Below are 113,046 nucleotides of genomic sequence, written 5' to 3' on the forward strand. Positions count from 1 at the left end.
AGGAAACAGGATGGCTGTGATCAGCTTTTTCAAGAACTTGGCTGTGAAGGGGGCGAAGGAGAAATCAGTAATACATGAAGGGTTGGGGTTTTCTTAAAAAGATATTGGCATGTGTTTAAAACCAGTGTAAAGCTCCTTCCAATAGCAAGAAAGCAGCTGAGTCCAGGAGAAAGGCACAGGTTCGCTGAACAAGGAAGGTTCCTGAGATTGCAGGAGGGGTGGGATTGAGGAAGGTGGTGGGACAGTTGGCTCTGGGCAGAGGAGAGAGTGGATGTGGTGGATAACAGTGGGCTACTGTTTGGTATTAGGAAAATGAGGGGTTCTCATTGAATGGCCAGGGTGGTCAGAGGAGAATTGATTGCTGAAAGGAGGCTGTAGGGTTTTGAATCACTATCCCTTGAAGTTTGAGGAATCTGGAGAAGGTTGAAATTATTGTTGTAGAGGAGGAGAGAGTAGGTTGTCCAGAGAAACAGGGCTAAGTTGGAACACAGTATTGAGGGTCTCTTGGTGGTTCCGGCAATAACAACCAGTCCTGTCATGTGACATTTTCCATCGTGTCGGTTGCTTGGGCACAGATATGCAGCAAACAGAGAGTGGGGTTGATCCAGAGTTGGAGCTCTGCCAGATAGGTGCAATGAAATGACAAGAGGGACAAGAGGCTCTAAGTTGGCCGAAAGGGATGTAAAGAAAGGGGACTGAAGGACAGGAAGAGGGTGGAGAGGCCTCAAGGAAGAGGGAGGAGTGGAGGGAGCTGGTGAGAAGGGGGAGGGTTAGGGCTCCCATCTCCAGTATCCCCCACGCTAGTCCTACCCCATTCTTTCATCTTTTCTCTCCATCCTTCCATTTCCTGTCTCTCACCCTGGTTCTTACCCTGGCATCTCCTTCCAAGAGTTCCTCTCCTTGCCATGGTGGATCTTAGCCAGCTGAAGAGGGCAGAACGAGGGGCTGGGGCATCAGACAGACCTATATTCAAACCTGCCTCTGGGGCTTGATCACCATGTGACCTTGAACAAATGATCTATCCACCCTAAGCCTTCATTTTCTATCTGTAAAGTACCTAGGTTGCTGAGGGTTCGAGATAATGGTTATGATACCTTCTAGCAGCATGTCCAGCATGTAATTTCTTGATAAATGCTAGGGTTTCCTTCTACTGCCCTCCATCAGGTCTGCACTGATCTGCCATGTGGGGGATTTCTGCTGTGCCCAAAGGCCACTCAGGGGGCCAACAGCAGGTGAGCAGGACCTCAGGCCTCCCTGGGGGCTCCCCCTCCTCTACCTGCAGAAGGCAGGAAGGCAGGCAGGGAGATTCTCCCTGGCTGCCAGCTGCCGCATACCCTCTACCTGCCCACAGATCTTCAGGCTGACCCGAAGCAAGGTGAACGATGACAAGGCCCGCATCCTAATTCGTAGCCTCCTAGATCACCCTGCCCTTGAGGAGCTGGACCTATCGCACAACCTCATCGGTGACCGGGGTGCACGTGCTGCAGCCAAGCTGCTGAGCCACAGCCACTTACGCGTGCTCAACATGGCCAACAACCAGGTGCGGGCACCTGGTGCCCAGTCTCTGGCTCACGCCCTAGCACACAACACCAGCCTCATTTCCCTCAACCTGCGCCTCAACTGCATCGAGGATGAGGGCGGCCAGGCACTTGCCCATGCCTTGCAGACCAACAGGTGCCTCACCACCCTGCACCTCGGGGGCAATGAACTGTCTGAGCCCACCGCCACGCTGCTGTCCCAGGTGCTTGCCGTCAACACCACGCTCACCAGCATCAACCTCTCCTGCAACCACATTGGGCTGGTAAGCTGTAACCTTCTGGGGCCTTTGGGAGGTGGGTGTGGGATCCAACTGCCTTGGGGTGCTTCCAGGATAATTCTTAACAACACAGACTTCACCTGGTTCTAATCCCAGCTCTGCCATTTTGCACTTGGTGAAATTACTTACCCTTTTTGGGCCTCCATGTCCTTATCTGTAAAATGGGGATAATAATAGTATCTACTTCTAAGTGGGATACTAGTTGTTTCTCGGAGGATGAGTTGTACTTGTAAAGCAGTTAACATTGCAGACGCTGGCTAGGATATCAGTCTCTCTAGCTGTTACTGTTATACAGGGTTATATCCTATGCTAGGCACTGATATCCTTCAGTGTTCCTTTATTCCTTCTGGTTATCTAGTAGAATGTGTATTCCTTCCCCCCCCCTTTTTTGAAGGTTTTGTTTTTAAGTAATCTCTACATACAACATGGGGCTCGAGCTCACAACCCTAAGATAAAATGTTGCATGCTGTACCAACTGAGCCAGCCAGGCACCCCTAATAGAATATGAATTCTTTCTTTTTCTCTTTCTTTCTTTCCTGTAAGATTTTTTAATTTACTTGGGAGACAGAGAGAGGGGGGGTGGGGGAGGGGCAGAAGGAGAGGGAGAGGGAGAGAATCTTATGCAGACTCCTGGCTGAGTCAGGAGCCTGACACAGGGGTTGATCTCATGATTCTGAGATCACAACCTAAGCTGAAATCAAGAGTTGGACACAACTGACTAAGTCACCCAGGCACCCCTAGAATGTGTACTCTTTTTTTTTTTAAGATTTATTTGTTTATTTATTTGACAGACAGAGATCACAAGTAGGCAGAGAGGCAGGCAGAGAGGGGGAAGCAGGCTCCCTGCTGAGGAGAGAGCCCAATGGGGGCTTGATCCTAGGATCTAGGATCATGACCTGAGGTGAAGGCAGAGGCTTTAACCCACTGAGCCATGCAGGTGCCCCAGAATGTGTATTCTTAACCCCACTTTACAGATGGAAAATTGAGTCTCAGAGAGGCTAGTGAATTGCCCAAGAGCACCCAGTCAGTAGAGAGTGGCAGGGCTGTGATTCAAACTCAGGACTGGTTGAATACCAGATTTATTTATTTGGGGCGCCTGGGTGTCTCAGTCATTTAAATGTCTGCCTTCAGCTCAGGTCATGATCTCAGGGTCCTGGGATCAAGCTCCATATCAGGCTCCCTGCTAAGCAGGGAGTCTGCTTCTCCCTCTCCCTCTGCCTTTCCCCCTTCCCCTCCCCGACTCGTGCACGCTCTCTCTCTCTCTCTCTCTCTAATAAATAAAATATTTCTTAAAAAGAGATTATTTATTTATTTGAGAGAAAAAGAGAGTGTGTGCTCAAGGGGCAGAGGCAGAGGGAGACGGAGAATCTCAAGCAGACTCCCAGCTGAGCACAGAGCTTGATGCTGGGCTGGATCTCTGGACCCTGAGATCATGACCTGAGCAGAAACAGCAGTCAGACACTTAACCCACTGAGCCACCCATGCGCCCCACCTGGGTCCTTTCTGATAGATGATGTCTCTCATTTTCTTGACCAAGTCTCAGAATAAGAAATGCAATTTACACGAACACCTAGTGAACATATACATCAATATAGTATCATTGAAATGTACTTTTAGTGCTTGTGATACATGCGGATATTTTCCTTTATTTTCTATTCTACTTCATTTTTTAAAAAAATGCATCTGCAACCCATTAAACTGGCTTTGCTCTTGGGTCAAAACCATGGAACACAACCATTCTGCCTCTCACATAAGTCTTACATCGAGCATGGCCCACCCAGCCCAAAAGCAGCTAGAGCTGCGAGGACTAGTGAGGAAGACCCTCCATCAAGAGAACAGTCTTGCTCTCTCTCTCTCTCTCTCTCTCTCTCACACACACACACACATGCACGTCTCCACTAGGGGTGTTTTTGGCTACAAATAACAAACCTGAACCAGGAAATGGCTTAAACAATATTCATTATGTCCCATAATCAGAAGCCCCAGGGTAAGGGGTGTCTGGAGTTGATAAATTCGCCGGCTCACTGCCACCATCTGCTCTGCCCACCCAGCCACATGGCCATATTCTCTTAGGTGCTTCTCTCATGGTCCCAAGATGGCTGCTGCTCCTCACATAGGGCCATGCTCAGAGGCAGAGAAAGGGAGAGCACCCCTCTCTCTTGTTCTCTTTTCAGAGGGAGAAGAGCCTTCCCAGAAGCCACTCCCTCTATAGGTCCTCCTCAAATGTCATTAGTCAGATTTGTCTCACACACCCATGGCTGAATCGGAGGAGGGCCATTACCATCATTGTCACAGAGCCATGTTTTTCAAACCATGAGGGTTGAAAAATCAATTTAGTAAGTCTTGATCACCGTTTTTCTTATAGAATAGAACGGGATGGGATAGGATAGCATAGAACACATTAGTGTGCTGCACAAAAGGTTAACCATTGTTTTGTGAAACTCATTCTAGTCACATCCTTGTATAAATGTATGTATGTGTGTGTACACACATGTGCAAGAGTGATCCTGGGTAGTGATATGAAATGGCCCCCTCCCTTGTACTCCTCTCCCAGGATGGCGGGAAGCAGCTCCTGGAAGGCATGTTAGAAAACAAGACCCTCCTGGAGTTTGACCTGCGCCTGTCAGATGTAGCCCAGGAGAGCGAGTACCTCATTGGCCAGGCCCTCTGTGCCAACCGGGAAGCTGCCCGCCAGCGGACCTTGAATCCTGGCCACTTCATGTCCCCAATCATTGCCAAGGGCCCTGAGAACCCTGCGGGATAAGGTGGGGGACAGGGCTGGGGCAGTGATGGGACCTGGGCCACTGCCCTAGCCCCCTCCTCATTTCATGCTCGGTCATGCCTGCTGTAGAGTGACACATTAGAAGGGAGAGACCACAGATACCCTTGGGGAGAGTGATCAAGGGTGATGTGGGAAAAGTCCTGAAGGGGGGAGGGGACTGGGATAGGGGGAGAGAGGGGTATGAAGTGGGACCCATCCTCTGTACCCTGGAAGAGGATATTACCAGAACCCCTGAAATGACTGACTTCTTCCAGGGTTAGGGGAGACAGAGAAGATTCTGAAAGCCTGTGCCAGCCCAGACTCTCCCATGGAAATTGTCCATCTCCCTTACCTACTCTGACCCCTTTCCCCTGACCATTTTCCTCTCTACTAAATAGGTGCTGGACTTCTTTACCTTTAAACATGTGCGTGCCTGCACACGTGGGCACACGCACACCCTCAGTCTCTCTCTCCCTGGGCTACTGCAAGGCTTTGCCTGGCTCTTCTACCCTCACCCCTGTCAACGCTACCTTGCTGTTCCTTGACTCACTGACTCTGCTAAAGTGATCCGTTCTACAGGCCATTCCATCCCCTAATTCTCACCCCACCCCACTCCCCACAACCCAGCAAGGGGGAAACAGAGGTGACAGGAGGGATTCAGACCACTGCCCCCACCAGGGAGCTTCCGCTGGGAGTAGAGCATGGGGGAGGTGCCACACTGGGGAGGAAAGTCAGTGAGTCATCTGCAACTTTATTATCCACCAGTTTGATTTGTACAATCTTTGCGCTTGGAAATCCATGACAGAAAGGCCACAGTGTGATGCACCCAAATGACAGAGACCTGTCTTCTCCCCAGCCAGGCCCAGCCCACCCCACAAGCCCTTGTCCTCAGCACATATGGAGCCTTCCAGTGGCCCTCCAAGAGTCCCCATGGTTCTGTGGCTGCCCACAGAAGTCACATCAGCCCCCAGGGCCACAGGAGGACCTGACAGATTCAGGCTGAGCCCCATCTCCCCTCCTCCTCCCGCTGAGAGGTCCAGAGCCTCCAGACCTGTGGTCTTTCCACAGGATGGGTCATGGGCTGCAGCCACAGCCCAGGGGTGCCTGCTCCCCAGGGACTCCTTCCAACAAGCAGGCGCCATGCAGAGCACCAAAGGGGACCTGGGAGCCACTGCACTTGTGTGCCTGTCTGGGCAACCTAGAGTCTGTCTGTGCCTGACACCCTCTGACAGTTCTGGAGTGCAAACGTGTAGATGTGAGGGTGTGTGTGAGTGACTGTGTGTGTGTGTGCGTGTGTGTGTACATAGCCACAGCTGCTAGCAGAAGTTCTAATTAGAGAAACAAGAACATTCAGTGTAAAGTTTAATTTTAGAGATTAATTAATTTTCTGGTTTTCGTTTTCCCTGGCAATCAATAAAGCTACCAAGAAAATAGACCAAAGAATCAGTTTCTCTCTCAGTCTGTGCGTGTGTGGAAGGTGAGGCTGTCTGTGTAAGAAGACCTAGGCAGAAATGGTCAATACAGGCAAAAATAATAACAGCGTTCCCCTGTGCCCTCCTCCTAGCTCAGGCTCCATCTCAGTAATGGGCCCAAGGGAGAAGGAGCTGAGTCCCTCCCTCTTTGGAGCCGGAAGTGGCCAGGCTGCCTCCACACAAGGGCATGACATCCGGGGCCAGCTGGCCAAGAACTGGGGCCTGCGGCCACAGCTCACCACCTGGACCTCACAGATGTCCCTTCAGAGGAAAGAGGGGTGCTCCAACCGCCAGGGCCCCAAGGAGCACAGACTCGGGGTTCAGGCAGGTTCAGTGACAGCAGTCAGGTGGCCACGGGTGCCCAGGCCCAGGGAAACTCAGTGGGCAGCTGTTCCCTACTGACCAAGCCTCCTGTTCTCCGGCTGCCTCTGCCTTCCCACTTAGCCATCTCCACAGGAAAGTAAAGCTCAATCCCGATGGGCCATGGGCCATGGTGTCCCCACAATCCAAACCTCCCAAGTCCCCTGGGGGAAGGGGTACTGGGAGCCAGAGATGTTGCATAGGTGGCAGTCATGCCCTTGGCAGGTGTAGTCCTGGCTAGGCTGGAGGAAGATGGGAGAGGAGGCTCAAGGAGGGGAAGAAAGAGCTCTGGCAGCTCCGGTGAAGTGAGGAGCATCGGGGTGAGTGATGCTGGCGGGCCCCAGGGTTATTCCACTCCAGCTTGAAATGTGAGCTCAGTCCCTGGGCACTGAGTCCACTGGGAACGCATTAGGCAGGGGGGTTGGGAGGGCAGGGGGCACATAGACATGCACACTGAAGCACATCAGGATGGGAGTGCTGGGGGAGAAAAGGCTGCCTCAGAGCTTTAGGAGAACAGCAGGTGGGACCCGCAACTTTCAGTGGTAGCAGGGTGTCCTTTGGAAGACCCTAGGACACGCTGCAGGGCTTTCAGCACATGGATAGATGACAGAGGGGTTGGGCAAGATTTAGAGAATTTCCGCCTCTGACCCTGCCCCTAGAATTGAGTATTTCTCCAGCCAGGACTCATGAAGACAACCTCAGCCCTGCAGAGGTAATGTGTGGGGGCACAAACCGCTCTTCACACCACCATCCCCCACAAGTCTGGGGAAGGCAAGGAAAGGTTTCATCCCAGAAACCCCTACCTTTGGCGGTCCTTTTCGTCTCCCTCCACTGCCCACTCCCACCTGCTACGAGAGTTCCCCTTTGCCACCTGGGTCTGTCTCGCACTCTTCCCACCCAGGCATTCATCTTGACCAGCTTTAATGATCGTGTGTGGCAGTATCCCACCCCTCTGAAGGGAGAGCCCTCCCAGAACCCAGGCCAGGACGCTGCAGAATTTAGAGACAGGACTGAGGTGCATACTGTCCACATTTTGCCTCCCTCCTCCCTGGACAACTGTTCTTCAGGGCCAGAGAGCAAGAGGGAAGGGAGGAGGGTGACGCAAGCAGTGTGAGCGCAGTCCCTCCAGGACCCACACTCCAGGGACCCAGCTAAATAAACAGCAGTGGAGAGTGGCAGAAAGGAAACCCCGATGTTTGGGGCCAGCGCCAAGAAGAGGATAGCAACATTTGCACGGTTTTGAGATGGAGCGCCGGGGCTGACATCTGGCCCCAGTCTCAGACCCGCTGAATTCATTAGCTGCTTGGAAGCCAGCCCTGCTGTTCACCACCGCTCCCTCCGCAGGGAAAGGCCCTGGTGGGGCTAGGCAGCGAAGGAAGGAAAGCCCCAGTTCCCCTTCCCCATGCCTCTAAACCTCCCGGCTGCACAGCCAAAGCCTCGCCCTTGAGGCGGGCCCCACGCGGTGCCACACAGCACAGTCGCCACTAACAGAAGATCCATTGAAAGGCTGGACGGGAAATCGCGAGTGTGCGTGGAAGAAGGGGAGGTGTCCCCCTAAGAACCGAGCGGCGGGCTGGAAGAGCCGACTGTGCCCGGGCTGGGGCTTCTCCAGAGCCGCCGATCCCCTCCCACCCATCGGTCTCTTTATGTACAGGAAAGGCGGAGGGTCCGGACCCCATCGGGGTCCGTCCCGCGCACCCTCGCCTCCTGGCTCCCCGCGCCGCGCCCAGCACAGCCTCAGTCACCATCACGACACCCCCTGCTACAAGCCAGGGACACAGTCCGACGGGGGACAGGAGGGAGGACGGAGGGCCTGGCGGGGGGGGAGGGGCGGAGGTCACAGTGAGGTCTCTACGCAGGAGCCGTGGCGGTGCAGCGGCCGGTGGCTGTGGCCCAGACACCCCTCCTGCCGGTGCACGATGAGGACCGGGAAGTAGAGGGCGTCGTGGTAGGGTGGCGGCGGCCCGGCCTCCTCCTCGTCGTCGTCCTCGTCGTCACCCATGCTGGCCTGGCTCGACAGGCGCGTCTGCTCTGTAGGACAGCTGGCCTCGTTGACACTGCCGCTCCGGCTGCGCCACAGGCAGCTGCGTCGGGAGCCGTAGAGGCGGCCGAGCGAGAAGCGGCTGCCCCCGCAGCCCGGGCCGCCACCGGGCCCGGGGCCGGCCCGCGGGCTGGCGCAGATGCTGAGCGCGCTGCGCGAGAAGATGGACGAGCTGCTGACCGCGCGCTGGCAGTGCTCGCAGCTGCGCCGGTACGGGGCCACGCCCGCCGCGCCTGGGCCGCCCACCCCGCCGTAGCGGCACGCGGGCGCGTACCCGCCGCCCGCCGCCCCCGCGCAGCGCGCCCCCAGCCCCGCCAGGTCCATGAGCACCGCCTCGGAGTAGCTTGGCACCAGCTGCTGGTTGGAGCGGATGTGCCACTCGAGCTCCGTGCTGTCCACCGTGTTGACCCGCGGCAGGCGGTGCGTCAGCGGGGGCAGCAGCTCGTCGCTGGGGCTCAGGCCGCCGCCCGCGCTGCTCGCCGAGCCCGGGCCCTCCAGGCCGAAGAGCTTCTCCACGTGGTAGTGCGCGTAGGCCGTGCGGTACTCGGCCAGCACGCGCAGCGGCCACGACAGCGTCAGCAGCGCCGCGGCCCAGAAGGCCGAAGAGCAGGCGTACCACGGCGGCCGGGCCGGGTCCGGGAAGGCCACCATGAACTCGCGGAAGTCCACGTTCTTGAGGTGCATGCCCTCGCGCGCCTCCATGTAGTCGTCCAGGCCCTCGTTCTCGGCGAAGAAGCGCGCGCGCTGGCACAGGTAGGCGTTCTCGGCCTCCACGCTGGCGAAGCTGAAGCACTTGGTGAAGCGCAGGCGCGTGGCCGGCGCGCCCTCCAGCCCCACCAGCGCCTTGGACACGTCGCGGACGCCGCAGCGCGCGTAGTCGAACTCGGCCTCCGCCACGTGCGTGTTGACGCGCTCATGGTAGACCTACGGCGCCGGGGAGGGCGGCGGGAGTCGCTTCTGTCGGCTCACCCTCGTCCGCCCCATCGCACCGCTCTTGCTGCCCGCTCAAACCCCGAGCCCGCCCCGCTTTCGAGCCCGCTTGGAGCCGGGTGGGATCTTATCATCTGCTTTGCAGAGCCACGCGGGCCCTCAGCGTCTTCGGTTAGAGAGGAGGACGGGCGGGAACTCAGACCTCCCGGTGTGCATGCTAATTTGAATTAAGCGCTGCTTCTTCAGGGGGTCAGGCGCTGGCCTTGAACCGCCCGTCGGGTTTGCCCCACCTTTTTGCCCCATCTCCCAAGACTCACGCTGCCCCTTCTTTCCTTTTACAAGTGTGTTCCCCAGTGGCCCGAGGAGCGCCCTGTCGACCGGTCTACCTGTTCCCACCTTAGCTCTCACCCATCCCTGATTCTCACAGGCCCCAGGCTTCTGTTTACCCATACCAATACAGAGACGGAGGTCACCCTTCCTTGAGAAAAATCTCTTCCCGCAGGGTTCTAATAGTGCCTAATCCTGGCGGGTCCAGGTTATGCTAATTAGCCCCCACCCCCACCTTTCCATGGGGCCTCCCGTGCCTACCTCCGCCTCTTTGCCAGCAGACTCCCACCTCTGGGAGCCTCAGACTTGGGATCCAGGGCCCTGTGTTTGAGTCTAGCACTACCTCTTAGAAGCTGCAGACCTTGGGCAAGTCATTGAGCTTAGGATTCCTTACCTGTGAAAGAGGACCTGGTAGCAGCCACCTCACTGAAGGGTGAGAGCGTGCTGTGAGGTAGTGCATGGGAAGTCATCTCCAGCCATTACCACTAAGCATTACAGACCCTGGAACCAGACTGCCTGGGTTCAAATCCCAGCTCCACCACATACTAGCTGTTTGACTTTGAGCAGGGTACTTAACCTCTCCAGGCCTCAAGTTTCCTCATCTGTAAAATGTGGGTAGTAGTTACCTACCTCGTAGGGTTGTAATGAGGATTAAAGCAATGATGCAGTATTATCACGTACATCGGGCAGAGCCTGGTTGTTGGTGTTTATCATTATTATTATTACGGTTGTTACTGCCCTCCTGTTTCAGTGTCCATAAGAGCTCACTGCTGCCTGTGCTCCTCCCCCTGGGGGGTAGTCCGTCAGGTCCCAGCACCCCCCTCCCATTTGGACTGGATTGTGCTCCCCTCCAACCCCTCACCTGGGTGGTGGTGTAGGCGTCTCCATTGCGGTATCGCGTGACCTGGCGGGTGCGGCGGACATAGTGGTAGCTGATGGCCTTCCACCAGATACAGGGCGTGGCCTGCTGCATGCGGCCCACACGCTCCCGCACGCTGCTCACATCAACACGGTGCTGCAGCTCATGGCGGGCTTGGCAATGCCAACACTCTACCAGGTAGACGGCGTACAGCATGAGTAGGAAGGCCAGGGGGATGTAGACATAGCCGTTGGAGCAGGGGCTGTCGTGGTACATGAGGCTGTTGCCCTGGTAGGTGCTGCTGAAGGTGAGGCGGGTCACCGTGGTCACGTGGCACCAGGCCACGGCCCCCAGACAGCCGTACATGAGCAGCGAGAGCAGCAGGCACTTCCAGTGGGACTCACGGCAGAGGGACTTGGTGAAAGAGGGCTGGATGGGACGCTGCTGCTCAGATGGGCAGGGGAAGGTCCAAGATGAATGGGAAGTGAGACGGAGTGGCAGGACCCAGCACAGAGATGGATGGAGGTGTGGAAGCCAGCATCAGAGATGACAGGCAGACAGGGATGTGGGGAGGAAAGGTAAGACCGAGAGGGGAGCCGAGGACCAAAGATAAATGAGGAAATGAGTGAGACACGGGGGCAGGGAAAGAGAACAGAATGCCAATACAGGGACGTGCAGAGAGAGACAGACACCCCAAAAGGCAGAGAGGGATGGGAGCCAGAGGTGGAGGGAGGAGGCCCGGGTGGCAGAGAATACACAGATGGATAGGATGACACCCAGAGAAACAGAGTCCAAAGACAGATGTTAGATGGCCATGAAACAGGAGGTGTGGATGGAGAAGACAAGGGAGGACAGACAGGCATCAGTGAAGGCAGGTCCCCAGCCAGGTCTCCTTCCAGGTGTTCCAGGAAAGCAGGGAGGGACCCATTTGACAACACCTTCCCACTTAACAAGTGGGGCCCTCACATCTTCCTGGTTCTTTGAGTCCTGGGTTCTGGAGGAGCCAGTCCTCTTTGACCCATCCATCTCCCCATCCCTCACAGACAATTAGTCTCATACCTCCTTTGGAGGGGTGGGGGGGGGTTGCCCAGGAGACATCAAGCTCTGACTCTCCCCACATTCTGACCTGGAGGCCCCCTCTGTAAGTCTCCTTCGTGGACCCTAACATCCTTCCCTGTTCTAAGATGAAAGGCATCTCTGAGTAGAAGGAAGTCCAGAAGGAGATATCCAGAAGGGCAGAGGCAAGTGGCTGGGGGACGGGGATGAGGCACTGGGTCACAGGGGTAGGGAGGGAGACATCTGCAGTTCAGTCATTTTTCACAATGATTCCTGGAGCTCTCTGGGGGCCTATTAAAACACTTGGCCCATTCTGTTCTATGGTCACCCCAGTGAGTTGTTTACACATCTAGACTGCACGCTCCTGAGGTCAGGGTCTCAGTTCTGGGTGCCTACCATGGAGCTGGCACCCAGCAACCACTTAGTAGATGAGAACTGAGTTGGATTTCTGGTGGTGGGCTGTGCTTTCCCACTTCTCCTCCCTGCTGTCTATCTTTAAGGACCCCCCCACCCCTCAACACAAACACCCCCCTGCTGAGATCCTGATTTCCTCCAGTTCCCTGGGCCTGACCTGGAGGCTAGCCACAGGAAGGGAGAAAAGGGTGGAAAGGAAGGGCACAGTCACAGGCAGTGGGCCCTGGGCCTGTGAAATGAGAGGAAAGATCTGGAAGTGCAGATAGGTAGGTGGGCTAGGCAGTAGTACACAGCATATACAAACAAGATTAGGGTAGACGGACCTTTTCGGGAGCCTTGTCCTTGGGGGGTGTGCAGATGTGCACCTTTGTGTGCCTGCCTGAGTGTGCACGTGTCCCACGGAGAGCACATCTGAAAGGGTCTCTACCTGCAGGTCTGTCCCTGCCCACGTGCTTCTGCCCTAGTGCAGTGTGTATGTGTGTGCAAGAGTGTGCACGGGAGGGGGGGGGGGGGGAGGAGAGCAGTGCTACTGGCACCTTCCTCAGTCTCTTTGTTTCCAGGTTCAGAGGACTGAAGAGTGGGGCCCCCGACTAGGGAAATGCTTATTTCCAACACTCTGAAGGATTCCTGGGCTCAGGAACCCCCTGGGAGTGGGGGAACTGCATGGACATTGGGAGGGAGAGGTGCACACACTCCCAGTGACCCCAGGGGTAATCGCCTCTCTACACACTTGACCTTCTCAGGACCACAGCTCAGGTACCACCACCATTTCCCCATGGTACTCTCCTGCCTCTGTAGCCCCTACAAGTCGCCCTTCCTGGCCTTAAAGATCGCATCCCCTCGGCGAAACAGGATTCCTGCCACCGTCCCCACCCCATCCGCCCGGGGTCCGCGAGGCTCCGCCCCTAGGCCCCTCCCCCTGCCCAGGACCCCCGAGCCCCGCCCCCGGCGCAGCCCCTTCCCCGCTACAGCGGACAGCTCCGGCCGCCGGTGGGGGCATCCGCGCGGGACTGCGGCTGCGGCGGCCGACTCGGGGTGCGGGGCGCCGGCCGCGCTGCGGCGGAACCGGCGGGGGCCGCGCGGGGCGGGGGATGGGGGACCAGGCTGCGGCCGCGCTTGGGGAAGGGGCGCCGCCTGTGCTCACCTCCTCTCGGGCGGGGCCCTCGTCCGCCGCCGCCGCCGCCGCCGCCGCCGCCGTGGGCTCCTCCGGGACCCCGGGGCCGCCACCTCCGCCGCCGCCGCCGGCGCTCTCTCCCGCGGCCGAGCCAGGGGGGGACATGGCGTAGAGGGGGTGCGTCGAGCTCAGGGCTTCCCGGGGGGCTGCTGGGGGCCGAGGGCATCCTGCGCGGGCCCTGGGGAGGGGGCGGGAGGGGGCGGGGCCCTCGCTGCTCCCCACCCCCCGCCAGGGGGGAGGGGGCCTGGAAAGGGCACCGGGGGTAGGGGGCTAAGGGCTGGGGGTGGGGAGGCGGGCTGGGGGGCCGGGCCGGGGGGGGCCGGGGCCGGGGGCGGGTGTCACCTTGAGGCCCTCGCGGCGCCGCTCCGCCTCCCGCCCGCTCCCGCCGCCGCCTTTTGTCTGAGCCGAGCTGGAGCCAGCGCGCCCCCCCTCTTCCTCCCAGCTCAAGAGCCCCGCCCCCGGCCCCCCAAACTCCGCCTTCCCCAAGCCTACCTAATAGCCACCCCCCAAAGAGAAGAAGCAACAGGGGCTCCCCGCACCCCTTCCCCACTCCCAGCCTTGCTCACCGCACCACCACCAACCCCCATCCTGGCAAGATCTGTGCCGCAACTCCTTCTGTTCCTTCTCCGTGGAGGGGGCACCAGTGGTTCAGCCAACATCCCTCCCCATCGTTGGTTCCCGCAAGTTCCTGGGGCCGAGGGTGGGGGAAAGTAAATTGAGCCGTGGAACCCTAGGGAAGATCCTTATTTCCAGTTGGGTGGTAACGGGTTAAGGCGGGAGCCAGCCTTCCGAGGCCATATCCAAGTGCGCAGAGATGGAATCGCGTGGAAGAGAAAGGACTGGAGCTAGATGTGAGAAAGGACTAACAGAGGGCAGAGGGGAGGACATAGGAACCAGCCTTCACAGAGCTCCCTAGAGGAACAGCCCCAGAGAAGCAATGAAGTGTGTGCGTTGCCCTAGGCTGGAGAACAGGAAACCTAAATTCCAGTTCTTAATCCTGGCTCTGCCATTAAGCGGTTGTGTGACCTTGGGCAAGTGCCTTCCCCTCTAAGCCTTAGTTTCCTCATCTGTGCACTGAAGAATTTGCCTGGACACTCTCTAAGGCTCTGCCCTTCTTCTGTGGGTGTAGGAGGCAAAATCACAGACTGCAGGCCAGGCTGAGTGACTACAAGTAGCCTACCCCTTCCTGCCATCCACCCACACTGCTTTTCCCTTGTACTGCCTGGGTCAGGCAGAAAGAAAACTGACATGCATTCATTAATTCCTGGATGGATCCATTCAATAAACAGGCATTAGGTACCTACTGTGTACTCTGTTCAGAAATGAAACATACGATATTCTACCCTCAAAGAGCACAAAGTCTAATGAGGAGAGGGACCAATCATTGTGATAAAATAGTATAAAGGGTATGCATATTCAATCCATGTGTGCACCCTGTGGAATCCTGCTGTGTGCCCGGTGCTACATTAGAGTCTTTGACATATAGTAATTGGTCCCTTATTTGCCCACAAGGAACCAAAGTATAAGGAGTGTGAGTGATTTATTCAAGGTTACAAGCTAGTACTCACAGAGCTAGTCCTAGAATCCAGACCTTTCCCATTCCAAAGGCCATGGGGATATCTGTGGGTAGGAAGTTAGCTTAAGGCAAAGTTTTGGATAATCCAGTCTTTGGGATGGGGGCGAGCGCACTGATCTGCTGGGATGGCCACCTGAGGCAGAAGAGCCACTACCTCTCTCCCACCCGCCCCCAACACACCCCATCCTGGTCTTGCCTCCATTGGCCTATTCTCCTCTTTCCAGGCAAAGTGAAGGTCGCTGGCTGACTGCCTACTGCTTCCAAACTATCCAGCCTGAGGTTCCTCCACTCCATGGGTGGGTCATTCCATCCTCCAGACCCAAACAGAGAAAGGGTGGGGTCCTGAAGAGGCTGGCTTCTCCCTCATTCTCATGGCAGAGGAAGACTCTCACTTGGGGGCTCACTCCAGTGCCTCCCACCCATATTTTGTGGGAAACTCTACCTCACATCTAACTCCAACCCCTCTTCTGGTCTCAGCCTGTTCCACCTAGTTCAGTCCTCACTGCAGACAAAGTGCAGAGTCCCCAGCCTGACCCTTTCATAACTCGGATAGGAGGCTCCCACTCCCCATTTAGTTGTTGTAATCTTGCTCCTGTTTCCCACTCCTTTTGGCCAACCCCAGAGCTCCCAAGAGATAAAGGACCCCTGACAACTAACCCCCGCATCTCCATTCACACACATTACTCTTCCTTGCAGCTCAGGGGAAAGAGGGGTGAAGGGAGGGGGCAAGGAAGGAGCCAGCTGACCAGCTGGTCACCATGGCAACGGGGCCTGCTTCTTGAAGAAGGAGCCTGGCTGGGGTGGGTGGAAGCTGGGAGTGGGGGCACTACAAAGGGAACCAGAAAAAAGCAGCGGAGAGAGGAGGACTGGTGGGGCAGAGGAAGCGAAGTCAGGGCCCTGACCATGCTGAGGCCCGAGTCAGAGTCCCCAAGTCATCTTTCGAAATGGCACTGCATGATCCCTCTCCCCATTCTGAAGTGTCCCCTGAAGGGCTTCCTGTCAGAATACTGGCAAGGTGCTGGAAGCCGTCAGTGACTCAATGCTGACCTCATGTGGCCAGAAAAGGGGCTGGTACACACCTGTTAAGGTTCCAAGTGAGACTCCAGACGGGATAGGTTTTTCCTTAAATTCAGCCTCTATCTGAAGGCAAGTGGGGTTCACTGCATACTCCTGCATTCTTGTGTCCTTCGGTGGGTTCAGATGCCCCAACTCCTTAGACCTTTATAAAGGAAACAAAGTTTCAGTGAAAATGTTTTTCAAAGTTTTGGATTAGGGACAGGAGAACCTGGCCCCCGTTCTTCCTAACTGTTGGATCTTGGGCAGTTCAGTTCTCCTCTCTGGGTTTCAGCTTCCCAACTTTAAGATGGGGATGTGATAATGCCTGATCTGAGCCCAAGTAGTCTGGGTCTAGAGTTCCTGGCTGTATTTTTGCTCTAGACTTTGAGGATGAGAGAGGAACATGTCAGGGGAGGAAGTTGAAAACCTCTGAAGTCACACTGACCTCAAGGGAAGGAGATGCTTCAGTTTCCTTGGGCTTTCCCCTCATGGCTTCTCACTGCCTCATGCTCAACCATATTCTCCACTCTGGTTCTCCACAGGGATGAAGAGCAGTGGGGCATCTCCTCCTGGCTGCCCACCACGATGCTTCTCTCTTGATTCATGCCTCCAAGCACACACACTGGGTACCTCTCTTCTCCCCAGTCCCTTTCCTTCCCTGCACTCCACTGGGCAGTCGACCCCGCTTTGTGCCCCCAGGGCACCCTATTCTCACTCCTGTCTTTGCGTAAGCACTCTGTATTATAATTGCTGGGAGATTTTTGAAGGCTGGGACCATGGGACATTTTTGAGTGGAGGTGGGGTTAGTGGTTGTTGGTTATTACTGTTACTGTGATACTTAGTTTTGCTTCCAGCAGAAAGACCAATGTCAGACATACAGGAAAAGCCCTATATGTATTTGTCAAACGAAGGAATAAAATGAGGTTACATGGAGGAGGGCAGTAGGAAAGCTGGTTCATAGCTGTCTGCACTCACTCCAGCTTCCTTACCCCAATGCCAGAGTTGGAAAAAGGAGATGTTCCCTTAGGGATGAGATTCTAAGGGCATTGCTGCCCCTGGGTTGATGGCACTTGAGGTAGGAGATGAATCACGGGGCACGGATTGGGGCTCACCATATGGGTGGAGTTTGCTGACAACCTCCCTAGGCCCTTTAGGCCCACGGAAAGCAGAGACAGGGAAGGAGGGAGGATGTGCTGGCATTGGGGCTGTGGCTGTGGTGGGGACCTCAGGAGAACATGGCCCAGCAAGTCTGGGGCCTCCCCATTCTGGCCCCACCATGAGGAACTAAACTTCCCTGATCACTCAGGGTAACCAGATGTCGTAACCGCCCAGAGCCAGTGTTTCATCCCTGTGAAGAATGACCATTCTGCTTTTTTAGACAACAAAAAATATGACCTGCATATCTGCATTTTTTTAAGATAACAGCTTGCCTGAGAAAACCCACTTTCAAAAAACCAAAAACAAACGAACAAAAAAACTGTCCTTGTGCCCAATTCTATGTGATCTAGGAAGTTGACTCAGGAGACCCTCTATCCAGGATCCAAAGACAGAACTGCTCCTTTAAAGACAATAGGTATCCCCTTTCTTTCCCTACCCAAACTCCTGGGCACTGATAGAGAAGGAAGCCACAGAAATTGAGAGAAATGGGTAGGAGATAGGAAGCAGTGCTCTCCTTGCAAGTTGCGTAGCCTGTGCAGATGATTAATAAATATTTCTTTAAAAGTAAATGAAAAGAGGGGCTCCTGTGTGGCTCAGTCGGTTAAGCAGCTGCTTCCCGCTCAGGTCATGATCCCAGGGTCTTGGGATCGAAACCCACCTTGGGCTTCCTGCTCAGTGGAGAGCCTGTTTCTCCCTCCCTCTGCCTGCCTCTCTTGTGTTCTGTCAAATAAATAAAATCTTTAAAAAATAGAAAAACAAATGAAAAGGGGCGCCTGGGTGGTTCAGTCGGTTAAGCGTTTACCTTCAGCTCAGGCCATTGATCCTGGGGTCCTGGAATCAACCCCCCAGGAGGGCTCCCTGCTGGGTGGGGAGCCTGGTTCTCCCCTCCCCCTGCTTGTGTATGCTCTCTCTGTCACAGAAATAAATAAAAATATTTTAAAAAACAACAACTACAAATGAATGAATGAATGGAAAAAATGAAATGGAAGAAAGGAAGGAAGAAAAGAAAATGCATGGAATTAATGAAAAAAGGAAGGGAAAATATGGATGGATGGATGGATGGATGGATGGATGGATGAATGAGTGGGTGAATGAATGAGTGAATGGGTGAATGAATGAGTAGGTGAATGAATGAGTGGGTGAATGAACGCTCGAGTGACTCAGGACCGGGTAACCCCTGACTCGAAGCCAACGCAGAGGGCGGGGTTAGGGGGATTCCGGAGGGAGGGGCCTCGGTCCGGAAGCGCCTGTCGGGGGCGGGGCCTGAGGGGCGGGGCGAGGGAGCGAGTCCGACTGGGCAGTCCAGCTACCCCGAGTAGCCGCTGCCGTGGAAGCCTCCAGAGCTCCGATCCTCGCCCGCGTTTTTCGCCGACTCCTCGGGCTCCCGCAGCCCAGGAAGGAGGCCACTCCCGGCCGGGCGCTAGCTCTGCAAGGCGGACCTGCAACCCGGAAAGGCGGCGCGGCGGAGCCCGGAGCCAGATCCTGCTCGGACCTGGCCCCCGCGGGCCGGGACCGCTGGCATGTCGGAGGCGCGGAAGGGGCCGGACGAGACAGATGAGAGCCAGTATGACTCGGGCATCGAGTCTCTGCGCTCTCTGCGCTCCCTGCCCGAGCCCACTTCGGCCCCAGCCTCTGGGCCCTCGGATGGTCACGGCCCCCAGCCCTGGACTCATCCTCCGGGAACAGCCCAGGAGCCACAGGAGAAGGAAGATACAGACGGGGAGAGAGCTGACTCCACCTATGGTTCCTCGTCGCTCACCGAGCCCTTGCCCTTGTTGGGGGGCACGGAGACCGAGAATCCAGCCCCACGCTCGCCGCTTCCCGCCGCGGGGGCTCTGAGCCCTCAGCAGCTGGAAGCCCTCACTTACATCTCCGAAGATGGAGACACGTGAGTATGGGGTCGAGGCTGAGACAGAGACCCCTTCCAATCGATGCTAACTCCTGGCCTGCCAGGATCTTCAGCAGGCCGGGAACCCAGTCTGTGAGGATCCCTCAAAACGCCCGAGCTGGAAGGGGCAGTCCCCACTCTCTCTTCCAAACTCTAGACTTCACACTCAGCCCACTTTTGAGCTCTGGCCTGACCCGGACCAGAGGCCCTGGCATCATCTCTCTGCCCTCCCTTTGGGAGGTGGGCAGAGCCGACAGAGCCCTTGCCAGACACCTGGAACCCCAGCTAGCAGCCCGGAAAGCTACTAATAACCCACCCCCTGGAAGGGAAAATTCCCCTGACCAGTCAAAGTGCCCCTTTTTTTTTTTTTTCCCCTTGCTAGGGGAGAACACATCTTTGTTTGCTCAAATCTGAGATTCCCAGCCCCCGACCTCATAGTACCCTGTCTCAAGGAACAAAAGGTGCCAGTTACAGGTTGCCAGTGGGGGTCAGGGAGCTAACGATGGGGGTACGGCCAGGGAGCAGAGCTAAGGCTAGCTCTGAGGAAGAGGGGGTGACCCAGGCTGGGGCACTCTAGCCCCAGCAGACAGACAGGCGGCTGGCTGCCCAGCTCACTTCCTTCTCTGCTGCAAAAGGGGAAGTGAGGGCTGGAGTCAGCTTTACTGACACCCTCCACCTCCTGAGCCCCCCAAGTCCTCCTCACTGTTCTGTCTGATCCCTTTACTTTACCCTTTCTCCCCACAAGGTCCAGGTGAAGTTTGGTGGGGACTGGGCTAGGGGGGCAGGCAGTTGAAATAAGAAGCATTTTGTGTGGGAGGGACTGGCCAGTTGAAGATTTGCCCCTTAGGAAGAAGAAACACTGTCAGGTGAGGGAGTGCCTGGGATTTGGGGGAGAGAAACAGAGTGGAGTGTGCCAGGGTCCCAGATCGGGGATGCTGAGATGAATGGGGGTCGGGAGGGTAGAGGAGGCCAGAGGTGTCTGTCTTGACCAGCTTTTTGGAGATGGGAGGGTCCTAATCTTGGGTGGCCTTTGACAAAGATAGCCTGTGGACCGGTGGGTGGGAGAGGAATGACCCCAGGCCTTTTTTGTAACCTGCCCAGATTACCAGCCCACAGGCCCAGAACCAAGATTTAGGGAGCTCCGTGTGGAATCCTGGACTGACCTTTGATCTAGGGATTGAAGACTTCTGATACTGCTGTCCTTTGTTAGCCTCTGGGCTGCAGCCTTAACCTAGTTAGAGACAGGTGTTGTGTCTAGACTGTGGCGGGGGGAGGGCAGAGAAGAGGAGTCAGGACTCCCCAGGAGGTTCCTAGGGAGGAGGGGGCGCTCTCTTCCCTTAGAGGTGTCTGGCCTGTGGGACTTATGGAAGTGGGATGAGGAAGTGGGAGGAGGGGAGACAGGGAGAGAGGGAGGTGGCTGCAGGAATGTGACCTAGAGAACAGGCCCTGGCCGAGGGGATTTCCAGCGCGGTTCCTCCCGCCCTCCCTCTGTCACTCTCTCTCCTGGGCCTCTCCTGCCGCCAGCCACCAAGCTTGCCTCCCTCCCGCCTGAGCAGCCCCCTCCCCAGCCCAGATGTGCCTTTACCCAAACTACCCCTCAGGGCGGTTAATGTCCCAAGGCATCTGTCCCGGCCTAGACCCTCCAGCTCTGGCTTTCATTTTCCCCACCTGATGTGGGGAAACCCCAGGACTGGAACTTCCCCTCCCAGCTGCCCCCTCCCACCTTAGCAAGAGGCTCAGACTCTTTGGCCCCCAACGGACGCACATGTTCTGCACCGCACAGACCTCCCCTTGGAAGTGTAGGCAGAGTGGGGGATGGCCTCTGGTCAGGCCCCACCGGGTCCGTGCTGTCTGAAGACTGACCCTCTTGATTCCCCTGTAAACGACAGCAGGACAGGCTGCCTCGCTGTCTCCTGCCTCCTCTTCCCAGAGCTTCTGTTTTCTCTCCCTTTAAGTGTATAACATTGAGTTGCTGGGAGTGGGAGTAACCCTGCTCCTGCCCTCTCAATCCTCCCTGTTGAGGTTGGCGGAGGTGGGGAGCTCAGCCCCGGAAACCACGTCTGTGCTATCTCGGCGGCTTTCCTTTTGGCTTCGAGCTGCAGCTGGCCTCACAGGGCCCTGGGACCAGAGGGGAGTGGGGTGCGGGCAGCCCAAACAGGAAGGACCTTGTCCCATCAGCACCCTGCCCATGCTCCCACTCTGCCGAGGCCCTCCTGAAGGCCAGAGATGGGAACTTGGAGCTCCCAGCCCCAGGATCCTGGCTTCCCACACCAACCCTCACTTCCTGGCCTAAACTCTAACTTCCTACACCCACCCTATGAGTGGCTTCTTAGAGATTGATGTGTTCTTCCTTCTAACCCCAGGACCTCAGGCCCCTAGCTCACTGTCTAGGGCCCCAAGCCCTGACACTGAACCCTGTTCTTGCTACCTCCCCCTCCCAGGCTGGTACACCTGGCGGTGATTCACGAGGCCCCAGCTGTGCTGCTCTGTTGCCTGGCTTTGCTGCCCCGGGAGGTCCTGGACATTCAGAACAACCTTTACCAGGTAGGTGAGTGGAGAGGGTGGGCTGTCCCCGGATACCTATCCCTGCCCCATTCCTAGCAGCCACATCAGGCTGCACATTCTGGAAACCATATGCGAGACACTGGGATAGAAGCTGATGATACAAACATGAGCAAGACACAGCCTCGGCCCATGAGGTGCTCGAGCATGGGCTAGGGGACTCATGTCCACACCTAACTGCAGAGCATGTGACAAGACTTATGATAGAGACACATACCAGCTCCTGTGGGATCCAGTGTCCGTGGGGAGCAGCCAGGGAATGCTTAACATGGGAGTGGCATCTGTGTGGAGCCTTAGGAGTATGGCAGGTAGAGGTTGCCTGGTACCTCTAGTCTTCCCTCCCTCCGACCTTTCCTTTTCCCCTGGCCCCTGGGGATAACAGAGGTCTCCCCAGAGGTGGAGGGGGTAGACCCTGCCCCCATCTGTCCTTTCTGCAGGGACTAAGAGGACCTGCAAGAAAAGCGGGGGCCCACTTCCCTCACCCTGCCTGCAGACCTGGGAGGGGTGTTTCTAAGAGCTGCCTGGGCAGTGACAGAGGGAAGGGTTTGGCAGCATTTCCTTGGAAAACCAGGGCCATAGCCTTTCTAAGCAGCCCTCAAAGTGTGGCAGCTGGTAATTCCTGGGTCCACCGTAGCATGTTGCCAGAGGGAGGAGCACACGCCAGTAGCCCTGGGCCCCTCTGTGCCTACAGACAGCACTCCATCTGGCTGTACACCTGGACCAGCCCGGCGCAGTTCGGGCCCTGGTCCTGAAGGGGGCTAGTCGCATGCTACAGGATCGACATGGTGACACAGCTCTGCACGTGGCTTGTCAGCGCCAGCACCTGGCCTGTGCCCGCTGCCTGCTGGAGGGGCGGCCTGAGCCAGGCCGAGGACCATTGCACTCCCTGGACCTCCAGCTGCAAAACTGGCAAGGTATGGGCGGCCTCGGGGCCCGTGGGATGAGAAGGGGGCAGGAGAGGGACTCCATTCTCAGGGACAGGATGCTTATGGCCTGTCTGTCAATGCACCTCCAGTTCCAAGCACATAGGTACTCCATACATCTTTGCTGAATGAATGAATGAATGAATGAATTCAATTGAGAATTTACTGAGAGCCTACTATGTGCAAAAGAGAGAGCTAAACCTTGCCCTCAAGCTATTTAGTTTAACAGAGATTAGATTAACTCATTAATTCACGTGTCAAAAATGTATTGAGGGCCTTCTGTGTGCCAGACATTATTCCGGAGTGATACTTAATTTGTGAACAAAGCAGAGAATGATGGAGGCCGGCAGTAAGTCTAAGCAGGGACTTCTCTAGCAGGTTAGCAAGCAGGAAGGCCTGAGGGAAAAGTAGAGCAGAGTGAGAACTAGAATGTGAGGGATGTAGGCGTGATTTTCAAAGAGGATGGCCAGGGAAACCCTCAAGGAGCAGGGACGTTTGAACAGACACTTTGAATCTAGTTCTGGCATCTGGGGAGGGGCTGGGGCCTGGGGATCCTGGAGAGCTCTGAAGATGGTGGTTTTGGGACAGGGCTTGAAGGCAGATAGAGTTTCAGAGAGGTGGGGGGTGGGGAGAGAGAGACTGCGGGCAGGGTATGCTTGTGGGGGTAGGGTGCGCGTGTATGTGGGGTGTTACTCAGCCGCCTAACCCCTGAAGCGTGAAAGTTTCAATAACATGACTTTGAAAAGGTGGAAACTTTGAGTTCCTTTCCCCTTAGACTTTTGAGGGGGTTTTTCAGGTTTGTGTTTGAACAGTCCTGTACTCAGAGGCACTGAGTGGGCAGTAAGTCCCTTGGGGCTGAGGGGCAGGGAGGTCCCTGAAAGTGAGGGAAGGTGGGGGAGAGTTGGTGGATACAGATGAGCGACCCCCAGCCTCACCCCATCCCAGGTCTGGCCTGTCTCCACATCGCCACCCTGCAGAGGAACCGGCCTCTCATGGAACTGCTGCTTCAAAACGGAGCTGACATCGACACGCAGGTGAGGGGGGCCGGTCATGACCCAGCCCTGGGCCTGCCCCACCGCCTGATCAGGCCCTGGGGCCCCTGCCCAGCCATCAGGAGGGGTGGCACTTGTCATGTGGAGCCCCAGGGCCTGGCAGGATTCCTCTTGAGGTCCCATGGCTGACAGCCTTGTTCCCCTGCAGGAGGGCACGAGTGGAAAGACCGCGCTGCATCTGGCTGTGGAGACCCAGGAGCGCGGGCTGGTGCAGTTCCTGCTCCAGGCTGGTGCACGTGTAGATGCCCGCATGCTCAACGGCTGCACCCCTCTGCACCTCGCGGCTGGTCGGGGCCTCAGCAGCATCTCATCTGCCTTGTGTGAGGCCGGCGCCGACTCCCTGCTGCGGAACGTGGAGGACGAGACTCCCCAGGACCTGGCTGAGGATGTAAGAGGCCCAGGCTAGGCTCCGTCTCCAGGAGCTCCCACACCCATAGCAGAGCCAGGAGCTGTGACAGCTGAAAGGGCCGAGGAGTTGGGATTCTGGGGTGTAATCCACATCCGTGACTCTGTCACTCACCCTCTGTGGGACTTGGAGTGAGCCTCTGCCCCCGCCCTCTTAGTTGGTCAAGACCAGGGAGCTTAAACTTGAACTGTAACAGGAGCCCTGCAGTGGATCAGTGAGGCAAGTTAGGTATAAAACAGGGTGGTGAGGCCTGGGGGCGATCAGAGGCTCTGCCCTACTTGATTTCAGCAGATAGTCTCAGAGGAGGAATGTGCGCCAAGTACTTCCAGGTCTTGGAATTTTTCAAGAGGGGTGGAACCTAGATTTCCTGTACAGTCTTTCCCATTTAAAAATGTTCAGTGTAAAAAAGGATTCGGGGTCACCCGGGTTGCTCGGTCAGTAGAGTGTGTGACTCTTGATCTCAGGGTCATGAGTTCAAGCCTCACGTTGGGCCTAGAGCTTACTTAAAAAAAAAACCAACCCAGACCCATAGGCTGTATCACCTCTGGTGTCCTTATTAGCTCTGATATACTGACATTATCTTAGAGAGTGAGGGCTTGCCTAAGGCTTCAGGGCTCTGTCTAGCCCAGAGGGGCCTCTATTTGGGGGATTAGTAGGAGGATTTGTTCCCCGATATCCTTCAGCTGTCATTTGGTGGAGAGGAAAAGGCCCAATCTGTCTCCCCAGCTCCCTTTCTCTACTGCTGCCTTTTGCCCATGGGCCCTGATCTTGCTTCTCTCCATTCTCTTCTCAGCCCTTGGCTCTTTTGCCCTTTGATGACTTGAAGATCTCTGGGAAGCCACTGCTGTGTGCTGACTGAAGCCGGGGCAGAGTCTGGGGCCCGGAGACTCCATCTTTTCCCATCTGGAAGCTGGAGCTTTAGCTGCTGCAGCTTGGGCCCAGACAACGTGCCTTCCTGGTGTCCTGAGGACTGCTGAGGCCACAGCCTGGGGCCAGCACAGTCCTGAGCTGAGAGGAGGGATCACAAGTGAGAGAAGGCCAGTCTAGAAGGAAGAGCTTCCTAGGTGGATGGAGATTCTTGAAGACTCCGAAGCCCCCGGTATCCTAGGCAAAGCCTGTTTGCCTCTAGAGAATGGCAGGGGCTCTTGTTTCTACCCACGTTGGGTCAGCCTGAAACTGCCAATCAGTAGGAAAACATGGACTCTTCCGAGTAAGGAGAGAAACTGAAATCAGCAAGCAGGACCCTGAGGGGTTCCATCTCACTGCTGTTGAGGACTCTTAAACACTGTTGTTTAAAGACTTCACACAGAAGGCCCTGAACTGAGCCTTTGGGGAAGGGGAAGTTTCAATAACATGACACTAAAACAGCAGAGACCTTTAAAAAGATCCCCCCTCCCAGAGTCATTTTGCGCACAAACGTCTGTGTGCATGCATTGGGGATATTTAGGTAGGCCTGCCTTGTGACCTTATGGTAGAGACAAAGAGAAGGAAATTGCTCCCTGAGCAGGGTAGGACCTTCATAGGTGTGTGTGTGTGTGTGTGTGTGTGTGTGTGTGTGTGTGTGTGTGTGGTGGGGGTGGGGGGGAGCTAACAGTCCTCAGGCCTCTCTGTCCATCACAAACCCTTGCCCTTTGTGTGGAAACAGAGGGATAAAGAGGAGGTGAGATGAGAAGCCCCCAACCCCCCGAGGGGGGTTGCTCATCACTGCCTTAGAGGAGCCTGGAGAGAAGGGCTGGCCTACGGGGGGTAACACAAGGGAGCTATGGCTTTGTATGTTTTTCCTTTCATTCCACACGTTTGAAGCCCTTGTTAGGTGAATATGGTCAGTATGGGTATGGGGGAATAAACCAACACAATCTCTGGCCACTTGGATCTTATAGTCTAGTGAATGAGGCAGCCATTAAAATCATAAACAGCCAAATAAATATGTAATTACAAGTTGCAGTGGATTCTGTGAAGGAAGAGTAAAGTGAGGAGAACACGCGTTGGTGGAGGGTCTTTGGGTAGTCAGGGGAGAGCTCTGAGGCCTGTCACCTCCAGGCCGGACAGAAGGGTGAGTAAGGATGTGGGGGGGAGCGTTCAAGGGAAGGCCTTCGGTGAATTAGAGGACCTGGCCAGTGGGACTCCGCAGAGGGTGAGTGAGGGGGCGAAGCAGAAGGGCCAGGTCATGCAGAGCCTCGAAGGTCATGGGTTGTTGGGGGACAGAACTGCAGCCCAGCGGAGAAAGGAAGGAGAGCTCTTCCTGTGAGAAAACGCGAAAGGGATAAAGTGAGAGAGTGCTTGGGACGCAGAAAGTCAGCGTCCCCCTCCCGAGATGGCAAGGGGGGCACCACTACCTCCTGGGTTGGTTGTGAGGGCTCAGGGCGATGGCGAAGGGGGGTGGGGGTGCGCGGCCTTGGGGGGTCCCCGCCTCCCCGCACCCCACCACGCCGCCGGGCCCCGTCCCGCCCGGGGCAGCCAGGCGCCCGGCTCCCGAGGCGCGTCTCCCTCCGGGCCACGCGGGGGCGCTGTGGCCTGCCGGCGGCCCGGGGCGCTGCGTGGTCGCGACTGGGGGCGGAGGGGCGGCAGCCGGGAGGGAGGCGGGAAGAGCAGGGTACTTCCGCTAGCCGCTAGCTCACTGGCCGCTGCTGGAGGCGGCCGCGGAAGCGGAGGGAACGCGCGGCCCGGGGACCGCATTCCCCGGCCCCCCTCCTCCCCACGCGGCCCGGACCATGGACGCCAGGTGGGGGGCTAGGGGAGCGGCGGACCTACGTGACCGAGCCCCCGGGCCACGTGACTGCCGCTGCTGGGCACGGAGGGGCCGGGTGGGGTCCCAGCTCCTGCCGGCCCGCGGGGCCCGGAGCCGGCAGGGAGAGGGGGCGCGGCGTGGACTCGTGCTCCTGGCGAGGGTCCGGGAGTGTCGGGCGGAGGAGGTGGGAACTCTGGCGCTCCGGGATTCTGGAAGGCGGGCTGGGAGGAGGGGCGCCGCCTGTGGCCGGAGCGGCAGGAGAGCGCTAGAGGGAACAGAGGGAACCTGTGTGGTCGGAGGGGCGAATCCGCCCCCGGGGAGGGAGGGAGCCCTGCCTGGCCCGCGCCGGCCTCCGCTCCCTTCCCCCCACCCCACCCCACCCCACCCCGGAGAGAGAGAGGCTCTTTGTCCGGGCTGGGCTGCAGCTGAGGGGGGCGGGGAGACTCCGGGCCCTTCTCCAGTGTAGTCCCCTCTGGAGGGCCGAGTGGATGAGGAATTGCACCCTAATCCTTAACGTCCGCTGTCCCCGCAGGTGGTGGGCAGTGGTGGTGCTGGCTGCGCTCCCCTCCCTGGGGGCAGGTGGGGAAACTCCCGAAGTCCCTCCAGAGTCATGGTCGCAGCTATGGTTCTTCCGGTTTTTGGTGAATGCTGCTGGCTATGCCAGCTTTATGGTACCCGGCTACCTGATGGTGCAATACTTCAGGCGGAAGAACTACCTGGAGACAGGTGTGTGCGGAAAGGGTGGGTTAATGTGCAGGGTCCGTTTTATGAGTGCTCACCAGCAGTCCAAATAGGGATGTGGCTTGGAAAGGGAGGGAGGGAGACCTGCAGGCCTGACAGCAGGGCAACTGGCTGCTCTGGGGAAGATGAGGTGCTGGGGAGAAGGTGAGATCTTGATCTTGTGTGCCTTTTTTAGGCAGGGGTCTCTGCTTCCCCCTGGTGAAAACTTGTGTGTTTGGCAATGAGCCCAAGTCCTCTGACGAGGTTCCTCTGGCTTCCCGGACGGAGCCGGCAGAGACCACTCCCACTTGGCAAGCCCTGAAGCTGCTCTTCTGCGCTGCGGGGCTCCAGGTAGGTAGGCAGGCGGGCTCCGCTTCTCTTCCTGGGTTGGGTCCCTGTGGACAGGGACTGCACGGAAGCAGAGTTTTCACCCTACCAGTCCCAAGGCTTTCCTGGCTAGTGTGTTATGTGGCCCCCTCCTCCCAGAGGCACACTGTGCCATCATCTTCTTAGAAGTGGTTGGAGGACATGCTGTCTTTTCCTTCTTTTCCCTTACTCTCTTTTCTGTGATGTCTTCTGTGCTCTTACTACACTTCCCCTTGTGGTGATGTGTCTCATATACTGTGAACCCACCGATCAAAGTTTGGGGAAGCCATTCAGCCTTCCCCCACTCCATGTAAGGAGGAGCGAAGAAGATGCTGAGCTCTTGGCATGTTGGAGTGGGCACCGCTAGTTCTACACATGCTGAACTAACAGGTGTCCCATCTTTTTACTCCCTGAATTGACTGAGCATAGATAGGAAGATACCTGGGATGGAGTCAGCTTTGACTTACCCTTGTGTGGGGCATGGACACAGGGTCTGGACAGGATCTGGACAATCTTAAAGCATTTGTTGTTGTGTTTCACACACACTTATTCTCTCCAAGGTGAATGCAGGCTTGGAAGGGAGAGGAAACTTCTAGTTACTGCAGAGGGACCAAAATATGTATGCTATCTTTTAAATCATTTAGACATGTGAGAAAGAGGGAGGTTGTCAAGATGCTTTTTTGTCCACCTTTTCCTTCTCTGGCTTATCTTGTCCCCTGTCCTGGTCCTTCCCCATGCAGGTGTCCTACCTGACTTGGGGAATACTGCAGGAAAGAGTGATGACCCGCAGCTATGGGGCTACTGCCACGTCGCCAGGTGAGCGCTTCACAGACTCTCAGTTCCTGGTGCTCATGAACCGAGTTCTGGCACTGATCGTGGCCGGCCTCTACTGCATCCTCTGCAAGCAGCCCCGCCACGGGGCACCCATGTACCGGTACTCCTTTGCCAGCCTGTCCAATGTGCTTAGCAGCTGGTGTCAGTATGAAGCTCTCAAGTTCGTCAGCTTCCCCACCCAGGTGCTGGCCAAGGCCTCGAAGGTGATCCCCGTCATGCTGATGGGCAAGTTGGTGTCTCGGCGCAGCTATGAACACTGGGAGTACCTGACAGCTGGCCTCATCTCCATCGGGGTCAGCATGTTTCTGCTTTCCAGTGGCCCCGAGCCCCGCAGCTCCCCAGCCACCACGCTGTCAGGCCTCATCCTGCTGGCAGGCTACATCGCCTTTGACAGCTTCACCTCGAACTGGCAGGACGCCCTGTTTGCCTATAAGATGTCTTCGGTGCAGATGATGTTTGGGGTCAACCTCTTCTCCTGCCTCTTCACGGTGGGCTCCCTGCTGGAGCAGGGGGCCCTCCTGGAGGGAACCCGCTTCATGGGGCGACACAGTGAATTTGCTGCGCATGCCCTGCTGCTCTCTGTTTGCTCCGCGTGTGGCCAGCTCTTCATCTTCTACACCATTGGGCAGTTTGGCGCTGCCATCTTCACCATCATCATGACCCTCCGTCAGGCCTTTGCCATCCTCCTCTCCTGCCTCCTCTATGGCCACACTGTCACTGTGGTGGGGGGTCTGGGGGTGGCTGTGGTCTTTGCTGCCCTCCTGCTCAGAGTCTATGCCCGGGGCCGTCTAAAGCAACGGGGAAAGAAGGCTGTGCCTGTCGAGTCTCCTGTGCAGAAAGTTTGAGAGGCCCAAGGCATGAAGTGGAACAGACCCTCTACCAATTTTCCTCTCCTACTGTAACTTCTGAGGTGGTTGGCTCGAGGGCAGAACGCAGGTTTTTTCTGTTATCACAAACCAGCTCTGCAAGTTGGGGTTGAGTCCAAGAGGCAGCCTTCCCCTTTGCCTTAAGTCACCATTCTCTAGTAGGGGTTCTTCTGAGGACCGTCTTCTGTGTGGAGGGGTGCGGAGAAGGCAGAGGCACCTGCCAAAGCCCCCACCCCTTCTAATTCCCTCAAGTTTTGCCCTGTGGGCTCCACCAACACCTCCTGTGCTTATCCCCTACCCTGAGTGGCCCACCCTTGTAGACAGCCTCCCAGAGACCTACAGTCCTTACTCTGGTGAGAAAAGCACAAGTGTTGTAGGCTCCAAGTGCTGCTTTCCCAGGAGTCTGAAAGATGGGTGCTGTGCTGGAGGAGGGGGATGGGAGAGTCCTGCCCAGTGACCCCACCATCTGTGTTAGTGGATTCCTAGGCTCTGCTCCAAGAGTCAGTTGCAGGTTTTGGTACTCCAGAAATGTAATTTTGCTCTTATAATTTTATTTTATTAAATTAAATTGCTGCAATGGACTTAAGTCCTGTGTTTTGGCTCACTGAAGTGTATGCTTTAGGATGGAGACTGAAAACTACATGGTAGTTGGAAGCTACCCTTTAGAGTCAATGTTGGGGGACTTCAAAAGTGCCTGCAGGTGACCTTAGCTTTCAATGTACCAGGAATACTTATCCTCGGAATGACAGCAGGTACAACTTGCGACGCTAAAGAAACCCAAAAGGCAGCATGAGATCCACTTTACAAGGGACAACATAACTGTATAAAACTGTATCTTCTTTATTTTGCATACTTTAATCTCGGAACAAAATAAACAGAAAAAAAAAAAAAACACAATACACATCCAAACCCCTTGTCAAATAATCAAAAGGGATAGGGCTTGAGGGCCTTCTTTCCTGCCTCAAAGAAAGAAGGAAAAAAAAAAAAACCACTAGACATCAGCAGAGGGAACCAGGTGAACAGGGCCACTCCGGGCTGCTGGGGAGTCATGGGGACACTATACAGAGAGCTCAAGGTCTGCACGTAGAACTAATCTACTTCTTCCATGCGAGAGGCATCCTCATCACCCTCAAGGGGGGGGATCTCATCAGGAACAGCAGCACTGGGTTCCTCTGCTGTCACTTCATCTTCATCAATGCCTAGAAGTAGAAAAAAAATGGCACATGAACTTTGATCCAAATACCATGAAGTTAAATTTGTCCCTGTGAGACCAGCTCCTCAGTTCCCTGTCACACTCTGGTTAACAAAGGTCTTACTCACCCAGGCCTAGCTTGATCATGCGGTAGATGCGGTTGGAGTGAGTCTGGGGATCCTCGAGTGAGAAGCCAGAAGAGAGCAGAGCTGTTTCAAACAGCAGCACCACCAGGTCCTTGACAGCCTTGTCGTTCTTGTCCGCCTCTGCCTTCTGCCGCAGCGTCTCCACAATGGGGTGGTCAGGGTTGATCTCCAGGTGCTTCTTGGCCATCATATAGCCCATTGTGGAGTTGTCCCGAAGGGCCTGGGCTTTCATGATCCGCTCCATGTTGGCCGTCCAGCCATAAGTGCTAGTCACAATGCAGCAGGGTGAAGACACTAGCCTGTTAGAGATGGTCACCTGTGGACAGTTACCAAAATCATGTTGGTTCTATTCTACAAGTTCTACTCTCTGTAGAAACTCACAAAAAGCTGCAATCTTTATCCAACATTACAGAAATACCAACCTTAAACCTGTCTGGTAAAGACAAGGAAAGCTCTAAACCAATTAGGCTCCTTAAAACTACTCCTTATTGTAGTGCCGATTCTGAGGGAAGCAGCCCTAAAAACACTTGTTTGCAAAATACACCCTAGTCCCAGAATTGTTTACCTTCTCAACCTTCTTATCCAAGATTTCTTTCATGAGTTTGCAAAGGTTCTCGAACTTGGCCTTGCTCTCCTCCATTTTCTTCTTCTCCTCTTCATCCTCAGGCAGCTCCAGGCCCTCCTTGGTAACTGAGACTAGACTCTTCCCATCAAACTCCTTGAGTTGCTGCACGCAGTACTCGTCAATAGGCTCTGTCATATACACTACCTCGAAGCCCCGCTTTCGCACTCGCTCCACAAAAGCAGAGTTGGCAACCTGCTCTTTGCTCTCACCTGTAGGGTTATTCAGAGTGCCTCAGGTCAGAGTGCTGCCTCCTGCCAGTTCCCAGGGATTCCCAAATGCCCTCCCTTCCCTCCTCACACCCCAAGAGGCTTTTATCAGATTCAGGCTCTGACGCACCGGTGATGTAATAGATGGACTTCTGGGTCTCCTTCATGCGGGACACATACTCTGAAAGAGAGGTCATCTCATCCCCAGACTGGGAGGTATGGTAACGCAGCAGCTCAGAAAGGCGGCGCCGGTTAGTAGAGTCCTCATGGATTCCAAGCTTCAAAAGTCCAAACAAAAGTTTTTTACTTATAATCTGTTACCCTCGGTGAATGAAAAATAACCCCCGGCCGTTAATTATTAAAAAAAGACTTTCGGGGGGGGGAGGGCATCTGTACCTTTAGGTTTTTAGAGAAAGCCTCATAGAATTTCTTATAGTTCTCCTTGTCTTCTGCCAGTTCAGAGAAGAGCTCAAGGCACTTCTTCACAATATTTTTGCGAATGACCTTCAAAATTTTGCTCTGCTGGAGCATTTCTCGGGAGATGTTCAGGGGCAGATCCTCAGAGTCAACCACACCACGGATGAAGTCTGCAATCAACCAGCGAGAACAGTTAAAAACAGGGCAGACACACCTGGGTGGCTGAGTCCCTAAAGTGTCTGCCTTTAGCTCCCGTCATGATCCTGGGGGTCCTGGGATTGAGCTCCTTGCTCAGTGGGGAACCTGCTTCTCCCTTCTGCCTACTCTGACAATCTTAAAAAAAAAAAAAAAAAAAAAGGATTATCTAAATTCAGTAGGACTTATTTCTCACTGCACCTTCACTCCCCATGTTATCTACAATGAAGACTTCATTTCCCCAAAAAACCAAGACCTCACTTTGAGAATGCTGAGAGGGTTCCACAGGATTATTAACTACATGAGACCAAGACCACACTCACTGAGATACTCTGGTATCAGTTCATCACAGCTATCCATGATGAACACACGGCGAACGTAGAGTTTGATGTTGTTCTTTTTCTTCTTGTTCTCAAAGAGGTCAAAAGGAGCCCGACGGGGGATGAAAAGCAATGCCCTGAATTCCAGCTGACCTTCTACAGAGAAGTGCTGAAACAAATCCAAGATAAGTCAGTAGTATATTTCAAGAAAGAAAGGTTTATCCCCGGGGCACCTGGGTGGCTCAGTGGGTTAAAGCCTCTGCCTTCGGCTCAGGTCATGATCCCAGGGTTCTGGGATCAAGCCCCACATCGGGCTCTCTGCTCAGCAGGGAGCCTGCCTTCCCCCCCTCTCTCTGCCTGCCTCTCTGCCTACTTGTGATCTCTGTCAAATAAATAAATAAAATCTTAAAAAAAAAGGAAAAAAATTAGAAAATAAATGTTTATCCCTACCATCACTTCATTAAATTATTCAGAACAAAAATCTTAACAAATGTTCCTTTAAAAAAAAAAAATCTTCCTGAAGATCAAGGATACAAGAGATGCCCTTTGGACCACTGTTGAACAAATTAAGCTTATACCCTGAATTAAGCTATGATGGCACAGCTATATAACCCTTAGATCAAGGGGAAAACAATCCCATTAAGAACCCATCATGGAGATAAAGTGAGGTCATTGGGAAGGATGTCCTTTCTTCACCCTGGAAGGGTCATCAGTAAGTGAATGCACATGGCTCCATGGCATTCAGTTTCCACCTACCAACCAGCTGGGCAAGTTCTACTTGTCTACTACCAGCCTTCTGCCTGCTCTTCTTGAGTCAACATGCAAGGGTTCTCACCTTGACTGCCAAGTGGTCTTCCCAGTCATTAGTAAGGCTCTTGTAAAACTCTCCATATTCCTCCTGAGTAATGTCATCAGGGTTTCTGGTCCAGATGGGCTTGGTCTTGTTTAGTTCTTCCTGATCAATGTATTTCTCTTTAATCTTCTTTGTTTTCTTTTTCTTGTCTTTCCCACTATCATCCTCCTCATCTGAGCCCACATCTTCAATCTTGGGCTTCTCCTCATCATCTTTATCTTCTTCCTCCTTCTCCCCTTTCTCCTCCTCTGCCTCATCATCACTGATTTCTTTCTCTCGTTCCTTCTCCAACTGAAAATACAAAAAGGTTTCACAACATGAAACACCAAGGAACCAGACTATCCCATTCTCCTAAGCAGCAGACATCACACATGTGAAGATTACTAGTCTACACTCACATAAAGGGTGATGGGGTAACCTATGAACTGCGAATGCTTCTTCACCACTTCTTTGACCCGTCTCTCCTCTAAATATTCTGTCTGGTCTTCTTTAAGATGGAGAATCACTTTGGTACCCCGGCCAATGGGCTCACCTAGAAAAAACCATTCACAATACAGCATGAAGACACAAAACTAAGTGCAGAATTGTAATAAAAAATATCTACACAGAACATGCTTAAGAGCTTTATTACAGATTTCCCCAGAACTCTAACCCAAACAAGAAAGTCAACTTACCATGGTCTGCTCGCACAGTGAAGGAGCCTCCAGCAGAAGACTCCCAGGCATACTGCTCATCATCATTGTGCTTTGTGATAACCACCACCTTCTCTGCCACCAGGTAGGCAGAATAAAAGCCAACGCCAAATTGTCCAATCATGGAGATGTCTGCACCAGCCTGCCAAAGAGTTTTAAAGTCAAACACACACACAGACACACACAAAACTATAGCAAACCAAAGAATATCCACAATAATGAATGGTGCATGTCTAGCTAAAATACCACATACCTGAAGAGCCTCCATGAATGCTTTAGTTCCGGACTTGGCAATTGTTCCCAAATTATTTATCAGATCGGCTTTGGTCATGCCAATGCCTGTGTCCACTAGAGTCAGGGTGCGTTCCTGGGGGTTGGGGATGATGTCAATTTTCAGCTCTTTACCGCTGTCCAACTTGGAAGGGTCTGTTAAGCTCTCATAGCGGATCTTGTCCAAGGCCTAAAAATACAAATTTCAATATTATGTTCCTGCTTCCTAAAGCTCATCTTCAACCAAAAAAGAACTTTTTCACTTCCAAATAGCCTCAGTTCTGATTACCACCCCAACCTCGTATTTAAGCACAATAATTAGTTACAATATTCCATCTAACCCCAGAGAGTAAAGCCAACTTTTTAAAAATCAGAATTTTTATCCCCTCCAACAGCAGCCCCATAAATTGCCAAACCACCTTTTTCCCATTCCGGGTGCTGAAAAGGAATACCACAAATGAATGTGCCCATAGCACTCACATCAGACGCATTACTGATCAACTCCCGAAGGAAAATTTCCTTGTTAGAATAGAAAGTATTGATGATGAGGGACATAAGCTGGGCAATTTCTGCCTGGAAGGCAAAAGTCTCCACCTCCTCCTCTCCATGGTGCACTTCCTCAGGCATCTAAAGTAAAAGCAGTCAAGAATTACAAAAGAACACCACGACCCCATATTTAACACTCATGTACACCCCAGTCTCAACACAGACTAGAAGAGATTTACTTCAAACTGCTTTAGGTTGACTACTAAACATATTTCTGAAAGCCTGTAAAGCCTTTTCTTCAAAGATTTCAGCCTGTATCCTTAGTAGGAACCGAAATTATAAAGAAAAATTTAAAAAGCTTAGCCCAATATACAATGCCAAGGATTGTGGAAAGATATCTTGAAGCCCAAATACTGCAAGTAGTCCATGGGACCCAAGAGCCTCAGCATCAATGGGTAGCTTGTTGGAAATGAACATCCTGGCTCCAACAAGAAAAAAAGAGCTCCAGGTATCTGAAGGAAAAAACCAGAGACTAAGGTTCTATTACATTTTTTGGTAGGAAAAAAAAAAAAAAACCCCAAGGTGATCGATTTCATGTTTAAAAAAAAAAAAAAGAAAAAAGAGTCATTCAGCATTGGCTCTCCCATGGGTTATCTCAACAAGCACCTGTGTGATTGCTGCCTCAGGGCATAGAGGAAAGATTACACCAGAGACCGGTGGATACCCGCCCAAGAAGCTACTAAGACAAAGAACCGACGAAGCAAAAGCTCCATCGTCGTGACCCCCTCAACACACATGACTACAATGTAGGGCCAAACTAAACACAACTAAGATGGTGGCCGTAGTCCGCGGGCAGACCCTCGTCACTGCCGGACATGCGTCGGCCAGGGCCACGCGAGGAGGGGGCGCCACCGCGCAGTCTCCCTTCGCCCCAGCATCCGGGCACCAGGGCGGGGCGCCGGGCTCCAGAAGCTTCCAGAACAATCTCAGCTCTCTGAGATGGGCGGGGGAGGAAAGGGCCCATGAATCTTCCAGAGCCTGCCCCCTCCTCTTCCCTCCCCCACTACCGAGACTGCGAGAAAGATCTGGAAGGAGGGAGGAAGCATCCGGGCCGGAGCCGTCCGTAAACGTCCCTCACCGCAGAACCTTGCAGAAAAGAACCAAAAACACTTGGAAAACGCTTCCCACAGGGTAGAAGGCAAAGCCAGGCCAATACCAGGCCGTGCTGAGTCACGTCCAGCGCGCACACCCACCACCCTTGGGGACTCTCCGGCGCCCCGTAGCCGCGTCCGGAAGTGGAAGGGCAAACATGGCAGCGTCCCGGGCCGGCGCGGACACCACGTGCAGCTGCCCACTAGCCCAAGCCCACTCCGCGGCCCACCTCCCCCACTGCTAGTCTTCGCCGGGATTAAGCACCACCACCCAGACACAGGTGAAAAAACAAGCCTACCTCGCCAACCCCCTCCCGCCCACCATCCAAACGAAAGGTGGAATCGTTCTATCCCAGACGCCGCTCCAAACCCACAAAATCTAGCCTTTGGGAACGAAACGAGAAACAAAAACAACTCAAAAAGAGCATTCCAGACAGAATAATCTGAAAAGAACCCCTACCTTACCTTAAAAAAGAGCTGCAAGCACTACAGACCACAGTGGGTAGGGACTGCGTCCGGCAACGACACCGCAACAAGACCGCGCGGGGGTGACTCAAGAGAGCGGCTGTGCGCCCCCAGTCGTCCTATATACGGCGAAACACAAACCAACTGCCCGCCCCCGAATCCTTCCGCCTTAAAGGAAGATGCCCCTCAGCCCCGCACCTGCCGCTGCCCGCCCACCTTGACGTCATGGTCCAAAATAGGGGAGGGGGCGGGAGCTGCAAGTCTCAGTATCTATCCACCTTAAGAGCATGCGCGAGCAATTCCTTTTTGTAGCCCCCATCTCCGCATTTCCGAGGCATTAGCCGTCTCCAAGAACTAAAGATTGGGAATGCTATATGATATAAATGGGGGGCTTAGGGGCGGGGATGCCCCTGACCTTCTATAAACCTGTGAGGCAAGCGCCTCCGAACCCGAGTCCTGGCGTGGAGGAACGTCCAAAAAGATGGAGGGCGGGGATAGAAGCGGCCAACCACTCGGACCTCGGCTCCTAGGTTCGACTTTTTTGCTACAATCTGCTGTACACATTCCTACAGCCCGATAGGGGAAGGGGTTTTCTTTAAGGACGGTGCGGGATTCGAGGTCTAAATTCAGGCAGTCCCCGGTCCCAGCCCTCCCTGGGCCAGAGGGAAAAGCCAGGGCTTTACAGCGGGGCGTGGCTCCGGCTGGGGGAAGGGTTCAGGCCTGGGCTGGCTGGGGGACTCTTTGCCTGCGCTCAGCGGAAGGAGCGACGATGGTGGTACTGCGATTACTTCCAGCAGTTTCCAGACCCGCCTTAGCGGCCCGGCCCCGCCCCTTTCCTCCAGGCCCCGCCTCTCCTTTTGCGGCCGGGGCAGTCTGTGCAGTTGCCGCGTTACCGGTATGACTCTGCCGGGGTCCCGGGAGAGGAGGAGGTGGGCTGTCCCAAACTTCTTTATTCTAGGAAGCCACGGGCGGGACCCTGCTTTCCACTTGCCTGGCCCAGCTAGCTTGGCCCAGCTAGCTTGGCACTCCCTCGGGAGTGGGACGGAGTGTAAAGGGAATGATTGACTGACCACCCCCCCCCCCCGTCCCCTATCAATCACATGGCACAGGGCTGTAGGGGCGGTTGTGCCGGCGCCGCCTTCAGAGAGCAGAGACTGCGGACGCGTTCGCCACCGAGGTGGAGAGCGGGATGGGGGGGTACCCTCCCCAACTCTTGCATTCGCCCACGTGTATAGAACACTGAGACATGCATCTCCTCTGCGTGAGCACATCGAGCCAGTTCTCAGTCTGATTTCATTTTTTTTCCGCCGTTTTCGCTCCTGCAGCTGCCAGACCAGAGGTGGGGAGGGTCTCCAGGGACCCCTGCAGAGTGGCAAGGACTCTTGGAGGTCGTTTGAAGACACTGGCCAGAGGGCAGCCCGCTGCAGGCTGCCAGAAGTCGTTCCTCGTCAGCTGTGGTGGAGGTCCCAAGCCCCCAGACCTTTAGCCTGCCAAAGGAACTGTGGGTCTCCATACCTCGCTTGGCTCTGACCCTTTTGCATGCCCTCCTGAGGGAAGGCTGTCCTTGTCTATCCAAGGCCTCATCTAGGAACCCTGTGGGACCCACAGCCCCTCCAGAAGAAAATGGCCACTTCCTGCTCTGTGACCTTGTGGATGTCCATCAGCTGCCTTCCTGGCCCACAGTGTCCTCAGCTGGAATGCTGGAGAGGGGTTCCTTCCCACCACCACCACTCCTAGTCCTTCTTCAACAGCCCTGGTGCCCCGTCTTCCTTCCTTTGTATGTTCTTTATTTATGTGTTAAATTCCACAGAATAAAGGACCCTCACTTTCCTTATCTTTGCCCTACACTCCAGACCTCATCACCCCGCTGCCACCACCCCAATTTCATTTCTCTTTACTCTTCTATTCCCCTTCCTTTTGGTGTGTGAAAAACCTGTGACTGGAAGTTAATGGGCATGGGAAGGGTGCTGTTACCAAGAATCCCCCAGGATTCTCTGTTCCTGATCAAAATCTCAAAGGAAGTGTGTCATCCCTCAACATACTCTCTTTCCCTCTGGGCAGAAGGGGTCTAGCAAATGAAAAATCTCCCAGTTCACAAAGAGCATTCATACCATTTCACTGTCCTGTGAAGTGCTGAAAGTGAGTCACCACATTGTAGGAACTGGGAAAGCAAGGCTTCGTTGAGATCAGTCAGCTCAAAGCCTTGTTATCCGAACCCTTGCTCCTTGCTCCAGAAATAGAGTGGAGATGCTGCCTCCCTCCCAGGACCCAAGTCCAGGGCAGAGCAGAAATTACTCCTGTTGATCAGTATTAGGATCTGAGAGCATTCAGGGGTCTTCTAATGGGAAAATCTCAAATCTTGCACTAGCCTAGAAAGACTGTCTTCTTTTCTGGAAGCCTTTTCCCACTCATTGACTCTCACTGAAGCCCCCACAATGAGTGCCTGGGGATGCAAAAGTGCATAAACAAGATGCAGGTTTCAGCCCACAAGGGGCTGCTGTAGGACAAGCATGAATCATAGCAATGTCGGAGAACTATCAGAGACTCCCTGTTCAGCCTAAGCCAGGGGGCAGGCTTCTGGCTAAGGCTAGCCAGCCCACGGCACAGGTCTATTCCCAGAAGACAGAAATGCATGGAAAGGCACAGCCCTCACAAAAGGACCATAGCCTAGGAGCCCCCGAGGGAGGCAGAGGCGCTGAAAAGTGACCCCGCAGGCAGGGCTCAGGTCACAGAGGGCCACAAATGCCATGTGAAGACGTCCTGACCTTAACTTAGAGTTCGGGAAGCCACTGAAGGCTATTAAAAAAGCTTAAACCCCCTAGATCTCCAGAATCCTATTTCCAGCAGCACTTGCAATGCTCACTACTGCCAAGATAGTTTGTTCCCTTTGTTCCCGACCAGGCATTAAAGACCCAGGCCAACCTTCTGTCGCTGGAGGGTAGCCAGATGAGGCAAGAACTGACAAACCACCGCCTGCAGCTGGTGGGCCTGTCACTTGTTTTTATATGGCTTATGGGGAAGAACTTTTTTTTACATTGTTGGAAAAATCAAGAGAAAGATAATATTTTGGCATGTGAAAAGTAGAAATTTGAATTTGTGTTTGTAAAGCTTTACTGAAACATAACCCTTCTCATTTGTTTACATGTTGTCTTTGGCTAATTTTACGCTGCAATGGCAGAGTTGATAGTGTGGCAGAGACCAGGTGGCTTGCAAAATCTAAAATACGTTGTCTCTTACCTTTTACAGAGAAGACTTACAGACCTCTGATCTCCTAAAGCAGAGTGAGGTCTTGGAGCCGACTCAGCTGCTGCTCCAACTGGGAATTCTCTTGAGTCTGCACCACTCACCTTTGGAAGGGATCGGGGAGGCTGCCAAGAAAAAAGGCAATGGAGGAAGAAAGCAACCTTTAAGCATCAGGACCTCAGGGATTATTTAAACTCAGGGAGTAGCTCCAGATCCTTAACTCCAGGAACAGGCACCCTTCCCGAGCTCAGCAGTTGCCAGATGGGTCCTGCCTGTTCCGGTTCTACGAGGCTTATTTATTATCTCCGAACTCCAAGGGGAATATGCTGCCCTGACATCCTCACACGCCAATGCACTTGATGTTCAGAGATGCTGGGCAGTTGAGCCTGTCTGGTTGGCCAGCCTAGGCTCTAGCTCTGCCTCAGTTTCCACATTCGGTTGGGACATGAAAAGTTTCTTTCAGAACTCTCACTCACTTCATTGTGAGTACCGTACCGTGCTTCTTGTTTTTGTTTTTGATGCAATGGCAAAGCCATTTTCCTTCATTTTACATTTCCTGAAGAATTTGGAAAGCAATCAATTTTATTTATTAGTCCCACAGCTTGGTAAACTACCTTACTAGTTCTTAGTTTGTTTTTTTGTTTTTTTAGGTACAACCCTATTTATCTTCTGAAGACAATGACAGTTTGGTTTTTCACTTTCTAATCCTTGTATCTCTTATTTCTTGTTATACTGCACTATTTAGGACCTGCAAGACAATGGTGAGTGGAAACTGATTCTGGGGATCCCTATCTCATTTCTGATCAGAAAAGGAATGCTTTTAATAGTTCATCATTGAGGGGTATCTGGGTGGCTCAGTGGGTTAAAGCCTCTGCCTTTGGCTCAGGTCATGATCCCAGGGTCTTGGGATCGAGCCCCAATTTGGGCTCTCTGCTCAGCAGGGAGCCTGCTTCCTTCTCTCTCTTTGCCTGCCTCTCTGCCTACTTGTGATCTCTCTCTCTCTCTGTCAAATAAATAAATAAAATCTTTAAAAAATAGTTCATCATTAAGCACAATATTTCCTTTATCCCTACCTTGTTATAAATTTTAATCTGAATATCAAAATTACTTTTCTGCATCTACTGAGACTATTGTTTTAAAAAATTCCCTTTATTTATACATTTAATTAATTAACAGACTTAGTAATATTAAACAGATTCCACCTATTTATGTATTTATTTATTTGTAAAAGATTTATTTATTTATTTGAGAGAGGGAGTGTGTGTGCAGGAGGAGTGGGAGGGGGAGAAACAGACTCCCCACTGATCAGGGAGCCTGAGAGACAGACAGACAGATGCAAGGCCAGATCCCAGAACCCTGGGATCCTGATCCTGAGTGGAAGGCAGATGCTAAACCAACTGAGCAACCCAGGCACCCCTTGATCTATTTATTTAAAATTTTTTGAATTCGCCTACACAATTGCCTGAATCTAATGTTTTCTGTATGGAAACATTTTAACTAAGGACTCAATTCTTTTTAAAAAGATTTTTTAAAATTATTACTTTTAAGATTTTATTTTAAAGTAATCTCTACACCAATATGGGGCTTGAACTCACAACCCCAAGATCAAGAGTTGCATGCTCCACCGACTGAGCCAGCCAGGTGCCCCTCATTTTTTTTTTTAAAGTAATATAGGAATATTCAGGTTTTCTACCTCTCCTTGTCAATTTTGTTTACTAATTATTTCCAGCTGTTTCTTGAAAGCTTTATTATGACATATTCTTCTCTTTGACTATCTTTTCAAACTCTATTCCATCTAAAGTATCTCTTCATTTTCATCCCTAAAATTGTTTTTCGTGTCTTACTCCTCTTTTTCATGATCAGTTTCACTAGAGATTTGTCTGTTTTATTTATATTGATGTTCATGTATTTAAATTTCTTGTGTATGTGTACTTAAATTTCTGCTAAAATTTTTATTATTTCTACTTTCTTTGGGTCAGTTCTGTTGTCCTTTTTCCATTTTCTTAGCTTTAATACCTAGCACATTAAATTTCAACCTTTCCCATTTTCTGACATAAGGATTTAAGGCTACAGATTTCTCTTCAAGTACGATTTTAGCTATATCCCATGTTTCAATATACAGTATTTTTTGGAAAGATTTTATTTATTTATTTATTTGAGAAAGAGCACAAGCAGGGGGAGTAACAGGCTGAGGGAGAGGGGGAAGGGAGCAGTCTCCCCACTGAGCAGGGAGCCCAATGCAGTGCTCCATCCCAGGGTCCCTGGATCATGACCTGAGCCAACGGCAGATGCTTCTTAACCAACTGAGCCACCGAGGTGTCCCTATAGTATTTTTATTATAATTTAGTTTTAAGGGTTTTCTGATTTGTCTTATGGCGTCTTTGTTCATCAGTTTAGAGGTGTTCAACAGGGGTGCCTGAGTGGCTCAGTTGGTTTAAGTATCTGTCTTTGGCTCAGGGCATGGTCTCTGGAGTCCAGGGATTGAGCCCCATATCGGGCTCTCTGCTCAGTGGGGAGTCTGCTTCTCACTCTGCCCTTAGTCCCATTTGTGCTTTCGAGTGTGCTCTCACTCCCTCTCTCAAACAAATAAAATCTTTAAAAAGTTCAACAGTTCCAATTTTTTTTTTAAGATTTTATTTGAAAGAGAATGAGAGAGAGAGAGAGAGAGAGAGAGAGAGCGCATGACAGGGGGTGGGTCAGAGGGAGAAACAGACTCCCCATTGATCAGAAAGCCTGATGTGGGACTTGATCCCTGGACTCCAGGATCATGACCCAAGAAGAAGACATTTGCCTAACCAAATGAGCCACACAGGCGTCCCCATTTCCAATTATTTTTATATTATCTTTTAATTATGTTATACACATATAATACAGTGTGTATAATACTGGCTCTTTTGTATTTGAGACTTTTTTGTAAACTAGGGCATGGTAAGTAAAGTTTCCATGCATGGTTGAGAAAAATATTATTTATTGGACAAAAGTCTAAATATGTTAAATCTATTAAGTCAAGCCAGTTAATTGTGTTGCTCAAAACAAACAAAAAACACTTGGAGACTACAGGGGACATAGCCTGGAGAAGGCAGAAGCTGAAAGTGGGGAGATCACCCAGGGGTGGGGAAGAGGCATGGTGTTCATCTTTTCTGTGGTAGAATGATGGAATATAAGGGCTGAAGGCAGGGGAGGAGGACCACTCTGTGTCGGAGGGGGCCAAGAGCCCATTCGTTTTAAGCATGTTATGGGGTACCAGATAAAGAATGTTCTGGAGACAGAGACTGATGGCTGAAGTCATGGGCAAGAACAGCTTTTCCCAGGCAAGTGTAGTGAAAAGGCCAGAGTTATTACCTAAGCCATTTTGAAATTGTAACTAGGGTATCTTTGGTACCTACTCTATTAATACACATATGAGTGTGTCTTGACCCTCTGAGGGTATAGTATCAGTGACCTAAAGGGGGGTGTAAGTGAGTCCTGCCTGTCACTGTCAGGTCAGGTCTAAATTGTCTGTTGTCCTCCTTCCCATGATGTACACCAGGTGTGCCTTTTTGTCTTGGGTGTTGTTCAGTGTTTCCAGGTCCCTTTGACTAAGGTAAAATTTAACCCCAACTCAGTTCAGCGCAGAGTAAATTACAGGCAGGGGAAGGTGTGGGGGGAGGAGAGGTTCTACCACAAACAACCCTGACCTACTTAACTACTCTGCCTGCCACCTGACCCGCCCAAGGCACAAGTCACTGGCCAATGTACAGTTCTCACCTGACTGGATTTCTGGGCCCCGTGCCTGCTTGGCCCACCTGTGCCCAGATAAGGCACTGGCAGGGCTGCGGCAATGCTATTGAGTGCTTAGGAACTCACAAACAGGAGGGACTAGGGTTAGACATCAGGAAGGACCTTGCTGCTTTCACCCGGGGTGGATTACACAGGAGCTCCAGATCCTGGGAGGCTTAGGATCCTTCGGTATGTTCTGAAATGTTCTGAAGGGTAGGGAGGAAGGTATACGGGGCTCGAGTTATGGGGCCGTACTATCTATCACGAGAGGCATTGTATATCCATCCCCTTCATTGTCTGGGAGTTCTCCCCATCTCTCCGAGTCCATCTGTCTCTCTACTTATCTGATAGGTAGAGACAGGCAGAGACTTGTATTTACCCAATGCTTTGCGGTTTACAAAACATTTTTCCACCCTTTAAGCATTCTAGCTTCAGTTTTCTGGAGTACAAGGGGCATAGCAACGGTCAGCACCGCATAGGGTTCCTGGGAGACGGGAGGCCGCGAGACACGTAAGACGGAAGCAGGGTGGTGGGTGCAAGCAAGAGTTGCTAGCCACTGCCCGGGTCTGGAATTTCACAACCCCGAGAAAGGCGGCGCGACTGTGCCTACCCTCGCTTTCCAGATGAGCGGCTCCGAGATAGAAGATGCCTCGCTCAAGGTGACCCATACTTAAAGGGCAGCGGAGCCGGCCTCAAGACACCCAAACCGGTCTCCCACTGGCCAGCTTTCAGGTGCGAATGGCCGCGCGGCGGCGCAGCACCCGGGACGGGTGACGTCACCACATCCGCCGCCGTGGGGCGGGGCTGAACAGACTCCTGCTCCCGTCGTCTCCCGCCCCGCGTCGTCCCACCCCGCCCCGCCCCGGTCCTCGGGTTCTCTGCTGTCAATCGCCAGTCTGGGGCCGGTGGGGCGATTGGCCGGTGTGGGGGGAGGTGAGGTCTGGTTCTTGAAGGCGCCGGGATTGAAGCTAGGGAGAGGAGCAAGGAGCCGCTTAGGTGTGGGACGGTGAGCGCACCAGGCCACAGCTCATCCTGATTGATTCTTGGTGCCACGTGTCTCTAGGGTAATCATTTCTTGCATCCAGGTTCACTCGCAGATTCCTTAAATCACCTTAGCAAGTCTGTACATATAGAACAAGGATCTGGGCCGAGAGGATGCGTGGTGTTTGGCAGGCCCAAGATGGAATCCTAGGCTCTGAATGGGAACCAACCCCGAAGACAGGCCGGGGAGAAGACCCCCACTTTGTGGGGTCCTGCTGACTCATTTAGCAGTTGCCCTGTAGCCTGGGGCCAGAATGCCAACTGGCTCACTGACAGGGAGCACCCGGCCTGCCAAGGTGATAGATGGCTCTCAGTGAGCACCTCCTCTCTTGGAGCTATGAGCCCCGCTAGGGCACTGCCATTGATGGCTTCAGGAGGGGGAACGCAGGCTCTGTTCCTGGGAGGTGCCCATCTCCACACTCACTGCCAACTTGCTCTAGAAACCAGATGGGCCTCACTGCTAGATCTACTGGCTGGCTGGTGTCTCTCGGTCTGCCACTCTTCCTGTGTGTCAAGACTCGGGTTTCAGGCAGAGCCTGCTGGCCAGAAAGCATGGCTAGCTCTTTAAAGTGATTCTGCATTTCTTGCTGATATCCATTTTGAATCACTATCATGGTTCGACACTCTGAGTACTTGTTTTCCCCATAACTGCAATTTTCCCCTCAGGCCCCCTCTCCCCTGTTATACTGCCCTCACCGTGCTCCTTTTATATTCACCTCAAAGAATAGATTCAGACCCGATCTAGCTCCTTGGCTATCCCAGAGGCTTGACTTCTATTTTTTAAGGACAACTGGTGATTTTCCTGGGGCTCTTGGCTTTTCAAAAGCTTAGAGCCCCAACACGTCACCATGTAAGATCAAACACAAGGAAGTGTCCACATTGATGTGGCCACCATCCCAGGGAGGCCAGCTGCTAAATACACAGCCTGATGCTTCAGGCAGAAATGTCACATGGGGGCACCTGGGTGGCTCAGTGGATTAAGCCTCTGCCTTTGGCTCAGGTCATGATCTCAGGGTCCTGGGATGGAGCCTCGCATCGGGCTCTCTGCTCACTGGGGAGCCTGCTTCCCTTCCTCTCTCTGCCTGCCTCTCTGCTTACTTGTGATCTCTGTCAAATAAATAAAATCTTTAAAAAATAAAATAAAATCTTAAAAAAAGGGGGGGGCGCCTGGGTGGCTCAGTGGTTAAAGCCTCTGCCTTCGGCTCAGGTCATGATCCCACGAGTCCCACATCAGGCTCTCTGCTCAGCAGGGAGCCTGCCTCCTCCTCTTCTCTCTCTCTGCCTGCCTCTTTGCCTACTTGTGATCTGTCAAATAAATTAAAAAAAAAAAAAAAAAGAAAAGAAATGTCACATGGAAGGAAGGTGATGACCAGCACGGTCTGGCAGAGCCAGTGACACCCAGCTGATTCTCACGCTCAGTACTTCCCCATCTTACTGGAGCCAGTGCTAGGGGGCAGGGGGAGGCCTGCCTCTTACAGTGCAGGATTGCCTTCAGAGCACCTACTGTGGTCGGGAGCCATCACTGTGCTTGGGCAGGCAGGAGACCTAGGAGCTCCAGTTCCTCGCCCCCACCTCTCCTGGCTTTAGATGAAGACTTGAGGTCAGAGAACAGAAACCAAGTGTGAGACTGCATATTTGGGGCATTTGCATTAGAAAATGTTTTTGGAAAAAATACTCTAGTAATTTTCCTCCACATCCATTGAGTACGGAAAGGAGGAAAGTGACATGATCTGTTTTTCCCTCCTTCATATCATTGCTGGGGTCGAGAGAAACCTATTTAACACCCATCTCTATCCCTTGAGCACAGGCAGTGGAAACGAGCACCACCACCCAGCTGGCTTGAGGCCATTGAAGACTGCAGGGAGGGACAATTTTTTTAGTACGTCTGGGAGCCAGTTAAAGCACTTGTAGCCCAAAGGGTGAAAACACAAATAGAATGTAGACCCTATCTCAAAAAACAGAAGCTCTTTCTGGTAGCCCGAGTATGGTCAAGGTCAGGATAAAAGTTAGGTCACCAAGTTACAAGAGCTCTGAGGCGCAAAAGGGAAAGGAATTGCGTAAACTGGCTGTCCCTGCTGGCAGTGTTGGGATGTCAGGAAATGCTCAGCATATTCTGGAGAGACCAGTGGAACACTTAGTTCGGCTCTGGATTACTCTGTAGCCATGGGTGGGATGGACTGAAGGACACCTGGGCTGGAGTCCTTCTGGAAGAGCAGGCAGAAGGTGGTAGAGGGAACCCAGGGAAGAAACACAGTGCCCCTGGGAGCTGCTGGTGCCAAGGAAGGAGTCCAACAGGACTCTCAGGTTGGGGTACCATGGGCAGGTCAAGAGGGGCTAAGGGAGAAAAGACAAAAAGCACAGGTTTATTTTAGCCCCAGTGCCAAAGGGCACAGTAAAGACTGGGGCACGCTCAGGGTACCCCTGCCTGTAAATCTGCTAGGAAAGGAGTACCTTATTTTCTGCCAACCTTGGATATATATAGCTTGGTTCGACATGTACCCTTGGAGTTCACGGACTCCAGTCCTCCGTTTATAATGATATGCTTCCCTACCCCCTGAGAACTTCTGAGCTCATCAAACAGCCCTAAAAATGTTCTAAGAGCCCTTAATGTGGCCTGAAGCCTTCAACTAAATTAAACTGAGAAACAAAAGCCCTGACAGAGATGCCAATTTGTAGCTATCTGTGGGTCAGGGACTAGGGAGCCTCCTGGGCTGTAGCCAGGGTCAGAGTGTGTGTCTGTCTCCCCACATTGGCCAGAACTCTGTTCCCACTTCTGGTCAAGAACAGTCATTTCCACGAAGGGAGATCCAACGGTATGGCTCCCTCCATGAAGCCACTTACAGTTCCACACCATCCCACCGAGTAGGAGAAGAACGGGGGAGGAGGGTGGTTTTCCAGGCAAGGACACACAGGCCCGTGTCCCCCAGGTGTCAGGGCAGAGTGCCAGATTGGAGATGGGTGGTAGGGGGCGGGCAGCTGCAGCCTCTTCTTGCCTGGAGGTATGGGAGTGCAGCCAGGAGAGGGGACGTTTGTGGGAGGCGGGGAGTGGGCCAGGTGTGCAGGTTTATTCCTGTGACTGAGGGGTGAGGACAGGTGGGGGTGGCAGTGAAGACCAAAGAAAGATGGGGCACTGTCTCTAAGCCCAGTCCTGTGAAAGAAGGAATTGAGCAGCAAAGAAAAAACGGCCTTTTTCAGTCTCCGCCAGCAGTCTGGGTGTCCTGGCTCCAGGCCTGTCCCTCCTCTGTGGCCCCAGCAGGGGGCACTGCAGACCCTCTGAGGCTGAGAGGACTAACTGCCACCCACCCCCACCACTGGACACAGGCCCAGTGCTGGCCAGGGCTCAGCTGGGTCATGCTCATCCCCCAGATTCACACTGCCATCCCACTGCCCTCTCTAGGGTATGGAGCTGTGGCTGGAGGACACAGGGAGCCGTGGAGGAAGGAGGAAAAAAAGAAAAAGGTTTATTTTATCAGAGAGCCTCTGAAGGCACCTGGTTTCTGTTGAATATAAAAAAAAGGCAGTACAATGGCAACTGTACAGGGTGCATGACTGGTAGGAACAAGGCAGGGGGAGCAGGGGAGGGGCATGGAAATGGCGGGGGAGGAGGCACATGGGGAGAATATGGAAAGATTATCCAATGGGACCTTGGACAGACAGTCCTGGGCCCTAACCACTGCTGGTATATAGGCAGATGAACAGATAGACACACACATATACTCTCTCTCTCTGAGTCTACCAGTCTCTGCTGCCGTGCTCAAGCAGGGATCAGTCAGAGCCAAGCGTGGTGATGGAGGGGGGAGGGTGGCTGAAGGCGACTTGAACAGATGCAGAGCCTGCTTGCCCTCCCTTGATTCTGACCCTCAGGCTCACAATGTCCCCACTGTCCATCCGTAGAGGCTCCCTCCTCGAGGCCTGGACACCCAGGCCCAGAACAGGCCGTGAGAAAGCAGAAGCTGGTATAAAGAGAAAACCTCCAGACCTCCCCTGCCCATCCCTCAAGGGGAAGAAAGGCCGAAGGAGCAGGTGGTCAGTGCAGTCCTTCTGTCCATCCATGGTCACACAATAGACCGCCACAGGAAGGAGGAGACAGCCCCCAGTGCAAGGCCCAGAGACAGAAAGAAGGCCATGATGGCTCCAGCTGTCTCTGCCTCAGCCGGCTTCACTTTCCTGAAGGCAGGAGGGCAAGGCTTCCTTAGAATGGCCCCAGGAACCCCCCAGCTCCCCGGCCTCACTCGCCCCCCCCAGAGCATCTGTGATGTGGAGACTTGCCTGAGCACAGAATTCTGCTGACAACCGTCCTACTTTCCCACCTCCAATCTGGCTTCTCTCTCTTGGGGGAATGTGTAACGGGGGCTGTCTCCCACCTTCCCACATCTCCCCCCGGGTACCCTGGGGTGCCCCGCCCTCCACCACGACCCCTTCACCTACATGCCCATCCAGGATCCGAGAGTCTCCCGGTGCCCCCTCTCCCTCCTTGGAGTGGCCACACTGGAGCTCTAGGTCCTGCCTGATGCCACCAGGGTCCCCACTCACTTGGGCCCGAAGCACATGCAGAGACTGGCGAGGTAGCCATTGGAGAAGGCGAAGGCGGCCATGAAGATGATGAACCAGGCGTCGTGCTCAAAGACCACAGCCAGGTGGTGGCGGGGTTTGACATTGCACAGCAGCAGCAGGGGCACAAACAACATCCGGGCCAGCACCAGGCTTGGCAGCCAGTGGCTGTCCTTCCCAGGCTATGGGGGAGCAAGGGGTGCAGGGGGCGCCTGAGCCTGGGCTGGCCCCCAGTGCTCCACACGGGGCCCTTCGGGATCTGAATGGATCTGGTCACCCTGAGGGCGTACTGATTGTGAGGGGGCATGGCTGAGCCATCTCGAGGGCTGGAAATGTTCTGTATCCGGACCTCACTACATTTGGGTATTGGAGGGGGTGGTCAGTAACTGGTACACTGAAGACTAGCAGAACTTGCTATACATAGATTACGTCTTGGTTTGGTTTCTTTCTTTCTTTCCTTTTTTTTTTTTTAAAAAGCATGGTTCCATTACCACCATACTTTCTTGGTTCCCTTTCTGGGTCTCTGGCTGAACTCTAGCCTTGTACAGGGGCTGGGCATCTCTTTCTCCCACTTACCCACGTAAATACAGCAGTGAGGCTCCGGCCCAACCAGTCAAAGACATTGAAAGTCAAGAAACAAGACACGGGAATGAAGTAGTCTCCTGGAAAAAGAAGAGTAGAGTCAGGGGTGGTTATGAGGTCCAGAGAAACGGATTCAGCAACCCTGACCCTCACTGGGACTCAGTTTCCCTAGCTGTAAAAATGGAGGACATGTTTCCAGCCCAGGGAAGGGCAAATGGACCTGGAGAGTTTTGCCAGGGAGACAGAAGCCCATTCCCAAACCTGCTCTAGCCCCAGTCTGCCCCCATCCTGGGAGCCCATGGTGTCCTCACCCCAGGCACTGGTGCCCGCGATGCTGGACTTGACCTCAGCGGTCACGGCGGGAAATACCCCGATGGTGACCATGAAGTTGAAGCAGACGGAGAGAGCCAGGACTAAGATCTGGAGGGAAGGGAGCCAGGCCCGTGTCTTCATAGCAGCTGCGCAACAAAGAACCCAGAATCCCCAGCCCCCGACACACACACACACACACACACACCACACAGACCAGAATCCAGGGGAGTGGCCAGTCTCAGGGAGGAAAGGGAGAGGATGGACAGTGCATGGGTCCGGAGGGGCAAAAGTAGGAGAAAAAGAGGGTAAGGGGCAGAGGGCAGAACACCCATGCCCCACATACATTTCTGAGGATGGCTCGGATAGAGTGGCCTTGGTTGGTGGGCTGAGAGCCGGGGGCTGGAACTCTGGACTCTTCTTTGTTTGCTACTGGTTCCTCTCCTGGGGGGGGGGGGGGGGGGGGGAGTCCCAGGTTGTGGGAACATCAAGTTGCAGGGAGGACAAATAACAAGAGAGGATACAAACATTCCCACAAAGGGCTGGGGTTAGCTCGGGGTGGACACCCCTTCCCTGGGGGAGAGTCATACCCTAATACCTAGCCCATACCTCCCTGACCTGTAAATCCCACTGCACAAATCCCAGGGGTCCTGACCTCCCCCAGGAACCTCAGGTCCTATTCCAAGAATCTGAAATTGCTTTCCCATTATCCAGCCTCTTCGCCCCTTTCAGCTTTCCTAGCCTTTATTTCCTACTGCTCCCGTCATCCCTACCCCAGTTCGCTTTGGCTTCTGGCTTATCACCACTAGCCAATATGGCACACTCCTTCTTGCCCTCTGCGCCCAGGCTGCCCCGTGCTGGGAAGGCCACCCTCCACCCCAGCTTCTGCAGGCTATTCTGACCTTTACTAATGAGGTCCAACTTGGTCTCCTGCTCCCCAGGCCCTTCGAGCTTGAACTGCTGGTAGTACCGATAGAATTCCTGCCAAGTGAGGGGCATAGGGGAAGTGGACTCAGAGATGGAAGATCCAGAATTCCGGCCCCCTATGCCAGGTTTGGATTCCAGAACACCACTGGCTGGGAGCCCTGGACCCCACCCCACCTCCACCCCCAGACTTTCTCCACCTGCTTACCAGTCGGGGAAGGGCCAGGTAACAGATGATGGCCAGAACAATAACCCCGCAGGCAGTGATGAAGTAGCCGAAGGCACTTTTTGACAGCTCTGAGCCACCTGCGGGGAGCATGTGAGAGAGCAGAGATGTCCTCGTCCCCCCCACCCCACCCCATGACCAGACCCACAGGCAGGCAGGCAGACACACAGGCGGCAACACTTACTGGCGATGGCACAGATCATGGCCACCGAGGCGAAGAAGCCTGCCAGGCCCTGACCACTCATGATGGGGGCCGTGTAGCTGGCGGGCAGGAGGCCAGCCAGACCGAACAGACTGCCTTGCAGGATGGCGCCGAACGCTGGAGGCATAAGGCGGGCATCAGCAGGGGAGAGGGAGCAGACGGGGACTTGCTGGCGGGGGAGGGGGGGTGCAGGGACCCGTGGGAACACAGGTTCCAGAGGAGTTGTGACACCAAATGGCCCTCTCTGTCCCACCCCCCAGCCCTGGTCCGCACCCGCTCGGGTCTCTGGAGCCCTGATCACCCAATGGCATCCATCCCCTCCAGGGGGAGGAAGGGGCTCTGTTCCTAGCTGACTGTGGTAGTGGGTCTGAAGGATGGGTGGGGGGATGTGGGAAGATCTCTGCTCCCTCCCAGCCCTGCTTACAGTTGATGAGAACGATCTTGACCATGGTGATGATGAAGAAGGGCACAGCATCCAGCTGCACCTTCACCAGGACGGCGGTGATCAGGAACACCAACAGGATGGCTACAAGGCTGCCCAGGATCCGAACAGACTGGGGGATCCTGCCCAGAGGCCAGGGCAGTGAGGCGTGGGGCTCAGCCCAGGGAGAGCGAGAGGTAGCGAGGGGTCAGGCCAGGGGCCCCAGCGCTCACCTCTGATGCAGGAAAGAGTTAAGGCAGGTGAAGAACAGCAGGGGCAACATGGCGCATAACGTCATGACATTGTTGAAGATGGCACTGAGCGAGGTCCGCTCTGGGGAGAGCGCTGTGGGGGTGGCTGAGGGCTGGGTGTCCTTGCTCAGCTCCGCAGTGACTGAGGACATATTCTGGGACTCGTCCAGGCGGTTTGTGAAATACTGTGGGGGTTGCAAGACAGAAACCTTGAGGTTTCTCTCCTGGCACTCCCAAGTACACAGCAGCCAGGCCCTACGTGGCCTCTGGAACCCCATCCCCCCACTCTCACCCTAGTGGCTGTCATGAAAAAATTCCACGGGAGCAGCGTCCCCAGACCCAGCATGAAGAAGATAAGCCAGACAGCTTTGTACCTGAGGATGGGAGAGGAAAAGGGGGCCAAGTGACACACCATCCCACCCTCCTTCCCAGATCAAACCTAAAAACTCCTTCCCTCCCCAACCTTTGGGGTCTCCCGCTGTCCCAGGATACAGGCAACCGTGTTTATTTCCATGTGCCTGAGCCTTCCTATGGGTTTATGTGGAATGAAAAGCGTTCTGGGATAGGGAAAAGGGCAGACAAGTCCACAGGAGGAGGAGGGCCAGGGAGGGACACAAGGCTGAAAGGCATGGCCAACAGGACCTTGGTTCTCAGCCCCGAAGACTCGGGGGACCCTGCAGGCTTGGGAACCAGTGTGACCCACACATCCGGAGGTGGTTTTGGAAATCCTGCTGAAGGTTGGGGGCGGGCGGGTGAAACAGCCAAGTGTCTTCCACCCCCACGAGGCAGGCTGGAAGTGATTATGCCGTCTGGGCAGGGACTGTGTGGCTCCCCAAAGAGGAGTTTGAGGTCAAGAAACTCCCAGACCACTCCAGACCTAGTGGGATAGGAGGGTGGGGTAACTTGGGGTGGCTGGGAAGTGAGGGAGCTGTTTTTCCCCAGTCCAGACAGAACTAGCTTTGTAGGTCACACCACACAGGGGAGGCCAGGCAATATGAGGCCACTGGACATCATGTGGGCCGCCAGGAGTAAATAAGTGCCCCCCCTCCCAGCTTTGGCCGGGGCGTTGCCCCAAAGCCCTACACCTCAGGGCATGTGTGGGATGGGCCAGCCTCCCCCAGGCAGCCCCAGGCCTTCCCAACGTAGTTTCCAAATGTGTCTGCCATATCCTCCCCACAGCGAATGCCTGCTTTCTTGCCCCAGTGGCAGCGACAAAGCCCAGGGCAGGGAAGAAACAGATCTGGCCAGAGTGCAGGGTCTGGCCTCACACAGGAAAGTCCCGGCTGAGTGCCCGAGTGTGGCCTTCTGAGCCATTCCAATACAGTGCCCCCAACGGCCCCCACGCCTCATCTACTGGAGACCCTGAAGAACACAGCTGAGGGCTTGATTCAGAGGCCCAGAATGAAGGGAGAAGTTCCTGGCCAAGGCTGCCCAGAACAGATGGTTAGAGCAGGGCTGGAGGAGGGCACCAAGGTGCACGGAGATGCGAGAGGGGTTCCAGAACTGCTACCGATCGTGAGGTTCTGACAGGACAGGCAGCCTGGGAATGGAGGAAACAGGAAGCCACCGCACTGGGGCCTGTCCTTACTAGGTCTCCTTAAATTCCCTCCCATCCAAATAAACCCCACCTCGATTTTACAGGTGGGAAATAGTCCAGGAGAGATTAAGCTATGTGCCTGAGGTCCCACAGCCAGAGGTGGCCTCGTTTGGCAGCCTTTTTGGCACAGGAGGAAGACGGGACGGGCAGGGGTGAGAGGATGTGGTTGGGGGGCCTGGGCTGAAGGAGTCTGGGACCGCAGGCAGGCAGAACTTCATCAACTATCTTGGTTCCCAGATTCCTTGGAGAGCTTCAACCAAGCTACAGCCTCCTCCCGCCGCAAACACATACGCATGATCATGGTGGTGGGTCTAATTTAAAGGAGCTAATAGGTTCCAGAGGTGGGGAGTGAGCAAGGTCAGCTCAAGGACCAGGGTAGGCCAGGGTCATCTGAGGCAGAAGCTCAACACCAGGCCGGAGGGAGAGGGCAGTTCTGCCAGATGTGCTCTGGAACGAGGGGTGCCGCCAAATATTTCCCCAGAGTGATGGGAGGAGGAGCTGGAAGCTGCTAGGGAGCTGGAGAGCAACAGTGGAAACACTGAGAGGCCAGGGAGGGGCTGCGCCGCCCACCCATCCCAGCCCTCCCCAAAGGCACCCCAGTGAAGGCACATATGGCCTCTGCCCCTCAGGCAGACCTGACTCACATTGCTTTGCCAGAAAGCCAGTCAACAGTGGAAATCCCAAATTCCAAAGGACGCAGCACCCAGCCCCCCTTGGAGACCCATGTCAGTTCCCCTGGATGCCCAGCCCAGGTCCCCTTACCTGTCCTGAGGCTCGTGACTGGTTGTCATGGTGACAGCGTTCTCGGTTTTGCCTGGCTGAGAGCTCCCTCCTTCTGGCGCTTGCTGGGGGCAGAAGCAGTGTGAGGCCACGTCTTGGCCCTGCTTCCCCATAGACCTCTTTAGACTCTCGTGGGGTAGGCAGCGGGCAGGGCACAGAGCAGGTGAGCTGAAGAGTCCAGAAGGGCCCCCTCCCTGCCCAGCCCCTCGGGACTGTTCAATCTGACCCCTCTGGCCAGCGCTGTGGGGCCCCCTGCCTGCTCAGGCTCTACCTGGCTCCCAGCCTGGCCACCGCTATTTTTATCCAGCAGCCGAAGCAGTTTGTAAGCTGGGAAACAGGAGCGTGGCGAGCAGGAGAGGAGGAGGAGGAGGAAGTCTGAGCGAGAGGGAGGGAAGGCCTGGCAAAGAAGGAAGGGAAGAGGATGAGAGGGGTCAGGGACTGCAATGATAATGGAAGGGAAGGAGGGACAGGAGGAGGGAAACAGGAGTCAGAGCAAAGAGGGCGAGGGGAGGAGGGAGGGCACAAAACAAACATTCACTGCAGCTGCTGCTGCTACAGCAGCAGCAGCAGAACCTCGAGCCTGTAGGGAAAGAGGACTGAAGCCAGAGATGCCTCTCCCCAGCCCTTCTCTGCAAGTCTGACCTTCACACCTTCTGGGGGGGGGCCCTGTAGTCATGGCAAGACTGGGCTCTGGGGTTCCTGTGCCCTCCTGGAGGGACCCCAGACTCCAGCCTCTCTGCAGAGGGCACTTTAACCTTCCTTTTTTGTCACTGCCCAAGGGTTTCCTAGTTTCTGGCCATGTTTCCAGGAAAACACTTCACTACCATGTGGGGACACAGCCCTTCCCACAACTAAGCCTGCCCCTCCCCCTCGTCCCCAGTCCTGGCCCCAGGGTCACCCCATCCCCCCTTGGTTCCTCTCTGACTCACTCCCAGGCCCCTGTTCTCTTCCCCTTTCTGAGAGCAAACTTGAAGGGAAGATTGGAGGAGCAGGGGCACAGGCCTGACCTAAAGCTCCTAGCCTCCCCCCTCAGTATCCCCACTCCTGCTTCCCACTCGTGTAAGAGAGGCACCCTGGCACCAGATGAGACAGCTTTCCCTTTGGGTAGCACAGCAAGCTAGGCAGGCGTGTGCTGGCGCATCCCCCACGTGCGGGCCTAGCTCTGGAGCCAGGTCTGCTGTTCAGGGTGAGGCCTGTTTCCCCAACCACCTGGGCCTGGGCCTAGGTCTGGGCCAGCACTTACCAGATGCCCAGACTTGCCAGCAGAAGGCTCAGAGCAGAGGGGGCCTGGGCAGTCCTTGGGAAGTCGTCCTAGCTCAGGCTCCGGCAGCAGGCCTTGTCCATGGGCTCCCCCTGGGTAAGGGTCCAGAATGAATAAAGTGGCAGAGGGCGGATGCGGAGAGAACCCCGCAGGCCTTGCTGTGGGAGGGATTGGCCTCATTCTGAGAAATCTCTTACACACACCAACCAGGAGATAAAAACTGCTCCTGTAGCAAGCCTGGGAGATAAGAGACCCAGCAGCCTCAGCAGGGGAGCTGACGGGGTGGGGCAATCGCAGGTACAGCCCGTGCTCCAGGTCCCAGCCTGAAGACAGGCAGACATGGACGCGTACCACCAGGGATCCCCCAACATCCTCAGGGGGCTTTTTTCTTCCCCTCCCCATAATTCTTCTCAAGCCCTCCCTGAATGAACTCCAGACTCTCCAAAGGCCTTCCTCAGCCCCCCAGCCCATGCGTGGGTTGTAGGGTGTTGCAGGGTGGGGACAGGAGAAGCACACCTACACACCTCCCGAATTGGCAGAGGGCTTCTTCATTCATCTTTTTTTTTTTTTTTAAGATTTTATTTATTTGACAGAGAGAGACACAGTGAGAGAAGGAACAAAAGCAGGGGGAGTGGGAGAGGGAGAAGCAGGCTCCCCGCTCAGCAGGGAGCCGGATGCAGGGCTTCATCCCAGGACCCAGGGATCATGACCCTTAATGACTGAGCCACCCACGTGCCCCCCATTCATCTTTTCAACAAATATTGACTGAGCACCTCTGCAAGCTAGCCAGGCACTGTTCTAGTCACTGGGGGTTGGGGGGCAGACAGAATGGCAACAATAGTTTTTATGTTTTTAAGAAGGATGGGGCCAAGACGGATCTACCCTCGGGAGTTGCCAGAGAAGGCTCAGGACTCAGATTTTCTATTAGGTAGCAGGGAAGGGAACTCCCAGCTTCACACCTCAGCACACCCCATGCTCCCCCCCCACACACACACCCGCCCCCACAGGCAAGATTCCTGGCAGTAAGTAAAAGAACTGGTATAGCTTCAACCCATATGGGAGCTGGGGTGGAGAGAATAGAGTATCTCCCCTTCCTTAGAAAAATCTGCCTTAGGCTGAACAAAGTATTCATTTCAGCCCTCTACCCCTGCTACCCTACCATGTTCTGTTCGCAGCCATCCCCACCTCTGTCCTGGGCACAGTGCAACTCCAGGGGAGCCTCTCCCCCCTGCCTACATCCTGACATTCAGCAGGCCAGCCCAGGTATTTTGTTCTTGCCTCTGCCTTTGCCCAGCAGCAACCAGGGATTTGATACCAGCTCAGAGCCATCTGGTGGCCCTCCAGCTATGCCCCAGCATGCCTGCCAGGATGGGGCCCTGAAAGTAACCGCTGGACTGAGCACCTCCCCATCCTGAGGCCTCCAGCACCTCTCATGCACCCCAGCTCTAGACACACTTCTGCGGTAGCATCAAATTCTCTACTCCCTGGGGTTGCCTGTGGGGCCAGCCACCACCTGCTCCCCTCTTGCCCTAACGACCACACATAAGCTAGTACTAAATTGTCTCCATTGAACAGAAGCTGAGGTTCAGAGAGGTTGAGTCACTTGTGTAAGGTCGCAGAGCTAGTGAATGGGTGCGCTGGAATTCCAACTCAATGGGCAGCTTATTCTAGCCTCCTTCTGGGTTGGAGAGGTAGGTATAAAGGCTGCTTCTCAGCTAGCCCTGTATATTGGGAGATGAGCGAAAAAACAGGGTGGGGAGACTGAGGTCATCTCCAGTCTGACAAGAGCTTCATGTGTAAGGCATCCCCCACTCCCCATAACACACACATCTCAGCACGGAGAGCTCAACAGGCAGGACAAGTGGGAGGTTACCAAGAGGAATGGGCAAAGGGATCGCCCTGGGAAGCGTGATGGGCAGGGCTGAGGCCGGCCCTCACCCACCACTACTCTCTCCCTAAGAAGGAAAGCAGGGGTTCTGAGTTAAGGAAGAGTCCTCTCTGGGAGTAAATGAGGACGAGCCCAGGAAGGGGAGGCCAGGAACAGACAGCTCCTTCACCTCCAAGACGCCGGCCCGCATCTCCATTCACCCCCACCCAGTGCCGTTACCCGCGCGGCCCCTCTCCTGTACCGGCAAGATCCATCGAGATTACCCATTCACTCGCCCGCCCCTTGCAAAGGTCAGCTCGGCGACCGCCGGTTTCAGGCCCAGGAGCCAGGTGGCCCACGCCCCGCTCCGGTCCCAATCTCCGCAGAGTCCCCACGCGCCCTGGCCCTGGCGCGCCAAGTGCAGCGCGGCTCCGCACGTTCGGCGCGGGGGAAGCAGGGCCCCCACTGCGCGCAGCGTAGCGGCCAGGCCCGGCCTCCCTGCCCTCGTGGCGGCGGGAAGAGGCGCCTTCCACGCCGGCTGTTCCTGGACCCCCACCCGGTCCCCGACCCCCGACCCCCGACCCGGGCAGCACCTGCTAGCAAAGAGTCCTACCGCGCCGAGATCCGCGCGCCCTCTCTGCAGCTTCCCGCGCCGGCCGGAGCACATTCAAACCCTCCCTCCGCTGAGCCCGCCCCGGCCCGCGGCCGCGGCTCGCTCCCCCCACCACCCGCCGCTGCAGCTTCCCCTACGCCCCGCCCGCGCCGCCGCGGCCCCGCCCCAGCTACGCCCCCCCAGCGGCGCCGGATGCGAGCCCCCCCCAACCCCTTCCCCCGGCCGCCGCGCCCACACCTTCCCTTACTTTTGAAGACAGGACCTCAGAGCCGTGCCACACCAAACCCTGCCCCGTTATGGGGAACCCGGGGCTGGAGGGGTATCATCCCTAGTGTGCTCCTCGCTGGGGGTCCAGAAACTTCTACTGTCCCTGCACCCAACCCTCTGCCCAAGAGCGGGGCGGACTCCCCTCCCAGATACCCCGCTACTTTCTCCATGGTGCCTTTTCCCTTTCCAGCGCCCACGACCTTTAGTGCCACTTTCTGCCATTCGCACCTACCCTCTGCTCTCCCAACCCCCACGCTAAGGGACCTCTCTGCGCAATCAAAACAGTCAGTGACCTGAGTCATGAGTTTTCCTACCTCTAACACACACACACACACACACACCCACACCCACATACAAGCACCACACCAACCTCAACTGGGACTTGGAGGGGAGTGCATGTCTTGGGGTGGGTGGTGGGTGGGGTAGAGGCACAGGTCTGTAGGCCCCTCCAGATTCACTCTTTCTAAAATCAGAACTTTGGAAGAGCTAAGAAACAGCTGGAGATGGTAAGAGAAAAAGCCCCCAACAGCCTTCCCTCCTGAGTGAATCCTATGTCCTCAGAGGAAGAGGCCAAGCCTTGCTGAGTCCCACATCCTCCCTGGGCTAAGGTGGGAAGGGGTGGGCATGCTGAGGACTGGTTAGCCCTTCTTGCACCTTCAAGGGAGGGGGGAATGATTCCCCTCTTTTTGGCCAGTAAGTTGGGGGGAGGGGAGGGCCCCCATAGCAGCCCTCAGTGGTGGAGGATAACACAATGGCTGGTGGGGTGTGAAGACAGAAAGTCCAACCCAGGCCAACACCCCACCTCGCCCCAACTACCCAAGAGACCTGTCCCCTGGAGAAGTCATGGGCACTAATTAGAAATTAGCAGGGGGCACTGAGGTGGCTCAGTCTATAAGCCCCTGTCTTCCGGTCAGGTCATGATCCTAGGGTCGTGGGATGAAGTCCCTCCTTGGGCTCTCTGCTCAGCAGGGAGTCTGCTTCTCCTACTCCCTCCCTCTCAAATAAGTAAATAAATACCCCCCCCAAAAAAACCCACCCAACCAATTAGCCTTACTACCATCAAGGATAAGGCAGAGTCATACTCTCCTGCCAGGAAACAGACTGGGCCCTGAAGGGAGGGGCAGTTTTTCTACTTGGGATCAGTGGACTGTCCCACAAGGGGTGTTCTCAGCCTTCCGGCTCTTCCCACAGAGACATGACACACTATCACCCTCCAGCCTTAACCAAACAGAGGGCAGGAAGAGGGGTACGGGTGGTATTTTTTTAGGCACTGCCCCACGACTAGAGGGCAGCTTCATGTCTGGGTCTCCCCACCCCCATTCCCATCCTGTGTTTGTCCAGTCTCTCCCTCTTCCTTGGCCCCAGTCTCTCTCCCCACCTTCATTTCCCTCTTTGGGCCCGTGGGGGTGGCAGGCTTTCGTGGTCAGACAGATCTGCCCGGCATGGCCAGGCCGGTGGCCAGTGGCTGGGGTTGTGCGCAGAGGGGGCTGGAGGGGGAAAGAAATTGGAGGGAAGTGGTGAGGGTCCCAGGCCAGACAGGGGAAGGTTGTTTCCTCTCCCCACCCCTGTGGAGGCCTGGCCTGCTCACTAGATGGCAATAGGCAGGACTGTTACGGCTGGAGAGAAGCCCATCTGGCATTCACCCTGCCTGGGCCCCCTGCCAGCATCCACACCCCTTTGGAGCCCTTCCCTGCCCAGAGATGGTTGCTGGGTGCCAGGGCCCTCTGCTGGACAGCCGCAGGGCCTCAACTCACACCAGCCTGTGCCCCGAGTTTTTCTGGCCAGCCTCAGCCAGTCCTGTCACCCTCAGCCCTGGCTTATGTTTTTCTCCCTCAGGTCCCTGGCACAGTGGTAGGGTGAAAAGAGCTGATCCAGCTGCACCCCTATCCTCTCCCCATTCCCCACTCTATTTGAGACTGTCCCTTGTCCCAGACTCCCTCCTCCTTATTCTAGGCCACAAGCCGCCCCACCACCTCACATTCGGTCCAGCCTGTGTCCATCTGGGTTTGGCTTGGCTTGGCTGTTTGTCACCAGCACCTGCCTTATGACTGTGCATTCTCATTTTGTTCCTGACTCTGTGTCCATGGCCTCGTGGCAGGGTTGGGACTAGGGAGAGGCCAATGAGGCACTTGCCTGCATTGCAAATTTTAAGGGGACACCAAAAAATTTAGAGATCAAGATAAATAATATTTTACTGAGTTTTTTTTTTAATCAAAGTAAATGCAAAAAAGTGATATGATAAACAAAACACCCACATTTAAAATAAAGACAGGATCCAGCCGTCTCAGGACCGGACTCCTCTCACTTCCCTCACTTTCCTGGTGGGTGTGTACTCGAGGGTGAGAATGAGGGTCAGGGTCCAAGAGTTGAGGTTCACTCCGTCCGGGCTTGGTCTTCCCAGCGTAATTTCCCAGAACTCTGCCTCTACCTTTTGCTCCGGGCATGTCTCTTACCTTGGAGGCATCTGTATATGGTTGGGGGGGTGCAGCGGGGGTGGAGGAGTTGGGGGGTGACCTCCAATGTCCGATAAAAGCATCCACTCCGCGGGAAACCGCAGAGCCCGACCCCGCGTATATCCCCACCCCAACCCAATTAGGGACCCTAACCCCACCTCTCTCCGCCCGTACCCGCGGGGCGCGTGAGAACCGCGCAGCCCCCGCCCCACCGCCCAGCGGCCGCCTCTGCTCCCGGCGCACCTGCCGGATATGCAGGAGGAGGACGGAACTCCCCCGACCCCGGTCCCGGTCCTGGCCTTCTCACCTCGGGGCTGGGGCCATGGCGGGAGCTCGCAGCCCGCACTGGGTCTAACCGGTCTCCAATGCCGCTGCCGGAGGGAGAGGGGCCGCAACCGGTTACGCCGGCGCCCGCCCCGCGCTCGGTGACCCGCTCTGTCCCGCCCCGCGCCGCTCGGGAGCGAGGAGTGCTTTGGGAGGCCGGCGGCATGGAAGGCCGGGATCAGACTGCAGAGAAGGTGCTCGTGACCCCGGAGGGGAACGGCGTTAGGGGACCACGAGCTGGAACCCCCTTCATTCCGCCCCTTCCCCCACGTGGCCTTCCCGAGAGGGTCGAGCACGTGCACTGGCTTTGGTGGACACCTGGAGGAAGCAGATGGTGCCAAAGGGTGGCCGGGCTGGGTTTTGGCGGAAAGCCCCTGGAGGCTGGGGGAGAATTGGGGGGCGGCGCGCGGTTCTGGCCTCGCTTCCCCCCCTCCTCCCCCGGGGCCGAGCTTCTGAACGGTGCGGGCTCGGGATGGGGGTCCTGAAAGAGGCCCACATCCCTCATTTCCCCACTCTGAACCTACAGCCCAAGACTCCTGGAGGGAGGGAGGACTATTGTTTGGGAACAATAAGCAAATTATCCGGAGGCTGAGTGCAAATGAATCTGACAACTCTCGTTTGACTCCTTAGGAGCTGCTCTTTGGGGAGGCAGAAATAATGGGGCGAACGCCTCTGGACACTTCCACCCCACTCCATCTCTTCAGGGACACAGTGCCCCTCGGGGGAAGCATTTCTACACTGCTCCCCTGGGTGGCTGCCCGTGGGGTCTCTTAGCAAACAAATCTCCCTCTTCCCACACCACTGGGTGAGAAGAATCTCCAAACAGACTCAGGAACTTGGCGTTCTTCTCCTTACCTTGAGCTGGCCAGCCAGACCTCCAAATCGGACCCAAGACTGCTGGGTCACAGTGTGACATACTGACTGAAGTTACACAAGAGAAACAACCTCCAGGAGATGAGGACTTCGGGACAATGGGATAGGAAGCAAAAGGAACTCTTGAGTGGTTTTCCCCACCCCCGCCCCCTCTCTACCTCCTCCCCCACCCTCTGGCCACCTTAGACTGTCTCTCTAGGTAGGAGCCTAGGAACTGTGTGGGTGACAGGACTTTCAATGGCATCCCAAGAACTCCAATCAACAAATGTTTATTGAGAACCTGCTGCATGCTGGGCCTTGGGGCAAGACTGCCTCCCTAGGCAACCAAGGTCCTATTACTTTAAGGTAAATCCTGAGTCTGGAAGACAAACCGTCAGGGTTAAAATCTTGCCTCTCAAATACATTGTCATTTTTGCCTGTGTAAGCCCTGTCCCTCCCTGGACCTCATGCCACCATTTGAGGCTGGGGGAGGAGAGTCACTTCCTCCATTCGCTAGAACCAGATGTGAGTAGGAAAGGTGTCCTTGGAGGAGGAATTCAGGGAGAGGGTAATGATCAGTTTTATGCCCTCTAGATGCTGGGTATCCTTGCAGTCATTCCTGCTGGCAGTGGGGAGGCATTGCCGGTCAGACCCTTCTTGTGCTCAGTCCCCCCCCCCACACCATGTCTTCCGCACACCGGGTAGGCTACGCTGTGTGACGGTGCTGGGACTGTCATGCTCCAAAAGAAGGGCTTTCGATGATACAGCCAACGTCAGGGATCACGGCCTCATTTGAGGGGAGCTAGCCTCTCCCGCCTCTCCTGGCCGGCCACTCTGGAGGCCTCCTCTGCGTCAGGTGGGTGTCTCTGGCTGAGGATGAACAACACACAGCCCAGCAAAGCCTCACGAACATCCTGTGAGCCTAGGTGGCGGGCCAGTCGGCGCAGCAGGGGCAGGAAGTGCCGGCGGGCCAGGCGGGCGGCAGGCAGCAGCAGGCGGGACAGCAGCGTTCGCAGCAGCAGTGGGAGCAGTGGAGCGGGCATGGCTGGGTCAGTGACTGTAAAGGCAATCCAGACTCTAGGCTTGCCCCTTTCCTGCTCCAACCTCAGCTGGCGTAAAACTTGGGGTTCGCAGGCTCCCCCTATGCCACTTCAGTTTCTACCCTTATGCTCCCCTCCACCTCGATTTATGGGTCATTTTGGCTTTCCAGAGGCCCTTTCTCTTAGCAAGGTGGCTGGGGCAGGAGGATTCTTACCACAGCGCCGATGAAGACACCAAGCCAAGGGGAGAGTAAAGTTGAGACTAGGACTTAGAGTTTGCCCTTCCCAGCCTCCAGGGTCTCCTACTGTTCACTAGATTTCCACCCCCCCCAACTCCTTTAGCCAGTCTCCTTCCATCCCCCACCCCATTCAAACCCTCAGGCTCCCTGGCATTCCCCAACTCTTCTCAATCCTGTAGGATTTCTTCCATCCCCAGGCAATTGTAAGTTTTCTTCTGAGGCCCCCTGATCCAACCCCCCCAATGCCGCACACCCACCGATCAGCAGTAGCTCTCACCAGTCAGAACCGTGGTTCAGAATGAATCTCTGGCCGAATTTGCCTGCAGGGACACTGCTGTGTCACCGGACACTACAAGACTGCCCCCACTGAGCTCAGTCCCACCCTAGGATAGCTGGCCTGGGTGGGGGGAGCCACGAAGAGACAGCTGTGTTCTGGCTCCTGGTATATTGAGGGGCGGAGGCAGCTAGGCTGGAAGAAGTGGAAGGAACAGATGCAGGAATTCTTCCCGCTGGGTACAGAACCCAGACTGCACTTTCTAAGGGTATGACCTTAGGCACATCGATTCTTCTGGTTTCTAGTCCCATCTGTTAACTCAGTCTATTAACTCAGTAAGTGGGAGTTAACGGGCAGAGGGAACTGGAATGGAGCGATGTGAGAGACCCACTTGCCCAAACCACAGAAGCAGGAAGGCTGCAGGCTAGAGACTCTGGCCAAGAGGGGCCTGCACAGGGAGAACGGGACCTGTGGGCTGTCTCCTGCGGGTAGAGGAGTGGGGTCACCGTCCATCGGGTAGCTGGGCCCAGTTGGACACAGCAGGGTGGCACTGTCACTCAGGTCAGGAAGAGGGAGACCCATTTTAGGACGCTCTTTACCCACTTTTGCCCCAAGATTAAGTGAAGTTCCCAGAGATATCTTGATACAGAGACAGCCTGGGTTGGTTTTGTTTTTAAATACCTCATCCTCCTACTTCCTAAAATGGGTCTACTTTTGGCCTTTCTGGACTCAGAAGAGATAATGGCCATCAAAGTGTTTTGGAAGCTTCACATCCTCTAGAATAGCATTTATCCACATCCCACCGCCAGTCTCCATTAGTACCATGACTATGTCTAAAACTGTCAAAGACCCTGAAGAAAAAAAACAAATATCAAACATGCCCGTCCCACTTCTGCCTGCAGGAAGCAGGGGAGAGGAGCTAGAGCACAGATTTATTGACATAGTGTTCCTCTCCTTCCGGGTGCTTCCCTAGCAGATGTGTTGGCCATGGGCCATCCCTGGAGCATGGGAGGGACACACACTGAGTCTGCACATGTGCCAATCTTGTGAATTCATTGCCATTATTATAACCATTGTACAGATGAGGATACCGAGGTCCAGAGTGGTAAACCAACTTACCCGGAGTCATACAGCAGATAAATGAACGGCATGATCTCCACTTAGACCTGCCCCTCCCTCAGGCATTCCGATCTCTGTAAGTGGCAACTGCCACTTTCTAGTTCCTCTGGCCAAAATCTTGGACGTTCTCTTCACTTCTCTCTTCCCATCATGGTTCACTACCCCATATTAGTAAATCCTGGTAACTACTTTCAAAATATTCAGAATCTCACTACCTCACTGATGTCGCCATGACTGCTCTTCTCTGAGCATTCATCATTCCTCACCTGAATTATTGTAGTAGTCTGTTAAATGGGGTTCCCATTTCCCCTTTCCACACCTGTTTCTCTTTTCCGTATAGAGACCAGAATGGTCTTTATGAAACATGAATCACGTCCTGTCTTCCTTCTGCATAAACTATCCAGGGGCTCCCATCTCACTCAGAGTTAAAGCCAAAGCTTTTCATTATGACCTACAAGGCCTTGGTGGTCTGACCTCCCTTAGCATTCTGACTCAATTCTATCCGGTCTCTGTCATTCTGCTCCAGCCACACTGGATTCTTTGCTTTTCCTTAACTGTGTCAGATATATTTTCTTTTTAAAGGATTTTATTTATTTATTTATTTATTTATTTATTTATTTGACAGACAGAGATCACAAGTAGGCAGAGAGGCAGGCAGAGAGTTGGGGTGAGGGAGAAGCAAGCTCTCTGCTGAGCAGAGAACCCGATGCTGGACTCAATCCCAGGACCCTGAGATCATGACCTGAGCAGAGGGCAGAGGCTTTAACCCACTGAGCTACTGAGGCGCCCCTGTGTCAGATATATTTTCTGCCTCAGGGCCTTTGCACCTACTCTTGCTACTTTGCACAAGGCTCTTTCTCCAGGTCTTCACCTGGCTCTACCTCTTACCTCCTTAAGTCTTTGCCCGTATGTTACCTATCCATCCTGTTTAAAATGATACTCCTCCACCCCATCTCCTCTGTCTCCTCCCCATCCAAACCTGTTTTACTTATCTCCACAGCAAGTCATTATCTGACATGCTATATATTTTATTTTACTTCCTTGTCTTGTTGCTTAACTACCTCCCCCACAAGACTGTAGGGACTTACCTCTGCTTTAACTGCTGCCGTGTCCTCAGTGCTTAGCAATAAGCAATGTAAGAATAGATCAGTAGAGGTTCTGTGATGTGACCCAGACTCAGGCCTGCTTGTCCAGAGCTTGTGCGGCAGATCCCCAGAGCTCCATTGATCTGAATACACTCCTAAGATGTGAGAACCGTACTTGCTATAGCAGCTAGGGAGCCTTTGGGAGAGGGGGAACCGGCCATAGGAACCTAAAGAAGAGGAAGTCAGACCTCAGTTGTTCCCTCTGTGACCCCCTGAAGTGTGTAATTTTGAGGGCACCATGGAGTCCCAACCAAGCACTGGCTCACATAAGCCACTGCTGTGACCCCTCCAACCTCAGTTTCCACAGCTGTGAGATCCCTGGGCCCTGGACCTGGAGCCTGAGGCTTGCCCCATCCCCCATCCTCCATCTCCACCCCCCCTCCCCCACCCCAGCAGAGTGAGGGGATCCAGGGCCTGGGCTAGCGAGGCAAGTAAGGGAAACAGGATGTTGTCTCTGGTAACAATGGGGAACCCCAGAGGCGGGTGGGAAGGGAGGTGGGGGAGGGGAAGCTGTTGCCTCCAACTGGGTGGGTCTAGTCACAGTTTATTGTCAACCCCCTTACCCCCCTGAGATTAACTCCCCTGTCCACCTCCTTCCCACTCTCCCCTGGATTAATCCTTCCCCACACCCGTCAGCCTGCCCCAGATATTTTCCCCAAGGTAGAAAACCAACGGCTCTGCTAAGGATTTCCTCAGTCTTTCCTGGAAAGATAACCATTCTCTCTGGCAACAGAGCGGGCACAGAGCAATTCCTTCTAGTTCCTGATTTAGCCTATGTAATGGATCCTGCCTGCACCACCCTGACCTCTACCCCCCACCCTCTGCTGCTGGGGAGAGGCCAGCAACTTTGAGGAAATTGGCCAAACCTCCTGTTCCTTAAAGTCAATTAAAAAAAAAAAAAAAAGGATCTGAGTGCCAACTTGTGAACCTGAGGCCTGTGGACTAGACAGTATGTGACCTCTGCAGTCCTCCTCCCTGCTCCTCTTCCCAAGACCCTCAGGGCCATCTAGGAGCGTTCTGGAGAGACCCCTGCCCCCCGCGATTAGGTGTCCATTACTGGGCCATCCATGTCAACAGCAAGCACTGGAGTGCAAGCAAGTGTGTGCCAGGCCTGTGCAAGGCACGGAGGACACGGAACAGATACACTGAAAGTCAGCAGTTAGGGTGCCAGACAGGCAGCAGGGCCGGGGGTGAGAGCTGCCATATAGCTAAGGGCTTTGGTGGGTGTGTGTAAAGATTTTATTTTTATTTGACCGCAAGAGAGAGCGAGAGCAGGAACAGGAGCAGGGTGAGTGGGAGAGGGAAAGCAGGCTTCCTGCTGAGCAGGGAGCCCGATGTAGGTCTCAAACCCAGGACCATGGGATCATGACCTGAGCCAAAGGCAGATGCTTAACGACTGAGCCATCCAGGTGCCCCCCACCTTAAAAAGTAATCTCTACACCCAATGTGGGTCTTGAACTCACAACCCCAAGAATAAGAGTCACATGCTCCACCCACTGAGCCACCCAGGTGCCCCAGGAAAAGACTGTTCACTGAACGAGTGGGGATAGCAATAACACCCTCTAGGAGCGGTGCTATGTGGTGGTCCTTTTCTCTAATGTGGGACTTACCATAACTCCTGCCTCTGACAGGATCAAGACATGGGAAATTACTAGGTCCAGGGCTGGCTCCTAGAAGGGATCCAGTAGACAAAGAGTATCCTTCCTTTCATCGTTTGGTTTTACCTCTGAGTACACCCTGTGTCTGAGGCCAGCCAGTGGGCTGCTCCTTGAAGGCCTGCTGTGACGAGCCCAGATGCCCATGACCAGCCCTTGAGAGTGGATGTGGCTCAATGAAAGCTTGAAAAATTAATGGAGGCCTGGGTCCCCTTGAGGCCCCTGGCTCTGTCAGGTTTCAGTGTCCTATTGTCCCCTCTTGGGGATCGGCCTTGGCCTGGAGCCCTTCCCATTTGTTGGAAGTTGAGAGCAGTGTTGACCCTTGCACAAGGAGCTCTGAAAAGAAGCCAGGGAGGTCTCCTCAAGGGTGGGGGTGCTGAGGGCACAGTTGTGGAGGCCAAAGTTGTAGAATTGGGAGTTCAGCCGTATTCTCTGACACAGCTCCTCTCGGCTGGTGACGATAGTCCCTCAACTATCTGAGGGGAGCTCTGGTGAGGGTCTGAGGCCTGGATATGGTGACAGCTCAGAGAACATTCTGGGAACTTGCAGCTCCTCCGAGGTGAGAGGTCAGGCCCTTGGGAGGGACAGTCCCATACCAAAGACCACCGTTCCTCTGCCCACCAATTCCAGGCAATGATAGACCCCTGAACAGGCAACTGGGTAGGAGAACACATACTAGACTTGCTTACCAAGCATGAAGAAGTGGGCAGGGAGTTGGGTGTCGCCTGAAGAGTAATTAGAGCTGACAGGTGGGGCCCTACCCTATCTGCAAGAACAGTTGCTGTGGCCTGGGAGAAGGGGGCCCTGAGAAGAGCCTGTACAGAATGCAGCCCGTTGTCCCCACCGAAACAACTGTCATTCTCCTCAGACTCTGCTGATAGGACCTGAGGTGGGAAATGTGAGCTCTACCCCCGCTGACAAGGCCTCACAGGGAAGTCAGTTGTTGGAGCAGGACAGCTGCTCCCTGGATGGTGGGAAGGAGGAGTGTGGACCCCGAGGCAGGAGTAGGAGGTGAGGAAGGACGTGCCTGGCATATTTGATGTGGGAAGGGGGAGTGGCAAAACCCACAAACCCCAGGAGTAGATCTAACAAGGATAGAGCAAGACCCTAGAGGTGAATGCAGCACAATTTTTACAGAGGGACCAAAAAAAGAAGACTGAAATATATGCATTAATGTGCCAAGGTAATAACGGTCAGAAAAGCGTCATGTTAGACAAATGTTAGTTCTCTCCCAAATTAATTGGAAACTCAATGTGATTCCAATTAAGATCCCAAAAGTGTTGATCTCTTCCCTTTATGGAATTGAGCAAGCTGATCAAAAAATTTACATGGAAGAAAAAAGGACCTAGAATAGTCAAGTCAATCTGAGAAGAAAAAGAAGAGATAATACCAAGTGTGACCAATCTGATAATACGAGAATTACAACGGAGTGACAAAACACAAAAATCGACACAGTGACAAAGGAACAGAATAGAGAATTTATTTTTTATAATTAAATTCTCAGGGTGGAGTTTCTGGTCAGAAGAGGAGGGGCAGGGTGAGAGAATACAGTGTTGGAAATGGGTCTGGGACAGTTGTCCATCCATGAGGGGGAAGGTAAATTTTGATCCTCTGGATGAACCAACTATAAATGTCTGGGGTAATTGTCTAGCTTAGGTGGTAGAGAATGCAACTCTTTTTTTTTTTTAAGATTTTATTTATTCATCTGAGAGAGAGAGAGAGAGAGCACAAGCAGGGGGAGAGGCAGAGGGAGAGGGAGAGGGAGAAGTACACTCCCCACTGAACTGGGAGCCCGACATGGGCTCTATCCCAGGACCTGGAGATCACCACCCTAGCCGAAGGCAGATGCCCAACCATCTGAGCTACCCAAGTGCCCTGGGCCTGCAACTCTTGATTTCAGGGTGGTGAGTTCAAGCCCCACACTGGGTGTGGAGACTACTCAAAAATAAAATCTTTGAAAACAAACAAACATATTCCGGTGGCATTAGAGATCTGAAAGTAACGCTCAGTAATATAGGAGCTGATCTTTAGGAATTTGGGATAGTAGAAGATTATAAAGAAAGTGAGAAGGCAGTCCCTCACAGACTGGGGAAGACTTTTGCAACCCACATAACTGAAAAAGATTTAGTATCAGTCATAAAGTACCTTTTTTTTTTTAAGGTTTTATTTATTTATTTATTTATTTGAGAGAGCAGGAGCAGAAGGGGCAGAGGGAGAGGGAGCGAAAGAATCCTAAGCAGACTCTGAGCTGAGTGTGGAACCCGGCATGGGGCTCAATCCCGCAAACCTGAGATCAGACCTGAGCTGAAACCAAGAGCTGGGTGCCCTGCTAACCGAGCCACCCAAGTGCCCCAACAGATTTTCACTGTGGAAGAAACAGCTTTTTATTGGAAGAAGATGCCATCTAGGACTTTCATAACTAAAGAGGCAATGTCCGTGTCTGGCTTCAAAGGTCCAAAGGACAGACCCATTCACTTGTTAGGGGCTAATGTAGCTGGTGACTTCGGGGTGAAGCCAATGCTTATTTACTATTATGAAAATTCTAGGACCCTTCAGAATTCTGCTGGCTCCACTTTATAAGTGGAACAAAGCCTGGATGATAACACATCTGTTTAAAACAGTTTAATACTGTGAATATTTTAAGCCCATTGTTGAGATCTACTGCTCAGGAAAAAAGATTCCTTTCAAAATAGTGCTGCTCATTGCCAAGGCACCTGGTCATCTAGGAGCTCTGATAGAGGCGGACAAGGTTAATGTGTTCATGATTGCTGACACAACATCTACTTTGCAGCCCTGGGATCGAAGAGTCACTTTAACTTTCAAGTATTAGTATTTAAGCTTAGTATTTAAGACCCCATGGGGTGGGGGGGGGTGCGCATCTGGGTGGCTCAGTTGTTAGGCCTCTGCCTTTGCCTCAGGTCATGATCCCAGAGTCCTGGAATCGAGTCCCGCATTGAGCTCCAGGCTCAGTGGGGAGTCTGCTTCTCCCTGTCCCCCTGTCTCTCCCCCTGCTTATGCTCTTTCTCTCTTTCTGTCTCAAATGAATAAATAAAATCTTTTAAAAAATACATTTCACGGGGAGTCTGGGTGGCTCAGTTATTAGGCGTCTACCTTTGGCTCAGGTCACGATCCTAGGGTCCTGGCATCGAGCCCCACATCAGGCTCTCTGCTCAGCAGAGTCTGCTTCTCCCTCTCCTTCTGCCCTTCCCCCCAACACACTCTCTCTCTGTCTCTCTATCTCTCTCTTGTGTTCTGTCAACTAAATAAATAAAATCTTTTTTTTTTAATATTTTATTTATTTATTTGACAGACAGAGATCACAAGTAGGCGGAGAGGCAGGCAGAGAGAGAGGAGGAAGCAGACTTCCCACTGAGCAGAGAGCCCGATGCAGGGCTCGATCCCAGGACCCTGAGACTATGACCTGAGCTGAAGGCAAAGGCTTTAACCCACTGAGCCACCCAGGAGCCCCTAAATAAATAAAATCTTTTAACAAATCAACGTTAATAGGAGTTTGGAAGAATTTGATTCCAACCTTCATGGATGACTTTGAAAGTGTAAAGATTTCAATGGAGGAAATAACTGCACATGAGGTGGAAATAGCAAGAGAACTAGAATCAGAAGTGGAGCCTGGAGATGGGACTTGCTGCCGTCTCATGACGAAACTTGAACCAATGAGGAGTTGCTTCTTATGGGCGAACACAGAAAGTGGTTTGTTTGTTTCTTTCTTCCTTCCTTTTTAAAAGATTTTTTTTTTATTTATTTGACAGAGAGAGATCACAAGTAGGCAGAGAGGCAGGCAGAGAGAGGGGGGGAAGCAGGCTCCCTGCAGAGTGGAGAGACTGATGCTCTCCCAGGACCCTGGGATCCCAGGACCCTGGGATCATGACCTGAGCTGAAGGTAGAGGCTTAACTGACTGAGCCACACAGGTGCCCCAGAAAGTGGTTTCTTGAGATAGAAACTGCTCCTAGTGAAGATGCTATGAAGATGTGGAAATGACAACAAAGGATTTAGAATATTCCATAAACCCAGTTGAGAAAGCTGCAACAGGATGTGAGAGGACTGACTCCAATTTTGGAAGAAGTCCTGCAGTGGGTAAAATGCTATCACAGCATCATGTGCTGCAGAGAAATCATTCGCAAAAGTAAGAGTCACTTGATGTGGCAAACTTGACCATTGTCTTCTTTTAAGAAACTGCCTCAAGGGCGCCTGTGTGGCTCAGTGGGTTAAGTGTCTGATCCCTGGTCCTGGGACTGAGCCCTGAGTAGGGCTCTGTGCTCAGCGGGGAGTCTGCTTCTCCTTCTTCCTCTTCCTCTGCTGCTGCCCGTGCTCGTGCTTACTCTCTCTCTCAAATAAATAAATAAAATCGTTAAAAAAAAGTAGTTTTTAATGAAGATATGCACATTGGTTTTTTTAGGCAAATGCTTTTGCACACTCACAAAACTACAGTGTAGTGCAAACATAACTTTTAGACGCACCGGAAAGCCAAAAATTCATCGGACCCACTTTACCGCAATGCGTGTTTTGTTACAGTGACCCTGAACTAAACCTGCAATATCTCTAAGGTACGCCTGTGTTGGTCTCTCCAACCTCTTACCCTTTTCCTCTGGGTCTCCCTAACTCTCTTCATCTTTTTCTCTCTCTTTCCCTCCCTGCCTCCGACAGATTTCTGGATTCCCAGAAGTAAAGGCGGTGTAAGCCGGCAGATAGGGAACATGATGCTAGGAGGCAGACCTCTGGCTTCCGGCTGTTCTTGCGCTGGCTTCCGGCTGTTCTTGCGCTGGCTTCCGGCTGTTCTTCCGGGGAGAGGGTGGGGGAGGGGCGCATCCTCTTTCCTACATTCAGTTTGTCCTTGGCTGTCCAGAAATGGTCCCTTTCAGCCCTCCCTCCTTTCTGTGGCCCCCATAGGCCGGAATTGGTGTTTTTAGGCCAGGGATAAGGCTGGCATCAGGGGAGTGGTCAGAGGACAGGTCAAGGAGGGAGACCAGACCTCTACCTGTGTGAGGGGACCTTGCCATGCCACCCCCAAGGCCATCCAGGGGAGCATGGCCTGTGCCCTGAGTCACAGACCCAGAAGGAATATCAGTGGCCACCAAACCTTTATCTCTCTTTTTCTGCCCCTTGTGAATCCAAGTGGAGAGCCCCCGCCCAGGCTGGCCTCTTCCCTCCCTTCTCTTGCCCCCATCTCTCTCTTGGTAGTAAATTCTGAAAATATGGGGGAAGGGACTGGAAACTCAGCCAAAAGGGGCTTGGAAGACCTGCCGTGGTGGCTTTGGGGACCAAACATCTTCAGTAGCACTGAAGGTAACTCCATGTAAGTTATAGTGAAACAGGTGCCGTTAAACTCTGTGTAGTTAACTCAGGGCTATTTATTCTATTTGAAGCTGATTGACAGAAAATATGGACCTGGTTCTTTTCTATGTTTTAAACATGTTGTTATTCTTGGGATAGACAAATAGATATCAACACAAAAATCAACGTACAGAATTACCATTAGAGTTAGAATCGTTCCAGGAGAGAGAGTGGTTTTATTCAAAGAGGGCAGCACTCTGACCAAATAATACAGCTGTATTATATATTATTCAACAGAGACGCAGTGGTGATGGTTAAGCAAATAGGCTCTGCCCCGGGTTCAAATCCCAGCTCTCTTCTACCTCCAATGTGGAATCTTAGGCAAATGAATCATTAATTGCTTTGTGCCTCAGTTTACCTTTCTTTGAAATGAAGCTGATTTGGGATGAAAAGGCGTTACTAGGGGTGCCTGAGTGGCTCAGTGGGTTAAGCCTCTGCCTTCAGCTCAGGTCATGGTCTCGGGGTCCAGGGATGGAGCCCCGCATCGGGCTCTCTGCTCAGCAGGGAGCCTGCTTCCCGCTGTCCCTCTGCCTGCCTCTCTGCCTACTTGTGATCTCTCTCTCTGTCAAATAAATAAATAAAATTAAAAAGAAAAAGGCATTAATACCAGTGAGATATTAGAACGGTGCTGTAAGGACCTATTTAGAAACTGTCCCTGCTTCCCTTCCCCCAGGAGATTTACTTGGAGACAAGTCCCGGAAACCAGCTTCAGGTAACAAAGCCCAGATACAAAGGTGGGTCAGGTGAGGTGGAGACATCCGATCAGTGGGGGGATGCATACTGTCTCCCTGGTTAGCAAGGAGTATGGGCCCCGCCCTTTGGGCGCCAATCCCAATCAAGGTGTAAGAGGCTGGTTCAAATGTCTACTAGGGTAAATTGTAACTCAATGGGTCACCTAGAATCACTGTGGAGTTTCCTGTGTGTGTTACAATCTCATTGGCCACCTGTGCGTGGCCAGGCCCGACCGCATGGCCTTTGCCCTTAAAAGCTAGTCTGTGAAACAGAGAAGGGTTGCCCTCTCTTGTAAGAGGTGCGGCCCCGAAGGTTCTGTTAGATTCTTGATGCTTGGTGCGAAATGAAGCTTTGCTTGACCTGTGCTTTGTATCAGTCTCGCTCCTTTAATCACGGACCCATTATTGGGGCATAACAGGTGCCTGCCCGGTGAATGGTATTAGGTATTAGATATTAGATATTAGATATTAGGTATTAGATATTAGAACGGTGCTTGCTCAGTGAACGGTAGTACTGTTTTTTATGACATACCCACATCTTATTTTCATTCATCATGTTGCCATTTGCAAAGTATTATGATTCATGTATGTGGTCCTTATAATCTTCTCCTTAATGTTCTCTTCTCTAGACAGATGAAAGAACTAAGGTTCAGAGAGGACCTCTGTAAGAGTCCGAAAAGGGTGGCAGGAAGACAGCAGAGGGAGAGGAGTTTGCACATCAAACGCAGGAGGGTTCCAATTCCAACCAGGCCACACTGGTCCTACAGGAGGTACCTTCGGTGGAAAACTTCGAATGCTCAAAATGGGGAGTGATCACGTTGGCTGGGAAACCCATTCTTTCCTTAGTCAACAAACAAAGTTAGTGTTCCTGCACTTGAAATACGTCAATGAAAGATAGCCCTGCCCACCCCACCTCCAGGGTTTCAGTAGGGGAGACAAAGGATAAACAGGAAATCACAATAGGGATTGACAATTGTGTGCGAAGGAAAGTGCCTGGCACCTTACAGAGGCCAGGGCACCCAGCCAGCATGGAGCAGGGTGTGTGGGGAACTTCTCAGAGGCGGCCTCCTTCACATTCCACAGAACTTCAAGTTGAGGCCTGGAGGAGTGGCAGGTTTGGGGTAGGGTGTGGATTGGAGGTGGGGGTGGAGCTTCAGAGAGGGGTCAAGAGGAAAAGGAGGGGGGAACATTTGATAAAAACTGGGCAGAGGATGGCAGAGTGTGACACACAGTCGTGGGAGGCCTGCAGGAGATAGCGGGAACAAAGTCCAGGTGAGGAAGAGCTTGAGCAGAGAGAGAGGCCAAAGAATGAGGTGACTTTAGGAAACGTTTGGTGTTTGCAGGGTGTGGGCTGGAAACAGTGCTTGGGCGAGTCTTGGCCCTCCTGACTGGAAAGTGGGATCTTTCTGGGGGATAGGCTGATGAGCCCAAGTTTCCAATAAGGTGAAGGTGCTTCTGAAGACCCATGAGATGTAGAGTCTGACTTCTCTGGTAGGTGTGCTGGCAGCAGCCAAGCTTAGGCAGGGCAGGGCAATGTGGGGGAGGGAGATCCAGGAGAGAGAGGTTTGCTGCAGTGGGCATGGGCAGGAGGGGCAGCCCCTACCCTATGGAGATGCAATAAGCAGAAGAAACCCGAGAGGTGTGAAAGTGCAGGGATAATCAGTTCCCAGAGGGACTGGGTAGATTCTAGAAGTTTCTATCATGAATAAATACACACACAGAGGCCTTGAGAAGCAGGAAGTGGTTATCCTGGGAGGTAGACTCACAGGTGAATGTTGGTTTTCTTCTGTATGCTTTTCTCTATTTTCCGTGTTCTAGTGAGACTGTATAACCTGGGAAGCCAGACAAAGGACACGGTAAAAGTTATTAACACCCAAGAGGAGTCCTCAGTATAGAGCCAGACATCACCAAGAGGTCAGATGTCACCAGAAAGAATGAGGAACTAGACGGGCTTTGGGATGTGGCTCTGAGAGGGAGCAGGTGGCCTGAGGAAAGCAGTACCGCTGGAGGGAAGGGGGAGGTGGGGTCCACGTGGCAGGCATGAAGAAATCCCAGGGAAAGACAAATGACAGGCAAAGGGGAATATTTGYAGCCCCTACAGCGGGCAAAGGCAAATCTCCCTAAAATAGATATAGCTCCTAAAAAATTTTTTTAAAAGATTTTATTTATTTATTTGACAGACAGAGATCACAAGTAGGCAGAGAGGCAGGCAGAGAGAGAGAGGGGAAGCAGGCTCCCTGCTGAGCAGAGAGCCGATGTGGGGTTCGATCCCAGGACTCTGGGATCATGACCTGAGCTGAAGGCAGTTGCTTAACAGCTGAGCCACCCAGGCACCCTCAAAATTAACTATTTTAGAATAATTTTAGATTTACAGAAAAATTATGGAGATAGTACAGAGAATTTCTGTATCCCCTACATCCAGCTTCCCCTATAAGTAACATCTTACCTGAGTAAGATGTTTCTTACATCTTTACTTACAAATGTTTGTTATAATTAAGGGCCAATATTGATACATTAGTATTGACTAAAACCCATACTTTGTTCAGATTTCCTTAGTTTTTACCAAATGTTCCTTTTCTGTGCCAGGATCCCATCCAGGTTACCACATTACGCTTAGCTATCTTTTTTCCTCAGACTCCCCTTGGCTGTGACAGTTTCTCAGACTTTCCTTGTTTTTGATGACCTTGATTGTTCTGAGGAATACTGGGCGGGTGTTTTGTAAAATGTCCCTCTAGTGGGATTTGCCTGATGTTTTTCTTATAACTAGACTGGAGTTGTTGGGTTTTGGGGAAAGAAAGCACACAGTTAAAATGCCATTCTCATCACATCACATCAAGGCTACATGCTATCAACATGACTTATTACCGTTGATGTGGACCTTGACCAGCTGTCTGAAGCAGTGTTTGTCATGTTTCTTTTCTCTCACTTTTCATACTGTCCTTTTTAAGTAAATATTGTATTTATTTATTTGAGAGCAAGACACAGAGCATGGCTGTGGGGGAGGGGCAGAGGGAGAGGGTCTAGAGAGGGGATCCCAAGCAGATTTCACACCCACCGTGGAGCCTGGTGTGGGGCTCGATCTTATGACCCTGAGATCATGACCTGAGCCAAAATCAAGAGTCAGATGCTTAACTGACTGAGCCACTCAGGCGTCCCTAAAAATTCTATTTTTAAGTAATTTCTACATCCAACGTGGGGCTCAAACTCACAACCCCAAGACTGAGCACGTATGCTCTACGGACTGAGCCAGCCAGGTATCCCCATACTGTCCTCTTTGGAAGGAAGTCACCAGGTGCGACCCACTTGAGGTGTGGGGAATTATTTTACACCTTTGACATACTTTCATCACTGTGGGTTTTTTGCTCTTGCTTTGAGCATTTCCTTACTTTCTGGCAAAAGATGCTCAGGGCTCATCTTACAGCTCTCCTGCAGCAGCCCTAGAATCAGACATTTCTCCAACAAGCCCCAGTTCTGTTTATTGGAGCTTGGCATTACAGACCACGTGTTGGGTACTTGGTGTGTTCAGTGCTGCTGGAGAGTCATTGCTTTGGGTCCTCTCAGTTTCCAGAGTGAGAAAATGCATTTATGTATACTGACCCTCATATGTACATATATCTATAAATACATTATATATAATCATCTGTATCTATATTAAGCTGAACATGAATTCATATTGCCAACTCCAAGTCTAGTTTATGGCCATATAGGAATATTTAGCTTCTTCCCCTGGGTTATCTGTAATATCCCAAAGATATAGATTTTTTAAGTGAAAAAAAGTGCAGACTGATGAGTATAATTAGCTACCTTTGTGCAGAGGGCGGAGAAATAAGAATGTATCTTTGTATTTGCATAGAGAAACTCCAAAAGGTTGTATAGAAATCTACTGAGAGAATAGAAAATGTACATTCACACGGGAGCTTGCACCCAAGTGTTCATAGCTGCATTGTTCATAATAGTGGGTTTGATGGTTTCACAACAATGTGAATGTATGTAATGTCACTGGACTGGACTTAAAAATGGTTAAGATTGGTGGGGGGGGTTGTCCTTGGCTGGTGCAGTCCTTTAAACATCCAGCTGAGGTCATGACCTTAGGATCGTGGGATTAAACCCCTCATCAGGTTCCACACCAAGCAAGGAGCCTGCTTGGGATTCTCTCCCTTTCCCTCTGCCCCCTACCTGCCTCTCAAATAATAAACAAATAAAATCTTTAAAAAGATAGCTAAGATGGGAAATTTTACATTCTATTAAAACCATCATTTAAAAATGTACAAAAAAGCTATCGTGTTCATTTTGCTTTACTATTTTCCCCTCAGAATGTTTTCAGGATCTTCTAGCTGTTTCTGTGTGGCCTCCCATCCACTGCTTCTTTTTTTTTTTTTTTTTTTTAAATTTTCCATCCACTGCTTCTAACTGCTGCATATAATCCATGGTTTTTGTAGCACATTTTATTTTATTTCTTTTTAATTTTTAAAAAAATGTTAAAAGATTTTATTTATTTATTTAATAGAGAGAGAGAGAGAGAGAGAGAGCACGAGCAGGGGAGGGGTAGAGAGAGAAGCAGACTCTGACGAACAGGGAGCCTGAGGCAGGGCTTATGTCCACGGATCCTGAGATCAAGACCTGAGCAGAAGGCAGACGCTTAACCAACTGAGCCACCCAGTGCTCCACACATTTTATTTTTTTAATTGAGAAATCCTTGACATACAACATTATATTAGTTTTAGGTGTGCAACATAGTGATTTCATGTTTGTGTGTGTGTGTGTGTGTGTGTGTGTATATATATATATATATATATATATATATATGACGAAATGATCATCACAGTAAATCTACTTAATATCCATCACCATACATAGTCACACAGTTTCCTTCTTGTGCTGAGAACTTTTAGGAACTGTTCTCCTTGCAGGGTGCCTGGCTGGCTCAGGCTGTGGAGCATGTGACTCTTGATCTTGGGGTTGTGAGCTCGAGCCCCACGTTGGGTGTAGAGATTACTTAAAAACAAAATCTTTTAGGGGCGCCTGGGTGGCTCAGTTGGTTGGGCAACTGCCTTCAGCTCAGGTCATGATCCTGGAGTCCTGGGATCGAGTCCCGCGTTGGGCTCCCTGCTCGGCGGGGAGTCTGCTTCTCCCGCTGACCTCTCTCCTCTCATGCTCTCTCTCTCTCTCAAATAAGTAAATTTAAAAAACTTAAAAAAAAATAAAATCTTTTAAAAAAAGAGCTATTCTCCTAGCAACTTTCAAACCTATGATACAGTATTATTAACTATGGTCACGATGTCGTGCATAACATCCCCATGACGTATTCATTTTATAACTGGGCATTTGTACCTTTTTGACCCCTGTCACCAATTCTGCCCAACCCCCATCCCCACCTCTTATAACCACCAATTGGTTCTTTATATCTTTGAGGTGGTTTTTTTTTTTTTTTGCCTTTTTGTTTTGTTTTTAGATTCTGCATATGAGTGAGATCCCATAGTATTTGTCTGTTGTCGTCTGACTTGTCTCACTTAGCATCATGCCCTCAGAGTCCATCCACGTGGTTGCACATGGCACACTTGAGACCCCATTTTCTCAGAAACTGGAGGACGAAGCTATGGTGATATTCTGAGGGACCTGAGAAGTTGGGCTGAGGGTTTGCCTTGGATGTGGCCTCATCTTTCCAGAAAAATGAGAGGCCAGAAAGGGGGTTCTGAAGGAAATGGGGGCAGCAGCTGTGGAGAATGGCGGTTAGTCATCAAGGTGTGAGGTCTAGATTGTCGCACAGCCTCATTTGAGACCACCCAGCATGAGCTGTGCAGGTTGCAGGCAGCAGGGGCCGGGGCTTCCCCAGCAGGACCCTAGTACCCCGTGCTCTGAAGAGAGGAAGCTACCACACTGAAGGCCGGAAGAGAAGAGCAGGAAGTGTGGTGACATATCCTCAAAAGACAGCGAGGACAGAGTGGGAATGGTGTTCTGGGGTGTTCGGCGGAGGGAGGAGGCAGATGAAGATGCATACTGGGCAGCTGTCATATGGCAGAACTCTGGGTTTGGGGAGGGCTCACATGACAATCCAGGTGAGTGACACTCCCTTTCGTTGTTCAGCACACAAATTACAATGCGGCTCCTTGGAATCTGCGTGTGGTGATGGTGAGTTTAGGCCTGGGGAGTGCTGACTGCATGCCAAGCACTGAGCACACTTTCATCTCAGTTGTCTGCATGACACCCCCTGAGAGAGCCACTGTCGCCCCGTTAAAAGAAAAACCACAGGCCCAAAATGGAGTCACTTAGGTTAAGGCCCCACATCAGCAAATCCAGACCTGACACCTAACCTTACTGCAGTTTTGACCCCTCCCAGGAAGGTGACCTCTAAGTAGTCAACCTAGAATTTCCTGCGCAGCACTAGGAAATTTACGGATAGATCCATTCCATTTCCCTTGCCTAAAACAATAGACTCTGCTAATTACTTCCTTTTCCAGCTTCCTCTCTGCCTTTACAAACCTTTCATTTTCTATAGCTGGATGGAGCCTTTTTTTGTTTGTTAGGTGGGATGCTGCCCGATTCATGAATTGTTCAATAAAGCCAATGTGATCACGTCAACTGCCGTTTAACAGATTTGGTGGCCGTTGCAGATTGAAGAAGACTGCTGATAGGCATGGTGCCTGCGAACCCCTTTTTGAGTTCACTGTCTTTCTCACCATTTCTGAAGGCCATGGGTAAGTCTCTTTCAGTTGGGAGCTGGGCTCTCTTGGCGATGAGCTCTGGATCTAATTGGTTTCCAGTCCAGGGCTTAGTGGGTCAGCTTGAGCTGACAGGTGGTTCCAACTGAAACCGGAGGCCGTAGACCTTGGTTCAGTCTGCAGGTCCCCGGTTGTTTGGAACTTCTTGCCCCAGGTCCAATCTGAGATCCCCAAGTCTGCCTGTGGAGTTGCTGGTGGTACACAGGGCCTTGCTACGGACCTGTATGCAGTGTTGTCTAAACCTCAGCCCTTGCTTTTGTCCTCAGATGCCATGCTGGGAGCTGCTGGTGACCGCCATTGTCCATTTGTTTGGAATCCATCTGCATTCCCATTGTTTAAGGTCTGCAGGTCCAGTCCTCTGCCCAGTCCCTAGTTCTCTGGGTACTGCTGGTGTCCACAGTCTGTTTCTTCAGTTTCTCTTGGTTTCTGTTAATGGGCTCCTGGGGTCAAGGCTCATGCTTTGGGGGTCTTGGAGGCCAATAAGCCACAGAAATTGGTGGGCATGTGGTGAATGCTTCAGAGTTGTTAGAGCACATGCCACCTGACCCAAAGGTCCCTGTGTCAGGACAAGTTGGTCACAGAATGGGTTAGATCGGCATTAACCGCCAACCTCAAGAGACTTCCCGTGCAATGAGGTGACACAGTGTGAACCACAACAGAACCCCAACTCCACGGGGCATCTTTCTCAGGGACTAATCTGGCTTCGAGAAATCCAAAGGCTAAACTGAAAAACAAAACAAAACAACATAATAGAAAGAAGTAAATAAATAATGAAGGTGGTCTCCTTCACTTCTTTATTTTTTTAAAAGATTTTATTTATTTTTTTGAAAGAAAGAAACACAATGACAGAGAGAACACAAGCAGGGGGAGTGGGAGCGGGAGAAGCAGGCAGCCCGATGCAGGGTTCGATCCCAGGACCCTGGGATCCTGACCTAAGCCAAAGCAGACGCTTAACGACTGCACCATCCGGGTGCCCTGGATCCTTCATTTCTAGAGAATCCAGTGTACCACCTTCCAGGGAATCTGCTTATTTTTTGTCTAAGAACTACCATTCCGGAAGCTATAAATATCTACAAAAATGGCAATCTTTCAAAGCATGATTTGTGTCCTGAAGAACTTGGCTTTGTAACTGCTGGGTAGGGGGCCCCCAAAATAAGGCTGGATGGAAATGCGAGTTGCACCTCATTTACCGCTTGAACGTGGCTGGACAGAAACGTGGGCTAACCTCCATTTGCGGCTAGGGCCTTAGCAAACTGCTAGCAGCCCTCAGGGGAATTATGGCCGAGAATTACAGTGGCCATTATGAAGAACATTCCAAACAGATAAGATCCTGTGAGCAATGCACATAAAAACAAAGGCTTCAAAATTGCAAAAATAGATTAATTGAAAGTTGCGTTGCAAAAAAGCTGATAAAAAATTAAAAAGACTCAGAAGACTGTCATAATTCTTTTTTTTTTTTTAAGGATTTTATTTATTTATTTGACAGAGATCACAAGTAGGCAGAGAGGCAGTCAGAGAGAGAGGAGGAAGCAGGCTCTCTAGCAGAGAGCCAGATGCAGGACTTGATCCCAGGACTCTGAGATCATGACCCGAGCTGAAGGCAGAAGCTTTAACCCACTGAGCTACCCAGGCGCCCCAGACTGTCATAATTCTTATTTCTTCTGTCCTTTACTCGAATACTCATTCTAGTTATCCTCTGTCTGAACTGTCTTTACATGACTGTAGACAGAAGTCCACCAAGTTAATGACCTTACAGAGAGCCCCATATCTACCTTCAAGGAGCTCCCAACCCCCTACCCTGCCCCGTGAGTCCCTTCCAGAACTGATGGGACTCAGGGATTTCCTGGCAAACTGCTACATTATTCTCTTAGGCAGCAAAGGGAAATCCAAAAAGCAAAACAAGACCAAACCTTGCCAAATTCTAGTAAATATTAGAGTTATACTCCTTCCTCTTCAAACTCCACTCATGCAACTCATGAATCCCTAAACTCTTCCTCTGAAACTAATAATACACTATATGTGAATTAATTGAATTAAAAAAAAAAAAACAAAATAAAACTTGGGGTGCCTGGGTGGCTCAGTGGGTTGGGCCTCTGCCTTCAGCTCAGGTCATGAACTCAGTGTCCTGGGATGGAGCCCTGCATCGGGCTCTCTGCTCAGCAGGGAGCCTGCTTCCCCCTCTCTCTCTGCCTGCCTCTCTGCCTACTTGTGATCTCTGTCAAGTAAATAAATAAAAAAATTTAAAAAACAAACAAACAAAATAAAACCAAAAAACCTGCTTAGAACCTTCAGGTGGGATCCTGGAAGAACTGATGAAAGCTGGCTAAAGACTTTTCTCTCAGCTAAATGTACCCAGAAACAAACAAACCTTCCAGTGTAGGTGAATGGCTGTATCAGTCCTCCGCACCCAGCTACAACCCAATTCTTTAGAAGAGGGAGTAAAGGCGACTGTCCCTAATCTTACAAATCTTTACAAAACTGAACATGGAGTTCTAAGGACAATTCAAAGTTCATCTATTTCTTTTATTTTTTTTTAATATTTTACTTTATTATTTATTTGACAGAGAGAGATCACAAGTAGGCAGAGAGGCAGGCAGAGAGAGGAAGGGAAGCAGGCTCCCTGAGTGAGCAGAGAGCCCGATGTAGGGCTTGATCCCAGGACCCTGAGATTATGATCTGAGCTGAAGGCAGAGGCTTTAACCCACTGAGCCACCCAGATGCCCCAAAGTTCATCTGTTTCTTTACTGATCCCCAAACCTCCCCTATTTATCTTAAGAGTCTTGTAAATTATTGACTTAGAAAAAAACCAAAGTCCTTCTTGGAGGGATTTGAACTCTCTCCCTGGGACTTGGGGATAAAAATATTAAGCATAGAAACCTCAGGGAGGTCATTCTTTTTCTTGGCCCCCCCCCTTAAAATTTATAACTGGAAGTATGTAGTCTTAATTCCCCTTATCAGAAGTTCTTATCAGAAGTAGAACAAAAGGGAGAAAGGCCATTTGAAATTTTGATGAATGAAAAGTCGTGTGTTTTCTCCACAAATGTTAGTAGAAGCATCTTTAGCCATCCGAGCAGATGACCTTAACTTAGTCCATCTGCCAGGAAAACAGTTTGGATCCAACTGTTCTTTCATAAAGGAGGGTTTTGCATTTTCATACCCGTATCATGGCTAAAAAATTTAAAACAACAACTATAACGTCTCTGTTTATACGTTTATGGTAGATGGGTGACATTTTCTGCCTCTGGATGGTATTGCTAGAATTGATTTGTAAAGACTTCTATTTAACTGGCTTAAAAATAAACACTTACAAATTAAGTATTTCTAAATCTCAGAAATATAATAGAAATTAATCCAAATGTTTTTCAGGTTCATGCAATCTGGGAAGATATTTGGTATTAAAGCTAAGTTGGCTTAATTAAAATAGACATATCTTTAAAGTTATTAGCATTAAATATAATACTTTTATCCTACCCAGGTTTACTAATCAAGTAAGATCATGCTATCTCTGTTCCAAAATTTGTCAACAAGAAGAATAGCTTGGGACAATGGTTGATTTTATCTAATGTTTCCTGAAGTTTCTGCAGATAATCTAAACATAATTGTTAAGAAAAAATAAATTGGATAGATGTAAATAAGATAAAAATTTTTTAGATAAACTTTTAAAATAGTTTCCTCATGGGGCGCCAGGCTGGCTGGGTCGGAAGAGCATGTGACCCTTGATCTCAGGGTTGTGAGTTCGAGCCTCACACTGGGAGTAGAGATTACTGAATTTTAAAAAAAGTTTCCTCAAATCTTTTAAACATCTTCTTTGTTTTGTTTTTAAGTAGGCTCACACCCAACAAGGGGCTGGAACTCACGACCCTGAGAACAAGAGCCACATGCTCCACTGACTGAGCCAGCCAGCCACCCCTTCCTCAGGTCTTCTTGGTAACCTGATATCTTCAAGTTTTGCTCAGTGAAGCGATGAGTTATGTTAAATTCACAGAATATCTAGATCATTTCCAAACAAGACAAAACACTGAAACGTTAATTATTGAATGCAGGCTTATCTTCATTTGCTCCCTTTACAGAGGAACTAAAGATAATTGCATCTAGATTTGAGGAATTTGAGAAACAAGACAGAGGATCTTAGGAGAATCGAGGGAAAAATCAAACAAGATGAAATCAGAGAGGGAAGAAAACCATAAGAAACTCTTAATCTCAGGAAACAAATTGAGGGTTGATGGAGGGGAGGGGGTAAGAGGGATGGGGCGGCTGGGGGATGGACATTGGGGAGGGTATGTGCTATGGTGAGCGCTGCGAATTGGGTAAGACTGATGCATCACAGACCTGTACCCCTGAAACAAATAATACATTATATGTTAATTTTTAAAAAAGATAACTGCATCTATTAGTAAACATTTTTTATGCCATGTTGAGAAATTTTCTATTTAAAAAAACCATGTTTCTAGGGGTGCCTAGGTGGACCAGTTGGTCAGGCATCTGACTCTTGGTTTTGGCTCAAGTCATGATCTTGGGGCTGTGGGATCAAGCCCCACCATGGGCTCCACGCTCAGCCCAGAGTCTGCTTGGGACTTTCTCTGCCCTTCCCCCTGCTCTATCTCTCTCTAAAATAAATGAATACATCTTAAAAAAAAATTTTTTAAAAGCATGTTTCTAGAAGTCATAATAAGTATTTATAAGTCTGAAAATTCACAGCATTTTTTCTAAGATTTTATTTATTTATTTGACTGACGGAGATCACAAGTAGGCAGAGAAGCAGGCTAAGAGAGAGGAGGAAGCAGCCTCCCTGCTGAGCAGAGAGCCCGATGTGGGGCTCGATCCCAGGACTCTGGGATCATGGCCTGAGCCGAAGGCAGAGGCTTTAACTCACTGAGCCACCAAGGCGCCCCTCACAGCATTTTAAAAAAGATTTTATTTATTTATTTGTCAGAGAGAGTGCACAAGCAGGAGGAGCAGCAGGCAGAAGGAGAAGCAGACTTCCTGCTGGGCAAGGAGCCCAAAGTGGGGCTCGATCCCCTGGACCATGACCTGAGCCAAAGGCAGATGCTTAACCGACAGAGCCACCAAAGCTCCAGACATTTCAGAGTATATGTTAATATAAACAACAGTTCACAATCATTTACTTCTTAGTTAAGCTTCCTAAGGGTTAAGAATTCTACCAATGCATGTGATTATAACTACAAGAAATAATAAGGAGCATCTCTGTATACAAGAAAGGCAGAAAACAGGATGTGTGCTTTCAGTAAAAGAAGTTAGGAATGGAAATGCATTTTTGTAGATGGAAATTTTAGTAATTTTGTCCCAAAATGAGGGTATTTAAAGAGGGAAAATATAGGACAAAATCTGAATGTAAAACAGAAAGAAAAAGAAAGTTGTAGATCTGTGGAAAAGGAATTTTTGAAAAGGAATTTTAATGTGTGATCAAGCTGGTGAAGATGAAAATGAACTTATTTAAAGATAAGTTGAGGACTGGGTGGCTCAGTCAGTTGAGCGTCTGAATCTTGATTTCGGCTCAGGTCATGATCTCAGGGTTGTGAGATCAAAACCCACCTCTAGCTCCACGTTGAGCATGGAGCCTGCTTAAGATTCTCTCTCCCTCTCCCTCTATCCCCCACCCCAGCCCCGCACACGCTCTCTCTCTTTCTCTTAAAAAAAAAAAATAAAAAAATAGGGGCACCTGGGTGGCTCAGTGGGTTAAAGCCTCTGGTTTCGAATCAGGTCATGATCCCAGGGTCATGGGACTGAGCCCCACATTGGGCTCCCTGCTCAGCAGGGAGCCTGCTTCCCTTCCTCTCTCTTTTCCTGCCTCTCTGCCTACTTGTGATCTCTGTCAAATAAATAAATAAATTATAAAATAAATCTTAATTATAAATAAATTATAAATAAATCTTTAAAAAATTATACGAATTTCTATTTGGATACTCTGTGCACATGCAAAAAAAATTAAAATGAGTTTTAATATCAAAAGTACAGTGCTGCAAAATTAGCAGTTAGCTTTTCTCTCAGTTGAAAGTTTTCTCAGGGCACGGGGCAGGTTCAGTGGAAAGAGCATGTGATCCTTGATCTCAGGGTTGTGAGTTCAAGATCATAGGGTCATGGGCTTGAGCCTCACATTGGGTTTAGAGATTACTAAAACAAACAAACAAACAAACAAACAAAAAAAAAAAACAAAAAAAATTAAAAGAAAAGGATAGTTTTCAGGGTGCGTGGCCCCTGGCTGGCTCAGTCATTAAGCATCTGCCTTCAGCTCAGGTCATGATCCCTGGGTCCTGGGATGCAGACCCCACATCAGGCTCTCTGCTCAGCGGGAAGCCTGCTTCTCCCTCTCCCACTCCCTCTGCTTGTGTTCCCTCTCTTGCTGTGTCTCTCTCTGTCAAAGACATAAACAAAATCTTAAAAAAAAAAGGATAAGGGTGCCTGGGTGGCTCAGTGGGTTAAAGCCTCTGCCTTTGGCTCAGGTCATGATCTCAGGGTCCTAGGATGGAGCCCACATCAGGCTCTCTGCTCAGCAGGGAGCCTGCTTCCCTTCCTCTCTCTCCGCCTGCCTCTCTGCCTACTTGTGATCTCTGTCTGTCAAATAAATAAATAAAATCTTTAAAAAAAAAAAAAGGATAGTTTTCTAGATTATTGATCTGGTCACTCTTTATTTTTAGATTACTGATCTGCTCTTGATAAGACATTGTAAATAAAGTTTTTTTCTTTACCTTTAATGTAATCTGCCTAGAAACACAAAGGTTCTGTTTGCCTTTATTGGATCTTTGATTATAAAAAAAGAAAAAACCTGAATCTTTTTAATGTTAAAAGAGCCAAAGTTTTTTTTTTTATAACTCTTTAACTTTCTGTATTTGCCTGCAGTCTTGTCACTTTGATAACCAGATAACCAAGTATTGTGAAAGTGACCTATGATTCTGTTTGATCAAGTGCTTTAAAACCTTTTGATATTTTTCGATGAACCTCCCCCAAATCAAATCCTAAATAGTTCTTTTGGCCTTGACCTAGCTTTGGGTTATTTCAGAAGTTTTCCAGAACACTTCAAAGAATTTGTTCCCTCTCCTTTTTAAAAAGGGAGATAGCAAACTAATTAGGTTTATTTGATATATTAAATTACATGGGGAGCATTGTCAAATAAGTAATACTAAGCCTTCTTTATATTATGTCTGTATACATGTTCCAGAAATTATGTAATATTCCTGGAAATCTGATGTGACCTAGTATAATGTCAGGGCTTGTAATTCTAATTACTATCTTAAAATGTATGTCCCCAAAATAACCACATGTCTTTGTCAATTGCATTACAATGAACTCTCATCAGATCTTTACCCAGGTCATTTTAAAGTCTTTTATCATTTATCAGTAGTTATTGCTGTACTCAGAGACTTCTACAAAATTTCCTGCAACTGTGCTTTATCTTCAGAGGAATTCGTGGAAGGGAATCTGACAAGCACTCTCAAATACAGATTTCTGAAAATGTTCCGATCATACAACTGAACTGGTAAGAACAAAGACTGCCCTTGAACGTCTTTGGAAGGGACTAAGGGCAGGTCTTCCTCACCAACCAGATGACAGCCAAACTTCAAGGGCTTAAACCTTGGATGTGCATCTTGGAGCTGGTGAAGGCTCCACCTGACATGGGTCCTACACAGCCCAGGAGACCGCCCATCCACGTGAGGAGGAAGAGAAGTAGCCACATCAAGGTAGACTGCTTCCTCCAAGTGGCCTGATCGAGACCTCACGCTTTAACTGAATAGGAAACCTTTCTTTTTTTTCACTCCGGCACTGGCCTGGAAAGATGACATCATTAGTGTCTCAGGCCATTGCCGAGGGAGATAACCTTGGCCTTTCAGACTGCTGGATTTGACATCCAAAACTCCTTATCTGTCCATTCACCCCACCACTTTAGTGAAAGTGGTTTGGGCCCTGTTGGGTTTGTCCTTTGTCTTTGGTAGTTATCACTGTCTGTGGGCCTATGAATGTTTATATGCCTCTCAGGGTTTCTCACCTCCCTGGGCCCCCAACTTTTTACAAGTAGAATTAGACATCTCATTGGTTGACTCTCTGGATTTACATCTTCTAGTTAGAAAAGACCTACTAGGAGACATTCACAACTCAGGATTTGCTCCCTTTGACAGAGCCACACTTTCCTGGTTAGGAGGAAACATAAATAAGAATATGATCGGGGTGTCTGGGGGGGCTCCGTTGGTTAGGCGTCTGTCTTCGCCTCGGGTCATGATCTCAGGGTCTTGGGATTGAGCTCCCCATCGGGCTCCCGGCTCAGTGGAGAGCCTGTTTCTCCAGCTCCCTCTGCTGCTCCCCCTGCTTGTGCTCTCTCTTCCTTTCAAATAAATAAATAAAATCTGAAAAAAAAAAAAGAATATGATTGAAACCTCTCCTTAACTCTTAAAGGAGTTAACTCTTAACTCCTTAACTCTTACTCACTAAGACAATAGCGGCCCGACAAATCCTTCCAGCTCTCCAGACGAAACTGTTCTTTACAGTAGGATAGCCTCTGAGCAAAGAGGTGTTTGAGCTGTGGTCAACCCTACTTGCTGCACCGGGATTGACTCTTCTGGGGAAGTTGAAACTCAAGGGCACAAGATCGCGGGGTGTCCCTTTGACTTATTTGATTCTCATTGGTTTGGGTCTGAAGTGTACTCCAGACGTTAGGGATTATCCTGTTTATAATAATCACAATAACCTCCCCGGTGCATTGTGCTCTCTCTAAAGCTTTAAATGCGTGTTCCCAGCTGCTGACCACCCAGCATGTGATCTCCTGAAGACTGGACTGTCAGAAAAACAATGAAGAGGACAATGAGCTTAAAAATTATGAACTTTGGGACACCTGTTGACTCAGTCGGTGGAGTATGCAACTTTTTTTTTTTTTTAAGCATGAGATTCTTGGGGCGCCTAGGTGGCTCAGTGGGTTAAAGCCTCTGCCTTCGGCTCAGGTCATGATCCCATGGTCTTGGGATCGAGCCCCGCATCGAGCTCTCTGCTCTGTGGGGAGACTTCTTCGTCCTCTTTCTTTGCCTGCCTCTCTGCCTACTTGTGATCTCTGTCTGTCAAGTAAATAAATAAAATCTTAAAAAAAAAAAAAAAAGCATGAGATTCTTGATGTCTGTGTTCTGAGTTCAAGCCCCATGCTGGGTGTAGAGATTACTTAAAAACAATTGTGAACCTGAAGTTGTAAACTATGACTAACCATAGTCGTAGAATGCCTTACATTTTGATCACCTGTCTCAGTTAAGCTTAGAATTTAATCGAAAGGAGATATTGCTAAAAAGAAAATCACAGGCCCCACATGGAGTCACTTATGTTAAGTCCCCACATCAGCAAACCAAGACTTAATACCTAACCTCTTTGTCATTTCAATCCCCCCAGGAGTGAGGTCTAACCAGTCAACCTGGAAGTCCCTGAGCAGCACTAGGAAATTCACAGATAGGCACCTCCTGTGCCCCTTAGAAGGGAGACCTTACCTAAAACAATACCCTCTTCGCTGATAATCCCCTCCCCTTCGCCTCCTCTCTGCCTTAACAAACCTTTCTTTTCTATAGCTGCACAGAGCTTTTTTCTGTTTGCTAGGTGGGATGCTGTTGGATTCATGAACTGTTCATAAAGCCAATTTGATTTTTTAAATTACTCAGTGAAATTTTTATTAACGTCGCCAGTCCACAGTTGAGGAAAAGGAAACTGTCAGAGAAATAAAATAAGTTGCCGAAAATCACCCAGACCAAAGTTGGCAGCATCTCGCCCTAGGGCAAGGAACAAGAGGTTGGGTCAGCATCTTGCCAGGCTTCCCAGAACCCGCTGGGACTCCCCAGAACCTCTCCAAACCTCAAAGGACCTGCTAGTTTCCAGGCCACCCCAAATGATCCCTGCCCTGCCCCCTTTCTTGGTTCCTTAGAGAGCAACTCTGCGGAGAAAAGGTGGCAAAAGGTGGGGCGCAGGAAACCAACTTTAAGAGGCTCCTTAAGAGAGCGTGACCTTTCAGACAAGATTTGTAGGGAGCAGAGGAAGGAAGAGGGGTGTGGCCTGTGGAGATGATTTCTGGGAAGTGGTGGGAGCAGCAGGGGAGGGAGAGGGTGGCTGACTCAGTTTCATCTTTGAGGACACAAAGGAGGCAGGGGGCAGGGCTGGTGCAGAGAAATCAATCACTGGATGGCCTGGGCCAAGGGTTAGGGGTGGTTGTTGGAATCCCGGCCCCCAGCTAAGCATAAGAGGGGTGGGTGGATGTCCGTGCAAATGGAAAGAAGCCTCAGTGCAGGGCTGCAAGAGGAATTTGAAGCCAGCCCGCACCCTCCCTCTGCCCAGGACAAAAGTGCACACAGACACAGGAAGGATCTAGATGCATTTAAGGTCAACAGGTCCCCAAGCTAAGGGGATCTGGAGGCAGTCTCTGTCCAAGAGGCTAAAAAGCTTGCAAACACAGGACCGGGTGCCCAGGCCAGAGATACCAGAGGGAAAACCATGGAAAGATCTGGAAGGATAGGTGGATGATGTGTAGTTGAGGGGGTGCTGTAGGTGGTCTGGGCTTCTCACTGCAGGGAGTGGCTGGAGGCTGGGTGAGGGGGGATCTGGGGTAGAGACTCCAAGGTCCTTGATCCTTCCTGCGAGGGCAGTAGTTTGGCAGGCAGCAAGTCTCTAAGCATAAAAATTATTTAAACAGAACACCTTTCAGGCAGGAACGAACTCACGTGTTGCCACAGTTCTCGACCCTATGGGCCTCACACCCAGGAGGGTTGGTTCATTTCTACCATCAGCTGGCTGGTGTAGGTGTTGGATTTTTGACCTTTGAGATGCTCACACTAACCTTTGCAGGCCCCAAAAGAAGAGAAGAGGTTAGGCCCTGTGGGTCCCTAACTTTGCCCAGTGCTGTCTCCCCTGATGTTGCCCCTTGGTATGCTGCTCCGTACAGTCAGCTGGGAGGGCCTGCTGTGCTTTTAGCAACCCTGGGACCGCACATAAAGCCGTCAACAGCGCCCTCTAGTTTCGTGACAGTCCTGCCTTCTTCCCTGGAAGTAGGGTGACACCCTGAGAGCTCCTGGGGCCCCTCTTTGGGGCTGGGGAAGTGATTTCCACCCCTGCCCGGAATTCTCTTGGCATAGGTACATGGAGACACAGAAGCCAGTGGCATGGACTGTTTATTATAATAACGCTCCCCACGTGAGGCAGAGAAGAGGGGGGCTGTGCCAGGAGGGATAGTCAGCAGGTAGGTGTGAGCAGGAAAGTGTGGAGAGCCTCCACAGCCACTAGGGAAGTGACAATCTTGGTAAAATATACTCAGAGAGAGAGATAGAGAGGGAGGGAGATGGGGGAATCCAGCCACCAGAAGCAGGCTGGGGAGGAAGGGAAACACGATGGGCTGGGAAGGTGGATGCTGGAGGGCTTGGCGCTGGAGAAAACCTCGGCTTCCGGGGCCACTAGCTGGAGCCCATTCCATCAGCAGAGACCGCAGAGCCCAGAGCAACAAGAAGGCCCCTGCTCTGGGGCCAGAAGCCCCACAGTGGTGGGGTGCTGGGGGTGGTGGGAGCCAGGCTCCTCGGGGATCCTCTATCCCCACATGGTGGTCTGCAGCCACTATGGGGAGAAAAGCAGATCCAAAGATGGGAGGGGGCATGGGCAGGATGGCTGGGGGAGCCATGAGTTGGGGGTGGGTGCCAGAAGATCCCTTCCATGTACCTGGTTCAGATTCAAGCGAATATAGCCAGTATTCTCGGGGTCCATGGATAGAAAGTATGCTGTTTCACAGAGGAGGCAACGGGAGGGGTTTGGGAGCTGAGTCTGTGGTTGGTAAGACCCATTTCCCAAGAGGCAGGATAAAAGGGAGGAAGAAGCTGTTCCTTGCTGCTTCCCAGGTAACCCTTTGCCCAGAAAGGGATTAAGGAGAACATCTCATGGCCTTGCCATGAGCCATATGCAAACCCCTATATTCAGGACCTCCACCCTAGGAGGGCAATACTGTTGTTGCCCACATTTTATAGATGAGAACAGAGGACAGAGGCACAGAGACATAAATGACTTGCTCAAGGCACAGAGACACCAACTGGCAGAGCTGGGATTTGAACCCATATCATCCATGCTCTTAAGATGGCGTGGTCTGGGAGCCCTGCTACTCGTGTGGGTGTGTAGGAGGCGGCCCCTGGTCCTTAGCCCAGGGTGGGGAGTGGGCAGAGGACTGACTCACTGAACATGGCCTTCAGCCTCAGGAAACAGCTGATGAAGCTGTCAAAATCCACGATCATGTCGTCGTTTGCGTACCTGGCCACCAGCACCTGCGTCACCTTGTTATTCAGTTTGATGCCTGGAAGGGAGGGGAGTGAGGAGGGGGAGTCCAGCCCTCTAGCTGCTGCTTCTTCCCTCCTTGCCCCCAAACCCTCTCCTGACCCCCTGCTAACCTGCCTTCTCGAGTGCCAAGCGCATCTCATAGGAGTTCAAGGTGCCCGAGTTGTCCTCGTCACACTCTCGGAAGATGTCCTGAAGGGACGGACAGGTGAGGTCGGGCCGTGTGCATGGAGGGGCGGTGGAAATAATGAATTGCTTTAGAATAGGTAACCTACAAGGGCTGCCCAAGACCCAGGGCTGCCTGCCTGGGCCCACTCCCTGAGTGCCCAATCTCGTGACTGTAGGGGACGTCTGACAAGGAGAGAGGGTTGGAACCTGAGTCAGTGTTCTGAAAGACCCACTCCCAACTGGGCCCTCTGCATGTACCCTTTAAGCTAGCTGATGCCTGGGTTATACTGGTTGTTAAATATTCTGACTGGCCAGTACACCAACACTTCAACAGACCTTGCCCTATTGCCCCACATGAGCTCCTTGCTCGGTGGGGAGCCTCCTTCTCCCTCTCCCTCTGCCTTTCTGCCTGCCACTCCCCCTGCTTGTGCTCTCTCCCTCACTGTTCAAATAAATAAATAAAATCTTAAAAAGAAAAAAGAAAAATGATGGGGCGCCTGGGTGGCTCAGTGGGTTGGGGCCTCTGCCTTCAGCTCAGGTCATGATCCCAGAGTCCTGGGATCGAGCCCCACATCGGGCTCTCTGCTCAGCAGGGAGCCTGCTTCCTCCTCCTCTCTCTCTCTCTCTGCCTGCCTCTCTGCCTACTTGTGATCTCTGTCAAATAAATAAATAAAAAATCTTAAAAAAAAAAATTTATTAAAAAAAAAAAAAAAAGAAAAAAGAAAAATGATCCTGTCCTGTCCTGTGTATGCGTGTGTCTAGTTGGGGGCTCCTGTTCTAGCATCATCCTTACTGATCCCATCGCTCTTGAGGACCTCCCTTTCTGCCCACCATAAACTGCCCTTGCAAATTTTTTTTTTAACCGTCCATTTCTTTTCTTTTCTTTTTAAAAAAAGATTTATTTATTTATTTATTTGACAGACAGAGATCACAAGTAGGCAGAGAGGCAGGCAGAGAGAGAAAGGAGGAAACAGGCTCTCCGCGGAGCAGAGACCCCAATGCGGGGCTCAGTCCCAGGACCCTGGGGTCATGACCCAAGCCGAAGGCAGAGGCTTTAACCCACTGAGCCACCCAGGCGCCCCTTACCGTCCATTTCTTGATTTTTTTCCACAGGATCTGGAACTCGGGAAGCCCCAGCTTGCCAGAGCCATCTTTCTGGGGGGTGGTCAAGGATGCCAGCGGAGGGAGAAAAGAGGAAAACTTGGGGCCGGGGAGGCAGAGGGGCTCTCTGAGTGGGGGGCAGCGAGACCAGGGGTTCCTGTGCGAGCACAAGCCAGAATGGGCTTCTTTTGCTACCTCAGAGCCGAATCCCCAGCAGGAAGGAGGACATGGATGGCTAGAGAGGGGCTACCTCTTGGGGGCCAAGCTTGGGGGTGGGGGTCAGGGGTGGGAGACCGTTGGATGAGAAGATACATCCATGAGGTTGACCATACAGCGGCAAACGTCTAGGCCGAAGCCCTCGGTCCTGAAGTTTCTGACTGTGAAGGAGGGAAGGGGCGGGAAGACAGAAGGGGTGAGCGGGGCATTGAGGGGGATGCAGGGAGTGGTCGAGGTGAGGAGGAAGCTGCAGGGAAAAGTTGTGAGTGGGGGCTGGTGGTTGGAAGACTCACGTTTGGTGACCACCTTGTTGAGTAGCTTCTGTAGCTCATACATGCCTATCTCCTTGTCCTAGGAAGGGGGACAGTAAACCTCTACTCTGACACCTTTACCCTGGCCACCTCCTTCGGGCACCCAGCCCTCAGCCTCTCACCTCCCCTCCTGCCACTATCTCAAACAAACGTATGAAGTCCGGATCTATGTCCTTCTCAGAGAATTTCTCCTGCAGGGAAAGGAGTGGGAAAGGAACCCATTCCAGAAAGTTCCTTCACACTCCCCAGGTGCTTCCTCTCCTCCCTCCACCCCACAGTATCCCCTCACCTCCTGGAGTAGCTCAGCATAATTGGTTTCATCCAGTTCCCTGAGCAAAAGTGAAGGAAGCCTTGGAAGTTATCCGGGATCAGGGAGACAGGGATTTTAGTGGGGTGGTCATGAGGAGGTCATGTCATGTATCTGAAGCAATGTGGAACAGGCTGCATGGGATCCGGGTCCTGATTCTGGTTTGCTCCCAACTGGGACTCTCCCCTCGTTGTGCCTCAGTTTCCCTGACTTAAAATAGGGGTGGAGTTGGGGAGGACCCGATGACTGCTCCCTAAGGGTGACATCCTGGAGCTCTCAGGCAGGTGGTCTTGGAGCACCAAGGTAGGGCTCCTCACCAGGACTCGCTGTGCTTCTCTGTGAAGACCCGAAGCAGGAAGTCAGCATCCTGGTGGGGCTCAAAGGTGGAGGGAATGATGACATATTCCCCTGGAGGCAGCCGGAGATGGCTGGTCACCTCCCGTGAGTTAGTGAAGATCTCTGAGAAGCCGTGGTCCTGATACTTGATGAAGAAGTCCTTCTTCAAGCGAAAATCCTGGATGTTCTGAAACTATATGAGCCTTGGAGGTGGGTACAGGGCTGGCATGGGAGGGTAAGGAGAGGCGGACCCCAAAAGTGAAGCTGCACTGGGCACAGTTTGTGGGAGGCGTTGCCACAAACTAACCAGTCCTGGACACCACCCAACTGGCAGGCAATCCCAGGAAGATCCCCTGCCCCAACTCCCACCCGGGGCCCCAGGGCACTGGAATCCTAACCCAGTGGCCCTCAGCGGCCCTGAGAGCCCTTGGCTAAATTCCACCCTTTGCCAGAGGTGGGGCAGCGCCTGCCCAGAATCAAGCCCCACGTCTTCTGTACCTCCTTTGGGACCTAGGAAGTGAAGACAGAGAGAGGTCAGAACCCCAGGATGGTGAAGGTGAAGGGGCTCAGGCCGGTAGAAGCCAGGGTGTGTGTGTGTGTGTGTGTGTGTGTGTGTGTGTGTGTGTGTGTTGGGGGAAGTTAAGGGCACTGGGACACTGGTGGTGGGGTAGGGCATGGGCTTGAATAGCTCCCAGTCCTAGTGTTAATACTGATAGTCCCTAAGTTTGGAAGAGCAAGGTACAGTTTATACAAAGGAAAAAGGAGAGCACTTTCCTAAACGCAAGCATTTTCCACAGAACACTCCTACCCTGCAGGAAGCTCATAGGTGATTACTGAAATTGAGCATTGAACATAGTTCTGTAAAAAGGTGGGTTAGACGAAGATAAGTGGGTTGTTCTCCTATAGGGATGACCAGAGCCTTTAACACGCTGATGCCCTATAGATCTCTGGGTGGGAAGCAGAGAATATAGCCTTTCCCGAAGGACCACGTCTAACCTTGGAAATATCTGGAGGAATGTCTGATGTCTGTTAACCTGGTGGGTTCACAGCCTAGAAGAAGGGCAAGACTTGTGTCTACATTTGTTCACTACTGCACCAGTGGAGACTGGACTGGGGCGTGGCACATAGCGGGGGCTCCATAACTATTTGAACAAATGGTCATTTATAGGATTTTGCAAAGTGTGATTTTGGAAACATTGTGAGGGATTTGTCTTGGCTGCTGGAGTCAGTGCTCGGTGTGGGGTATCTGGGGGAGACTCGGGGATGGTGCAGAAAAGGCTCAGAGGGTCTGGGAATCAGGACACAGGCTCTGGGGTGTCAGAACACAGCCTTGGGGGTGCAAACTTGGGCAAGTAACCTCATCCCTGACGCTCCATCTCCTTCCTCGTTCCTATTCGTAAGGCCTTTGGAAGGGTGTTGCAGGGGTGAGACCAGGAGAAGGAGCAAGACTGGCTGGAAGACCTGCCGGAGTGCCCACCTCGTAGATGACAAAGCCGATGGTCTGCAGCTGGGCTCCCCGGGGCCGCGCCTGTCGCCAGTTCTTCTGCATAAGGGCCACCAGGCAGGTGCACACGGCTTGGTCGTCCTCTGGGTCGTCCTCGTCATCCTCCTCAGGGAGAGAGATCCTAAACTGGGGGTTGCTCCAGAATGTGTCTGTGAACGAAGCAGGTCAGCATGGCTCTGCCCTTCCCTGGGGTGGACAGGATGCCCAATCCCGGGCCTGCCTCCTCGACAGAGCCGGGTGGGATCTGTGGGGCCCCTGTGTCCACTCACACACCTGGGTGGTTCCTACAGCCCCCCGCGGTGCTGCCGCGCCGCCAGCTGCCCTCATAGAAGGTGGTGTGCCAACAGGTCTTGTAGTCCCCGGAGAGGGCATCGGGCGTCAGGTGGCAGATCTCCAGCAGCGTGAAATTGTCCAGGAAGTCTTCGTAGGACATCCTGTTGTGGGAGGGACAGGGGGCGATGGCTGGAGCCTGCGGCATCTCCATACCCATAGCGCCCCCCGCCCCTGCCCAAGGAGCCTCTCCATCAAAGGCACAGGTGGGAGGGTGGCAGAGGAAAGGAAGGAACAGGGCAGGGGGGCAGAAGGAAGCCCACCCCAAGCTGTACTGACCAGAACTCCCCGTCCTCCTTCCGGAGCAGGAACTGGTTCTGGAGGTCCGGAGACACACTTTCCCACTCCCTGGCGCTGGAGCAGAGACAGGCAATGGAGGGACAGGGCAGGACTAAGGAGGCATTTGGTCCCCCCCAAGGAATTCCTCCACCCCGAATGCCTGCCTTGTGGGGCTCCTGAGTTGAATGGAGAATCTCCTGGGGAGGGCTTGGCCAGTTTGTCAGTGGCGCTGTCTCGCTCTGCCGCTCACCCCTGATAGTGCTGGTCAGGGACACTTACTTGTCACTCCAGGCTCCATTCCACTCGATCCGGCCCCAGGGATTCCGGACCCGAATCAGGGTTTCTGCCCGGCCTTGGTACCAGACCTGGTGGGAGGATGTGGCCCAAGGTCAAGGACCTCAGGCAGGAGAGATTCTCTGCCTTCTCCTGGGTCTCAGGGGAGGGTGTGGTTGGCAGACTCACATCCTGTATGCCGGTCACAGAATAAGCATGCCCTCTCACCAGCATCTTCTGGGTCAAGGTCTCCAACTCGCTATTGCTGGTGACCTGCAGAATAGAGAAGGAGAGGAAATCAGGATCCGGTCAGAGGCACGGGGGCCCGCAAAGAGATGTGAGCATTCTTGGGGTTCAGTTTTTTAAAAGATTTTATTTGAGAGAGAGAGCATGAGCAGGGGGAGGGGCAGAGGAAGAGGGAGAAGCAGACTCACCACTGAGCAGGGAGCACGATGCAGGACTTGATCCCAGGACCCCAGGATGATGACCTGAGCCGAAGGCAGATGCTTAACTGACTGAGCCATCCAGGTTCCCTGGGATTCAGTTTTTTTTTTTTTTTTTTTTTTTTTTTTTTAATTAAACCTGGTATTTGCAAAGAGTTGTAGATTCCCAAGCAGTTGTAAGAAATAATCCAGGGAGGGGCACCTGGCTGGCTCAGCCAGTATAGCAGGCGACTCTTGGTCTTGGGGTCATGAGTTCAAGCCCCGCACTGGGCAGGAAGCCTACCTTAAAAAAGAAACAATCCAGAGAGATCCTGTGCATCCTGTATCCAGTCCCCCCGCAACCCCCCACGGTAACATCTGGCAAACCTATAGTACAATATCAACACCGGGATGCTGTATTACAATACTGTAATATGTCAGTCTTCTACAAATGTCCCCACTCTTGCCAGTAGTCCTCTGTGTATGCTCTGTGCAATTGTACCACGTGGGGAGTACCCTGCCCCACAAGCAGGGTCCCACTGCAGGACCATCGCAGCACCGGACATGTCCTCTGTGCTGGTCTCTTATGACCATGCCTGCCTCTTCTGGCTACGCTCCTCCCTGCCCTCTCACAATGGCTCATCTGTTCTCCGCTTCCATTTTATTTTTTTAAATTTTATTTTATATTTATTTATTTATTCAGTTTGGAGATAGAGAGCGTGTAAGTGCGGGGGCAGGGGGAGAGGAGGAGAGGGAGAGAATCTTCAAGTAGATCCCCAACCCCTGCTGAGTGTGAACCTGAGCCCGGCAGATCCTAGGATCTGAGATCTTGACCTGAGCCCAAATCCAGAGTCAGACATTCAAATGATGGAGCCACGCAGGCACCCTGTTCTCCATTTTAAAAACATTTTGTCATTTTGGGGCACCTGGCTGGCTCAGTTGGTGGAGTGTGCGACTCTTGGCCTCGGGGTTCTGAGTTTGAACCCCATGTTGGGTGCAGAGATTAATTAAAAATAATATCTTTTTAAAAAATTTTATTTATTTATTTGACAGAGAGAGACACAGTGAGAAAGGGAACACAGGCAGGGGGAGTGAGAGAGGGAGAAGCAGGCTTCCCCCTGAGCAGGGAGCCCAACGTAGGGCTCGATCCCAGGGCACTGGGATCATGACCCAAGCTGAAAGCTTAATGACTGAGCCACCCAGGCACCCTCAAAAAAAAATCTTAAAAGGGGTGCCTGGGTGGTTCAGTCGGTTAAATGTCTGACTCTTGATTTCGGTTCAGGTCATGATCTCAGGGTGGTGAGATCGAGCCCAAGTCAGGCTCTGTGATGAGTGTGGAGCCCACTTGGGATTCTCTCTCTCTCTCTCTCTCTCTCTCTCTGTGTCTCTAAATAATAATAATAATAATAATAATAAAAATAAAATCTTTAAAAAATTTTGTAATTTCAAGACCATTAGGGAAATGGAATCATACAGCATAGAACTCTCTTGGCTTTTTTCATTCAGCATAATTCCCTTGGGATTCATCCACGTCGTTGCATGTATCAATATTTCATTTCCTTTTATTGCTGAGTCATGGCCTATGCACCACAGTTTAATGATTCACTCATCAAAGGACATCTAGACTGTTCCCAGTTTCTGACCATGATGAATAAAGCCACTGTGAACATTTGTGTGCGGGATTTTGTGTGGACATAAGTCTTCATTTCTCTGGGATAAAAGCCCAAGAATGCCAACTGTGGAGTCATACGGCTGCAGTCTGGGTTCGTTTATTTATTTGAATAAATATTTGCTGGGCGTGTATAGTATGCCAAGCAGCACCCTGAGTCCCGGCATACAGCAGTGAATGAGACAAGTCACTGCCATCACTGACTGAAACAGCCAGGAGAAGATAGACTGTGAATAACGACATTGATAATTAAGACCATGACAGAGCACCATAAATGTTAAGGAGAAAATAAAAACAAAGTAGAGAGCAAATGAGGTTAGGAGCAACTGATTTAGATTTGGAGGTGGAGAAGAGAAGCTAAAGAAGGGGCATTTGAACTGAAATGTAAATGAGAAGGAGCTAGTCATGCAGCTCCCTGGGGGAAAGACCCTTCTAGGTGAAAGCCACAGCAGGTGCAAAGGCCCTGAGGCAGGACCAGGTATGGCTTACTTCGATGGAGCAGCCCATGAGGGAGGATCGCTCGATGGCCTTCCTGAGCATCCTCAGCAGGTTCCGAGGGGGCTTCTGGAGTTGGAGGCTATAAGTCACACCCCCCGTGAAGTCCTCAAAGCCCTCCACAGTGTTGCCCCCCGACAGCGCTTCATAAGACCCATTCAGCCTGTGGGCACAGAGAGGGCACTTTTGTGCTCCAGGATAGAGAGGTCAGCTTGGGCATGGGAGGGTGAGGGGAGGGAGGGAAGGGATGCCCTGACCTCCATTTGCTTTTTTCCCTGATTCCAGTTGCCCCCCCTACCTGCCAGCTCTCAGGGCAGGCTTGGAGGCATGCCCAGCTTGGGACACTCACTTGGCATATGCCTTCTCCAGCAGGGCGCTCCAGAACTCAGTGCGCTCGGCGGAATGTACGAACACCAACTTGCCATTCTTTGTGGGCAGCCGGTCGTCCACCACCACGTCCACCCACTGCCCAAACTGCCAAATCTGTGGGCAGCAAGGTGGACCTCAGTGGGGCTTAGGGCATCTGTCTGCCCAGGCCTTCCTCCAAGCACAGGCATGCACCCCCTCCCACACACCCCCCACACCCCCACTCCCACTCCCCCCACACACGCACCCACCCCCACATCCCCCACTCTCCCATTGGGCGCGCGTGCGCGCGCACACACACACACACACACACACACACACGCCTTGTATAAAAACTGTGTTACACGAGCACCTCCTGGTGGCCAGGATCAGGGACACGCCTGAGGCAGACAGCCCACTCCCCAGAATGGCTGAGGGGTGTGGGAAAGGCAATGAAAAGCCTGAAGCTTGCCCCCAGCCTCATCTCCAGTTTCTGTCGGGGCCTCCAGAGAGACACCACCTGCATTTTGACCTTGGGCTTCAGGATTTCTGAGGTTTTAAAAAAACTCTTGTGATTCTCAGAAACATTTTTGTGATGTGAGGAACTTGTCCACATGTCACTAAACTTAAGGAGCAGATTACAAAAATATGTGACCCTGACTGTTGACTCCCGGTGTCATATACACAACACACATAAACACGCACACGCACACACACTTCTACCAAGAGAAAGAGACAGAGAGACAGAGAGGGAGAGAAAGAGAGAGAGAGAGAGAAGCAGGAGAAGGAGAGCCACAAACTGATAACAATTATTTTCTTTCTGGGCTTTAAAAAATCAGCTTACATGATTTCTTTAGTGAGCAGACATTTCTCTAATAATTAGACAAAAGCCCACCCTAATAAATGTCATTTTTCAAAAAGAAAAGAAAGGTAAATTCCAAGCACATATCATTCTTCTTCTTCCTCCCTCCCCTTTTTTTGTCTGTCTGTCTCTCTCACACACACACCACAAAACAACTCCGGCTTTCAAATCATCCTTCACCTGAAAATGGAAAATGCCAGCATAGTTTTTCCTGAAGCTCTGCCCCCTGGGTACCACACGATACAGCAGTTTGGGGCATGTGGTAAGGGAACCAATGGCAGCCAGCAGCCAGCAGTCCCCTGGAAAGACAGGAAGGGGGTTGCCTCTCAAGCCCTCCCATAGGTGAGTGTGGGTCCCAGAATCCAAACCCTAAAGGAGCAGGAACAGCCTCTGTGGCCCCTCCCCCACAGAGATGCGCCTCTTTTGACCTTCCGCCTGAGGAATGTTCAGGAAGGAATCTAGCAGGGAGAAACTGGGCTGAAGCAACAGGCTCTGGGGGCAGGGTGGTGGGGGTGGGGGGGGTTGTGTGTGAGCCTCTTTACCTTTCCTATTAGGTAACAGATTCACAAATTAGAGCCACATACTTTGGTTTTTGGATTTGTGGAGGAGATACTTGGCCTTCGTCTTGTTCCTTACCCTGAGATCTGCTGTGGATATCTGCTTTGTGGAGACAGCCAGTATTCTCCCATCCCTTGAACAAATCCAGTCATCTTCCCCATACTGCCTGCCTTCTACTTCTACTCTATGATTACTATGGTGTAATAATCAAGAAACCACTCCCTGATGTCACCCACTTAATACTAGAGACCCAAGCGGCTTAGTCTGTACCCCAGCTGGGTCCCTGGGGCTAGGCGTTGATGGGGGCTAGCAGCGGTATCCCTAGGCCAAGGTCATCTATTGAACTCTCTCTTCTGGGTACCTCAGACCTTGCTGGGTGGGGCTGTGGGCGCGGTGGTACCCTGAGTGAGTGTTCCAGGCCAGGCTGAGGCCGCGGGTACTGGGAAAGCATCTGTGATTACCAATGGCCTCCTGGCTGCCTGGGGTACCCTTGGTGAGGGGAAGCAGAAGGTGGGGAGGGAAGGTTATGGGTACTCCTATCCTCCATTGCCAAAAGGACACATAACCAGGAAGAAGCCTGTTCTCCTCCCACAGCCCAGTGAGCCACAGAGGCAGACATGGGGCCAGGGTTTCCTTGGCTTCCTCCCTGCCCACAACCTGTCCTTTTCTCTGCCACAGATTCGACAGAACTCAGGCTCTGGTCTTATCCCTGGAGAAACAAGGAGAATTTGGAGGAACCCTTCCTGAGGGAGGAAGCTATCCCTTGGGGCTGTCATAGGAACCCGTGGGGGAGTGGGCTGAGGAAGCCAGTGCCACAAGCTCTTTGACAATCCTCCCCTCAGGAGGCAGAGCCTAATTCCTTCCCCTTGAGTGAGGAGTGAGGGTCAGATTTCCAGCTTGCTTCGAACAAATGGAATATGGCGGAGGTGACCTGAGTGTTCTTCTGAGAGGAGGCTGCAAAAGGCATGATGGTTTCCTCTCTGTTCTCTCTCGGATCACTCTGCCTGGGGCAACAGCTAACAAGTTGTGCAGACACTCAGATGGTCCTACAGGGAAGCCTGATATCTTGACTGCAGCCTCATGAGAAACTCTGAGCCAGACCCAACCTGGTATGTTCCTCACAAATTATGAGGTGATAGATGTTTGTCATTGCTTTAAATCACTAAGTCTGGGGGCAACTGATTGTTTAGCAATGGGTAACTAACAGACCACCCAGCTTACTCTCAGACCCAGACAGCAGCAGGAGGGACTGGAATCGCACCAGGGGGAACAGGGAGAATATTCCTGACAGTCTTGCTATCCTCTTCAGAGTGGAAGGGGAAGAGAGATCATCTGAATCTAGGGGTCCCAGCTCCCCAGCCTCAAAAGACACCCTGGCACACCCCCCTACCTCAGCCATCTTCCTCATTTCACCCCTTCCTTCCACACTGGTTTTCTTGCTCCTCACTCACCAAGTACGCCTTGGCACACATCTGTTGGACTGAGCCCGTTCACGATGAAGTGAGGAGTGCTTGTGATTTGCTGTGGTGAAGGAATAAAGATTTTAGGGGGTCCAGGACAGCCCCTCCCAATCTTCCTCTCACCATTCCTGGGGAACGACGTCCACCTCCAAGTTCTAGGGGAAAACATGGCACCTGAGGGGGAAGGCCACAGGACCAGCTTGGCAGAGTTGTAGGACGTGACAGCAAAGGTTAGTGAGTGACTTTCCCAGGGGTTCTCTGAAAGGTTTGGCTTAAGCATAGCCAGAACTGTCCCCAGGACTGATCCAGGGTCAGAATAGGAGGTCGGGGGACCAGAAATATCGAAGTGATGGGGGGGTCATGACAAACAGCCTTCCCACTCTGACGAGCAGTCCCTGCCTCCCCTCCCAGTACCCACACAAGGCCGCTGCCAGGAGATGTTCTGCACATTTTTGGAGCTGGGGCCCAGATCGTTGAAGCCCAGGGAACTGGGTTCGGCGGGGAAAAAGGAGTCCTCGAACAGTTCCCCCCTCCTCAGACAGGCTGCTTGCAGGTCCTCATAATTCTGGTTGTTGAAGTTCTTGGCATTGTGGTGTTGGCCTACGCCCTTGGCCCTGAGCCGGTTCTGGCTTATGTGGGCCGCCATTCCTTGATCCGTGAAAATGGACTCTGGTTCACAATGAAAAGACAGTTAGCTCAGTTCAAAAATGGACAAGGGGTCTGGATAGATAGTTTCTCTGAAGAAGATATTAAAAAATGCTCGACACCGTTAGTCGCCAGGCGAAATACAAACGTATCACAATGTTCCTCCACTTTGCACCCTCTAGGATGCCTGTAATAAAAAGGACTGATAATAATGAGAGTCGGCGAGAGTGTGGAGAAACTGGAACCTTCATCCATTGCTGGTGGGAATATAAAAGGGTGAAGCCATTTTGAAAAATAGCCTGGCCATCCCTCAAATAGTTAAACATAGGATCCTGACCCCAGGACCCAGCGATTCCTCCTCTAGGTATATACCCAAGAGAAAGGAGAATGTATGTCCCTATAAAACACTTGTACACAGATGGTCGTGGCATTATTCACAAGAGCCAAAAAGCGGGAAGGAGACACCAAGCATCCATCAGTTGATAAATGCCTCAGTAAGACGAGAAACACACATACAACGGAATATCATTCATACAAGGATATCATTCAAAAAGAAATGAGCTGCTGGGGCACCTGGGGGGCTCAGTCAGTTAGGGTCCGCCTCTTGATTTTGGCTCAGGTCATGGTCTCAGGTCATGAGGGCTCTGCACTGAGCGTGGAGCCTGCTTGAGCTTCTCTCCTCCTTCTCTCTCTGCCCCTCACCCCACTTGTGTGTGTGTGCGTGCGTGCATGTGTGTGCGTGTGTGTGCACACGCGTTCTCTCTCTCAAAAAGAAGAAAAGATCTGAAGTACTGATCCGCATTACAACATACATGAATCTCAGAAACATGGTGCTAAGTGACAGAAGGCAGTGACAAAGAACCACATACTACATGATTCCATTTATGTAAACTGCTCCAAATAGGCCAGTCTATATAGAGACAGAGAGTAGTGGAAGGATGGGGTCTGAGTTAAACAGAACCCAGTTGGTGCCGCAGTGTGGGAGGCATCCAGAGTGGGGAAAAGAAGGGGCAGCTCCAGAGAGGGGCGGGAGGGTTCTAGGCTGTCTAGGGGGGAGACCCAGATTGAGCCCACAGAGGGCTGAGTTCCACAGAGGCAAGAACAGGGGGTCTCCGTGATTCGCCGTCCCTCGAGGTGGCAGACAAGAAGAAGAGTTGCACTAGCAAAGCTAACAGCACTGGGCGCCTGCTCTGTGCAAAGCACACCAGCCTCCAGAAAGATCCATGGAATATTCTCAGTGACCGAAAGAGGAAGCAGGGGCCCAGAGGTCAAGGAGCATGCCCAAGGTCACGGGTGAGGGTTGCCCGTGGGATGCAGTCTGAGTGCAGAGCCCAGACGAGGCCTGTGACCTTTCCCTGACAATCCCTCTGGAGGGAGGCGCCTCTCCTCCCCGGGAAGTCCCGTGGACTACCACCATCTTCCCGTCTTCATCCACTAAGGGGATTATGAGCCGGTGGCAAAACTTCTCTGATGCCCTTTGACTCTTCCCACGACCCCAAACAAGCACACCCGTTCTCCAGTCCCACAGCGGTGTCTCCTGGGGACTTCCCTAGGTCCAGTAATGCCCCTGTGGTCTCCCATTGTGAGCCTGACAAACCCAAACCAGGCTGCCACCGAGAAGCCCAGCAACTTCAAGCTCAGGCAGCCGTTTCTCCACTGCCCTGAACCACTTCTGCCTCAGTGCCTCTGCCTGGAATCATTTCTGCTTCCATGCACACACCTTGTCCCCTGGGAAAGTCCTGCAGTGCCTTGCAGGCCCTGATCAATGCCACCTCCTCGGGGAAGCCCTCCCCTAATCTACCCACACAGAGTTTGGGGCTGCCCTTGCATCTAGCACTTTCCTTTCTTGGGACACCCATCGCTACCGGCTCTGAGTTGGCTTGTCTGTGAGCCCCCAAGGTGGAGGAGGGGGCTCCTCTGTCCACCACTGGTTTCCCTCTGTCTCACAAAGTACCTGGCCCCAGCAGGGGCGCAGACATACTTTCAGTGGATGGATGAATGAATAAATGAATGGGTGGATGCCTTGCATTGCACTCTACTGATTTTTCATCTGTGTTTGCAAGTCTGTTTTCTCTCTCCTGCCCTGCCCCCTACTCCCTGTCCTGCTCTGGTCCACGATGGAGTAGACGTTGGCAGACATATATTTATTATTATTTATTTGTCTCCCTCCCTGGAATGAAAGCTTGTGAGGACAGGGATTTCTCTCTGTTTGCTGCTGCACGGAGCACATAGGAGGTGCTCAGTAGATGTTTTAAATGACGTGCCCCAGCACTCCTAGAAGGGAGGAGGGTCATGCATGTCAGTTTCTCCCTGTGAAGGGATAGATGGGTTCCTCCCTGGGACTCTCCATTCCATTAGGGAGAGTCTCCTATCCCCCCAGATTCCCGGTAAATGGTGTGCTCTACAGACCTCAACCCAGCACTGCCCAGAGGCCATGACTGGGCTGGGGACCAAAAAGAGCTCACCTCAGCCAAGGGAAGCCGGAGCATTGGTGTAGGCCATGAGCAAAGGCCCTGGCCCCCGCATAAAGGCTCCTCGGGGGTTCACTTGGGGTCCCTGGGGCCTGTAGACTCCTGTCTCCACTGAGAAAAGTTCACTGGCCTTCAGGATTAGGGTGAGTTTGCTGGACGGACTCGGGATCCTGCCCTTTGCTTCTCCTACGGAGCCTATGGTTTGTGATGAGACGATAATAGGAGTCTCCCCCAGTTGTAGAAGGGACTAGCAGTTACAGAGCTGTTATAAAAATACTGGTTCTAAATTATTTCCATGCATTAACTCCGGGAAGCCCCATGGCAACAACCCCAAGGGCTGGGTTTGTTATTGTTCTGTCTCCCTGCTAGGGAGGGAAGAACCAAGGCCCTGAGAAGTTGAACTTGTTCAAGGCTGCACGCCTGGTGTGCAGCAGTCAGGCAGGGGCAGACCCAGGCAGGCTGCTCCGAGCTCCTACCCGTCACTCGTGGCCTCGCCAGGAGGGAGCCACGGTGCAGGGGCCGAGGCTGGCCTGGAAGGGATGGGGGCATCCCTCCCTTCCTCCTAGGTCTTTGTTCAGTCCCTTCCCCTCCCTCAGGCTGGATAAGGTCTTGGAAAAGGGGTCTGGAAGGCAGCTGATTCTTCTTTAGCAGAGCTGGTGCCCTGGGCTGCACTGAACCGGGGTGAGTAGCTGTGTGACCACGGGCGAGTTGTATTATGTCTTGGAGCCTTGATTTCCTCATCTGCATACAGAGGCTGCTGTGTTCTACCATGAAGGGTGTTTCCGGATGAAATGATGCAAGCTACATGAACTGGCCTTCAGCAGGTGCTCAGAAAATTTTAGTTGCCTTCCCCCCAGGGACCTGGTTGGGGAACTAGTATTTTTTGAGTTCCTACTGGGATCATACAGCAGCCCCCCTCCCTCCTAGGACTCAGTGATCCTAAGGAGGGAGGAACGTGTTGGGATCATCGGTGTGTGTCTATCTCGGTGTGAGCTCCTTAGAGCAAACCATAACTCATTGCGTCCACCTTTGAGGAGCATTTATTCTGTGCTGGGCCCTGAGGAGTCAGAAGTGAACACTCACTCACGGGGAGCTCTGAGAGGACACTCCTAGACTATCCCCTTTCATGGTTAGCTTTACAGCGGGCTGTAGAGGCAGGGAGGAGGGGCCTGGGAGAGAGGCCACTCAGATGGGTGGGATAACTGGGAGGTTCTTGGTGGGGAGTGATGGCCCCCTTTTTCCTGAAGGGCTCCTGAGGGTGGGGTGCACCAGAAATTCCTGGTTCTGGAAGAGTCAGGGTTGGGGGCAAGGAAGGGGTTGTGTGCAGCTGGAATCTGGGCGTTCTTCCCCTTTTCTCTCCCTTTCATCCCACCCTCTCTCTCCCCATCCAGGCCCTCTGGCTTTCTCTTAGAAATAGTAGAGGAGTTCCTTCCCCATTCCCTCAGGCCGGGGGCGAAAATGAATAAAGGGGTGTGTTGGGGCAATAGGGGAATAAGTGACTCATGTCTTTGCTCAAAGAACAGGGGGTACCTGGGTGGCTCAGGCGTTAAGCGGCTGCCTTGGGCTCAGGTCATGATCCCAGGGTCCTGGGATCGAGCCCCACATTGGGCTCCCTGCTCGGCGGGAAGCCTCCTTCTCCCTCTCCCATTCCCCTTGCTTGTGTTACCTCTCTTGCTGTGTCTCTCTCTGTCAAATAAATAAAAATCTTAAAAAAAAAAAAAAAAAAGAACAGGGGAAGACTTGGAAGGAGGCCTGTGAGGGACAAACCTTGGAGCCCCCTTCAGGTGAAGCGGGTCCAGAGAGGCTCACTGCAGAACATCCCAGAAGGGAGATGAGGATCAGAACTGGTCTTGTTTCATCACCTGGTCCTTACCCCGTGTCGGCAGCAGCGAAGGGATGACTGTCCCACGTGACCTAGGCCTACCCCAGGGCCCACCCGGAGGCATTAGGGCTAGAGATCCCCAACCTGGGAGATCACACCTGCAGCGAATGAACATTCGGCATTGTCTAGAGACATATTTGGTTGGCATAACTGGGGAAGGGGGGGTGCTCCTGGCATCGGGTGGGTAGAGGCTGGCGAGGCCGCTACCATGCTCAGGACAGCCCCATGACAGAGTTATACCGCCCCAAATGCCAGGTGCCCAGGTTGAGAGACCTGGGTTAAGTGAGGGGCCCAAGGGCATCCACATAGTGAGATGAACCACTTTGTGCTCTTCCACCACCGGGGCCGCCTCAGGGAGGCCTCTGACTTGGCTGCCTCTGGGAGTGACTGTGTCGGCCTCTGCTCAGGGTCTGGAAGAACCCCGGAGGGCCTGGTGTCCAAGAAAACTGGAGAACCTCAGAGGGCAGACCAAGGCTGTGAAGGTTAAATCTCAGCTTCCTCATCCCTCTGGAGCCCTCCGTCCCCTGGTCACCACTGACCCCAAGGAGTCATTTCTCACTGTCCTGCCTCCAAACTCTGCCTCTGCTGGCTGGGCCTGAACGCGCTGCTCAGCTGGCTGATGGGGGGAAGGGAGGCACGTGTGTGTGTGTGTGCACGTGCACACACACACACACACACACACAAACACACTCCACCACAGTCATCACCAATAATGTCTCCAGAGAGGGTGACAGACCCGAGCCCTCTCAGGTGGCCTAGGGATGTGGGCAAGCTGAGACAGACAGACAAGGCTGGCTGTGGGAAGGACAGACAGATGGCCATGTGTGACGAGGAAGCTCTCTGTCCCAGGTGTGTATCATGTTTCCCCTGCAGGCGGGGAGTCGTCCCTGAGGGCAGGGGCTTTGCGGCTTCCCTACCAGACGGAGGCCTGCAGATTTGGGGACAGCTGAGTTTCTAAAGCTGGCCGGAAAGAAAGATATTGTCTAGACTTCTCAGGGGACCTCTGGAGAGCGAGGACTGCCTTTGGTCTTCTCTTTGGGCCAGGCCCACACTTCCAGGGCCCTGGAAAGATGGTGATGGCCCAAGAAGCCAGGACCTGGGGTGCCCCTTAGCAGAGGCCAGCTGGCCCCCCCGCGGGCTGGGTGAGGTGCAGGGCTGGGCCCTTCTGCTGGCTGGGACTGGCTGCCCCCCACCACTTAGCCTCCACCCCACAGAACAGTCCACCTCTGCCAAGCACCTTGTTCCCCAGTACTGTCTCCCTCAGGCCCTGAGGTCAGGTCCCCAGGCCTGCCTCCAGAGTCCTGGTCCTGTGGCCTTCTTAGGGTCTGGTCTTTTTTGGACTAAGAGGCCCACTTTTCTGGGCCGGGGAGAGGTTCTCTCTGTTCTCTGAGTTTTAGTTTTCTCATGGCTGCTGGGGCTTCCCTCGTATAAGCCTTTCTCCCAGGCCGCTATGAGAGTGGGCTGACTGGTCCCTCTTCTCTCCCTGACTCCAGCCTCTCAGTGGAGATAGGAGGAAGGGCTCCTGTGTGTCTGGCCACCAGCAGGGTGTCTGAGGAAGAGGCCCATCTGGTCCTAGGGAGCATCCAGTCTGATGGAGGAGTTACCCTCCAGGGAGCACAGCCCCTTCCCCAGGGGGAGGCCCTTGTCTACAGAGGTACAGGAGGGGTACAAGGCCCATCAGCGCCTACCTGGGGAGTACAGCATGATGGTGGCTAGCGTGGGGCTTGACAGTTGAAGGTTCTGGAGGGAGGGGGAGGAGAACCCCCACCCCCACCCAGAACTCTCCAATTGCAGTGGGAGTCCTAGGGCAGTGGCATATTCTAATAGCTGCCTTCCCCTTCTGTCTTCCTTCTCCCTGTCCGCCACAGGCTGGCGAGGTCAGCAACCTAGCCTCTTTTGATCTGCCTGGTCCCCCTCACCAGTCCAAGGACCCTCTCCCTGAGGGGACAGGAGTCCCAGCACCCCTATCCGGGGACACCTCTACCAGGCTGGCTGTCCTCACTGTACTCCATGCAGGACGAGTCTTAGTCCCCCTCTTTCAGCCCAAGGCTTCTAGGAAGGGATTGTCCCTGACACCCCAACTTGACCTTTTTATCCTAAGAGCTTCTTCATTTCCAAAAGGCACCTTCCCACTGACACGGCGCTCTCCCTCTGTGGCTCTGTATCTTCACACGGCCTCCTCTGTGTCTTTCCTCTTCTCATACCGACACCAGCTATATTGGATCAGGGAGCCACCCTATTCTAGTATGACTTCATCTCAACTATTTACTTCTGCAGGGACCGCATTTCCAAACAAGGTCGCAAGCTGAGGTACTGAGAATTAGGATTTCAACATATCTTTGTTTGGGGGGGGGGCACAATTCAACCTGTAACACTCTCCTTGGTATGGCCAGGCCACTGGCTGGATGTCACATCTGTCCAGGGGAAAGCGCGAACTCTCTGACCTGAGAAACCCGTCCTATAGTATAGTGTAGGGCCATTGAGGGTGGGGACTGTCAAGGTCATCCGGGTGACCTTCTGCCACCCTGGCGGAGCGTTGGCCACAGAGCAGATGCTCAGGCCACTAAATGGAGTCACCGAGTCTTGTCTCAAGCCAACTTTGGACAAGTTCTCTCCACCCCGCTTTCTGGGTCTCAACTTCCTCATCTCTAAGAACATTAATTACAGTTAATTAAGTTCTTATTATGTGCTGAACACTGGGCTAAGAACTTTCTGCTTATTTAATCCTTAAAACAGCTCCAGGACATGGTATCATTTATCCTCACGTTACAGAGGAGAAAGGTGAGGGCCAGAGGTGACATAATAAGAAATATGTCCTTGGTCTCTGCTCCTGGTTCCTGACGCAGAGCTCCTAAACCCTTGGAATTTCGTGAGAGATAACTGCATCTTTTGTTCTAATGAGGTTATTCCTGGAGGACATCGGGCTAGCCTCGGCATGGGGCTGGTGGCCAGGGAGACCAAGCCATGATTAAAAGCCTAGAACTTTCAGCCCCACTCCTCATTCTCCAGGGAGGGGAGAGGGGCTGGAGATGAAGTTAATAAGCAATCATGCCCATATGAGGAAGCCTCCAGAAGCATTCCTAAATATGGGGTCTAGAGAGCTTTGGGTTAATAAACACATTTATGCACTGGGAGGGTGGTGTACCCTCACACCACAGGGACGAAAGTGACTGTGCTTGGGACCCTCCTGATCTCACTCTATGTCTTTCCTCCTCTGGCTATTCATCGGTATCCTTTAACACATCCTTTTCCAAGAAACTCAGGAATGTGTTTCCCAGAGTTCTGTGTGTTGTCACAGCCCATCGCAAAACCTGACAGAGGGTCGTGAGAGCCCTGATTTCAATCCAGGTGACAGCCTGGGACTCATGATGGGCATGTGCAGTGGGGGCAGTCTTGTGGGATGGAGCGCTTGTGGGGTCTGATGCTGACTCCAGCTGGAAAGTGTCAGAACTGACTGGAATCATTGCACACCCAGCTGGTGCCTGGAGAGCTGGAGAACTGGTTGGTGTGGGAAAAGCCCCCTTTCCCTCATTTGGTGTTGGACTATTTTGTGTGTGAGGACAGTAGTTTTCCTGTTCAGAAGGTATGGTACAACTTGGCCAAAGTCACCCAGCTAGTAAGTGGCGGAGCTGGGAATTGAACCTAAATCCTCCGCTCTTGTCCATTATCTTCTGTTGGCCTCAGCTGTAAAGGGAGGAAGAGACATCGACTTTGGGGTTCCCTGCCGCCTCCCTCCTCCTTCCCCGATTCCACTGATACCCACTGAGATCCTTTCCAGCACTCAGCGTGGAACTGGACATTCAATCCTGGTTCAGGAAATGTGCATCAAATGAGCATGCTGAAATTCCCCCTTTCCATTCTTTTTTTTTTTTTTTTTTTTAAAGATTTTGTTTATTTATTTGACAGAGAGAGAAAGACACAGCGAAAGAGGGAACACCAGCAGGGGGAGTGGGAGAGAGAGTAGCAGGCTTCCCACTGAGCAGGGAGCCCGATGATGGGCTCCATCCCAGAACCCCGGCATCATGACCTGAGCCGAAGGCAGATGCTTAACGACTGAGCCACCCAGGTACCCCTAATTTCCCCTTTCTGACCTGGGTTCCGCCAGTGCCAGCTAGCCCTTACCTGGGTTCCCACCCCTCCCTGTCTGTTCGCTGCCCCTTAACCCAGTTCCCCAGGCTTATTTGCCCTTCTGAACTTTTCCATCTGACCTGAGGAAGGGTCACCTCACTGCCCACACCTTATTCCCCCCCTCAGAGCTGGTGATGGAATGTTTCTGGTTTAATCCAATGACCTTGGGGGGAAGGCCTTTGGTACCATGCTGGTCATTTTGGCCTTAATAATTGTGGGGTCTTGTAATTCTTCCCTCTTTGAATGTCAACTCTCTTAGCTGAATAGTCAGAAGTTGGAGTGGATTTCATGGAGGGATCAAGGGCCAGACTGCTGTTTGCACCCTCTGGGGCCTGTTTGTTGTGTGTGCTCCCTGCTCCAAATTCACAGCCAGTTTCTGCCCACCTACCGGCTGGCACTCTGGGGACTCTGCCTGCAGGTCCATATCTCACAAGACTGTGGGTCTCTCCTGGGGGGCATGGGTGGTTCAGATGGTTAGGTATCTGCCTCTGGCTCAGGTTATGTTCTCAGGGTCCTGGGATTGAGCCCCGTGTGGCCTCAGGGTTCCTGGCTCAGCTGGGGGTGGGGGGTCTGCTGTTCTCTCTCCCTCTGCCCCTCCCCCGCTCTTGCTCTCACTCTGTCTCAGAGGAACAAATAAAATCTTAAAAAAAAAAAAAAAAAAGGCTGTGGCTCTGTTGTACATGTGAAAGCTGAGGCCTAGACCGAGCTGCCCACAGCTACCCACCAGGGAACACGGGCCTTCCAAGCCACGTGTGTCAGGCAGAGGGCATCTCTCCGCAAGCTGGGGTGGGCGAACCCTGCACACCATGCACCTCCCACCCCTTGTCAGTGCATGGGCAATCTT

At 52.3% G+C, this 113,046-nt stretch overlaps 8 protein-coding genes and 1 long non-coding RNA gene across 21 annotated transcripts in view; 4 read left to right on the forward strand and 5 right to left on the reverse strand.

The window, feature by feature from the left end:
• TCTE1 (t-complex-associated-testis-expressed 1) overlaps nt 1–6,111 on the forward strand; it is an 8,653-nt gene extending 2,542 nt beyond the window's left edge. Inside the window, exons 3-4 of one of the 2 annotated variants that reach the window (XM_032862046.1) lie at nt 1,352–1,801; nt 4,371–6,111. In XM_032862046.1, coding sequence (XP_032717937.1) covers nt 1,352–1,801; nt 4,371–4,580 — 660 coding nt within the window. In that variant the 3' untranslated portion in view covers nt 4,581–6,111. Of the gene's footprint in view, nt 1–1,351; nt 1,802–3,990 lie in introns of both variants that reach the window. The other variant, XM_032862047.1, reaches the window with a different exon arrangement.
• Nucleotides 6,112–7,936: 1,825 nt separating this feature from the next.
• Nucleotides 7,937–13,421, reverse strand: TMEM151B (transmembrane protein 151B). Its single transcript, XM_032862045.1, has 3 exons — nt 13,181–13,421; nt 10,570–11,010; nt 7,937–9,374 (listed from the first exon to the last, which is right to left on the reverse strand). Exons 1-3 carry the CDS (start codon nt 13,313–13,315, stop codon nt 8,247–8,249), a joined length of 1,704 nt encoding a protein of 567 aa, XP_032717936.1. The 5' UTR covers nt 13,316–13,421; the 3' UTR covers nt 7,937–8,246.
• A 4,857-nt stretch (nt 13,422–18,278) lies between these two features.
• On the forward strand, nt 18,279–25,217 carry NFKBIE (NFKB inhibitor epsilon). The gene is made up of 6 exons (XM_032862048.1): nt 18,279–18,888; nt 21,330–21,432; nt 22,142–22,364; nt 23,319–23,407; nt 23,574–23,813; nt 24,625–25,217. Exons 1-6 carry the CDS (start codon nt 18,521–18,523, stop codon nt 24,688–24,690), a joined length of 1,089 nt encoding a protein of 362 aa, XP_032717939.1. The 5' UTR covers nt 18,279–18,520; the 3' UTR covers nt 24,691–25,217.
• A 1,190-nt stretch (nt 25,218–26,407) lies between these two features.
• On the forward strand, nt 26,408–29,928 carry SLC35B2 (solute carrier family 35 member B2). Of its 3 annotated transcripts, XM_032862056.1 has the most exons (4): nt 26,408–26,553; nt 27,092–27,285; nt 27,476–27,630; nt 28,386–29,928. In XM_032862056.1, the coding sequence occupies exons 1-4, from the start codon at nt 26,543–26,545 to the stop codon at nt 29,322–29,324; spliced, it is 1,299 nt and encodes a 432-aa protein (XP_032717947.1). In that variant the 5' UTR covers nt 26,408–26,542; the 3' UTR covers nt 29,325–29,928. The 3 variants fall into 3 exon arrangements, with proteins under 3 accessions (XP_032717947.1, XP_032717946.1, XP_032717948.1); XM_032862055.1 differs by lacking the exon at nt 26,408–26,553 and having other exon boundaries at nt 26,970–27,285; XM_032862057.1 differs by lacking the exons at nt 26,408–26,553; nt 27,476–27,630 and having other exon boundaries at nt 27,204–27,285.
• A 392-nt stretch (nt 29,929–30,320) lies between these two features.
• HSP90AB1 (heat shock protein 90 alpha family class B member 1) lies at nt 30,321–36,491 on the reverse strand. Of its 2 annotated transcripts, XM_032862049.1 has the most exons (12): nt 36,364–36,491; nt 34,742–34,888; nt 34,245–34,451; nt 33,974–34,133; nt 33,698–33,831; nt 33,282–33,590; nt 32,450–32,615; nt 31,911–32,101; nt 31,645–31,792; nt 31,249–31,517; nt 30,666–30,999; nt 30,429–30,544 (listed from the first exon to the last, which is right to left on the reverse strand). In XM_032862049.1, exons 2-12 carry the CDS (start codon nt 34,886–34,888, stop codon nt 30,435–30,437), a joined length of 2,175 nt encoding a protein of 724 aa, XP_032717940.1. In that variant the 5' UTR covers nt 36,364–36,491; the 3' UTR covers nt 30,429–30,434. The 2 variants fall into 2 exon arrangements, with proteins under 2 accessions (XP_032717941.1, XP_032717940.1); XM_032862050.1 differs by lacking the exon at nt 36,364–36,491 and having other exon boundaries at nt 30,321–30,544.
• An 11,351-nt stretch (nt 36,492–47,842) lies between these two features.
• SLC29A1 (solute carrier family 29 member 1 (Augustine blood group)) lies at nt 47,843–58,078 on the reverse strand. 3 transcript variants are annotated; one of them, XM_032862053.1, is made up of 14 exons: nt 57,971–58,077; nt 55,493–55,602; nt 54,232–54,314; nt 52,165–52,246; nt 51,855–52,057; nt 51,625–51,764; nt 51,183–51,317; nt 50,981–51,078; nt 50,751–50,829; nt 50,195–50,292; nt 49,851–49,959; nt 49,534–49,619; nt 48,940–49,139; nt 48,462–48,573 (listed from the first exon to the last, which is right to left on the reverse strand). In XM_032862053.1, exons 3-14 carry the CDS (start codon nt 54,258–54,260, stop codon nt 48,462–48,464), a joined length of 1,371 nt encoding a protein of 456 aa, XP_032717944.1. In that variant the 5' UTR covers nt 54,261–54,314; nt 55,493–55,602; nt 57,971–58,077. The 3 variants fall into 3 exon arrangements, with proteins under 3 accessions (XP_032717942.1, XP_032717944.1, XP_032717945.1); XM_032862054.1 differs by lacking the exon at nt 55,493–55,602 and having other exon boundaries at nt 57,971–58,078; XM_032862051.1 differs by lacking the exons at nt 55,493–55,602; nt 57,971–58,077 and having other exon boundaries at nt 47,843–48,573; nt 54,232–54,333.
• A 4,501-nt stretch (nt 58,079–62,579) lies between these two features.
• MYMX (myomixer, myoblast fusion factor) lies at nt 62,580–63,787 on the reverse strand. Its single transcript, XM_032862058.1, has 2 exons — nt 63,443–63,787; nt 62,580–62,943 (listed from the first exon to the last, which is right to left on the reverse strand). The coding sequence occupies exon 2, from the start codon at nt 62,927–62,929 to the stop codon at nt 62,675–62,677; it is 255 nt and encodes an 84-aa protein (XP_032717949.1). The 5' UTR covers nt 62,930–62,943; nt 63,443–63,787; the 3' UTR covers nt 62,580–62,674.
• Nucleotides 63,788–74,611: 10,824 nt separating this feature from the next.
• On the forward strand, nt 74,612–90,105 carry LOC116870410. Of its 3 annotated transcripts, XR_004383213.1 has the most exons (5): nt 74,612–74,930; nt 80,033–80,134; nt 87,578–87,653; nt 88,886–89,020; nt 89,713–90,105. It is a non-coding gene; the product is annotated as an uncharacterized LOC116870410 (long non-coding RNA). The 3 variants fall into 3 exon arrangements; XR_004383212.1 differs by lacking the exon at nt 89,713–90,105 and having other exon boundaries at nt 88,886–89,059; XR_004383214.1 differs by lacking the exon at nt 89,713–90,105 and having other exon boundaries at nt 74,612–74,752; nt 88,886–89,059.
• Nucleotides 90,106–91,594: 1,489 nt separating this feature from the next.
• Nucleotides 91,595–109,830, reverse strand: CAPN11 (calpain 11). Of its 5 annotated transcripts, none has more exons than XM_032862063.1 (22): nt 109,763–109,830; nt 103,495–103,745; nt 103,068–103,137; nt 101,239–101,357; nt 100,201–100,334; nt 99,846–100,014; nt 97,455–97,538; nt 97,272–97,357; nt 96,993–97,067; nt 96,657–96,817; nt 96,357–96,532; nt 95,378–95,389; nt 94,861–95,072; nt 94,540–94,565; nt 94,359–94,429; nt 94,219–94,276; nt 94,022–94,086; nt 93,695–93,763; nt 92,554–92,632; nt 92,343–92,459; nt 91,838–91,896; nt 91,595–91,735 (listed from the first exon to the last, which is right to left on the reverse strand). In XM_032862063.1, exons 1-22 carry the CDS (start codon nt 109,776–109,778, stop codon nt 91,709–91,711), a joined length of 2,136 nt encoding a protein of 711 aa, XP_032717954.1. In that variant the 5' UTR covers nt 109,779–109,830; the 3' UTR covers nt 91,595–91,708. The 5 variants fall into 5 exon arrangements, with proteins under 5 accessions (XP_032717954.1, XP_032717953.1, XP_032717951.1 ...); XM_032862062.1 differs by having other exon boundaries at nt 94,359–94,427; nt 94,526–94,565; XM_032862060.1 differs by having other exon boundaries at nt 94,540–94,586.
• Nucleotides 109,831–113,046: the final 3,216 nt, after the last annotated feature.

The sequence above is a fragment of the Lontra canadensis genome, unplaced genomic scaffold (genome assembly GCF_010015895.1).
Source record: "Lontra canadensis isolate GAN:19392208 unplaced genomic scaffold, GSC_riverotter_1.0 scaffold23, whole genome shotgun sequence".
NCBI classification, from domain to species: Eukaryota; Metazoa; Chordata; class Mammalia; order Carnivora; family Mustelidae; genus Lontra; species Lontra canadensis.

Coding starts and splice junctions, on each gene's coding strand:
- SLC29A1 (XM_032862051.1), bottom strand. CDS start 54,260: ATGACAACCAGTCACGAGCCTCAGGACAG. Junction 51,765..51,854: donor AACTCTTTCCTGCATCAGAG/GTGAGCGCTGGG, acceptor GCCTCTGGGCAG/GATCCCCCAGTCTGTTCGGA. Junction 49,960..50,194: donor TCCGAGCCATCCTCAGAAAT/GTATGTGGGGCA, acceptor CCTTCCCTCCAG/ATCTTAGTCCTGGCTCTCTC.
- SLC35B2 (XM_032862055.1), top strand. CDS start 27,048: ATGAGGAATTGCACCCTAATCCTTAACGTCCGCTGTCCCCGCAGGTGG. Junction 27,286..27,475: donor GAAGAACTACCTGGAGACAG/GTGTGTGCGGAA, acceptor TGCCTTTTTTAG/GCAGGGGTCTCTGCTTCCCC. Junction 27,631..28,385: donor TCTGCGCTGCGGGGCTCCAG/GTAGGTAGGCAG, acceptor TTCCCCATGCAG/GTGTCCTACCTGACTTGGGG.
- NFKBIE (XM_032862048.1), top strand. CDS start 18,521: ATGTCGGAGGCGCGGAAGGGGCCGGACGAGACAGATGAGAGCCAGTAT. Junction 18,889..21,329: donor ATCTCCGAAGATGGAGACAC/GTGAGTATGGGG, acceptor TCCCCCTCCCAG/GCTGGTACACCTGGCGGTGA. Junction 21,433..22,141: donor TTCAGAACAACCTTTACCAG/GTAGGTGAGTGG, acceptor CTGTGCCTACAG/ACAGCACTCCATCTGGCTGT.
- TMEM151B (XM_032862045.1), bottom strand. CDS start 13,315: ATGTCCCCCCCTGGCTCGGCCGCGGGAGAGAGCGCCGGCGGCGGCGGC. Junction 11,011..13,180: donor AGGGCCCCGCCCGAGAGGAG/GTGAGCACAGGC, acceptor CCATCTGAGCAG/CAGCGTCCCATCCAGCCCTC. Junction 9,375..10,569: donor ACGCCTACACCACCACCCAG/GTGAGGGGTTGG, acceptor CCGGCGCCGTAG/GTCTACCATGAGCGCGTCAA.
- CAPN11 (XM_032862059.1), bottom strand. Junction 100,015..100,200: donor CTGGAGAAGGCATATGCCAA/GTGAGTGTCCCA, acceptor CTGTGCCCACAG/GCTGAATGGGTCTTATGAAG. Junction 94,587..94,860: donor GAGAAGCACAGCGAGTCCTG/GTGAGGAGCCCT, acceptor ATAACTTCCAAG/GCTTCCTTCACTTTTGCTCA.
- HSP90AB1 (XM_032862050.1), bottom strand. CDS start 34,888: ATGCCTGAGGAAGTGCACCATGGAGAGGAGGAGGTGGAGACTTTTGCC. Junction 31,518..31,644: donor GTCCATCTATTACATCACCG/GTGCGTCAGAGC, acceptor ATAACCCTACAG/GTGAGAGCAAAGAGCAGGTT. Junction 30,545..30,665: donor CATGATCAAGCTAGGCCTGG/GTGAGTAAGACC, acceptor TTCTACTTCTAG/GCATTGATGAAGATGAAGTG.
- MYMX (XM_032862058.1), bottom strand. CDS start 62,929: ATGCCCGCTCCACTGCTCCCACTGCTGCTGCGAACGCTGCTGTCCCGC.